The 138,269-nt window shown below is 40.6% G+C and overlaps 1 protein-coding gene across 8 annotated transcripts; it reads left to right on the top strand.

Annotated features, from left to right (window-relative positions):
- The first annotated feature begins 17,250 nt into the window (after positions 1 to 17,250).
- On the top strand, positions 17,251 to 126,748 carry TMEM63C (transmembrane protein 63C). Of its 8 annotated transcripts, none has more exons than XM_070754208.1 (28): positions 17,546 to 17,784; positions 55,208 to 55,399; positions 77,888 to 77,962; positions 80,711 to 80,831; positions 82,393 to 82,633; positions 86,914 to 86,993; positions 89,965 to 89,997; positions 93,256 to 93,343; positions 94,061 to 94,098; positions 96,170 to 96,312; positions 96,429 to 96,480; positions 98,287 to 98,395; positions 99,123 to 99,196; positions 101,380 to 101,460; positions 102,011 to 102,131; positions 105,241 to 105,374; positions 107,061 to 107,183; positions 108,579 to 108,732; positions 111,466 to 111,572; positions 113,429 to 113,515; positions 115,273 to 115,338; positions 115,547 to 115,709; positions 117,324 to 117,429; positions 118,818 to 118,985; positions 122,184 to 122,299; positions 122,887 to 122,952; positions 125,057 to 125,128; positions 125,933 to 126,748. In XM_070754208.1, the coding sequence occupies exons 5-28, from the start codon at positions 82,436 to 82,438 to the stop codon at positions 126,143 to 126,145; spliced, it is 2,592 nt and encodes an 863-aa protein (XP_070610309.1). In that variant the 5' UTR covers positions 17,546 to 17,784; positions 55,208 to 55,399; positions 77,888 to 77,962; positions 80,711 to 80,831; positions 82,393 to 82,435; the 3' UTR covers positions 126,146 to 126,748. The 8 variants fall into 8 exon arrangements, with proteins under 8 accessions (XP_070610341.1, XP_070610333.1, XP_070610326.1 ...); XM_070754218.1 differs by lacking the exon at positions 89,965 to 89,997 and adding an exon at positions 66,652 to 66,751 and having other exon boundaries at positions 17,550 to 17,784; XM_070754232.1 differs by lacking the exons at positions 17,546 to 17,784; positions 122,887 to 122,952 and adding an exon at positions 17,272 to 17,458.
- Positions 126,749 to 138,269: the final 11,521 nt, after the last annotated feature.

The raw sequence follows: 138,269 nt of genomic DNA, 5'->3' as shown, positions 1-138,269 counted from the left end.
TGCCATTTATTACTGAAAGCTGAGTTGTGTTTCTCACTGGGTTGAGCACATATTGTAAATGCCTTCCAGATTGCTTTGAAAAAAATAAAGGGATGAGCAATCATTTCTGGACCAAAATAATGACATGTTTGAGGCTGTATTGTGCAATAAAGTCCAATCCAATTTCTGCCTAATAGGGATTGATGAACACTGAGATACTGCATACTTGTACAAATGCTCCTTTCCCTAATTCTAAATATTAGTCCATACTGGATCAGGCAGTGCATGGATTTGGCAGTCATGGTGGGATTGGATAAGTCTGCCTGCACCAAAGAACTGATGGCTGATTGAGAGACTTGTTTTCCTTTAACCTGAATCAAAGCATTCTGAATGTGAAAGGGAAATAATGTAAAAGAGCTGAATAAAGGTTTACATGGAATGGAGTTGAATGAAATAGGCAATTAAACATGAATGAAATGGCTAAACCTGTATCAGAAAATATGCAATTGCTATCAGTTGATGGTTGTGCATATAAATTTAACTTGGAATCCATAAATTGATTATGGTTGCTTATTATACAATGAATGGGATAGTAGAATTAAATATCAGTTCCAGTAAAAACTGCAACATTTAAAATGAACATAATTGGGACGGGTGGGGAAGATAAAGGTTTTTCTGAGACAGCTATAAATGGATGAATGGGAATAGAGAAAAATGGCCCATTTGTAGACCCAATATTGAATAAAGATTGTGATTTATTTGCTTAAAATTATGCTTCTTTTGAATTCATACTTATTATGTGTCTTTTCATTATTCACATGGAAAAGGATTGAAGATAAACCTAAAAGCATCATAGAATTGATTGGACACTTAGAAAAACAACGTCAAGAAAATTACTGGAGGATACAAGGGTGCACAGAATGGAATGGAATAGAGAATAGTCTAGAACTAGAATAGAGAATAGTATAGAACAGAATGGAATGGAATGGAATAGAATGCAATGGAATAGAATTCTTCAATGGCTAAGTGGGATGAGACACACAAGGAATTTGTTTCATAAGCTCTCAGTGCACATTCAACCGTAGTGATAGGTCATTATAGTTATTGTAAAAATACACTCATCATAAAATATTAGATACAGCACTTACTGATAGTCATAGATACTAAATAAGCAAGCAACGTACATCATACTAGGATACTAAGTAAACAATATAAATTGTAAGATACAAGCAGCAAAGTTATAGTCATAAGAAGATAAGGAGATAGGGAAGATGAAAATAGGGAACATGAGAGTAATGATGGTAATGCTGCCTTTCTTGATAATTAAGTGTTGTGGGAATTAGTTGTTTAGCAGAGTGATTGCATGGAGGGGGAAAAACTGTCCTTGTGTCTTCTTGTTCAGATGTATAGCATTTTTTGAGGGTAGAAGTTGAAACAGTTTGTGTCCAGGATGCAAGAGGTCTATAGATATTTTCACAGCCCTCTTTATGGCTCATGCAGTATACAAGTCCTCAGTTGAAAACAGATTAGTAGGCAATTGGTTTTTTTCCTGCAGTTCTAATTATCCATTGAAATCTATGTTTATCTTGATTGGTTGCAGTGCCAAATCAGACAGATGCTGATGACAGACTCAATAATTCCTCTGTAGAACTGCATTAGCAACTCCTTGGACAACCTGGACTCTGAGTTGGCACAGGAAGAACATTCTTTCTTGTCCTTTTTTTTTTGATGACTTATTTGATGTTAGGTGTCCATTTTAAGTCTTGAGATTTTATAGAACTTAGAAACTTGAAGGCCTCTACTGTTGCTATGGTATTGTCTAGAATTGTGTGTGGTGGTAGTGCAAGAGGACTTCTTCTAAAATCTACTATCATTTTAGTAACCGGTGAATAAAGTTAAAAATAAAAGTGATGAGATTATTTGGGATGAAGCTGAAATGAGAAAATGCTGAAAAAATATTTTATATGTTGGTATAGAAATGTTTTAAGAATGGAACTAAGTTCAGTGATATGTTCCCAAGTAAAAGTGTGGTAAGTATCACACTTATCCTGTGGTAAGGTGGGCAGCCAATAAATTTTATTAAACAAAGAAACAAACAAATGTCATGCTGAAAGAATCGAGAAAAATTGTAAGGTTATTGATATATATTCTGTAAATAAATAAACTTTATAGAATGGAAAAATATTATTTATGGAGTGCCTGGAAGACTTTTTCAATCTGTTTAAAGGCTACATCTACGCCTGCCCCATGAATAAAATGATGTATTTATATTGTTCATTTGAAACAAAACATTAATAACTAAGGGGCGTACATAAGTGCACTGGTGTGCCTTTCGTCCCCTGTCCAATTGTCTTTCCTTTCTCTCACTTATATATATTTTCTTTCTTTCATATATCCTCTCCTCTAAGTTCACTTTACCCTTATATATATTACTACATGTCTATTTTTCTTCCTATGTATTTGTGTATTGGACAAATGAATAAATAAATAAAAATAAATAAACTTCACAAGTGTTTGCTGAATAAAATCCTGGTCCCACAGTGGCACAAGGGAGATTTCTTTCTCCCTTTTTCAGTGTTTCACAAGAAATTTAATCCTAATTATGATGTTTATCAAGTTGGTTTTTTGATCAATGTCTCTGATGGTTTTATTGCCATTTAGAGACTTCTTACCTCCTGAATTGCATGTGGTTCTATAGTAATTTAATAATAATTGGTCCTCAATTTAATTTTTTGCTGTAAGAATCTGCTTTGTTAGGGACATCTTTTGGTCATAATATCTGGTAGCTACTTATACAACAATGCTCTTGCATTCTTGATCCCTTTGAAGCATTCTATGAATGTTAGATTTATAATCAAATGATCATTTCCTCAATCACCATCTTTCTGTGAGGCCTGACAATTGGAAGAATATTACTCTTGTTCCTCTATTTCTAATCATCAAATTCAAAAATTGCCAATCCCCCCACCCCACCCTTTTCAGCAAAAAGTCCATAAATACCTCACTGTTGTTGTAATAGTTCAAAATAATTCTGAATTACATGATGATCTAAATCACACAACAAAAGTGGCAGTAACACTAGTCTTCCATCCTGTCATTTTGACTAAAAAAAAATCTCCAAAATATATCTTTCAAACTATTATTTAAAACCTCTAGGACAGGATTTCTCTACATCTCCATGTAACTTCCTCTTATGGCAACATTTTCAGTATGTTTCCCTTTTACATATCTTTTTTTCATGTAAGTTTCATTAGTACTATGAATATATTACCATAAAATGAATGAGTGTGTGTTGTTTTTGTTGAATAACTGAAGATTGTTCTTCTCCTATGCAACATAGGATAAGCTTCTGCACGTTGCTTGATTATTTATTTATTAAAATTCATACCCTCTCTGTTTCCAAGATACCATGTAGTTAATGTAATAAAATGAAAATATCAACTTAAATATTAAAATACAATTAAAATTACATGAGTGCTGCTACATGAATCTACGTTCCAAACAATCTGCTAAAGATTGGGGTCTTTATGAAGTTGCTACTAACAAGAAATTACTTCTGGCTTTGATGCAATTTACTCCCAAGTGATTTTTAATTTTCTTTTCATTTGGTAGATAATCTATAAATTGTTGAAACTTATCTTCAAGATATTTAATCTTGAATGTATGTATTCTGAATCTTTCCCAGATTTTCAATGGCATTATTTTGTTTTCATTATAATAATTAATTCTTTATGAAGACTTTATATAGAATCTGCCTGGGATGAATGAAAGCTGATAGATAGATAGATAGATAGATAGATAGATAGATAGATAGATAGATAGATAGATAGATAGATAGATAGATTTTTATTGGCCAAGTGTGATTGGACACACAAGGAATTTGTCTTGGTGCATATGCTCTCAGCGTACATAAAATAAAATATACATTTGTCAAGAATCATGTGGTACGACACTTAATGATTGTCATAGGGGTCAAATAAGCAATGAAGAAGCAATATTAATAAAATCTTAGGATATAAGGAACAAGTTACAGTCATACAGTCAACATGGGAGGAAATGGGTGATAGGAATGATGAGGAAAAACTAGTAGAATAGAAGTGCAGATTTAGTAGAAAGTCTGACAGTGTTGAGGGAATTATTTGTTTAGTAGAGTGATGGCGTTCGGGAAAAAACTGTTCTTGTGTCTAGTTGTCTTGGTGTGCAGTGCTCTGTAGTGACATTTTGAGGGTAGGAGTTTGAAACAATTTGTGTCCAGGATGTGAGGGGTCAGTAAATATTTTCCCCGCCCTCTTTTTGACTCGTGCAGTATACAGGTCCTCAATGGAAGGCAGGTTGCAGCAATTGTTTTTTCTGCAGTTCTGATTATCCTCTGAAGTCTGTGTCTGTCTTGTTGGGCTGCAGCACCAAACCAGATGGTTTAGAGATGCAGATGACAGACTCAATGATTCCTCTGTAGAACTGAAATCAGCAGCTCCTTGGGTAGTTTGAGCTTCCTGAGCTGGCGCAGAAAGAACATTCTTTGTTGTGCTTTTTTGATGATGTTTTTGATGTTAGGTGACCATTTTAGGTCTTGAGATATGATAGAACCTAGAAATTTGAAGGTCTCTACTGTTGATACTGTGTTGTCTAGTATTGTGAGAGGTGGAAGGGTTTCTCTGAAAGAAACAAAGCAAAAGAAAAAAAAGCAAAAGAAAACAGAGCATAGAGGACAATAATGCAATAAATTATAGGAGATGGGTATTTTAAGAAAATAAATATATTCCTGGCAGTTACTGGAACAGAAATATGCATAATTATATCTATCATTCTGTTTATCTAAACAAGGCTATGAAATGATTTGGGCCTGCAACATTTCATGGAACATTCTTGCTAATAAACTGTAGTAGACATTCATGAAGCTTTATAATGAACTCCCACAGAGTGTTGAATATTCAGCACCCAATAGACGATCTTTCATTTTCAGCTTCAAAATGAAAATGACCAATTGCAAAAGATAAAATATTAATTTTCCTTTAATTCTTTCTCCCCAAGGATCTCCTTATAAAACCCTCTTCACTTAGATATATCTACACTATATTCTTCTTTCATAAAGCAGAATCACAAGCTACAAATAAACTCATGTGATAAAACTTCACCAGCAGTTTCTCCTAGGAAAAAAGTAATTTGCAGAGAGGGGGCTTAAATCTTCCACATTTTTCTTTTTTATTTGTATCGTATTTTGGGGAGTATAAGCAGTTGTGGGCTGCTAACTGGAACGCCTAATTGGGCTTTGGAGGTATCATGAGTTTGAATGGAGGAAAGAAACCTCCCCCACCAACACACAGATTATAAACAAAATACTGGAAGTGGCGGAAATGAACAGGTTAACCATGAGAATCAAAGAGAAAGAAGATACTGACTACTACAAAGTATGGAATAAATGGTATATTTTGGATAGACAAAAAGAAGAAAAATTGAACCAACTCCACTGCATAGAAGTGACCTTAAAGAGGAATTACATAGGATCAGGAAAATTGGTATAGATAAAAACATTTAGCATACAAAGGTGAAAGAAAGTAAATACATTAATTAATTATAGTACATTTTATTGAATAGCATAATGTATGATTGAAATGATAGATCTATAATACACCAAAAATGATATTGTAACAATGCTAAACGATATGAATAACTGCATGAAATATTCTTTGAAAAGAAAAAAGACAAAATAAGAACTTGATAGCCAAGAGAGAAAGGGAGCTTTCTCTCCTATTTTAACCAAGTGAATTATTCTATGATTTTGTACTTTTTCTTTGCTTTTCTTTTTCTTTCTCCTTCTTTTTGTTTGCTGTAGCCATGCTGTTTTCTTCACTCGATATGCATATTTGTAAATACAAGGCTAGTTTATTTTGCTTTTAACTAATAAAAATACTTTTTAAAAAATGAGTTTGAGCGGAATTATGCTTCTGTGCCTGTGTAGGTAGCAAAATTGCACACGAAGACGCAGGTGAACCCGACTCCATGCACGATTTTTGCTACCTGCATGGGTGTAGAAGCATAATTTTGCTCAAGCTCATGATACCTCCAGAGGACATGGAGGTGAGCCCAATTAGGCATTCCAGCTAGCAGCCTACCTGAATAGAAGATGCACCAAAGTATAAGAGGTAACTTAGTTTGGGGGGAGGAAAAAATCTACCTACCAGGTATTCATCTGGCTGGTGTCCTTAATATGTTCTGCTTCAGCACACTATTCTATCCCCTGGTTAGGGCTGAAAAAAGTCTTCAAGGGTGTAGCAATGAAAACAAGCCTGCAAAGGCTTAGGGATGGAAAAAAACTCTTCAGAATAGCAATGAAACCAGCTTGTTAGGGCTGGAAAAGCCTTTTTCGGGGGGAGTAGTGATGAAAACAAGCCTACAAGCTGGGAAGATTGTTAGCACCTTGTTAGGGATGGGGGGGGAAAGCTTCCAAAAACAGCTACAATTCAGAGTATAAGACACACCCAAATTTTCAGACTCTTTTAGGAGGGCAAAGGTGCATCCCCCCCCCCCCCAGTTGAATTCTCCATCTTTTGTCTGGAACTTGTGCCACTTAGGGAAAATAAATAGTAAAACAGGAGGCAGTTGAATGATTAAATCCCTTTCCCCCTTAATTCTCCTCTTCAAATATCTTAATCCCAAAATATTTTTCTCTAGAAACAAAGCAAACACAATGGTTACACTAATCTGCAATGTGAAGTTATGGCCTTATGTGAAGTTGAAGTAGAAAGGAGAATAAATTCTGCATCTGTCTCAGTCAATTCAGAGACTTGTCTTTAATGCTTTAATTACAATAAAAATTTAATTCTTTGGTCCAAAGCAGTGGGCAGCCTTAACTAACTTTATGATGTCTTGGAGCGTCTGACAGCTGGGCACCTGATAATCCACACTTGTGGAGACTACACTTTTACTAGTAACTCTGGCAGTGAGTAAAAAGAGTGTTCCTCTTTGATGAAGGATATAGAGAAGCAGCTCTTTGAAGCTACAGCATAAGATGGAAGTATAGCAAAACTATTTTGCCTATTTTTGCAAGCCTTCTCCAGCAATTATTTTGTATAGATTATACACCAAAAGCTACTGGAGGACAACTTTTCAGTAGTTATGAAAGAACTAGAAGATATTTCTTCACATGCTCAGTGCGTAGGTAAAGGCCTTTGAGGGCTATTGCAATCAGTCCAAGCTACCTAGCACAGCCCTAACCCAGACTAAAATCAACTGGAAACTGCTAAATAAACACACATTATGCTTGGATGCAAAGCATTACAAGTCCAAGAATCTATTTTGAATATCAGGATGGAGCCAGTGAAGGGCTACCAGTGGGCGTGGCTTATGCAGGCTTATGCATTTTCTTTCAATATCTTTCAGTGCAAATTGGGTGCTCTGGGGTGGAGCTCCATTTTCACTACCCCACTGCATCCCCCCGGTCTGGGCAGTAGCCCCCCCCCCCCCCCCGGATAGAATTCATAATCCTTCTATACAATAAGCTACTCCTGAATTATCCAAGATTTCTTCATTCCACCATATATATATCTTAAAATCACGTTACACAAAGACTCAAATGCGCCAATGAGTTTATAATATAATATTCTATTGTAGTAGCACATCAAACGATCATACTACATGCTAAATACTTCACACATTTTAGAGTTTTTCACTTTGTATGCAAGTTTGTCATTTGCTTTGCAGCTTTTGCATGGCAACCAGTTGAGATAAATAAACATAAAGAGCTCAGCTTAGACACAAGAGAAAAAAAATGATTTACACTTCCAGTTTAATCTCTGCTAGGTTATTTGTTCTGGTATAGGAAAATAAATAGGAAATAGATAACTATGAAAAAATAGTGTCAGTTCAGAAGATAATCTTAAAAATACAGAATTTGTTGTACTTGGAGATTTTAAAAAAAGCTTAATATGCTGCAAAGCCATGCATTAGCTTAAATGATATATAATTATAATTACATTTCTGAGTACATGTCAACATGGTTCAATATGCTTCTCCATCCTGTTGAACCTTTATAGGAAATTGTTGGAGAAATAATTCAGAGCTTTATTTCTCCTTGATGTCTAACACCAAAGAGCTGTTGATACCCTTGGATGTTGTGTAAATTCAAAAATTAACTGAATGAGAACAAACTGAAATTTCAGTCCAAGCATGATGCAGGTAAGGAAGAACTTAAAATCAACTTTTAAAACACAGTATAAAGTTAAAGGTAACAGTTCTCCTCGCACATATGTGCTAGTTGTTCCCGACTCTAGGGGGTGGTACTCATCTCTGTTTTCAAAGCCGAAGAGCCATCACTATCCAAAGAAGTCACTGTGATCATGTGGCCAGCATGACTAAACACCAAAGGCGCACAGAACATTGTTACCTTCCCATCAAAGGTGGTCCCTATTTTTCTACTTGCATTTTTTACATGCACGTTTTAATGTGCATTTTACATGCACATTTTAACAAAAAGTATAGTGTTCTCCTAATTTGGGGTAGAGTTTCACTTCCTTTGAAAGAGTACTCCACTGTGTAGATGTGTTTCTTGATAATCATTTGTAACTGGATCTGTATTTAATATCTGTGGTAGAGATTGTGGGTGCATAATTAAAAGTTGTGTACCAACCATGATCATCTCTGAGGTTGCATTTGGCAACATTATACACACCTTTATCCAACAACTGCGGTATCTCTACGGAGGACTACCCTTAAAAAACGTTGAGATGTTTTAGCTGGTACAAAATACAGCATCCAGGCTTTTATTGAAAGATCTATGCTGCTTGTCAATAGCTTTCGAGATACAATTTAAGAGGTTGGCAGTATTCATCTTTAAAACTCTAAACAGCCTCTGCCCTGACTATCTGAGGACCTGTTCCTACCATTAGGAAACTATCCAGCTTTTAACAACTGGAAGAGAGCCCCGTCCTGAATTCTAAATGCTACTGAAAGTGCTCCCCACAAATTTAAGGTTCATTTAGCTGACTAAAAAGAGAGGTTCTTCCTGTCCTTGTGTAGAATGCCATTCCTTAGAAAAGCTGCTACCTCTGCTGCCTTTGAACAAGCACACACCCCTTTCACCAGATTGTTCATGTTAATTCACAACACTGTTATTTTAATTGCAACTCTTTACGTTTATTTTATATATTTTAATTTTTTGCTAGTTAAACTGATTGCTCAGCTGACTAGAAGGCAATACATCAAATAAATTCATCCTTAGAATGTACAAATTATGGATGATTATATATAATTCCTTCACCTAGTGGGAAACACACACACACACCCAAAGTAAGCAGCAGTGGTAGATGATTTAGGATGAGTATGCCGGAAAATAATCTCAACAATTTGCCTTTTGATCAATTGGGGTATATAAGTAACCACACCCTTCAAAGCAATTATTCTGGGTAAATATCCATAATGTTTTCTCAAAATTCATAATGTTTCCATCAGATGACAACTGCCGAGGACTCTTATTTTATATCTTCTGGCTCCAAGGTATACAATTATACCTTGGAGCCAGAAGATATAAAATTTTACATCAGCTCCTAAATCAGATAACATGACTTTAAGGTCATCAGAATTTGTACTTGTTGTAATTATCAATATATCATTGGCACACGTCTCTAAAAAGGAATTAATCTCCTCCAAAGTAAACCTGCACACACTGCATAGCGTCAAGTAGGGATTTATGCCCTAACAGAATTAGTAACAAATATGTAATTGGAATGCACAACATAGGACAGGAGAAATTCAAAGCAAAATCCCCATCATTCATGGTTACAGTGTTGGATTAGGACTGAGGAAAGCTCATCTCTATCTTCAGCTACTGTATGAGGCCTCATTGGATGCCTCTCTGACCAATCTATCCCCTAGGTAAGATTACTATTTTAAAACTGGGAGAACGATATATATATATACACTGCTGAAAAAAAATAAAGGGAACACTTAAACAAAACAATATAATGCCAAGTAAATCAAACTTCTGTGAAATCAAACTGTCCACTTAGGAAGCAACACTGATTGACAATCAATTTCACATGCTGTGGTGCACATTCAGCTTTGTGTTATTTGTGTGTTCCCTTTATTTTTTTTGAGCATTATATATATCTTCCCCTTATGTTTACCCGAGCACAAGGCCGAAAGCACCAGCCTGAAGATGACGAGTGGGATCTTGTCGAAACATCACCAGGAATCTCTGAAACATACATGGGAAGAAATCCAAATATATATACACACACACACACACACACACACACAAATATATAAATTAGACAGACAGACAGACAGATAAATAATTTATTTATATGTGAACACATATAAACACATCTGAAATCTAAATATTAGAAATCATATATGACTTAATTCCCTAGTTATGAAGAATGACAGCTACATCGTTCAAGCAATAAGACATTAAGAATTACTTTACTCATCAAAAATATTAAAGGGACTGGAAAAAATGAAGAGCTAAAGAACTGTTTCCACCCTGGCGCACTGGATCTATTCATATTGCCATGTCCATAATGTGAGAAGGGAAAGATACAGTGAGAAGAAAGTAATTCTCACAGTCCAGGAATTATCAGAAATAAGGGAAAGAAGTGGTGAATGGGTACAGAATAACAGAGTTGGAAGGTACTTTTTAGGTCATCTAGTCCAACCTCCTGGTCAAGCAGGACTCCCTACCGCCTTCATGACAAATGGCAGCCCAATTTCCTCCTGATTTTGCTATGAAGTTAGGGTTTGGAATTGCTTGTCTGTTAACTATAAAATGGATTTGAGGTACTTAGGGAAGAATAAAAGGGAGGAAGAGGAAGTAGAAAGGAAAGTGAGAGAGGAAGGAGGTAAGTAGGAAAGAGGGAGAGAGGGAGATGGAGGGAGGCAAGTACTGTAGTATGAAATATAGAAGGAAAACAAAAGGTGCAAATTTGGATATTAGTTTATAGCATTTTGGACAGAAATGTATAATTATTGTATATTTTAATATTATGGTCTATGTATGAATGTTTATGTAAAGATAGTGAAAAAATAAAAATAAAACTCTTTTAAAAAAAGGATCAAACAGTGGGCAGAATTAGCCTGCAATGCTATTCTGTAACCACTGCACCCGATGGCTGTATAGTTTATATTGATCAGATTGGCTTTAAATGGGCAACCATATACATTTACTCAACAAACAAACAACCCATCTAGAATGAAACACAATCCTATTGATTCTCTTGCTTGTGTCTCTATAAACCGAAATGGTACCACTTTAGAAGGTACCAAGCAAAAGTTTAATTTCAACTCTCCTATCACTGTTCTCATTATTTTCCTCTTTTATTTAAATTGCTAGCGGAAGCAAAGGTTCCTTTTCAAAAGACTCTCCGATTCTGCGGAGAGGGGCGGCATACAAATTTGATAAATAAGTAAATAAGTAAATAAGTAAATAAGTAAGTAAGTAAATAAGTAAATAAGTAAATAAGTACAAAAGTAAATAAGTAAATAAGTAAATAAAATATATTGCTTTAGGAATATTGCGTGTATCTAATAATAACACTATATTCCTTTTTTTCCCTGATTCTATAATGGTTATTTCCCACAAATAAACTAAGGGTGTGGTTAAAGGAAAATAATTTCAAAGCAATTTGAAAGACAATTTTAATGATAGAAAATCAATTTGGAGCATTGGTTGATTAGCCCAGAACTTTCAACACAAGCTGGCAATAATTCTCTCCATGATATCAAGGTGGAAAGCTCAACTTCATCATCTAAATTTCTATTTTCTTTCAATGCGACAATCAGAGATAAAACTATTGACGTTTTACAAATGAAACCTAAATTCTGCCTCAATCTATGGCCGCTCATCAGAAATGAAAATGCCAAGAGCTCGTCTAAAAATCTTGAGCTGTGGGATGAGTGCAGCCAGAAATTCAAGGCAAGATAAATTCTGTGAGTTGAATCATTTTCCAGAGTCCAAAGCAAAGCAGTAGATGGCAGTGCTGAATTAACTTTATAAATCAAGTTGTTTTCCTCTTCACAGCCAGCTGCTGAGTGTTCAGATATGAAATATGCTGAGGATCATTTCGCTCATGAATTTTTTCTTATTTGGATGGTATTGAAAAGCCACATACAGCGATGCTTTAGGCACAACCAGATCTGAACATTGAAGAAGTGTGTATTTTACTATGAATCCAGGCATTCAAAAGCTGGAACCTCTGATTTCCCATGGATTTTTTTAAAAAAAACCCATTTTAAAAAAAGCAAGAAGATTAGAAAGAGGAGAAATAGAAGGTTTTAGAACCTGCTGCTTTGTTTCTTTCTCCATTTTTCATGTTATAAAAACATAAAAATGTTAAAGCATGAGCTTTGAACAATTGATTCCCTGACACTAATTCTACATTTTAAAGCCTTTTTTAGCCCATTAACAACTTCCTGTTTTTCTTGCTCCCACAAGCTGCTCCGATTTTTTTTCTAAGCCATGATATTTCATGAATTTTTACACACATTTTTCTCACATTTTCGGCCTATTTACCACCTTAATTTTAAAGAGTTTTTCAGGGTTTGCTCACAATCACTAGGAGGTGTCACTTAATGGGGTGGAAATTAATGTTTGCAATTTTTTTCAATGAGGGGTTCTAAAAATATGTCTTTTTACACCATGAATTCAAATTCAAATCTGCTGTTGTTTTTAAAATTGCACAATGTTTAGCTTGGTATGGTCAATCCATACAGTTTTTCCACCTAGATGTCCTAAGGCAGTGATGGTGAACCTTTTTTGGCTTGGGTGCTAAAAGGATGCATATGCAGGCATGCCCATAATGCACTGCCCTCCCCACCCATGCACACAATACCTCACACTGCCCCCCTTGTGCATGTGCACAGGCTCCGCTGAAGCCTCCAGACATCTGGTAGGCCTGTTGGGCTGTTGTTTGCTCTCCTCAGGCTTCGGGAAAGCCTCCTGAAGCCTGGGGAGAGTGAACCGGAAATGGACTTCTGGTTGGCCCATGGGGCTCTTCTTCACCATCCCCAGGGTTCAGGAGGCTTTCCTGAAGCCTGGGGACAATGAAGATGACCAAAAAGAAGACCAAAAATCAGCTGGCCATGCAGCAACACCTCGCATGCCTTCAGATATGGCTCGCGTGACATCTGTGGTACCCATGCCATCGGTTCACCATCACTGTCACAAGGATAATAATAATAATAATAATAATAATAATAATAATAATAATAATAATAATAATTTATTTGATTTGTATGCCGTCCCTCTCCAAAGACTCGGGGCAGCTCACAACAATAATAATAACAGTGTTACAATGTAAACAAATCTAATATTAAAAAACATCTAAAAACCCCATCATTTAAAAACCATACAAAACACGCATACCATACATAAAAATATAAAAGCCTGGGGGAGGTGTCTCAGTTCCTCCATGCCTGGCGATACAGATGGGTCTTAAGTAATTTGCAAAAGACAAGGCGGGTGGGGGCAGTTCTAATCTCTGGGGGGAGTTGATTCCAGAGGGCTGGGGCCACCATAGAGAAGGCTCTTCCCCTGGGGCCCGCCAAACGACATTGTTTAATCGACGGGACCTGGAGAAGGCCAACTCTGTGGGACCTTGTCGGCCACTGGGATTCATGTGGCAGATATCATCCAGATTTAAGGAAAGATCTCATGACCCTTCCCCCCAGAAAGGGAATAAAAAAAATAAGTGCCTAGCTTGCATCCTGCCTCTTGGAAGTACAACACAAACAATAGAAAATTCTCTACTTTATTTCACATCATTCACCTAAAACATCGGTATCAAACTCGCCGCATCACTTTGCCATCACGTGATGTATTGTGATATTTTTCTCCTTCATGGAGCTCTGGCCCGTGTATCACCAATTTGACACCCCTGACCTAAAAAAAAACCAAACGAAAATATACAACATTAATTCTGGGGCTTCTCCAGATGTCCCCATGAAAGTAGAAAGTAAATGCTGATGTGGCACGTTGCAAGGTATGATATATGGTTGGTTGTTGTATAGGAGAGAGGAGAGTGAAAGGGTAATCCAGTCTAGGAAATTCTGAATGCAAAGACAAAACATGTCCCTTGTTGGTGTCAACTAGTTGATTGAGTGGATTGTAATATCTGCATGTATAATGAGATTATTTGAGCTAGGGGAGACTTGGCTACATTCAGGGAAAGCTGCATATTAGGAGACTTCATAGCAGTGATGGGCTACCAAAATTTTTACTACCACACTGTAGGCGTAGCTTATGCATTTTGTTTCAACATCTTTCAGTGCAAATTGGGTGCTCTGGGTGGACCTCCAAATTTTGCTACCGATACTGCATTGCTGACTGTACCCCTAGGAGCCCATCACTACTTCATAGGCACAGGGCAACAGGAGCAAGTTGCTTGTGAGAAAAACATATTGCAGTTTAGCTCTAAAGCTTTGTTCCAGCCTCCTCTGCTGAAAGCACAGCCCCAAACCCCTGCACAGTGGAGTTTTGGTGACTGCAGTTTCTAACTGACTATACCTAACGTATAGCTGACCTGCAATAAAGTTCTCTTTATCCATAATTTAAGAGGGAATGAAATAGCCTTCACTCAAAATTGGAAACTTGACTATATCCCCACTACTTTACACTTTTACAAAGCCTCGGAGAAATGGTTCACTTGGCTAGACCAGAAAAAGACTCTCAAAACCAAAAGAACCTATAATTTAAACCTCCATTCTACAACTCCATCCCAAAATAAAGACCTAAAACATGATAGAAACTTCTGTATATGATGTTGAAACCATACACAAATGACTTACTAGAGAACAACAATGGGATAAAGCTTCAGTTTCAGAAATTGAACTTCTTCCTATACAAACCAATTATCACAAAAATATCAGCAATTAACAGAAATGCAACAAGTCTATAATTGCTGTGAGAAACGAGTCAACAAAGAGGTTGACCTATCCCAGTTGTATATATGTACAGTTTCCTTCTCTCTTTCTTTCTTTCTTCCTTTCTTTTTTCTTCTTCTCTTTCCTCTTCTCTTCTTTAACTCTTCTTCTTTACCTTTTCCCTTTTTATTTTATTAAGGTGTTGTATTCCTCTCTCCTTTTCATTCAATTAAGACATCAACTACTTATTATGATAGAGGTTTAATGCAAAAACCATATATTTGTATGTTTTTTTTATATCCTCCATGCTCAAATTTCTCTTTTATGATTTGTACATGTAGACACATATGTGCTGTGGTGTTGTTCTTTCTTCAATAAAGAAAATTTTTAAAAAGAAAAAAAAAGAAAGGGTCAGTTTTGTATATATGAACATAACTTGGCTGAAAGTAGAGAGGTGATTCCTTTCTCCAAGATATACCTGGCTAAGATATGGCATCAGCTCAAGACTTCGGGATGCTATGAATATATATCTATTGTTATTCAAGCAAATTTTGATGACCATATAAATTTTATGTACACACACACACACAAATGATAGATATCAAATTTAGAATACTTTGTGTGTCATGAAGTTGTTCACTTCATGATGAGATTAGTTTTCTGTTTTTTCCTATTTTCTAGAGAACTTTTAACATCCTCTTTTTGAAAAAAAAAAGTTGTAAAAGTAATTTAATCTCAATATTATTACTATTCTTTTTATTATGTACAATGTGGACAACCAATACACTGCATGCACAATTATTAGGCAAGCTTTATTTTTAAGGATTACTTTTATAGGGTTTAGGTCAGGTGCCGAAGTGGGGGAGGGCATGTCATTATTAGATTGTTTGAGATGAGTCCTTGGGAGTGTTTTTTCTTCTCCTCCTTCATTTCTGTTCAAATCCTTGAAGAATCATTGTTGATAAGCAAGAATATTATCAGCCAACTATGGGTAATTTCAATTTGGCAAATGACATTTTAGAGAATGTGCTTCTGAACATAGGCAAATGCTGTATGTGATGCTTCGGATGCAGATTCTGGACTTAGCCCTGTGTTTCTCAAATAGTGGGGCAGGGGGAGTGATTCCAGGAGGGACACATAACGGGCGGATGTGCTTTTTTTGCTGCAGGGAGTATGGGTTTTTTGCACCAAACAATAGCACACAGCAGAGAGCAGGAGATATGAAGTTCATATAACAAACCTTAAGACACACCAATGGGAAAATATTTAACAGGGATGAAAAGAAAGGAGGAGAGAGACGGAGATAATGAGACAAATGTAAGTCTCTAAGATGAGGAAATATGACGAAGCATATGTAGCACTTGGCTTCACTGTGACTATGGTGGAAGACGAGGAAAGACCGGTATGTTTACTGTGCATAAAAATGTTGGCAGTGGACAGCATGAAGCCAAATAAATTAAGGTGACACTTAAACACATTACACCCCAATCACACTGATAAGCTGTTTGAGTTTTTTCAGTGAAAACGTGCTGAATATTGCAAACAATCCTCTGGGAGGAGAGTTGGGGGAGGGGGAATGTTTATTTCTTCCTGGGGGCGGTGTAACAGAAAATAATTGAGAAATACTGACTTAGCCCAACCATCAGTAAAGAGATTTAAGAAAAGCATTGTTTCTCTTTTAAGCTTGAAAAGAGAAAATGAATGAGACCAAAGTGATCTGCTGTGCCTTAACACAATTTTTTTTTAATTTAACTAGAAATCCAGAACAGAAACAGGCATAGAAAAATTTCCTTCCCCTTCTCTATATCTCGCCCTATTTGTCCTAGCAGCCAAACAAGTTCAGGTGCACATAGATGATGCGATTCCCATCACTAACCACGTTTCTCTGAGTCATGGCTCGCTCAGTCCATTTTTGTTTAAGGATCACGTGATTAGCCCAGACCACAAAGGAATCCCACAATTTATCAGAGGGCTTCAAACTTGGCAGAGCTTTAAGACTTGTGGACTTAAAGTTGCCAAGTTTGAAGACCTCTGACTTAGATGCTGGCTAGATTGGTGTCTCCTAGCTAAAGCTGGGATCTTCAGATGGCGAGGCCTTATTTTAATTTTTTTTCCAGTAGCTTCTTTGAAACTTTACTATAAACCTGGGCGAGGCAAAGTTGGCTTTCTATGACACGTGGACTTCAACTCCCAGAATTCCTGAGCTAACAGGATTGGCTCAGGAATTCTGGGAGATGAAGTCCGCATGTCACAGAAGAGCCAACCTTGCCTACCCCCGCTATAAACAGGTTTGCGGGGGAGAAGAGCTGCTCGCCATCTCTCTCTCTTTTTCCCTCTGACCGAGTTGATAATTTGGGGACGGTCCCTTCCCCGGCCATTCTGTGAAGAGGCGAGGGAAGTCAGCGGCTCCTGTTTTCTGCTGCAGTGTTGCGGAAGGGAGGGGCGGAGGCGGACCGAGAAGGTCCCTCTTTGGACGGCTTCGCTCAGGGAGGGAATGTTTGCTTCGCCCTGGGAAAGTTCGACCTCTTTGTGACCTAAAGCTGAGGCGACTCCGAACAAACTGCTGAGGGCAAGCGAGCCCTATGGGCGGCGGTCCCCGCACGCCGGAGAAAGCCAAGCAGCCCAGGTGGGTGGGGCGGCGGGAGGACGGAAGGGCCCCCCTCCCCTTTCGAGGCGGCGCGGGGCTGGGAATTTGCAGACGCTCCCTTGGCTTGGCCGAGTTGGGTTTGTTGTGGTGCCGCCACGGTGTGCTTTCTCAGCCCGGCCGCCCAGCGGACGTGGGAGCTCCTCGCGAGAGGCGTAGCCGGCGGAGGGGCCGCTGGCCTGGAAAGGGCGCCGCCCGCGAGGGGTTAAAAAAAGTGTCCCGTCAATTGGAAAAGACGGTCCCCTTGGTGGCCGTGGTTGGATGATGGAGCGAAGCCCCGAGAGCTGAGCTGCGCTCTTGCAAATCAGGTAGGGAAGCCTGTCTTTTCCTTCCCACCGGCTGCGTGTCGGGGGCAGCTAATAGCAGAATCCCTGCCTCTCTGAGAATGAGGAGCAGCGCTTGAGATCCTCGGAGGGGTTTGGAGAAGTGGGAAGAGAATGCCTTGCTCGCCAACTATGTTTCTGAGGGGTGGGTGGGTGGGTGGCTCGGGAGTCGGGATTCTCCTTCCCTAGTCAAAAAAGATATCGTTTCGCCTTCCTTGTAGCATATATAGAAGGCCTGCAGGGGAGGGCCTTCTCTGTGGCTGCCCTGACTCTATGGAACGAACTACCCACCCCCTCCCATGTTCATACTGCTCCCACCCTGCTGGCCTTCCACAAGGCCACAAAGACCTGGCTTTGCCGGCGGGGGGGGGGGGGGATGAATTTTACATCTTGAGAAAATATTATTTTACTGAAAGGAGTAGTAGATGCTTGGAACAAACTTCCAGCAGACGTGGTAGATAAATCCACAGTAACTGAATTTAAACATACCTGGGATAAACATATCCATCCTAAGATAAAATACAGAAAATAGTATAAGGGCAGACTAGATGGACCATGAGGTCTTTTTCTGCGGTCAATCTTCTATGTTTCTATCTTTCATGACCAAACTTTATGAATGGTGTGCATGCATAAGATTTGACTGTTTTTTATATAAATGGGTTTTAGCACAGGGTTAGTTTTAGAGATTATATTTGACTTCTTTTTTATTGCTTGTATCTTTTGTATTGTATCATTATTTTGTAAGCTGCCCTGTGTCCTTTGGGCTTGGGCGGCATAGAAGTCAAACAAACAAACAAACAAACAACATAGAAACATAGAAGACTGGCGGCAGAAAAAGACCTCATGATCCATCTAGTCTGCCCTTATACTATTTTTTGTATTTTATCTTAGGATGGATATATGTTTATCCCAGGCATGTTTAAATTCAATTACAATACTATGGATTTACCAACCACGTCTGCTGGAAGTTTGTTCCAAGCATCTACTACTCTTTCAGTAAAATAATATTTTCTCATGTTGCTTTTGATCTTTCCCCCAACTAACTTCAGATTGTGTCCCCTTGTTCTTGTGTTCACTTTTCTATTAAAAACACTTCCCTCCTGAACCTTATTTAACCCTTTGACATATTTAAATGTTTCGATCATGTCCCCCCTTTTCCTTCTGTCCTCCAGACTATACAGATTGAGTTCATTAAGTCTTTCCTGATACGTTTTATGCTTAAGACCTTCCACCATTCTTGTAGCCCATCTTTGGACCCGTTCAATTTTGTCAATATCTTTTTGTAGGTGAGATAGCACTTAGACTTATATGCCGCTTCATAGTGCTTTTACAGCCCTCTCTAAGCGGTTTACAGAATCAGCATCTCACCTACAACAATCTGGGTCCTCATTTTACCCACCTCAGAAGGATGGAAGGCTGAGTCAACTTTAGGCCTGCTGAGATTTGAACTGGTGAAGTACAGCCAGCAGGCAGGAGAAGCAGCTTGCGGTACTGTACTCTAACCACAGCACCTTCCCACTCCTCTCTCAGTTATCCTGAAAGCAAGATACAGTAAGTTTAGGTGAAGGTAGAGGCCTCAATCATTATGGAGTCAGTTGGTCACTGTAAGTCAGAGAGAGCAAGCTGGGAGGTCCCCTTTGGCTAGCCTGCCCCGAAATAAATAAACATACAACCCCCCAGCCCCCAATTGAACAGAAGGGACCTTGCTTGTTGTTGCCCTACTTTGGTTCTTTGGAAGGCAACATGTCTGTCTGGGCAGAGTTGGAAACAGGAATGTTGGGCCCTTGGGTTGGGCCAGTGCAGCTCCAGGTGAAAATAACTCCCAACATAAAAGTGGGAACAATGTGCTGCATTTGCTTAAAAGAATATTTGCAAGGTGCCTAATGTCCATTGGTCCCTGAGTTACTTCTGATAAAAGACAGAATTTTTTTTGCAGGTTAGGTTCCAGGTGAAATAACTCCAACACAAAAGTGGGATCAATGTATTGCTTTAAAAAAAAAAAAAAGAATACGGTGTTTCCTTGATGTTCGCAGGAGATGCGTTCCGAGACCGCCTGCGAAAGTTGAATTTCCGCGAACTAGAGATGTGGAAGTAAATACACTATTTTTGGCTATGAACAGTATCACAAGCCTTCCCTTAACACTTTAAACCCCTAAATTGCAATTTCCCATTCCCTTAGCAATCATTTAGATTATTACTCACCATGTTTCTTTATTAAAGTTTATTTTAAAAAAATATTTATTAAAGGTGGACGAACATTTGGTGATGACATGATGTCATCGGGTGGGAAAAACCGTGGCATAGAGGAAAAACACTGCAAAGTATTTTTTTTAATTAATATTTTTGAAAAACCGTGGTATAGACTTTTCGCGAAGTTTTAACCCGTGAAAATCGAGGGAACACTGTATTTGCATAGTGCTTAACATCCATTGGTCCCTGAGATACTTTTAATAAAAGACAGGGTTTTTTTGCAGGTTAGGTTCCAGGTAAAATAACTGCGAACACAAAAATGGGAGCAATGCATTGCATTAAAAAAAATATTTGCATGGTGCTTAACATCCATTGGTCCCTGAGGTACTTCTGATAAAAGACAGAGGTTTTTTGCAGGTTAGGTGGGGAGTTGTATAAAGTGACACTTTCCAAATGACAATAAAGTCCTTTTTTGCCACTAAATATTTGTATGCATGGTTTCAGATTTATCTACAATTGCTAAATCTGAAACTTTGTTGCGCCTTCCCTATGCTATACCTTGACTCCCTCTTAGGGTACATTTATGATTAAAAATGGTACCTTTGAATAAGCTGAGTGTATTTTTATCATTTTTGGCAGCCAGACCAGATATAAGAGACGTGGTGGCATAATGGTTAGAATGCAGCATCGCAGGCTATTTCTGCTGACTGCCAGGGGTTCGATCCTCACCAGGTTCAAGGTTGATTCAGCTTCTATCCTTCCAAAGTTTTGGGTTATTCGGGGATATGGCTGGAACAAAATCCAAATGGGATAAATGGAGCAAGGGAGGTGCACATTTGCCCTTTTCCCCCCTCCAGGGCTCTTAGTGTAACATAGGCCACCAGGCTGTTTTCATCACAGCCTTTCCATCCTCCCACTTTTCTCAGCTGCTGCCACTGCCAGTGTCCCAGTGGCTCTTTCCCATCACTTCTCCTCCCTTCCCAGTCTTCCCAGCAACATCATTTCCCCTTTTCCTCTCAAAATTCATCATGTTATAAGCATCCCTGTGGAAATACATCTTAGAAAAATTGTAGGCCCTTTCTATCAGCCACCGTGGCTTTGCTGATTCAGAAATACCACCTGCACAGCTTCTCTCCTCAGTCATAAGTACCAGAAACATTTAAAACACACCCGTTCCTGTCCTTTAGGGCAGTGTTTCCCAACCTTGGCAACTTGAAGATACTTGGACTTCAACTCCCAGAATTCCCCAGCCAGCGAATGCTGGCTGGGGAATTCTGGGAGTTGAAGTCCATAGAAACATAGAAGTCTGACGGCAGAAAAAGACCTCATGGTCCATCTAGTCTGCCCTTATACTATTTTTTGTATTTTATCTTAGGATGGATATATGTTTATCCCAGGCATGTTTAAATTCAGTTACTGTGGATTTATCTATCACGTCTGCTGGAAGTTTGTTCCAAGGATCTACTACTCTTTCAGTAAAATAATATTTTCTCACTGATATCTTCAAGTTGCCAAGGTCCAGATATCTTCAAGTTGCCAAGGTTGGGAAACACTGCTTTAGGGATTCCCAGGAAGGGAAAAAGAAAGAGATTCCAGCGTACTCACAGTTGTCCTAAGATGTCAGCTTATACTTTTAACTCTGGGGCCTCAGATAAAAAAGAATTATTTTTTTTCAGTGCCGCAACCCAGTGATCTTTCCTTTTACTCAGCAAGAAGCTGCAAGACTGGTGCTGCGAGGGTCTTTTGTGTGATGCTTTCAAAGGAAAGGAGAGTGGCTATTAGCTGCAGGAGAAGTGTGAAGGGAAACCTTAAGTGCCTGGCAAGCTGTGCATCGTGGGATAGGGAGTGCACAGTTACCCAGCCAGCAGCATTGCTCTGCTTCTAAATGATACCATGGCAACTTCACTGATGGTAATATACAGTAGATGGCATTTCTGGCCTGATGACAGACAAATTGGGTGAGGGTGTGAGATCGCACGGAAAGAGTGGCAGAGGATTCTGCTGTTGACTGGGAGTGGTGCTCATTTTAATTGCAATTCTTCAACTGCAAGCACAGTTTTTCTGTTCTTTCTTTGCTGACATATTTTTTCAGGCTTGTGGGAGTAGGTCAGCTGCTGTACTCTTTAACCTGGCTTTCACTTTAAATATAGTTGGCTGTTTTCCTCCCTTCCCCTGCATAGCCGTGGTGGCGCAGCAGGTAGAGTGCTGTACTGCAGGCCACTGAAGCTGACTTGTAGCTCTGTAGGTCAGCGGTTCAAATCTCACCACTGGCTCAAGGTTGACTCAGCCTTCCATCCTTCGGGGGGGGGGGGTAAAATGAGGACCTGGATTGTGGGGGCAATATGCTGGCTCTGTTAAAAAGTGCTATTGCTAACATGTTGTAAGCCGCCCTGAGTCTAAGGAGAAGGGCAGCATAAAAATCGAATAAATAAATAAATAGTCCAGAATTTTTCCCTCCTTTGCCATAATCATCAGGTGCATAACAAGTTGTTACGCCAGCAATAAGTGCCCAACTTCTGACAATCTGAATAGGCATTAATAGTGTGATTTGACTGCAGGAAAAAATAATAATAAAATGTGCTTTTGGACTGTATCACTGGGAGTATACTTTGACATCAGAGAACCTTCTAGGGCAGTGATGGCGAACCTATGGCTGGGGGGCCACAGGTGGCACATGGAGCCATATCTGCTGGCATGGGAGCCGTTGCCCTAGCTCAGCTCCAACGTGCATGTGCATGCTGGCCAGCTGATTTTTGGCTCACACAGAGGCTCTGAGAGAGCTTCTGGCGGATGGGGGAGGGCATTTTTACCTTCCCCTGGCTCCAGGGAAGCCTTTGGAACCTGGGGAGGGAGAAACACGAGTCCCCTGGGTCCATCAGAAGTTGGGAAAGGGGCCATTTCTGGCCTCCAGGGGGTGGGGAAAGCTGTTTTCACCCTCCCCAGGCATTGAATTATGGGTATGGACACTCGCTCATGCACGATAAGACATGCGCATGCTCTTTCGGCACCAGAGGAAAAAAAACTTTGCCATCACTGCTCTAGGGCTATTGTGTCTGGTGCTGTATTGTGCACCTGAGTATCCTGTTCAAACAGGGTTCAAGTGAATTAGGAATGGGCTTAGAGAAGAACAAGGATGATTAATTGGACAGGAAATTATCCTCTATAGCAGGGGTCCCCAAACTTGGCAACTTTAAGACTTGTGGACTTCAACTCCCAGAATTCTCCAGCAAGTGGAACCATCCAAGTACTATCTCCAAATATTAATGTTAAATAGGAAAAAAGCAAATTCTATTCAGAAACGGACAAGTACAGATAAGGAGACATTAGCTTAATCCAGAAAAAGAGGAAAGGATGAGAAATAACTCAAGACCACTCTGCTTTTATTCTTTTTGATATAAAAGGGGGTGGGAAAAAACCTCTGGTTTTTGAGATTTTTTTAATACTGTACTACAATAAAGTGCCAGCATTCCTTGCTGTGTTGTCTCCTGACCAAGCCTACCTTGAAAGTCTGACATCTCCAGATATGTTTGGGCTGTAACTCCCATCATGCTCAGATACAACATGTTGATAATTATGAAGTTCATAACAGCCGGAAACCAATACACACTAGAGAAGGTTGTCCTAAGAATTCAATTATGAAAAGGAAACCTAATCCAATCCTTTTAATTTATGAATCAATCATGGTTTTAGAAATGCATTCAGTGTTGGACCTTGCTGGAAGTTGTTTCTAGTTGATTAAAAAACAATTCTGGCATTCCAGATACAATGTTATAATATGCCAGTGTTTGACCATAATAAAGATTTGGTTTGTTGGTTTCATTTTGTTTCATTTTGCCTGATTTTAATTTAAATTAATTTATTAGACTTTTAAGCTGCCCAACTCCTTGCGGACTCTGAGCAGCGTATAGTAATTATTTTAATTTAATATATAACAATATAACAACATGATAAAATAGTAACAATGTAAAACAATTAAAAACCCCAAAGTAAACAATCATTCAACAAACATTCATATTTCTTGGGCTGGAGCTAGTTGGTCTTGCTCAACGTAGTTTTGCATTTATATTTGTATTTTGTATTATATTTGTATTTTGTAGTTGTAGAAAGCTTGTTCTGTGACTTTGGAAGCTGCTATCTGTCATCATGGATCTGGCCTATTAGAGGTAGGACAACAATTATTAAAAGGGATAAGTGATTATGGAAATGTGGCAGGGTTTAAAATTAATAAGCAGAAAACCAAAATTATAACCAAAAATATGAGATACTGTATGGACAAAATCAAAAATTAGAAAAAAAATTAGGAATTCAAATTGTTAAGAAAGTCAAATATTTAGGGATATTATTAACAGCTAAATGTAGTACAATTAAAGATGATAACTACCTCGCATTAGTAAAGAGGACTGAAGAACAACTTGTAAAATGGAACAAACTTCACATTTCCTTAATTGGAGGAATCACATCTATTAAATGTTAATACCACCCAAATTTCTGTTGTTGTTTTTTCATCATGGGTCTGGATGGACCAATGGACAAAATCAGTATCAGATCGGTTTTTTTATATAAAAATTGTTATCATTAGTTTGTTTAGACTGGAAGTACATCTGATAGTCCAATGAGAGGATTTTATCCTGGATGCTAGTTTTATTTTATTTTGTTTTATTAATATCCTGCCTTTCTTTTGGGAACTTAACCATGGTAACCCTGCAAAGTAGATTGGACTGTAGAACGTGTGGGGCCTGAAGATCCCTAGTGAACTTCCGTGGCTGGGATGGATTTCAGCTGAGTCTTCAAGATCCTAGTCAACATCTTAACCCATTCATTACGTTTGCTCTCTTTTAATTACTGATTTATTGTTAAGCTAGCCCAAAATTTCTGTTCCTGAGCAAAACAGTTGTTCAGTGAATTTTGCCTCATTTTATTACCTTTTTTGCCCCTGTTCTTAAGTGAATCACTGCAGGTGATAAATTAGTAACACGATTGTTAAGTGAATCTGGCTTTTCCCGTTGACTTTGCTGGGTCAGAAAGTCGCAAAAAGAGGATGGACGTGAGCTCCAGGACACTGCAGCCATCAAAAACATGAGGCCGTTGCCAAGTATTTGAATTTTGATCATGTGACCCTGGAGAGGCTGCAATGGTTGTAATTGTGAAAAATGGCCATGTCACTTTTTTCCATGTAACTTTGAATGGTCATTAAGTCAGTATTGGGTTGCTACCGGTACAGATAAGGATGCCACACCGGTAGTTGCACTGCATATGTATCTTCTGTTTTCCTGCATGCGTGTGTGTGTGTCCCAGCGTGTTTTTGCTTCTGCGCAAAAATGTTGCGAGGGGACATGTATGCACGTGAGATTTTGGTAATTTTTTGCTTTTGCACATGCAAAAATCACCAAAATCTTGTCTGCGGGTGTTGTGGTTGGCTCCAGGCCAGCTCCTGCAGCTGGGGATTTTGATGTGGAACAGTGTGGATGCTGTCAAAGTCCCTAGTGAAGGCAATGTCTTCAACAGGGGCTAAGTGCAACCCAGCCGTGTGGGGTCACTCACGAACGCGAATCCTAGAAAGAAAGCTTTGGACACATTGTTCCTCTCTGGGTGAAGTGACATGGTGTAGAGCCATGTACCCCTTTTTATTTAGGAACATAAGGAAATGGGGTATAATTACATATACATGTCAAATGATACATCCAACAACACAACTTCAAACGTATCTTTTGAGTTCTTCCTTTTCCCCTAGATATCAAGAAACAATTTCCTAGAAACTTCCTAAGAGCAGATGTTTCTCACACCTAATTTCTTTGAAGTCTTCTTCCTCATCTTGCTAATCTTCCCTAATCACCCTGTCTTGCTGTTGTATGCTTCAGGCAATGGAAATTCCCCCCTTTGATCCTATAACGTCCTGTCCGGAGTGGTGAAAACTTTGTTTATTGTGAGATGTTTTATTTGAGCCCTTTTGTTTCCCTGTAGTAATTGCCAGGAATGCAGATTAGGCAGGTTAGTGCCCTTCCTTGTCCTGGGTTATAGAATCAGGGTGAGTAGAGTATTCTTATGCTAGAGGTCCAGATTTATAATTATAATTATAATCCTATTCTAACATTTTATGCTATACTGCAACAGAACAGTGAAGCTGAATCGCCTGTGTTGCCTCACGAGATTTTGCAAAGCAAAGCTGCGCGTACAGTGTACTGGTAGCAGGAGGAATGAGAATCTTCCCCTGCACTAAGTGGACTGTTGTATGTCGAGGACTACTTATTTTTATAAGTGATCACTCTTATACGAAGTCTGATTATATGGGTTTCAAAGACAAATAAAAAAATATGTTAGCTGAAGTGGGAAGAAGAAACTTCTTCCTTTGGATGTAGCTGGGATTTTGAAACAAACATACTTAACTTGGAAGTGTAAATATTGGGTTGTTGAAATAGATTTCTTATATGTGTAGATTAAAACGTGCTTGATAAATTGGCATTTCCTTTCTTCTCAAAGGTTTAGCAATAGCACTTATTATACCGCTTCACGGTGCTTTTACAGCCCTCTCTAAGCGATTTGCAGAGTCAGCATATTGGCCCCACACAAACTGGGTCCCCAGTTTACCGACCTTGAAAGGATGGAAGCAGGGGTGGGTTTCAGATTGTGTTACTGCCAGTTCACTCGAGTATGTGCAGAAGCAAAAAACAAGATGGCGGTGCCTATGACAGCGCTGAAAAAACTGGCTCAGGGGTGTGGCAGGCCCAGGTCACTGATGGTTAGAGTGACCCTGGCTGCCAAATTACTACCTATTCTATAGATCCGGTCCGAACTAGTAGGAACCCACTTGAGGCTGAGTCAATCTTGAGCCTGTGGGACTCGAACTGCTGAACTGCTGGCACCCGGCACTCAGTAGAAGTAGCCTGCAGTACTGCAATCTAACCACTGCGCCGCCATGGTTCTTAGCATCCAATCTTAAGAATTGATCTGGGTGGGTAGGTGGAGACTCGCGCTGCTTTCTTGACTGACTCTCCAACAGCCGATAGGCACAAGTAATGTGGGAGCATTTTACTCCTGATATAGAGTAGTAATCTTGACTCATTAAAGCAATGAGGACATCTAAGAATCCGCATTATTTGGATAATTTTACAACAGAAAAACTTAGCAAATGCCAAGACCCCCTTTGAGCTTGTAGGTTCGGGCTTTCCTGACCCCCCTCCCCGCCTCAGGATAGCATACAGTATATGCTCAGCAAATAAATGGGTTTGTTTGGATAAAAACCAGCTTTTCTGGATCAGATGAAAGGCTCTCCTGATCCATCAGTCAGAGACTGATAGCAAGACACATGTTGCCTTTGTCTTTACTTTTATCACTAGCAGTATTTTAACTACAGAAAGACTCTGAGCAATTGAGTGCAATAAGGCTGGTTACTTAAACTTCCTTACAACGTAAATGAAGAAATATGTGCCCAGTGGTGGTCTTTTCTCACTAGCAGCAAGGTTATCCTTTGTGTATTAGGTTTCCTACAGAATATGTGCCCAGAGATTTTGCATGTGACTTTTGGGCCAAATTTGATGTGGCCATAAGAAGAGTAAGAGATGGAATGGCACATAGAGCAGTAGTGTCAAATACCAATGAAGATAGACAGACAGGCAGACAGACAGATAGAAAGATATACAGTGATCCCCCGATCATTGCGAGGGTTCCGTTCCAGGACCCCTAGCAATGATCGGGTTTTCGCGAAGTAGCGCTGCGGAAGTAAAAACACCGCTAGCAGCGCTAGCGAGGAGCCGAAGATTGGGGTTTCCCCGCCGCCCACGCAAACTCCTCGCTGCTGCTGCGCCCGCCGCTTGTCCACCGCCTGCCTGCCCGCGCGCCCGCCCTTCGCCCGGCCACCCGCCGTTCGCTCGCTGCTCACCCGGCCACCCGGGTTCGTTTGGCTTCGGGACATGCCAGCGGCGACGTTTTAAAACAGCCGCGCGGCTTCCCAACTGAGTCCCGAAGTCAAAGGCGAACTTCCGCGTTTGGCTTCGGGACTCAGTTGGGAAGCCGCGCGGCTGTTTTAAAACGTCGCCGCCGGCATGTCCCGAAGCCAAACGAACCCGGGTGGCCGGGCGAGCAGCGAGCGAACGGCGGGTGGCCGGGCGAAGGGCGGGCGAACGGCGGGCGAGCAGCGAGCAAACGGCGGGTGGCCGGGCGAAGGGCGGGCGATCAGCGAGCGAACGGCGGGTGGCCGGGCGAAGGGCGAGCAGTGAGCGAATGGCGGGTGGCCGGGCGAAGGGCGGGCGAGCAGCGAATGAACGGCGGGTGGCCGGGCGAAGGGCGGGCGAGCGGCGAACGGCGGGCGAGCGGGTGCTGGGGGGGCTTCTCGCCCTCCCGCCAGCAAGAGGAGACCCAGGGAAGCCGCCCAGCAGCTGATCTGCCCGGCGCCATCTACGCATGCGTGCCCATAGAAAAAAAACGGCGCGCATGCGCAGATGGTGTTTTTACTTCCGGGTTGCAAAATCGCCATATAGCCGTTTCGCAATGATCGGGGTCGCAATACCCGGGGGATCACTGTATACATAATCTCTGGTTGGCTTTACTCATACAGCTAAGAAAATGTTAATTAAATAATTTTAAATAAACAATCCACAATTAAATTAATATGGCATTATTGATGATTGATAGAAGCAAAAATACTGTATGTTGCCTTCTGTCACACAGTAAGATATTGAAATTCTCTGGCTGAAATTTCTGATTTGTCCTCAACATGTCCTGTCTACCCCTTTGACACCAGGAAGCAGAAACAAGCAGCGTGTTCCTCCTACATGCCTGCATGGTCATCATATGCTGGTATAGCATCTGTGCACAAGGCAAGGTAGTGCCCTAGCAGGCTTTGGGCTCCATCCAGAAGCACCATTAATTTTTTATTTTTTTTGCTCTGGTGGGCTGTTCAGGTGAACTCAGTGGTTGTTCAAACCTGTAGTTTGAAACTACAGGTTTCAAACCCCTGTCATACAGTATGTCACAGAAGTGAGTACACCCCCCCACACATTTTGTAAATATTTAAGTATATCTTTTCATGTGACAACACTGAAGAAATGACACTCGGCTACAATGTAAAGTGGTGAGTATGCAGCTTGTATAACAGTGTAAATGTGCTGTCTCCTCAAAACAGCGCAACGCACAACGATTAATGTATAAACTGCTACCCTGTTTCCCCAAAAATAAGTCACCCCCAAAAGTAAGACATAGGAGAGGTTTCGTAGAATTGCCTAATATAAGGCATCCCCCAAAAGTAAGACATAGGAGACATTTCATTTCGCAGCATTCCTGAACAGAACATATATAACAAATATTTGAAGAAAGTATAATTGTTGTACATGGAAATAATGGTACGGTAGTAGTAAGAAATTCTTGATAGGATTCACAGTTTGTCTAGTTATGCTGGTTTGTGATGACAACTAGTGTTGGGCGAATCGAACTTGCAAACTTTTTTAAAAGTTTGGGTAAAGTTCAGGTTCGGCGTTCGAACACCGCGAAGCTCCGCTGCCCGGGAGGAGAGTGGGGAATCCCATTGTGGGATTCCCCACCTCCTTTTGCTTGTGGCGCTGCAAATCCCACGATGGGGCGGGGCTTTGACATCACAGAGACTACTTCCTGGCCGGCTGAAACGGGGAGGAAGGAGTCTCCATGACGTCAAAGCCCCGCCCACAGAATCCCATCATGGGATTTCCCACCTCCTTTTGCTTGCAGCGCTGCTGTGGCATCCTTTTCTGTAAAAATAAAAGGAAGCAAAAGGAGATGGGGAATTCCCCACCTATTTGTTTGCTTTTACAGAAAAGGATGCCGTAGCAGCTTGCTGCTGTTCGGGTTTGGGTTTGGTGAACTCACCCAAACTTCACGGCAAAGTTTGGGTGAGTTCTCTGAACCCGAACTTCATTGGGTTCGCCCAATGCTAATGACAACTACTGTACAGTATATAATAAATGTTCATTTTTTTTGTTCAGCAATAAATGTGAATTCTTCTTCATTGAAAAAAAATAAGACATCCCCTGAAAATAAGACATAGCACATCTTTGAGAGCAAAAATTAATATAAGACCCTGTTTTATTTTCAGGGAAACAGGGTAGCAACGAAAGTCATCACGGAGGAGTGGAAGAGGACTCCAGTGGCAACCTATGAAGCTCTGGGGAACTCTATGCCCAAGAGGGTTAAGGCAGTGCTGGAAAATAAGGGTGGCCACGCAAAATATTGACACCTTGGGCCCCATTTGGACATTATCACATAGGGGTGTACTCACTTTTGCTGCCAGCAGTTCAGACATTAATGGTTGTTTTGAGGAGACAGCACATTTACACTGTTATACAAGCTGTATACTCAACACTTTACATTGTAGCCAAGAGTTATTTCTTCAATGTTGTCACGTGAAAAGAGATACAGTACTTAAATATTTACAAAATGTGAGGTGGTGTATTCACTTCTGTGACGTACTGTAGATGGTACCCTATAATCCAGGGGTGGGCAATTAATCTTGCCATGGGGCCACATGAGAAATTGGGATGGTTTTAGAGGGCCGGACTAATATTATTATCTCAGTTCTACCCAATAATGTATATACTGTACTATTTATATGCAGTATATACAGTCACTGCACTGGAGTGTTTGCGTGGTTTCTGTGCTCGGCCGCTCTTGGTAGGAGGTCGGGATCTGCTCCAGTACAAGGATAAAAGAGCTCACCGCGTCTGCCGGGACTCCTCCGGTTCCTGCTTTCCTCATAATTCATGAGGACCGGTCACAGACAGTGGGCGGGCCGGATGCCCCTTGCCCGGGTCTGCTATAATCTATCTACTCAATGTAGATAGGTCAGTTGATGGCCCTAATCTCACTATCTTATTTGGATCCAATGTTATGAGTTTGGACCTGTTCTAAATGATCTGCTTGGACTAGGATTTATCAATGCGAATGATGCCCAAATAAATCTGCCTAGGGAAGTTCAATTTCTCAACCTTGACAACTCTTAAGATATGTGGACTTCAGCTCCCAGAATTCCCCAGCCAAGCCTGCTGTCTGAGGAATTCTGGAAGCTGAAGTCCACACATCTTGAAATTATTAATCTAGTAACCTATATCTTCCTATAACTTTGTTTATTCTGATAACCCTGAAAGGCAGCTTAGGGGAGGGCTCGTTCATTCACTGACCCCTCGCATCCTGGACATACATTGTTTCAACTCCTACCCTGAAAATGACGCTATAGAGCACTGCACACCAAGACAACTAGAGCAAAACAGTCCCTCCCTCATACCATCACTCTGCTAAACAAATAATTCCCTCACCACTGTCAAACTATTCACTAAGGCTGCATTACTATTACTATTAGTCTTATCATTCCTATCACTCATCTCCTCTCACTTATGATATAACTTACTGCTGGTATCCTTACTATTTATATTAATAATAACAATAATAAAGCCAGAGTTGGAAGGGACCTTGGAGGACTTCTAGTCCAACCCCCTGCTTAGGCCAGAAACCCTACACTGCTTCAGAAAGATGGTTATCCAGCATCTTCTTAAAAACATCCAGTGTTGGAGCCTTCACAAATTGTTCTGTTAGGAAATTTCTCAGAGTACGATTGGACCCACAAGGAATTTGTCTTGGTGCATAAGCTCTCAGTGTACAGAAAAGAAAAGATACATTTGTCAAGAATCATGAGGTACAACACTTCACGATTGTCATGGGGTACAAATAAGCAATCAGAAACCAATCAATATTAATATGATTAGGGGACTGGAGACTAAAACATATGAAGAACGGTTGCAGGAACTGGGCATGGCTAGTTTAATGAAAAGGAAGGACCAGGGGAGATATGATACCAGTAGCAGTGTTCCAATATCTCAGGGGTTGCCACAAAGAAGAAGGAGTCAACCTATTCTCCAAAGCACCTGAGGATAGAACAAGAAGCAATGGGTGGAAGCTGAACAAGGAGAGAAGTAGTTCTAAGTTACTTCTCTCCTTGTTCAGCTGCCACCCATGCCCAGTTCTTGCAACCGTTCTTCATATGTTTTAGTCTCCAGTCCCCTAATCATATTAATATTGATTGGTTCCTGATTGCTTATTTGTACCCTATGACAATCATGAAGTGTTGTACCTCATGATTCTTGACAAATGTATCTTTTCTTTTCTGTACACTGAGAGCTTATGCACCAAAGACAAATTCCTTGTGGGTCCAATCACACTCGGCCAATAAAGAATTCTATTCTGTAAGAACTGTCTGTGTTCTCTGTGCTTCCTAAGGGGTCTGGAACAGAGTGTGCTCTTTGGAGGTACACGTTCTGCTTATGAGCTAAGCTTGTTGCTCTTGTTTTTTTCCATTTTTTGTGGGGGGAAAATAGCTTTTTTTCCCTCTCTTTTGCTGGAACCTACATATGATTGAATCAAGTAGGCAAGCAGAGATGACAACTCAGCTGGGTTGCTTCTTGGCAGGCTATTAAAAAGAGGAAAGGCACCAAATGTTATTCTGAACGTGTTTAGCAATTTGTCCAGAGAAGCCAAAAGTACCTGGAAGCATGAGAGGGCTTCAGAGAAGATGGCTGGGTTGCTGGACAACAGGGCACAGCTGCTGTGGTCAAAGTGAGGCTTTTTTAAAAAAGTAGTCAAGACATTGCTTCATATTCAAAGGGTAATTAAATGAGAAGTACACTATATCCAGCTTCTATGCAACAGGAAGGAATTAGCTTAACACAAAAGATTATTAAGTTGGAGTTATGTGTATAACAGAATAAGAAAGCAGGAACAAATAAATTAGCCGGCTTGTCTACCAATAGATGTTCTAATTCTCAATATTTTAAGTGGGGGATAGGAAAAAGAAAATGGAATTAACCTCATCGTCTTCTGAAATCCCCGGCCGCTGCCATTCTACGTGTGAGTCATGTATCACAGCAATGTTATAGTTTCATGTCCTTGTTCATCGCCCTTGCTCTGAACCAAGAAACTGCTTTTCCCATTAATAATAATAATTATTTATTAGATTTGTATGCCGGCCCTCTCCGAAGACTTGGGGCGGCTCACAACAACGATAAAAACAATATTATACTGGCACAAATCTAATATTTAAAAAAACAAACTAAAAACCCCATCATAATTAAAAACCAAACAGCACATACATACCAAACATAAATTATAATAAGCCTGGGGGAAAGGTGTCTCAAATCCCCCATGCCTGGCGGTATAGGTGGGTCTTAAGTAGTTTACGGAAGACAAGGAGGGTGGGAGCAGTTCTAATCTCCAGGGGGAGTTGATTCCAGAGGGCCGGGGCCGCCACAGAGAAGGCTCTTCCCCTGGGGCCCGCCAGACGACATTGTTTAATCGACGGGACCTGGAGAAGGCCAACTCTGTGGGACCTTGTCGGCCACTGGGATTCATGTGGCAGATATCATCCAGATTTAAGGAAAGATCTCATGACCCTTCCCCCCAGAAAGGGAATAAAAAAAATAAGTGCCTAGCTTGCATCCTGCCTCTTGGAAGTATAACACAAACAATAGAAAATTCTCTACTTTATTTCACATCATTCACCTAAAACATCGGTATCAAACTTGCCGCATCACTTTGCCATCACGTGATGTATTGTGATATTTTTCTCCTTCATGGAGCTCTGGCCCGTGTATCACCAATTTGACACCCCTGACCTAAAAAAAAACCAAACGAAAATATACAACATTAATTCTGGGGCTTCTCCAGATGTCCCCATGAAAGTAGAAAGTAAATGCCGATGTGGCACGTTGCAAGGTATGATATATGGTTGGTTGTTGTATAGGAGAGAGGAGAGTGAAAGGGTAATCCAGTCTAGGAAATTCTGAATGCAAAGACAAAACATGTCGATAAAAACAATATTATACTGGCACAAATCTAATATTTAAAAAAACAAACTAAAAACCCCATCATAATTAAAAACCAAACAGCACATACATACCAAACATAAATTATAATAAGCCTGGGGGAAAGGTGTCTCAAATCCCCCATGCCTGGCGGTATAGGTGGGTCTTAAGTAGTTTACGGAAGACAAGGAGGGTGGGAGCAGTTCTAATCTCCAGGGGGAGTTGATTCCAGAGGGCCGGTGCCGCCACAGAGAAGGCTCTTCCCCTGGGGCCTGCCAGACGACATTGTTTAGTCGATGGGACCCAGAGAAGGCCAACATATTCTTCCTAAGTTTGTGCACATTGTTAAAAGCAAGATTTAGTTGCCATACATTAAAATAACCATTAAAAATGTAGTGCTTAAAAAATGCAACACTTTAAGCCTGAAACTGAATGCCGGCTCAATATTGCTGCTGTTGCATTAGGAAGAATGATGTGAGGATACCCTGGGGACAGTGCCAGCCTCCCTGGAACTAAGCCACAAATTATAAGTAATCCTTTCATGAGTTTGCAAAAGCAGCCAAGAAACCATCTTTTGAACAGGTTGAAAGCTGCAGTGTCACCATCACTAAAGGCCAAGGGAGAGCAGGGGGGAGTGAGAGGACTGGAGGAAAGGCAGGAAAGAAAGAGCATTTCAAGCTATAAATGAGAAAGCAGATCCATAGGCAAATGCGATACATTTCTGATGTGCATGTCCTGTCTCCTGAATGCTTAGTGCAGTGATGGCGAACCTTTTTTTCCCTCTGGTGCCAAAAGCATGCGCGTGCACGCTATTGGACCCGTGTGAGTGCCCACACCCATAATTCAATGCCCCCCTGCCCTCCTATGCATGCACATGTGATCCCCATTCTGCCCTGCCCCCTCCCCATGCATGCACACAAGATCCCACAGCTCCCATGTTTCTCAACTTTGGGTGGGCTTGGTAGGCCCATTTTTTGCCCTCCCCAGGCTCCAGAGGCCTTTGTGAAGCCTGGGGAGGGCAAAAAAGGCTTCTTTTCCCCCCTGCAGTCCCTCCGGAGGCTGAGAATGCCTTCCCAGAGCCTCTGTGCAAGCCGAAATTCAGCTGGCCGGTGAACACATGTGCCTTGCAGATTAATTAGGGCAACAGCTCATGTTCCAGCAGATATGACTCTCTGTGCCACCTGTGGCACGTATGCCATACATTCTCCATCACTTGCTTAGAGGCTGGACCAGCCCTGTGTGTGAGCTACAGTCATGGAGTTGCAATCTCTGACAAGTGGACATTTCATGTTCCTGCTGATTTCAATAAGAGAATTTGATGCAGGTTACAACTGGAATGCACTACGCGACTTAATCTTAAACCTAAATAAATAAATAAAAGGGTTTGATCAAGCCTCGCAAACCAAATATTATTGTAATAGGAATTCTTGCTTTGTGCCTGCATTGGATTTGGTACATGATAAAACCATGAATGAGTTTAAAATGGTACTATAATAGGATATTTAATGGAAAATGCTAATAGGGATCGTTATTTCATGCTACCGTAATAATTAAAAATGCCAATACGCTGAGCATGTGAAGCAGCCTAAAATCACAACTGAAGTTACTTACATTTGGTTCAAGATGTCCTGTGCATAAAACAACATCTAGCCATGAAAAATGGCTGGGTGAGTTTGGACCAGTCACTGTCTTTCTGCCAAAGTTGCTCCATTAAGTAATTGCTATTAAGAAATATTAGAAGAGATGGAGACATGTATGTCCTATTGTACTGTTGGAGAAAAGATAGGTATAAATCCAATGAATAACAATCCAAAAACAAAACCAGGAAAATTAACATTGGGTAAGTATAAAAGGCCAGAACTATACATCAAAGATTAAAATGGATCCAATCCTATAAAGGTTCTTGCAATTCCAAGGAAATCTGGTTGCTCAGCCTCTTTTAAGGGACATCGGAAGGCCATCAAAAAAGCAGCAAAACAAATGAACAGTGGAAGAGATTTCAATGTCAAAGAGACACAGAACAGAGAGCAAGCCCATCTACTCTACTTTGCTTCTAAAGATAGTCATTCTGAGTAGGTCTAAAGAAGATTTAATAGCCATTGCCAAAGAAGAATTTAAAAGCAAAATAATCCTGAAACTTGAGCATCCAAAGAATGTTCCCAACGCAAGACATTTGTTGATAGGGAACGTTGAAGATTCATGGTTTACTACCCCTCTTTATGAGGTGCATTCTTGATTCAAGCATCCCTATTCTGAAATCCCACTCTCCCTATTCGGTGGGGCGGGTGGAATTCTGGGGTTAACAAGCTTTTAGTGCCAATTTAAGCCCATATGTTCAATCTTGACTTTGATTAACTTGCACTATGGTCCAATTCGGTATATGGCATTGTTCTCTGACTACAGACTAAATCAAGCTTTTAAAAAATGTTCAGGTTAATTGTATTCTTCCTTTGGGATTGTTAAAAATGAAAGCAAATTAAGGCTTGTAGTTTTAGAGAAATAATATGGGAACTACAAAAAATTAACTTTCTTCCTTCTTTGAAGCTGTTCCTGTCCATCTCCAAATATACTGATGATTTCACTTGTTTATTTAATAAAATGGTAAACCATTTACTATATCAAAATGATAGCCTGAAGCACTTGTGTAATCTTATACTGCATGTACTGTTTGAGAATAGGTACCAAATGTATCTACTGATCTCTGTGGTCTTTTGTTAAACTTTGTCTAAATATTTCTGTTGACTCTCAAAGTAGCACCCTAGTTAGAAAGCCATCATTCCTAGATAGATTTAATCTCCCAGTTTAAAATATTCATTTGAACTCATCTTTGTCAGCTTTATCATTTTATTGTTTTTCAAACCAATTTGCAGTTTAAAAATACGGAACAAAAGAAGCATCCAAATGTCTATTTGTTTCTTGGTTCCTAAACAAATTGCCAAAAAAACCCCAACATGTACATTTTTATACTGCAATGTATGGTCCTCACAACAGCAAAGAAAACGAAAACCCAGGATTTATCCATTAATAATTTGCTTAAGTACTATTTCCCTGTACCAAAAGTACCAACTAATAGAAAGAATTGCAGTTGCAATTTGCTTGGATTCTGTACAGCCATTAACATTAGCAGAAGGTTCTAATGATATAGAAAACCCTACATAGGAAGGCCTAGAGATTCTTTTCATCAATATTCCTACCTCATTGAGTAATGAACCAGACCGTTCTCTCTGTTCTCTCGGTTTCTATTGTTCTCAGTCCCTATTAATATTTTGGGGAAATTGTTCATGCCCTACTAAATTTGGGCTCTAAATAAAAACTGCAAAGCTTCAGGTATAATATTAAGAACATAAGAAAGCTGTGGGAAGAATATGAAAAATATTATTGTAATAGATACTGTATTTTTCAGAGTATAAGACGTGCAGTACTTGTGGGGGAGGAAAATAGGGGAAATCTAGCTATCAGGTATTCATCTGGCTAGCATCCTTAGTCTGTTCAGCTTCAGCACATTATTTTATCTACTGGTTAGGACTGAATAACCCTTTATCAGAGGGAGCAGGAATGAAAACAAGCCTGCAAAGATTTAGGGCAGGAAAAACTGCTTCGGAGGGAGTAGAAATAAAAAGAAATGCTGCAAGCCAAGAAAATTGTTATAACTGTGTTAGGGCTGGAAAAGCCTTTTTCAGAGGGAGTAGGAATGAAAGCAAACCTGCAAAGACTTAGGGCTGGAAAAAACCTTATTCGGAGGGGGAGTAGAAAGCCAGGAAGATTATTAGCACTTATTTAGGGCTGGGGGGAAAGTTCCGAAAAAGCTACTTTCAGAGTATAAGACACACCCAAATTTTCAGCCTGTTTTGGGGAGGAAAAAGGTACGTCTTATACTTCGAAAAATATGGTATATTTCTGCTAGGTTTTGCAAGAACAAACATCCTGAACAAAAGAACTTGGCTGTGAATATTTTCTGCAAAAATAACAGGATTTTTTTTTTAATTCCAGCTGCTTTTTCCCATTCTTACAAATAGGAATGTTTGAAATGTGCTTAGAATCAATATTGAGACCATCATGTCTAAAAATGATGCTTTGTTCTTGGGAGCGCTTCCCCAAAATATTTTTTTTCTCCTGACCTCAGTAGGTGTTTTTTTGTTTGTTTTTTTTGAGAACCAAGACAGTTATTCCATATTCCTTATGAATGCATTGGCATCCTTCAGTCTCGAAAAACCATGCTCTGGATTATGAATGAATAGCATTAAAATTAGGAGACTTTTCATTATTTTTGAATTTTGATAGTTTTATAGCTTTCAATTATTTCTTTTCAGTTTTTAACTGAAATATAGTTTAGGACTAGGAAGACTCATACTGAAAGGTCTATGTAGTCTTAAGGCTTACTTGTTGTTTTTGAGCCAATTCTGCTTTTTATCTTAGCCTACATCATAAGACTATTGTGGGGATAAATTTGACCAGAAGCATCATGCATGCCAAATTCTATTTTGAGGGGAAATATGAGATATAAATGCACAAAATTATATTTTGAATAGCAAACTATTATAGTTAATTAGGAGATTCTTTATAATTGGGTTAACTGTGCCTTCCAGACTCCTCCTACACAGCATATTTTTTATCAACATATTCAATACTGAAATGATAAACCCGTAATCAGTTGGGTTTTTTTAACTGTTTGGGCGTCCTTCCACTTTGAGACAAATTTTTCTTCTGCAGATATTGACTCAATTCTGATTTCTGCATTGAGTCTGCTAGATCCTGAACAGCAACTTAAATGTCAAGGGGTTGGCTTAGTACCTACAGGAGATGTTTATTGGTGTTGTGTGATAAATTGACGCAGCTGCTATATTAAAACTCTTTGCCAGGAAGAATATGCTGGTACAGGATATAGAAAACTGTTATCTTTGAATAACATGGCTTTAGGTTTATGCAGTCCAGAGCTTCAAATAATTTTCTATAATTTCCCAGGAAAATATCTGTCTATATAGTTCTTCAGTCCAGGGAATAGATAAGCTGTACAGTTTATAGTTGTTGAATATTTGCTCAATTCCAAGACATTTTTTCCCACTGAAATAAGTTATTGAATGATTAAGTTACTTGTTCATGTTCCATTGTAGAATGTTTGAGCTATCTTGGATGACATCTTGGATTCTACATGCTATTTTTGTGGTTGGTTGTAGTGATGGAATCTGTCTTATTAGAGAAAACTTGGTCTTTCCTAGGTTTGTGCACATCGTTAAAGTAGAACTCATCTCTACAGTTCATCATCTTTCCCTTCTTATTTGTAAAGTTAATTTTTTTTACTGTAAGCTTTTAGCATTTTAATTATGATAATACTTAATAATGAAAATACTTTTAAACAAGTTTTAAAATAATAAATAATGTATTTTAAATAATGTACTTAAAATGATCGTACTCATGGCTTATTAAAGATGTTATGTCAATGACATAACATCTTTAATAAGCCATGAGTACAATCATTTTAAGTACATTATTAATGTATTATTATTATTACTTAATGTACATTATTATTAAGTACATTAAGTACATTACTTACGCTCATGTTTTAATTTACCTAATCTTCCATTTTTAGATGTGAAATCTGAGGATTTTGTTTCTCATTCTGATAATAGCAGTAACAAACCTATCCAGACAAGGTATTAGATTGTTTTAAGGATGTATGCTGTGACCCCTTAATACAGTTCCTCATTTTGTGGTGATCCCCAACCATAGGTCTAGCCTCAATTCTCCCAACAGACCTTTAAGCTGATTGGCAGGAAGGTCAGAGGGACACCCCCACTGTAAACGCCTGATTGGTCAGATTGTAACACTGTGTTCCAAGGCGCCAGAATAGGAGGTTTAGTTCCTAATACCATGGGAAATTTGTCTTTTCTCATGGCCCTAGGCATGTGAAACAGTCATTCGACCCCCAAAGGGGTCCTAACCCCCAGTTTGAGAACCACTGTTTTTAGGTCTGCCTACCCCAGAATTTATAGGGTAAAGCCAGGAATCACAAAATAGATTGATAGATGAATGTCAATCAACCCACACATTAAGTCATTCACATAGAAAAGCAAACAGTAAGCCTCTCTGTCCCAGCTTCTCCAATAGGCAACACATAGAATTGCCGTTCCTATCCTTTAAGTGGAAATATTATGCTTTCTGCTTCATGCTTCTTTATGGCTCTCAGCAAATCCCTCCCTCTTTCATACCTCATTTAAAGAGTAAACTTAGATCTGTGCTCTATTTTTTTTAAATTTGTTCTGCCTGGTTCTGGTACACCTCAAAATTGTCATCTGCTATTTGTGTTTAGTTTAAAAGAGTTTTAAGAGCTAGAAGTATTCATAGATCTTGCTATGCACAAATAAAAGGAAGCAATAAGAAATGTCTCTGGAGACACATTGGCCAGAATATCTTTTTGGCTGGATTTCTGGAATTCTCTGCTTATGTGTGGTTTGATTGGCCTTATATTTAAGAAGAGCCTGAGGGTTGTTGTTCTTTCTCTTGCTAATTAGCATTTGGGGTGCTGAGTGCTTTTTACATGGCTTTAAGTTGTTTTCAAATTCATTACTAATCACTATTAAATCTTTTTTAAAAAAAAAAACAACTTAGTTCCACTTCCATAAAAGATTCAGTTCAGTGGACGGCTAGATGGATGGATAATCTGCCAGAACCATTATTTTAACTGTGATTAAGCCAGAGTTTATTAGTTCAGTTGCAGTGGTGATCTGTAGCTTAATAAAGAAGTGCCAAATCAATGTTCAAAGGAAGGACCAAGGGAAAAGCCTCAGTTACCAAGCTGAGAAAAATCAAAGTAAACAGTGAAGATTTCTGCAGAGCTTGGGCACAAGAACTCCCCCTCATTCCAGCGCTCAGACTTATTTCATAACACCTTTTCAATATCATAGAAGAATGGTGATTTGAAGCTTAATAGCTCCCCTCCACAGCATCATTTCAGAGATTGTGGAAATGAAGAGGATAGCAAATTGGCTTCAAATGGCTTTGGAAATATTGTAGGTTAAAGTGAAGTGGAAGTAGCCTCTGCCTCTGAAACATCTTTCCTGTTAAATTGAGTTTTGTCTTTAGGACAACAGCCAGTCTGAAGGGAAAATCTTGGACTTGGTCTCAAATACGTTTGAGTGATAGTAGAATGGAGGAGAAGGCCGCTTGGAAATCATTTGATAGAGAAATAAATAACCACTTTTGTGGATATTGAAATGGGTCTACTCCAGAATGGATTCTGTAGTGAGAGTTTACTTTATGGACACACATTAGTCCTTAAAAAAGCAATGAGTTGAAGAAAAACATGTCTGAGAATGACTGGAGTAAGAGATGGTTAGATTTGGTTTGGTCTGAGCATGTCACTATGGAGAAATTGCAAGAAGATAAACTCTACAATCTTTCAAGAAAACATTTAGTAGCATAGAATAGAATTCTTTGTTGGCCAAGTGTGATTGGACCCACAAGGAATTTGTCTTGGTGCAGATGCTCTCAGTGTACATAAAATAAAATATACATTTGTCAAGAATCATGTGGCACAACACTTAATGATTGTCATAGGGGTCAAATAAGCAATGAAGAAACAATAAAAAATTTAGGATACAAGCAACAAGTTACAGTCATACAGTCCTAAGTGGGAGGAAAAGGACATAGTAAAAGGTTTGACAGTGTTGAGGGAATTATTTGTTTAGTAGAGTGATGGCGTTTGGGAAAAAACTGTTCTTGTGTCTAGTTGTCTTGGTGTGCAGTCCTCTGTAGCGACGTTTTGAGGGTAGGAGTTGAAACAATTTATGTCCAGAATGTGAGAGGTCAGTAAATATTTTCACCGCCCTCTTTTTGACTCGTGCAGTATATAGGTCCTCGATGGAAGGCAGGTTGGCAGTATTTTTTTTTCTTCCGAAGTCTGTGTCTGTCCTGTTGGGTTGCAGCACCAAACCAGACAGTTATAGAGGTGCAGATGACAGACTCAATGATTCCTCTGTAGAACTGTATCAGCAGCTCCTTGGGCAGTTTGAGCTTCCTGAGTTGGCGCAGGAAGTACATTCTTTGTTGTGCTTTTTTTATGATGTTTTTGATGTTAGGTGACCATTTGAGATATGATAGAACCTATGAATTTGAAGGTCTCTACTGTTGATACTGTGTTGTCTAGTATTGTGAGAGGTGGAAGGATGGAAGGGTTTCTCCTAAAGTCTACCACCACTTCTACAGTTTTGAGACAATAGGTGCCTTCATGTATCACGATAAACAAGGCAAAGTAATATCAGGACATTTCAGTACTATCAGTAATATCAGTACTCATTTTTAGAATACCCTATAGAAGACCTCAAAGGGATTACTTTGAGAAATGAAATGAATCAAAAGGCTTCAAATTATTTTAGTAGGCTGCAATAAATGCAGTGAGTTTCTAAGAGATTACAGTTGTTAATTGATAAAGTAGTCTTTGACATACGACCACATTTGAGCTCCAAATCTGTGTCATTAAGTGAGACAATTGTTTACTGGGGTTTTGCCCCATTTTACAAACTTTCTTGCCATAGTTGTTAAGTAAATCATTCCAGTTGTTAAGTTAGCAGCCTAGTTGCTATGTGAATCTGGCTTCCCCATTGACCTATAAAAAGAAAGTCACACTCATGTGCATACACACCATTCTTACAGTTGGCCATCAAGCTGTGAATTTATGGCCCCCAGGCCTGTCGACAAAGCCAGGTCTTCCTAGCTTTGAGAAAGGACAGCAGGGTGCGAGCAGTACAGATATCAGGGGGAAGTTGGTTCCATAGAGCCGGGACGGCCACAGAGAAGGCCCTCCCCCATGGTCCCGCCAACCTGCATTGCTTAGTCGACGGGACCCAGAGGAGGCCAACTCTGTGAGCTCTTATTGGTCTCTGGGAGGTATGCGGCATGAGATGGTCCCATAAATAGTCTGGCCCTGAGCCATCTAGGGCTTTATAGGTAATAACCAACACCTTGAATTGTGCCCGGAGACTAATAGAAAGCCAGTGCAGCTCACGGAGCAAAGGCGTTATATCGGTGTACCGAGGAAACCCAATGACAGCTCTTGCGGCTGCATTCTGGACTATTTGCAGTCTCCAAACACTTTTCAAAGGTAGCCCCATGTAGAGCACATTGCAATAATCAAGACAGGACTAGATGAGGGCCTGAGTGACTGTGCGGAGAGCCTCCTGGTCCAAGTAGGGTCGCAACTGGTGTACCAAGCGAACCTGGGCAAAGGTCCCGCTGGCCACAGCTGAAAGGTGATGGTCAAAATTCAGCTGTGGGTCCAGGAGGACATCCAAGTTGCAGACCCTATCTGAGGGGGACAATATCCCCCCCCAAAAAAAACCCCAATGGACAGACAGATTGAAGAGTCCTTAGGAAGAGTCCCACAGCCACATTTCCCGACTTCCAGTGGGCCCGATAGGTCTGTTTTTCACCTTTCCCATGTCAAGAGGCTATCTTGGAGCCAGGGGAGGGCAAAAACAGCCCTCCAGTCCCAGAGACCCTCCATAGGCCAAAAACACCCTCCCAGAGCCTCTGCATGAGCCATGCATACTGCAGTTGAGCTAGGGCAATGGCTCACACACCAGCAGATATGGCTCCACATGCCACTGTGGCATGTGTGCCATAGGTTCGCCATCATGGGCCTAGATACCCTATGCGCCTGGTGAAGTGAGCTTATCAAAGCTTTTTTTAAAAAAAATAAAATGTGTTAGTTAGAAAAGGAACTACCAGATACCTTTTGGTACTAAGTTTATATAACAGAATCTGGTAGCCAACCAACAGTAGTTTTTACTTAATACTCATCACGGGGGAAATAAAGCAAACTGTGTGACTTGGTCCAGAAGATCAATCAAATTGCAACTTTCAGTCTCTGGCAACAACCAAAAAGAGCGACACCACTTTCAACATAGCAGGGGCTGAGTGACCCGAGGAAGCAGCAGAGATTCCTGTTAAGTTGGGATTGTTTTTGTGATGAATTGTTAAGTACAGAGTGACCCAATTTAGACTAGGTCCAATGCACGCGGATGAAAGAGGCTTGTCACTTCTTTCCAGTCCAGTTAAACTGAACAGCTGAATTTTCCTTTTCACTTGCAGAACTGGACGAATAAAATTGATTCAGGAAATTCCATACTAAGAATAAGGCTTAATAATGGCTAACTAACAATCATGTGAACATTTTTTCATGACACAGCGAGTAATGGGGGTTCACTTTGTGATCAGTTTGGAGATGTACATGTATGCGCTTATTTTGCTCGCTCATGAGGCTTCTGCACATGTGCACATTATCCGTGATGACATCTGGGCGGAGCCTCCCACCACCATGCTGGAATCGGACCAAATTGGTAGCAACCCACCACTGGGCACTTCTCTTTTGCATATACAGTGATACCTCGTCTTACAAACCCCTCGTCATATGAACTTTTTGAGATATGAACCTGGGGTTTAAGATTTTTTTGCCTCTTCTTCTAAACTATTTTCACCTTACGAACTCGCCACCGCTGCTGGGATGCACCGCCTCTGGACTTCTGTTGCCAGCCGAAGTGCCCATTTTTGCGCTGGTGGGATTCCCCTGAGGCTCCCCTCCATGGGAAACCCCACCTCTGGACGTCCGCATTTTTGCGATGCTGCAGGGGAATCCCAGGTGGGGCATCCTAGCATCGTAAAAACAGGTGCTTCACTGTCAACTGAAGTCCGGAGGTGGGCGAAATTGCAGCATTTGCGATTGTGTGATTTCACTGAAGCTTCCCTCGCTGGGAAACCCCACCTCCAGACTTCCGTTGCCAGTGAAGCACCCGTTTTTGCGATGCTGGGATTCCCTGCAGCATCGCAAAAACGTGGAAGACGGAGGTGGGGTTTCCCATGGAGGGGAGCCTCAGGGGAATCCCACCAGCGTGAAAACGGGCGCTTCGGCTGGCAAAAGGGGTGAACTTTGGGTTTGCATGCATTAATCGCTTTTCCATTAATTCCTATGGGAAACATTGTTTCGTCTTATGAACTTTTCACCTTGCGAGCCTCATCTTGGAACCAATTAAGTTCGTAAGACAAGGTATCACTGTACAGGTATGATCAACTTATGATCCCAAAAGAGCCCAAAATTTTCAAGGTAGTTGTGTAAGTAAGTTTTGTCTCACTTTTTATGACCTTTTTTGGCCAAAGGTATAAAGTGAATCATGCAATCATTAAGCAAGCCTGGTTTTCTCTACTGATTTTCTTGTAGAAAGCCAGCTGGCAAGGTTACAAATAATGGTCATAAAACCTCAGGACCATGCCAGTTGCCAAACACCCAAAATGTGATCACATGACCAGGGGGATGCTGCAACAGTATTGCTTCGAAAAACGTAGATGCTCTGTTATTGTTATCTATGCAAAAGACTCCAAGATTGATATCAGACTGAGTACCAAATGAATAGAATTCAAACCATAAATCAATTTCAGCTTCATCTTATTGTTATAACTTGCTCTTTAGAATTTAGAGCATGTATAAAATTGATACTGAAGGACGAAATATTAATGTTATAAAATATGGTGATCCCATGCCATAGATAATAAACCAATCACAACATAATTGGTTTATTTGTGTTGGATTCAACATGTTCTTTGGACCCAGCTATTTTGGATTTCAAATTGTAATTATAGCTTTTAAATAAAGATTTTAACTTATTCAATAAGACTAACTTGCTTGCTTGCTTGCTTGCTTGCTTGCTTGCTTGCTTGCTTGCTTGCTTGCTTGCTTGCTTGCTTGCTTGCTTGCTTGCTTGCTTGCTTGCTTGCTTGCTTGCTTGCTTGCTTGCTTGCTTGCTTGCTTGCTTATTTGTCAAAACATGTACAAGATAATAGGTATGATATAAACATAAACAAAAGCAAGTAGGTATAGATAAATTTGGACAATAGGAAAGGGATGGTCGGCATGATGGTGCAGTTATATACGCCCCTTACAGATTTCTTAAGAATGGGGTGAGGTCAACTGTACACCATCTAAGGTTAAAGTTTTTTGGGTTTGGAGAAGAAACCACAGAGTCAGAAAGTGGGTTCCATTCATTGATCACTCTGTTGCTGAAGTTGTATTTTCTGCAGTCCATTTACATTGAGTTTGAATGTATTTTGTGCATGTGTGTTGTTGCGGTTGGAGCTGAAGTATTTATTGACCGATAGGACATTGTGGTAGATGATTTTATGAACTTTATTTAGATCAGATCGAAGGCAACATAGCTCTGGTTTTCTAAGCCCAAAATTTTAAGTCTGGTGGAATAAGGTATTCTGTTACGAGCAGAGGAGTGGAGGACTCTTCTTGTAAAATATTTCTGGACTCTTTCAATTGTATTAATGCCTGATATGCAGTACAGGTTCCAGACGGGTGAGCTATATTCGAGGTTGGTCTGGCAAATGTTTTGTATGCTCTGGTTAGTAGTTTAATATTGCCATAGTTAAATGAAACATGGTTTAAGTGTTATCTTTAAATTAAGATTACTTACTGAAAAATTGTAAGCCAGACGTATCCAACCGTAAAAAGAGAAAGGCTCCCACAAGTTGATCGTACCTCCTGGACACAATTATGTAGGTTTATCAACAGCAGTAGGACAATGGTTTGACATGCCCTTAGAGAAGGGTTTTAAATTTCTCAACCTAATTAGCTGGCAACATTAAACAGTTTGAATTGCATGCCAAACCCTCCCCTGAGCTGGGCAATGCTTTCTGACAATGCCAATATTATTTGCTAATCTTTATGATAATGCAGAAGAAAAATTAGGTAATGCTTAGTTGTACACGCATAGAGAGGGTAGTGCCAAGCAAATATCAAGTTGCTGCAATTCTGAGAAGGAGGTGTACACACTAATGCTGTGGTCTAATTAACGTTTGCTTAGTGCTTTGCAGATACATTATGCACTGTAAATTGAACTAGGAATATGGGTAGAGCACCGACTATGCTGGGGATTATCAACTAAAACAGAGGAAGACAACTATGGACCCTTTATGACCTATGGACTTGCTAGCTTCTGGGAGTTGAAATCCATTGATTGTTAAAAGGGCCATAGTTGCCCAGCCCTAAACCAAAAGGTCTTAGAGGTTATCTGCCCCTCTTCATAGGCCAAGAGTGCAGGGGTGAAACCCTACTGGTTCTGTGGGTGTGGCTTATTTTGTGGGTGGGTATGGTTTGGTGGTCAGGTGACTGGTTGGGCATGCCTTGTAATCATGTGACCAGATGGGCGTGCTTGATGGTCAGGTGATCGGGTGGGTGTGATTTGAATCTGTTAAACACATTTAACAGAGTTGGAAGAAGGGACCTTGCAAGATCATCTAGTCCAACCCCCTGCCTAAGCAGCATTGCAAAAGCACACAAAAGGGCCCCTGCCACAAGCATGAGCCTCACAGAAAAACAAAGAGCTGAAAAAAAGTTTGGAAAAAAATCAAAGTACTAAAAAAAGGAAAGTATCAATTAAAGGGACTTTATAACAATGCTAATATTTGGGGCTAAGATGCAGAATTCAGATCATTCCAGGGAAACAAATTGTATAATATGCTTTTCATTTGAAATAGGATCCAACACAACAAATCACTCCTATGAGCATTTACAGATGCTTTTTTCCTTCATACATAGTCAGTTACAACATGCACTATACGTTGCTAGTGACACCTACATAAATATATCCCTGTGTTCATTTCAGGGTGAGTCCCTCCCAGTTCAGACCAGATTGCCCAATCAGTTGTGACCCACTGTTGACATCCCATAACTGGATTGGCCGGTGCTTGTCCGTGCATACCTCCCATCTTTTTTTTTGTTCAGCTGCTGACCTTTATTTCTTTGCTCAAAGCACAGCTGATCAGCTCTTCAGCTGTGTTTCGGTCTGATTGCAGCTCCAGAGCATGCACGGAAGCGTAATCTCACAAGGGGGTGCGCATGTGCATGTGAACAGGCCAAGCACACATGCACAAAAGTTGCGATGCAAACCGGTGGGGAAGATAAGTGGAACCTATCCCGGTTTGTTCTATAGTGAAATGTTTTCTTACACATTGTATATAGAATCAGTTTATTTCAATTAAATTGTCCTTTTTGCTCTAGTTTCTTTTGGCTGATTAAATCTATATTCATTGGTTTCCTTTCTTCCTCCTATCTCTCTATTTCTCTCTCTATCCTGTATTTCTGTCACTTCTGTTACTATTGAACTTATTTCTCTTGTTTCTCCTTAGTTCTCTCCTCTCTACCTCTTCCTCATTACTGTAACTCCTATTATAGATTTCCCCTGCCTTTTCAACCATTTCTATTCTTACTCTTTTTTCTTGCCATGAGATCATAATTCCTTCTGGCTTTAGTCATCTAAAATTAACATCAATTTAGAGATCAACAATTGATATTGTTTTCTTAACTATATCACCCTCTTTGGTGCCTGTTTAGCACTACTAATTGTCTCCCTCTGTATTCTATAGCCTCTCTTGTTCTGTGAAGAATTTCATCCCTAATTGATTTTTTTAACAAATCTTCTATGTACTTCTTTTGGTAGGTTATGTCGTCTGGCATAGTTAGTATGTATACAGTAAATTTCATCCATTTCTATTAGCATCTCCTCTTTTCCGATTCTTAAAGCTTTCACCAATATTTCTGCCATCATCTCTGGCAGGTGTTCACTTTTTTCTTAAGTTTTGAAAGTGCAGGTAATGGGCCGCTTTCTCAGATTCTAAAAATATAGCAGTTGTCTCCAATTCTTTGTTTGCATCAAACTCTCGTTATTTCCTCCACACTCTTTTTCCCCTTTCATTTCCTGAAGTTTTTGTTCATTTTTTTAAATTTGGTGTTGAAAAGTTTCAAATTTTCCATCCATTGATTGTATTTTTTTCTTTACGTTTTCCTGTGTCGCTACATACTTTTCCTATTTCCTTTTTAAATTCTCATGATTTTTGTCATTATGTCTTGCATTTATTGCAGCACGACCTGTAAATCTTTAAATGATTTGGATCTTTTGTCACCATGTCTTCTATCAATCTTTGACCTGAAAGGCTAGAAATAGCTGATGAAGACTGGACTACCTGCCTTCTCCCTGTCCCAGTCTTTGTTAAATTTGTTGTGCTTGTCATTTTAACCACTTTTTCAACCAATATTTCCACTTTATGTGTTCCTCCACTGCTCCTCTATTTTTAGTACACTTTTAGTTATCATTATTTCTTTTTCTCCCTTTTATCTTAAAAGCAAAAGTTAATTTTAAGTTAAGTATTAGTATTAATAGTACTAATAATAATAATAACAATTAATAATACTAATACAACATATCTAAAGAAAACTTCTTATATACTTAATTAACTATCTATGTCTTATAATTTTATGATCACAAGGTAAAAAAGGTAAAAGAAACAGTGTATCACTTTAACAATAACACACACATACATACATATATATATACACACACATTTAAATATATTCCATTAAATAATTGTTAATATTATTATTCTCTTATATAATTACCCCTTCCTAGATTATTATTCTTTCTTATCACAATTGATTGGTATACAGTATATGTATATATCTATATTTTTCTAAGTATTTTCCAAGTATTTTCTAATTTCTTTCTTCAAATAGTCCTATAATCTGTCCAAAGGTTACTTTTCAATATTATCTTTAAGCTTTAACGACAAATGTCACTTTCTGCTGTTGTCAATCTTCTTTTGACCTATAGGTGTCTCTCTTGTCTCTTCTATTGCATAGCAGAAATGGTATATCAATTCAAAATATCATCTTCTGCAATTAGTAAGCTCTTTTTAATCAACTTTTTGTTGTTTGGTTGTCAGAGTTATTATGATAGTCTATAATGTTTTCCTCTGGAATCCAACCCCAATCTCACCTTTATTGCTAAAGAGATTAACACTTTCTGTTGTTCAATCTCCTCTATTTCACCTTCATTTTCACTCGCTGCTTCCAATGCAAAGAGGGAGAAAACTTTCCACCCTCCTTTTTCTCGATGGCATTTTCTCTTTCGTAATTCACTACCTGGGCTTGACTCCAAAATATTGTTTTCACAGATCAAAGCTAACTCAGTATTGTCGGAATCCAATTCCTCCAGGATTAGTCACTTCATTTTTCCGCTTGGTTCATACCAGTCTTATCCAGCTGTCAACTCTATGCAACCGCCATTGCTGGCTATCCTTTCTCCTGTCCAATCTCACCGGGGTTTTCCTGTCACACTGACCTGGACCGCCCTCCAAAAATCGATTTCCAGAATGCCCCTTTCTTCCGATCCCCTTCCAAGGGATCCATGGCTCCGGTGGAGCTTATCAAACAGCTAAAGCGACTGTGTTACACGGAGTGCCATTTCACACAGATCGTTCAGCTCAGCAGCTAGTCCCACCTCCTCTATCTTCGTTTTAAAGTAATCATATTTCCTGAAAAACAGAGGTCAGAAACCCAGGGAAATCTTATTTCTAGGGTTGAAATGGGGTTATCCGTATCATCTTTTTTTCCTCTGACGATTCAGAATCATGCAGATCAAAAATAGTATTGTTCAGTTTTTTGGCTTAAGGATGGATGTGTAACCTATTGTCCCCAGGCCCTATGACTCTGGGTATCAATTATAATATACATCCATTCTTCTATACTTGCTTGTCGTACGCTACACAAGTATATTGTAAGCAACACAACAAACCACCTTTTGCTGCACAAATTCCAGTGACCGATTAGGTCCCACAGAATTGGCCTTCTCCGGGTCCCGCCGACTGAGCAATGCCGTCTGGCAGGACCCAGGGGAACAGCATTCTCTGTGGCGGCCCCGGCCCTCTGGAATCAACTCCCCCCGGAGATCAGGACTTTTCATAAGCTCCTGAAAACCCACCTATGTCGCCAGGCATGGGAAAATTAATATACCCCTCAGCTATTATGATTTATGTATGGTTTATGTGGGTTGTTGTATGATTGTTTTTATTATAAAGGTTTTAAATACTGTTTTTAATATTGGATTTGTACTCTGAATATTGCATGTTATATTGCATATTCTGGCATCGGGCCAGAATATCTCCGAGACCGCCTTCTGCCGCACGAATCCCAGCGACCGGTTAGGTCCCACAGAGTTGGCCTTCTCTGGGTCCCGTCGACTAAACAATGTCGTCTGGCGGGACCCAGGGGAAGAGCCTTCTCTGTGGTGGCCCCGACCCTCTGGAACCAACTCCCCCTGGAAATTGCCCCCACCTTCCTTGTCTTTCATAAACTTCTTAAAACCGACCTCTGCCGCCAGGCATGGGGGACTGAGACATCTCCCCCAGGCCTATACAGTTTATGCATGGTTAGGTTAGGTTAGGTTAGGTTTATTGGATTTATATGCCGCCCCTCTCCGCAAACTCGGGGCGGCTCACAACAATAATAAAAAACAGTACAGTACACAATACCAAATCCAATGCCCACCCATCCAGTTCCAATTGAAATTAATAATCTCATAAAAAGCAGTATATATAAAAAACAGGCACACAGTCAATCAATCAACAAAACAACATGGGCAAGGGGGAAGTGTTTTAGTTCCCCCATGCCTGACGGCAAAGGTGGGTCTTAAGGAGTTTACGAAAGGCAGGGAGGGTGGGGGCAATCCTAATCTCAGGGGGGAGCTGGTTCCAGAGGGTCGGGGCCCCCACAGAGAAGGCTCTTCCCCTGGGTCCCGCCAGACGACATTGTTTAGTCGATGGGACCCGGAGAAGGCCAACTCTGTGGGACCTAACCGGTCGCTGGGATTCGTGCGGCAGGAGGCGGTCCCGAAGATATTCTGGTCCGGTGCCATGAAGGGCTTTATAGGTCATAACCAACACTTTGAATTGTGACCGGAAACTGATCGGCAGCCAATGCAGACTGCGGAGTGTTGGAGTGATATGGGCATACTTGGAGAAGCCCATAATTGCTCTCGCAGCTGCATTCTGCACGATCTGAAGTTTCCGAACACTTTTCAAAGGTAGCCCCATGTAGAGAGCGTTACAGTAGTCGAGCCTCGAGGTGATGAGGGCATGAGTGACTGTGAGCAATGACTCCCGGTCCAAATAGGGCCGCAACTGGCGCACCAGGCGAACCTGGGCAAACGCCCCCCTCGCCACAGCTGAAAGGTGTTTTTCTAATGTGAGCTGTGGATCGAGGAGGACGCCCAAGTTGCGGACCCTCTCTGAGGGGGTCAATAATTCCCCCCCCAGGGTAATGGACGGACAGATAGAATTGTCCTTGGGAGGCAAGACCCACAGCCACTCCGTCTTGTCTGGGTTGAGTTTGAGTTTGTTGACACCCATCCAGGCCCCAACAGCCTCCAGGCACCGGCACATCACTTCCACTGCTTCGTTGACTGGACATGGGACTATTTTAGTAATTATTGGAATGAATGGAATACTGTGAATGAAAATGAATGGGAGGGGAGTGATAGATGGAATGGAGTGGGTGGGAGGGATTATAATATGTATGGAATGAATGAATATGACATGAATGGAATTTTTGGCACACCTGACGCTGGAGGGGCAGGAGGGGAGGGGACACTTATCTCTGGGGTGGCAGAGGGTCAAAATATCCCAGTCTTGCTGGGGAGAGGCAGGTATGGCGGAAGCCATGGAGCTAGCCGTTCCAGGGGAAGGAGGAATCGCTGCTTAGTAGCGATCCCTTCTTCAGGCTCCATGAGCTTAACTCAAAGCACTGGTGATGAGTGTAATTCTGGCCCTGGGCTCAAGTTGTTGCTACTCAATGCCAGGTCGGTGGTAAATAAAGCTCTCCTCATCCGGGATCTGATCCTGGATGAGGAGGCCGACCTGGCTTGTGTGACCGAAACCTGGCTGGGCCCGGAGGGAGGAGTTCCTCTCTCTGAAATTTGCCCAGCTGGGTTTCGGGTATGGCACCAACCTCGACCCCAGGGAAGGGGGGGAGGAGTGGCTATTATAGCCAGGGAGAGTCTTGGCCTGCGTAGGCTCATTGCTCCAGAGGTTGCGGGTTGCGAGTCCCTCCTGGTGAAGTTGGACTTAGGGGTTCAGGTGGGCTTGTTACTCACGTACCTGCCTCCCAGCTGCGTGTCAACAGCCCTGCCTGTGCTGCTCGAGGAGGTGGCCGGGCTGGCGGTGGAGTTCCCCGGACTTATCGTCCTGGGGGACTTCAATCTGCCGTCGCTCGGCGGTTCCTCTGGACTGGCACAGGAGTTCATGGCCACCATGACAGCCATGGACCTGACTCAAGTAGTTCAGGGTCCGACTCACGAGGGTGGGCACGCACCCGATATGATATTCCTCTCTGAGCAACTGAGTAATGATCTGAGATTAAGGGGCTTAGAAGTGCTGCCTTTGTCGTGGTCAGATCATTTCCTACTGCGGCTTAACTTCCTGGCTCCAATCCTTCCCCGCAGGGAGGCGGAACCAATTAGGAGGTTCCGCCCCAGACGCCTGATGGATCCAGAAGGGTTCCAGATGGCGCTTGGGGTTATTCCAGATACACTTGTCCACAGTTCGGCAGAGTCTCTTGCTGAGGCCTGGAACAAGGCTGCAGGGGAGGCTCTTGACCGGATTGCGCCGTTGCGACCTCTCCGCGGCACTAGACCCCGTAGAGCTCCATGGTTCAACGAGGAGCTCCGGGTGTTGAAGCGCCAGAAGAGACGTCTGGAGAAGCGATGGAGGAAGAGGAAGTCCGAATCCGATCGAACACTTGTAAGAGCTCATATTAAGACTTACAAAGTGGCGCTCAAGGCGGCAAGATGCGCGTATCATGCCGCCTTGATTGCATCAGCGGAATCCCGCCCGGCCGCTCTGTTTAGGGTAACCCGCTCCCTTCTTAATCAGAGGGGAGTTGGGGAGCCCTTGCAGAGTAGTGCCGAGGATTTTAACACGTTTTTCGCTGATAAAATCGCCCGGATCCGAGCGGACCTCGACTCCAATTGTGAAACAGAGTCGACTGACAATGAGTCAGTCGAGGTGACTGGGGCTAAACGTCTTTGTCCATCTGTCTGGGAGGGGTTTGACTTGGTGACACTTGATGAAGTGGACAAGGCCATTGGAGCTGTGAGTTCCGCCACCTGTTTACTGGATCCGTGTCCCTCTTGGCTGGTTTCGGCCAGTCGAGGGGTGACACGGAGCTGGGTCCAGGAGATTGTCAACGCCTCCTTGGGGAGGGGGTCCTTTCCGCCACTTTATAAGGAGGCGGTTGTGCGCCCCCTCCTCAAGAAGCCTTCCCTGGACCCAGCCGTGCTTAATAACTACCGTCCAGTCTCCAACCTTCCCTTCATGGGGAGGGTTGTCGAGAAGGTGGTGGCACTTCAACTCCAGCGGTCCTTGGATGAAGCCGATTATCTAGGTCCTCAGCAGTCTGGATTCAGGCCCGGCTACAGCACGGAAACTGCTTTGGTCGCGTTGATGGATGATCTCTGGCGGGCCCGGGACAGGGGCTTGTCCTCTGTCCTGGTGCTCCTTGACCTCTCAGCGGCTTTCGATACCATCGACCATGGTATCCTTCTGCGCCGGCTGGGGGGGTTGGGAGTGGGAGGCACTGTTCTTCAGTGGTTCTCCTCCTACCTCTCCGGTCGGTCGCAGTCGGTGTTAGTGGGGGGTCAGAGGTCGACCCCGAGGTTTCTCCCTTGTGGGGTGCCTCAGGGGTCGGTCCTCTCCCCCCTGCTATTTAATATCTACATGAAACCGCTGGGTGAGATCATCCAAGGGCATGGGGTGAGGTATCATCAATATGCCGATGATACCCAGTTGTACATCTCCACCCCATGTCCAGTCAACGAAGCAGTGGAAGCATGGTATGTTTGTGTGTATGTTTTCCTTTTAATAAGGGATTTTTAATGACTTTTAATTATTAGATTTGTTATATATTGTGTTATTATTGTTGTGAGCCACCCTGAGTCTACGGAGAGGGGCGGCATACAAATCTAATTAATAATAATAATAATAATAATAATAATAATAATAATAATAATAATAATAATCTTCCTTCTGTAAAAATAATTTTAAAAACTGAATCAAACTGGACAGAATTACTGCAGCCAAAACTGGACTGGTCAGTTGAATATTTACATCCATGCATTTGTTTTAACCTTCACTTTGACTTACTCGGACCTACGCATTTCATTTCATTTTTACGTATCATTTTATCATATGTAAAATGCAAAGAGAGAACAGACAAAGATTGCCTTTCGCAAAAAGCCAGCTAAAGAGACAGAGCAGACTGTTTCTCAGGGATGTTTTTCCAGGATGTGGCCCCTCTCCTTTTGCTTGACTGGAGTTACAGATTGTGATTAGAAAAGGAAACAGGCCTTTCCGGACAGTTGGCCAGTCCAACTCTCTGCTGCCTGCCAACACAAGGGAGCTCCCCATTTCTAGATAAGCAAGGAATGTGGGGGGGGGGAGCAGCCAGTTCTTCATTGCATCATAAGCCACGTCTGTAGTATAGCAACCTCAGCAAAACTGACACCTCATTCCTCTTCTGTCTCCAGAGCCCTCAAGACTTTGCTGCTGTTTAAAGGCAAGAGTCTGCTCCAAAACTGATTGTGGGAAGTTTACTGAAGCCCACCGACCTACAGACATTAAGGAAACCTTTCGCTAATCAAGACCCAGGCATCCCTCCTTCATCCCCTGTTAATCTCAATAGCATGTGTATTCAGGACTGACCCGCTGATCCTTGTCAGGTAAGTGCAAATTCCGTAAGACCTGGGTTTTGGGAGGCAGCTAAGTGGAGGAGGAGAAATCTTCTGTGCTGTTTCGTGTGAGGATTTCCTTCAGCAACCCGTAACCAGGCAATCTCAAGAATTTATTCTGGCGTCTGTCCTTGCAGATTTGATGAAACCCAGGAGTTCAGCTCTTGTTGAGTCTTCAGCCCTCTTTTGTCCTGAATATAGAGTATAGCAGTCTTTTAGAAATTCTTTTTTTATATAAATAATCTTTATTATTTATTGACATTAAAAAGAAAACAAGATGAATACAAAACAGAAAAAAAAGAAACATCAACACACACAAAAAAAAAGAAAAAAAGGCAAAACAAAGATAAAACAAACATATACAGTGGTACCTCATCTTACGAACCCCTCTTCTAACGAACTTTTCAAGATACGAACCCGGTGTTTAAGATTTTTTTGCCTCTTCTTCCGAACTATTTTCACCTTACGAACCCAAGCAGCTGCTGCTGGGATGAAGGGGTTTCTTTTTTTATATTTATTTATTTATTTTATTATTTAGATTTTATTATTTAGATCCGCAGACTCGGGGTGGCTCACAGTAAGATACAGTGGTACCTCGAGATACGAGTTTAATTCGTTCCGGACCTGGGCTCTTAAGTCGAGCAGCTCTTATCTCGAACGACTTTTCCCCATAGGAATTAATGTAAATAATTTTAATTGGTTCCAGCCCTCAAAAAACTCACAAAGTTAGTCTAAATTATGCAGAAAGACATGTTTTTAATGAAGAAATGTACATGTACATATAAATGAATAATGAAGTTTCTTTCACTTAACTTGTAAACTTTCTTAAACTTTTAAATTTACATATGTTCAACTTCTCTGCCACCCAATCCTGTAGGACAGAGGTCCCCAACCCTTTTTGCACCAGGGACCGGCTTTAAGCGATCAAGAGAGGAATGGGTGAATGAATGGACGGAGGGTGGGAAGGAAGGAAGGAAAGAGGGAAGGGACAGGAACAGAGGAAGGAAGCAAGGAAACTTATGAAAGGGGAGAGTAAGAGAGGAATGAGTGAAGGGAGGGAGGGAGGGAAGAAGGTGGGAAGGAGAAAGAAAAGAAGAAATAGAGGAAGGGAAGGTAAAAGAGAGAAAGAAAAAGAGCAAGAAAGAAAGCAAGAAAGGAAGGGGGAAGGGGCAGGAACAGAGGAAGGAAGCAAGGAAACTTATGAAAGGGGAGAGTAAGAGAGGAATGAGTGAAAGGAGGGAGGGAGGGAAGAAGGTGGGAAGGAGAAAGAAAAGAAGAAATAGAGGAAGGGAAGGTAAAAGAGAGAAAGAAAAAGAGCAAGAAAGAAAGCTGCAAAGCACCCCCCCGAGCCCCCCAGGCCGGCTGCAACCTTTTAAAACACGCGCGCCGCTTCGCAGCTGTCTCCTGAAGCCGAACGCGGAAGTTAGCGTTTGGCTTCAGGAGACAGCTCCTTGGCGCTTGTATCTCGAATTTGGGCTTGTAAGTAGAACAAAAATATCTCTCCCCTCCCAGCTCTTATCTCGAGTTGCTCTTAAGTAGAGCAGCTCTTATGTCGGGGTTCCACTGTACAACAATTCATAACAAATTCAAATATAATTTAAAATATTTAAAAAGAACCCCTTTTTTTCCCCTTTTTTGAAGAAAGAAAAGGGAGGGGCAGCTTGGAGGAGTAAAGATTTTGCATGCTTGCAAAAGCACTGAAACGGTGTCTTTTTAAGAAAGAAAAGGGAGGGGCGCCCCCCTTGCCTTTCTTCCTTCCCACTCACCCTTTAGCCTAGCCTTGCTTCTTCCACCCACCCCGTTTAGCTGCTCCTCCCTGCCCTCTGTTCGCCTCCCTTCTAAAGTTTGGGATTTTCCTGAAGGATTTGCACACATTATTTGCTTTTACATTGATTCCTATGGGAAACATTGTTTCATCTTATGAACTTTTCACCTTACGAACCTCCTCCTGGAACCAATTAAGTTCGTATGATGAGGTACCACTGTATTTGCCAACCTGGAAGTTGTCATTGTTGGTACAGCTTTCACTATTGTTTTCTATATTCATATATTCTTACTTGAAATCTATTAACTTTTCAGAGCTGAAGGTGAGGAATTTCTTTTTAGTCTAAAATTGAGGCAGCGACTTTCTTCAGCAAAATGCTAATTTACACCACAATTAAGAGCTTAGATGTTTGTTTGTTTGTTTGTTTGTTTGTTTGTTTGTTTGTTTGTTTGTTTGTTTATCTATCTATTTATTTATGTTTTGTCAAGTACGTATTGGTGGTATTCAAAGATATAATATTTATACTAGTAAAAGAGAAACATTAGGATAGGGGATGGAAGGCACTTTGGTGCACTTACGCACGCCCCTTACTGACCTCTTAGGAATCAGGAGAGTCAACAGTGGATAGTCTAAGGATAAATTTTGGGGGTAAGGTGATGATATTACAGAGTCGGGTAGTGAGTTCCTTGCATCAACTACTCGGTTATTAAGGGCTCTATACCAAGTAAACCTCTGAAGTTTAGTATCTTCTGCTGAGATTGTGACAGTGGCTCAACGATTCAGACAAGAACCCTCTAAGACCTACCTAGAGATGCATAGATGTATTTTTCCATAAAACGAATACTTTCTGGCTCTGAAATTAGCCTTTGTCCTTCCACAAATGTATGGAAGATTAGGAAGATGGGATGAAGTTTTCTACAAGAGTTATTTCGTGTGACAATGGCTCATGTGTTATCATGTAAATCAAGAATGGGGAAAATATCTCTTGGATGTCTTGGAACACCTGTAAGGCATTTTGGTCTGATGCTTTGTAGATCTCAGCAGGAACACCATCCTGCCCTGTTGCTTTGAGTTCACCTATGAGATCATTTCCTTCATCTCATCAATAGAAAGAGGCAAGCCTAGGACATCTAAGACTGCTTGCCGAGGAATCTGCTGTAAAACATCAGAATCAACTCAGGACAGCCCATTTGAGTAAATTGGAAAAATGTCCAGCCCAGTGGTTTTTCAGCCCTTCCTAATGTTGGATCATGACAGCAAAGGGGGAGGGGAGCATTGTGATTTAGAAAGACCATAAACTGACTTCATGATACTGACAAACTTTCTGGGGGCATGCATGTCTGAATGAGGTTCTACCCGCTCAGCTTTCTTTGCCATCACTTGTCCTGCATTACTTGCAGTTTTATCTGTTACTTTGGAATGCAGATGTTCAAAGTTGTCTTCCTTTGAAACAGATGATGGAGTGTTCTGCCAGTCTGCATATGACCCTTGTTCTTGGTCTGAAGGGCTGCTGAAATAGAAACATAGAAGACTGATGGCAGAAAAAGACCTCATGATCCATCTAGTCTGCCCTTATACTGTACTATTTTCTGTATTTTATCTTAGGATGGATATATATCCCAGGCATGTTTAAATTCAGTTACTGTGGATTTATCTACCACGTCTGCTGGAAGTTTGTTCCAAGGTTCTACTACTCTTTCAGTAAAATAATATTTTCTCATGTTGCTTTTGATCTTTCCCCCAACTAACTTCAGATTGTGTCCCCTTGTTCTTGTGTTCACTTTCCTAGCAAAAACACTTCCCTCCTGAACCTTATTTAACTCTTTAACATATTTAAATGTTTCGATCATGTCCCCCCTTTTCCTTCTGTCCTCCAGACTATACAGATTGAGTTCATTAAGTCTTTCCTGATACGTTTTATGCTTAAGACCTTCCACCATTCTTGTAGCCCATCTTTGGACCCGTTCAATTTTGTCAATATCTTTTTGTAGGTGAGGTCTCCAGAACTGAACACAGTATTCCAAATGTGGCCTCACCACCACTCTATACAGTGGGATAACAATCTCCCTCTTCCTGCTTGTTATACCTCTAGCTATGCAGCCAAGCATCCTACTTGCTTTTCCTACCGCCCGACCACACTGCTCACCCATTTTGAGACTGTCAGAAATCACTACCCCTAAATCCTTCTCTTCTGAAGTTTTTGCTAACACAGAACAAATGGTCTTGTGTTTTTCATAAAACTAGTCTTCATGTCCCTGGAGTTTCAGCCCAAGTACAGTTGTTGCACTCTACATCAGGGGTCCCCAACCACTACTGGGCCATGGCCTATTCACAACTGGGACACATGAACTGGCTTGTGCACACACTGCCACTCGTCTAAGCAGTGTGTACACATGCCTGCCACTCACACAAATAAAGCTGTGTGCACGCATGTACACATCTGCCTCTTGCACAAAACCATCCTCCTTTCTCCCCAACCTCCACACTGGGCCCCCAACCAGAAAACGTTGGGGAACATTGGTCTATATCAAGGGTGCCAAACTCTATTTCATTATAGGTCGCATTAGGGTTTTGTTTGACCTTGGGAGGCTGGGATGGGTGTGGCCAGTGTAGGTATGGCCAGCTCAATGTCACTCATGTTGGGGGTGCCTGTGGTGACCTGAGGTTGCTGCCAGCAAAAACAATCTCCCCAGCTCCGTTTTCATCTGACACAATCTCCTGCAACCATCTGCCAGTAAAAATGGAGTTCAGGAGGGACACAAGCTCTGTTTTCGCTGGCAGTGGGTTGCAGGAGGCCATGGCAGCCGAAAACGGAACTTGAGAGCCCGTTTTTACTGGCAGAAGCAGTGCAGGTCAGCCTTTTGCTGTTTGCAGGGTGGGCCCTCGGCCAGATATAAGTACCTTGTGGGCCGGATGCAGCCCCTGGGCCTTGAGCTTGACACTCCTGTCTATAAGATTTTTTTAAACTGTGTCCACTTTTCAGAACAGGTTCCTACAAGCAGTAAATTGATGGAGAGTTTTTCATTAAGTGCATTTTGGAAAGGTTGGCCTTGAGCTGAGTCTTACCATTATTTATTTTTTTATGTATTTATTCATTTATTCATTCATTCATTCATTTATTTATTGGATTTGTATGCCGCCCCTCTCCGTAGACTCGGGGCGGCTAACAACAGTGTTAAAAACAACATGTGACAATCCAATACTAAGACAGCTAAAAATTCTTATTTTAAAAACCAATCATACATACAAGCATACCATGCATAAATTGTAGAAGCTTAGGGGGAAAGGATATCTCAGTCCCCCCATGCCTGACAACAGAGGTGGGTTAGCATCTTCTGATGTGGAATTACTTTCTTGGTTGTTGATAATGCAGAGGGATTATGTTTAGGTTGCAGACCAACCAGGGCCAGTCTGTGGTCAGTACAGCACTCTGCACCTCGCATGGTTCAGGTAATGGTGCCATCTTTAATATCATGCTGTCGTACTATGATCTAGTCAAGCAGGTGTCAGTGTTTGGACCTAGCATCCATTCAGGTAGTTTTGCACCATGTTAATAAAACACAGGTTGTGCTTGACATATTTGCTCAGAAGCAGCAAGCTGTGCTATTCAGTTTGCCTCCTCTGTCTTTCCCAAGGATTCCATCTCAGTTATCCATTGTTTGTCCATTGAAATCTTCCAGAATGATGAGTTTGTCACTGATGAGTTGTTCAAATAATTCAGGTCCTTGTAGAAACCTTCCTTGTCTTTATCTGGACACGAGAGCTGGTTTGTAGGTCTTGACAGTACTTTAAAGTGCTTATTGATCTTTTAGTTAACGTGGGGTTGTTTTAAATCAATCTAATAAGATTGTCAATTTTGGAAACCTCGCTCCTGAGATACTGTAAAGCTGTTTTTAAAAAGAGTGAATTCTGGTGAGATTTGGCAATCATAAACAAGATTTCACCCATATCAAAGTTTCAGATTATCTTTTTATTTTATCATTTTATTTTATTTATCCTACAGGTGCCATAGCACCCAAAGTACTATGGCCTCCTATTTTGTGTACTATACAAAATAGTCAGAATGGCCCCCTATTTTGTGTACTATACAGTGATCCCTCGATTTTCGCGATCTCGATCTTCGCGAAACGCTATATCGCGATTTTTCAGAAAATATTAATTAAAAATACTCCACTCTTCTCTCTCTCTCTTTCTTCCTCTCTCTCACTCTCTTCCTTCCTTTCTCATCTCTTTCTTTCTTTCCTTCTCTCTCTTTCTCTATCTCTCCCCCTCTTGCTCTCTCTCTTTTTCTCACCTTCCCTCTCTCATGCACCGAGCGGCGGGCAGGTGGGCAGGCAGGCGGCAGACAAGCGGCGGGCAGGCAGGCGGACAAGCGGCGGGCGGGCAGGCGGCGGACAAGCGGCGGGCCGGCGGACAAGCGGCGGGCGGGCAGGCAGGCGGTGGACAAGCGGCAGGCGGACAAGCAGTGGGCGGACAAGCGGTGGGCGGGCGGGCAGGCAGGCGGCGGACAAGCGGCGGGCGGACAAGCGGTGGGCGCAGCAGCAGCGAGGAGCCAAAGATCGGGGTTTCCCCTTTGCGTGGGCGGCGGGGAAACCCCGATCTTCGGCTCCTCGCTGCTGCGGCGCTGCCGAGCAGATCAGCTGCTGGGCGGCGGAAGGAACCTTCCCTGGGTCTTCCCAGGTGCAGAAGTAAAAACACCATCTGAGCATGCGCGGCCATGGAAAAAAGGGCACGCATGCGCAGATGGTGTTTTTACTTCCGCACCACTATATCGCGAAAAATCGAGTATCGCGAGGGGTCTTGGAACGTAACACTCGCGATACTCGAGGGATCACTGTAATCTTCTCTAAACCAAATGGAGTTTTTCATTTGTAGATTTAGGAAGATAGCACCCACCCCTCTCATAGGAAAATGAGATATTTTAAGGGAAATATTCTGCCTTTTTAATATTTCCTAAAATATCTCATTTTCATTGGAGAGGATTTGGGTTAACAACAAGATGCACAATGATCAAGGAAGACAACTATTACAATCTGAGAAGACAACTTGAAGTAGATTTGGAGAGATGGGAGAACTTACAATTATTCTTAATGGGCAGAATAGTGACATATTACCGAGATTGTTGTTTTTATTCCAAACAATATCAATAAAATTAGAGGAAAAAATCATTTCAAAATCTTAACAAGACAATAATGAAATTTATATAATAAGGTTAAAAAGCGATAAATGTAAAAATGCTTCAAGATTCAAGACTTAGAGAAGGATTTGAACTTCTAAACTGGGAATTATACTATCAGGCAGCAGCATTATCATGGATGAAAGAATGGATTGTGTTAAGAAATACAAGATTATTGACATAACTTATAATTATGTTGGCATGCCTTTCTATGGTATGGGAAGAATAAAATACTGGTACACAATTACTTTCAAAGACATAATATAAGAAATGCATCACAGTATTACTAGTATGGGAGAAAATACATGAGAAACATTATTTGAAAATACCAATAAGGCATGGTATACATGGCTGGCTGGGGAATTCTGGGAGTTGAAGTCCAGATATCTTCAAGTTGCCAAGGTTGGGAAACACTGGTATACACAACTGCAGATACAAGTGAGATATGAAAAAGATGCTAAACTAGATGGTTTTATTTGGAAATGACAGAACTGGATGAAATAGTCATAGGAACAGGGGATAGACTGATTAAAAAATGGTATTACTTACAAAAATAGTTATTACTTAGCATTAAATAGAAGAAGTGTAAGTGAAAGAAACAATGATAACATGGGCAAAAAAATTCGGGTATACAAGTTACATAAATGACTGCAACTATGGGAAAGAAGAGGGGCGGCATACAAATCTAAATAATAATAATAATAATAATAATAATAATGTAATAATAATAATAATAATAAAAATAATAAAAATAATAAAAATAAATTATAAATTAACAATGGCAATAGCATATAAGAAGAATCTGTTTAAATTGTTCTATAGATGACATGTGTCTCTAGAAAGATGGTCAAAAATGTTTTATTTGCACAAAATTGGAATGCAGGTAAAATCCCTACAAAAGGAGAGATAATTATACTGGAATGTTCAGAAATGAATAGATTAATGATGGCAATCAAAGGGAAAGAAGAATCAGAGTCTGGGAGCATTCATCATTGGCATCCTTCAACACTGAAAGACTATGGTATCATGCTCTGGAAAGAGTAACTAAAATGCTGTGCAAAGCTGGAGTAACCTCTCAGCAAAGCAAAAAAACACACCGGAACACAGGCACAGCTGTGTCTCCACGTACAATTTTTCTGCCTGCACAGGTGCAGTAGCGTAATTGCACTGGACTCCGCTAGCACTTAGAGCCACGGAGGTGAGCACACACATCAGCGTTCCACCTTAGCAGCCCACCTCTGATAAGGCCTCGCATCATGCCCTCAAATATGGTTCTGCATGCCACAGGTTCTTCATCACTGATCTCTGTAAATTTTGCAGAGATATAGCAATAGCCCACTTTAGCTAAGAGGCAAGATAAAGCAAGTGTTTAGCCCATTGTGTTCATATAAACATAATCAAGCCCAGCAGTAAAATTGACTAGGAAGTGACTGGAAGAATCATTCACTAAGATTGCTCTGAAACCCACAGAGAACTTCATGTTCAGATGGAGATTTTATGAATGGGATAACGATTTACCCTTAAGTTCTGCAGCACTGCAAATTGCAAAATGGAAATTTAATCTTCAGTTCAGGCATATGGGGAGGGAGGATCACCTCGACTGCACAAGAAGCAGGAGGATGCAGGAAGTGGACTTCCTGGTACCATGCTAAATTGGCATAAATGTCCCTTGTGGAACAGCCCTCCATTTGTAGAGGTGAGTCAGTTTGACCAAAGCATTCAATAGCAGCTTTCTGCTCAGTAGACACCATAATAGTGCAGGGGGAACCGCCCTGGATCTAATATCCCTTATTTTTCCAGTAGTGTATTGGTGTCCTGGCTATTCTTTCTGTGTACTGTAACTGCACTGAAATGATCTATGCCTGCAAAGATGAAAGCATAATGATGTGAAAACAATCTGTACTTACATTGCTTTAATGAGGTCTGGCCTTTTCCAAAGGATGACACAGCATTAAAACAAGCATGCTCGGCAGAGATAGATTTGACAAGCACACGGAGAGCATGATTTTCAGAGAAATGCAGATAGAAAAACTCTGGGTCTTCTTATTTAATGGCCAAGGAACTGCTTTGTCCCCTGAACTTAATTTTATTTTTTAAATACAGGCAAGATCAGATACTGTAGGTCTTCCTGGCTAGTGTGCCTTTTATTATTGAAGTGACACATTTCAGTAACAAACAAGAAACCAAGTACTGAAATTATTGAGATCATCTTTGTAATACGAAACAATATGAATTAGAAAATAGGTGCAGTCCACCAGTCAGTCAAGATAGCCATGAAATGTACCCCTAAGTTCAGAGGTACACTTCAGTATAAAAGGAATATTGAAATGCCAGTTATGCCAAGCATTATGTTAATATCGTAAGGAAGATGGTAGGGCTACACACATCTACTACTATTATTTTTGCCATTTGCAGTAAAAGCCTAGTGCCATTATGGCGAACCTATGACACAGATGCCACGCAGAGCTATATACTTTGTTTTATGTTTGGTATGAATGTGCTGTTTGGTTTTTTAAATAATGATAGGGTTTTATACGTTTTTAATATTACAGTGTTCCCTCGATTTCAGCGGGGGATGCGTTCTGAGACCGCCCGCGAAAGTCGAATTTCCGCGAAGTAGAGATGCGGAAGTAAATACACCATTTTTGGCTATGGACAGTATCACAAGCCATCCCTTAACACTTTAAACCCCTAAATTACCATTTCCCATTCGCTTAACAACCATTTACTCACCATTATTACTGGTATTCACCATTAAATAAGACACTTAGTGATCCTGATATTTATAAACATAATTATTTATTAACAATAATCTTTTTTTTTGTTATTTATTTGCAAAAATTATTAGTTTGGCGATGACATATGACGTCACTGGGTGGGGAAAAACCGTGGTATAGGGAAAAAACCGCGAAGTATTTTTTAATTAATATTTTTTTTAAAACCATGGTATAGGCTATTCGCAAAGTTCGAACCCACGAAAATCGAGGGAACACTGTAGATTTGTTCCACTACTATATTGTTTTTATTACTGTTGTGAGCCGCCCTGAGTCTTCGGAGAGGGGCGGCATACAAATCTAATAAATAATAATAATAATCATCATCATCATCATCATCTGAGGGCATGTGAGGTGTTGCCCTGTGTCAGCTCCAGCATACATGTGTGCACTAGACAGCTGACTTTTGACCTTCCGGAAGGTAGTGGCTGTTGGAATAGCATTTTGCAGAGGTTAGCCCACCCAGATAACTGAAGCAGTTAGCCAACCTGCCTCAACTTTCCAGGCTATCAGGAACTGTAGTCTTGAAGATAATGGAAAACAAGTACTGCTGAGTTTCTTAAGAAAACATTTACTTCTTCAGTAGCAAAACTACACTAACTATTTACACTGTAGCTATCTCTCTAGTCGATACTATACATAATACTCACAAATCTCCTATCTACTATTCTCAGTTACAATACTCAGCTACAAGTCTTCAGCCACTATATTCTTCCACAATAATCAGCCACCACAAGCCACAATAAGTCACAGTAAGCCACATTAACCAAACTAAGCCACATTTAGCCACTCTAAGCCACAAGCCAGTCATTCTAATTCACAAGCCACACCCATGCAAAGGTGCCTCATGGGATATACTTTTGTCAACCAATCAGATCAGATTACATTACAATCTGTAGATTCACCACGATTAAGCAGTTTTACATTGTTATATTGATTACAATTCTTCTTTCTGCAATTTGGAATATTACATTAGGTAGAGCCCTGATCCTGACAGTGGGCAGGCCATTTTCACCCTCCCCAGGCTTCAGGAAAGCCCCCGAAGCCTGTGGATGGCGAAAAAAGGACCCAACAGGCCTACTCGAAGTTCAGAAATAAACTTCAGGTAGGATTGGTTGGGTTCATTTTTCACCTTCCCCAAGCTTCAGGAGGCTTCCTGGAACCTAGGGAGGGCAGAAAATGGGTCTACTGGAAGTCTGGAGGCCTCAGTAAGGCCTGCACGCATGCACAGGTGTGTGTCTGTGCACATGTGCAGAGCAAGGGCATTGCATTATGGGTGCTGGCATGCAAGCATGCTATCATGCACGCATCCTTTTGGCATCTGAACAAAAAAGGTTCAGTCTCACTGGTCTAGTATAAAGGGGCATGAAACTCAAGCAGTATTAATCTGTCAAGAAATTATATCTTCAAAAATCTCTCCATATTAAAATAGAATAGCTGGCCTTTTCCTAATCTCAGCATGTGTTCTGATGACATTTATGTTGCTGAAATAATATGATTCAGTTTTCCATTATTTTCTTCTCTCCAGAGATATTGGGTTGCATTTCACTGAAATCCTGTAAGTTAAAGACCAGCATATGTGAAAAGCATTGTATTGAGGCCAGTAATGTGATATCTGCAGAGTCAGGGTAAGACATGTTCCATTCTAGTTCTTTTCTGCTTTGGTTGCAGAGGAGATGCTAGTACAATGGTACCTCTACCTAAGAATGCCTCTACTTACGAACTTTTCTAGATAAGAACCGGGTGTTCAAGATTTTTTTGTCTCTTCTCAAGAACCATTTTCCACTTACAAACCCAAGCCTCCGAAATTGTAACTAGAAAAGGAAGGGAGAAGCCTCTGTGGGGCCTCTCTAGGAATCTCCTGGGAGGAAACAGGGCTGGAAAAGGTGAGGAGAAACCTCTGTGGGGCCTCTCTAGGAGTCTCCTGAGAGGAAACAGGGCCGGAAAAGGCGGGGAGAAGCCTCGGTGGGGCCTCTCTAAGAATCTCCTGGGAGGAAACAGGGCTGGAAAAGGCAGGGAGAAGCTTCCGTGGGGCCTCTCTAGGAATCTCCTGGGAGGAAACAGGGCCAGATAAGGCAGGGAGAAGCTTCCATGAGGCCTCTCTAGGAATCTCCTGGGAGGAAACCTGGCCTCCGCCCTCCCTATGGTTTCCCCAGTCACACACATTATTTGCTTTTACATTGATTCCGATGGGAAAAATTGCTTCTTCTTACAAACATTTCTACTTAAGATCCTGGTCACAGAACGAATTAAGTTCGTAAGTAGAGGTGCCACTGTATCTTTTATTGCAGAGTTGTTTTACAGAAGACCGAAAGATTTTATTCAATAGAGGTATCAGGGTCAAAATCTGTGTCAATTGATACCTGGATTCTCAGTTGGTACTCTAACGCTGTTTAATCTAGAAAGATCTTGCATTTGTGGAATTGGGAAATGAATGGAATAAAAACCCAGGAGCTTTGCTAGAATATTGCAGGTGAAAAGCTGAGGGAAATTAGATAGCAATGGAGACATTATTTAAGTAAGCAAGTTTGTTTCAGCTGAAGGGAGGGCATTGATTGGAATTCTAATTAAACCTATTTAGAGAAATATCACTGAAAAAATTGGGTTGACTTGTGGATACTGAAATAGTTGTGGCCTTGTGACAAAGCCCATGGAACCGGCTGTGTCATAGTACTAGCTTGTCATCTCCCCATGATGAAGTTTTGCATGTTCAGTTGAATAGAGGCCAATGCACAGCAAAGCACAAGAGAGAAGACTTTATATGTACCTTGGCACATACTGTGTCTCAAATTTTATTTATGTACTAAAAATCTTGGCCAACGGGCTTGGATTCTTTGTAAAAACACTACGTGCAATTGCATTCTTTATTTTCTACTGCTATGCATGAATACAGTACATGGAAGAAATATATAAACCCCACTCATAGTGATGCTGTTACCTAATTGGGTAATGAAGCATCTGCAATAAACAATTAAGCCCAGAAAGCAGTAGGAACTCCACATTTCAATCCTGAACCACACATATTCTCTTCCATTGGTGCATTTTCTCCTTCAGAGAATAAATTACCTGCACCCATGGAACTGTTTAATAAACTATAATTCAATTCAATTCAATTTATTAGATTTGTATGCCGCCCCTCTCTGAAGACTCTATGTCAGGAATTTCCCTTCTTAATACAGTGTTCCCTCGATTTCCGCGGGGGATGCGTTCCGAGACCGCCCGCGAAAGTCGAATTTCCGCAAAGTAGAGATGCGGAAGTAAATACACCATTTTTGGCTATGGACAGTATCACAAGCCATCCCTTAACACTTTAAACCCCTAAATTACCATTTCCCATTCCCTTAACAACCATTTACTCACTATTATTACTGGTACTCACCATTGAATAAGACACTTAGTAATCCTGATATTTATAAACATAATTATTTATTAACAATTTTTTTTGGTCATTTATTTGTAAAAATTATTAGTTTGGCGATGACATGATGTCATTGGGTGGGAAAAACCGTGGTATAGGAAAAAAAAACGTGAAGTATTTTTAAATTAATATTTTTTAAAAAACCGTAGTATAGGTTATTCGCGAAGTTCGAACCAGCGAGAATCAAGGGAACACTGTAGTTCTGAAAAAAATGGTTCTTATAGCTCAGTCAAGAGCACAAATGTGTTATGTCAGTAGCAATAAGCAGAAACTTCCATAAAAGAGACCTGCTTTCTTAAATGCATGGAATTGAAAAGACATTCATTTTCTGATTACCATTTACTGCCTTATCTCACAGATTTGTTTCTTTTCATGCATGCAAGCTAACCAGCCTTAGATTAGTAACACTGAATATTTTCTACCTGAGGGTCAAAACTAGGTAATATCTTCTTAAGAAAAGCAGACCTACGTAGAGGCTGATGGCGAGAAATAAGGAGGTGAGATTTAAATGCTGGAACCAATCCTTTGGTCATTACAAAAAGGAACCGTTTAGGATAATTAAGCAGAACGCTGTTTCTTCTCAGAGCGCCTTTAGGTTACACAGGTTTCTTTTTCTTTCTGTTGAAATACTCTGTGATTAACCACCTTTATAGAAAAGCACACAGGAGGATTGAATACTGAGAATTACCATTCTGAAATGGGAGTTGTGTAGTTTTAACAGAGTTTCAGTCCCCAATGAACCCCAAACAGTGTATTTTGGGATCTAAAATGAGTAATATTCTAAAATGGGCAATACTCCTCTTGTTTCTTAGAAATCATCTTGACAATTTTACTCAAAGCCCCTATTGTATCCTTTTTAAATACATTTGATGGGTGTCTGCTGGGCTAAGCATGTGCCAGTACCGTTCTATTATCCTAAATATTGCCATTTCTTCCAGTAAAATTGGGGATTGTATGTTGGATAATTCATACTTCTTACCTACCTATTTCCTTTTACATAGCTCCTGTTTGAAGCACTTCAGCCTTTGATTACTATAATCAGTTGGAATGCTTCAATAAGCACTGGGCTTTATATTGGCAAGCAGAAGTATTGTTTATTGGTAAGCAACTTTGGATCACACACACACACACACCAAGTTCACTAGGCTGGGAAAGCTTCAGTGAAAACATATTAAACTTTCTTTCCAGATAGATTTAGTGCTCTTTTTTGTTGATCATTTCAGATTTCCATATGCATGTTCTTTCATAAAATGCTAAATAGCAAGAGCACTTAGTGCTTCACTGTACTTTACAGCCCTCTCTAAGTAGTTTACAGGCCCTTATTTTACCAACCTTGGAGGGATGGAAGGCTGAGTCAACCTTGAGCCAGTGATGCTTGAACTGTTGGCAGTCAGCAGAATTAGCCTGCAATACTGCATTCTAAACCCTGCACTGCCATGGCTCGTTCTATAAATTATAATTATTCAATACTCACTATTAAATACTGTCTAATATTAATTTATTTTATTTTTTGTTGCCCTGGTTTGTTTAACAATAAAAGATTATAGAATAAATATAGGAAATAAACAAAACAGAAGGGAAACATGGGAACTAGAAACTAAATGAGAAAGGATGAAAACAAATATACATTTGTGGGAATTTTTATATTTTGTATACATTAAGTACAATCATATTCATGTGTTAATTGTTAATGGTGGGAAACAAATAGCAGGATCAAAGGACTTTCCAGAAAGAAAGAAAAATGCAACCTTAAGGATTTCCTTTTTTCACCTAATCTGCACGTAGTCTTCCTTTTTCAGAGAGGTTTTGTGTCTTTTTTCAAATTCAGCTGCATCAGATGAAATTACAGAATAGGTTCTTCTTAATTGTGGTTCACAAATCAGATAATTATATTGGCGGGTGGGGGTGGGGGGTGGGGGGGGGTGTTTCCTTCTGTACTTCCTGGCACAAAATAAAAATAAGGTTTTATAGCCCAAAGCATTTGTGCAAATCCAGCTGGCTGCCCCTATTTTAAATTAACCCGATTATCCCTTATTAATTTGGCAATAAACTGGCTAGTGTGAAAGGAAATGTTCATTTGAAACAGAAAAATAAAACATTAACATTTACTAAGAGGAGTGGGAGGGAGAGGCAAGGCTTAGCTGTGCAGTTCACATAATGCAAGCCAGTTTTATTTCTGAAAGCAGTTTAGCCTCACATCCCCTTCCTGCTATTTGAAAGATAAAAGGGTACTGGCCCCATGACATTGGAGATCATCCGTATTTTCTCTTCCCAATTGACCCACAAGCCATGAGCTGATGTTTGCGTACAGAAGCATTTATTGATGCGTCTTTCCTAGTTGATGCTCCGTATTGATCCGTCTGGTGTGCTGACTCAGTGCATCTAACTACAGCTGGGAGATCTCCTCTGACCTTGCACTCTCAACAGCCAAAGTCACATATATGGATAAACACCATTCATTTGCCTAGCAAGTGACAGCTAATTGGTGATCATTCAGATATGCAGGAACCAGGAGCTGCAAAAGCAGAGGAAAAGGGTGTAACAGAAGAGGTGACCTAATTGAATATGTGATGTTTTAGGGTTCTTAAACAATCTTCACATTGTTTGCATTTTAAACTGTTTGAATTTTAAACTGCCTCTCCATTAAGTCCTACTTGATCTGTTATTTGATTTAGAATACTGTACATCTTTTCAAATGACTGCAGGGAAGGAAGGTTTAGGAATTGATCTAAGAAAATAAAGTGATACTTATGCTAAATACGGTTAAAGTGCCTTTTAAAGAATGTAAATAATCACCTTCAGACATCTTCATGTACATATTTACAATCATGCCAGTTTGGAATAAAATATACTGTATTTTTCGGTGTATTTTTCCTCCCTAAAAGAGGCTGAAAATTCAGGTGCATCTTATACTCTGAATGCAGATTTTTCCAAAGCTTTTCCCTCCAAGCTTAACTAGGTGCTAACGATCTTCCCAGCTCTTATCTTACAGGTTCTTTCATAGTTACTGTCTGTGGATAATGTTTTCCAAACTCGAAGTCTTTGCAGAGTTTTTTACATTACTCTAACTTGCTCCAAGTAAGTTTCTTTCCAGCCCTAACCAGCTGCTAAAGATGTTCCCAGCTCTTACCGCTTGCAAGCTCTTTCATTGTTTCTCTCTGCTAAGAATGTTTTCCAAGACCTGTCTTTGCAGTTTTAAATTTATTTGCCCTAACTTGCTCCAAATGTTTCTTTCTAGCCCTCAGCAAGTGCTAATGATGTTGCAAGCTCTTTCACTATTACTCTTTGTGAATAATGTTTTCTAAACCCTGTCTTTGTAGGTTTGTAGGTTTTTTTTATTTTTCTACTTGTTCCAAATGTTTCTCTCCAACCCTAACAGGTGCTAACAATGTTCCCAGCTATTACTGGCTTGCAAGCTCTTTCATTGTTACTCTCTCCAAGTAAGGTTTTTTTAAAGCCCTAACCAGGGAATAAAATAATGTGCTGAAACTGATCAGACTAAGGTTGCTCACCAGATGAATATCTGGTAATGAGATTCTTTCTCCTATTTTCCTACCCAAAAACTAAGGTGTGTCTTACACTCCAGTGTGTTTTATTCTCTGAAAAATACGGTAAATTTACACCTGTTCATGTGTTAGTCCAGAGCCAGCTAATTTATATTCACTGAAAAGGAATATCTTATTAATAATCTTTGGAAATGACAGCAACCTGCTACTTTGATGAAGAATGAGATGTACCTGCTCAGAGTAGTCAATGCTTGACTACATAATCAGAGGTTTGCTTTGTGTAAGGTAGGTTTCTGCTTTCATTGTCCAAATGATATAAATTGCACAGAATTCTGTAACACAAAGGATCAGCAAACTGAGGTTTTACTGTACCGCCAAAAGAGATAAACCAAATTTGTTTTCAAAACTTCTTGTAGATTTCAAAAGAAAATGGGACAATGCCAAACATACTGTATTTTTCCCCTCTAAAAGAGGCTGAAAATTAGGGTGCATCTTATACTCTGAATGTAGCTTTTTAAAGCTTCCCCCCCTCCCAGCCCTAATGAGGTGCTAACGATCTGCCTGGCTTGCAGGCTTGTTTTCATTGCTACTCCTTCCGAAGAAGGTTTTTCCAGCCCTAAGTCTTTGCAGACTTGTTTTCATTGCTACTCCCTCTGAAGAATATTTTTTTTAGTCCTAACCAGGGGATAAAATAACATGCTGAAGCTAACCAGACTATGGACACTAGCCAGATCAGTCACAGGAACCAGAGACTTAGTCTTATGAGCTTTAGTTTAGATATTAGAATAGAAAAGAATTCTTTATTGGTCAAGTGTGATTGGACACACAAGGAATTTGTCTTGGTGCATATGCTTTCAGTGTACATAAAAGAAAATATAGATTTCTCAAGAATCATGAGATACAACACTTAATGATTGTCACAGGGGTCAAATAAGTAATGAAGAAACAATCGATATTAATAAAAATCTTAAGATACAAGCAACAAGTTACAGTCATACAGTCCTAAGTGGGAGGAAATGGATGATAGGAATAATGAGAAAAAACTAGTAGTAATAGTAGTGCAGGGTAGGAGTTGAAACAGTTTATGTCCAGGATGCGAGGGGTCAGTAAATATTTTCACAGCCCTCTTTTTGACTTGTGCAGCATACAGGTCCTCAATGGAAGGCAGGTTGGCAGCAATTGTTTTTTTCTGCAGTTCTGATTATCCTCTGAAGTCCATGTCGGTCTTGTTGGGTTGCAGAACCAAACCAGACAGTTATAGAGGTGCAGATGACAGACTCAATGATTCCTCTGCTTGGGCAGTTTGAGCTTACTGAGTTGGCGCAGAAAGAACATTCTCTGTTGTGCTTTTTTGATGATGTTTTTGATGTTAGGTTACTATTTTAGGTCTTGAGATATGATAGAACCTAGAAATTTGAAGGTCATAGTATCTAAATTCCTTTTTGTGTCTTCCCTCTTAATAGAGTTTTGTAATGAGAGAAAAAAAGGAAGAAAGTGCTGGAAATCATAGAAGGGAATGGCAAATTATCATCATATCATGGATTCTCTTTTTTTTTTGGCTTGTGAATGACACAAGTTGACTGCATTAAGAAAACAGTGTGATTTTTGACTGCATGATGAAATATTAACATGTTGTTCTGTTAAAATGCAAGGAAGAAGTCACAGTTGGCAGAAGAACTGTGATTTCTTGCTAGAGACTGTCTATAAGACCTGAGAATAGGGCTGAGCAGCACTTAACTGACCTTGATTGATCTCAAAAAAAGCCAAGCAGTGTCAGGGCTTTCAAGAGAAGCAATCTATCCTACTTTATGCAATTTATTGATGCATTATTGCGATGCAAAATTGTAATTGCTCATGATTCACTAGTCCTGTGAATAAATGAGAAACAGAATTTGTTTATTTTCAAGTGACTTTTTTGGCACTGAGGTGAAAAAAACAGCTCACAAAACCGATATAGGGGAAGAATAAGGAAGTGTGCAGTACATACATCATTAACAATAATAAATAATAAAAACAATTATAACAACTGTATAAACCGGTTCTCCATCTCTAAGACCTTCAAGAAAGAACTGATAAGAGGCCCTTAAAGCTCTTAATTTTGTCATTTTGAAATGGTGGCAGCAAGATTTTAAAGGATGTTTCTCTGTCACCAAAATAGAACAACACTTTTTTTAAAAAAATACCTTTTATCTGTCAAAGTTATATAAATCAGGGTGCACCACATAGTCATATTCTGCTTGGCTATAGATTGATTGACCTATCTTTGTCAGTAGAGCTTGAAAATTATTCACTTGACCTCTTTTAGCTTCTGAAATTTGCGTTGTTTGTTAAAAAAAAACTCTTGAAAATCGCCCATCAAGGTCTCATTCCAAACTCTTAGTTAAAATATTTAAATGCAAAAACGTGGTTTTTCAAAACTGGAAGGACACAAGGACTTTTCCTGTTTTCACCAAGTTTTCTCAATTGTAGATGTAAAGCAGAACTACAGTTTTCTAAACCTCATCACAATGGACTTTTGATGCAATGCACTTCATTTGCATGATAATTATATCATTGCACATGATGTAATTACATCATTTGCATAATGGCAACATAGAAACATAGAAAATTGACAGCAGAAGAAAAAGACCTCATGGTCCATCTAGCCTGCCCTTATACTATTTCCTGTATTTTATTTTAGGATGGATATATGTTTATCCCAGGCATTTTTAAATTCAGTTACTGTGGATTTACCAACCACGTCTGCTGGAAGTTTGTTCCAAGCATCTACTACTCTTTCAATAAAATAATATTTTCTCACGTTGCTTCTGAACTTGTAATCATGTGCATTATAACTGTACCAGTAAGCAGATAATGTTATACATGACGCTTCATTGGAACTAAAATTGTACATTCATCTGTTAAAACAAGGTTTCACTGTGTAATTAAAAGCAAGGTAAAAATTATCCCATTAGGAATGAGGAAATGTTTGCTGCAACATCCCCAGTAATCCAATTCTATTTTCTTCTCATATACTGTTAAAGCAATAGAATACCTTTGATAATACAATGGGCATTATAAGTATTATAAGAGATTCTGAGGGTAAAGGGTAAAAAAGATCAGTTGCAGATTAAATTAATCTGCAGACTAATCTTAGTTTTCTGAAGAGTTTCCATAGTGATGTAGCTCTTTAAGTTTTTGTTTTGTTTTCTTTGCTTAGTTTCTTTTCAGGAATCAAGGCTTTCATTTATTATTATTCTTCCTAGCATATTCCAGCAGCTGTGGGTTCCAATTTTCGGATTATTGAACGCCACTTTGATACGTTTTATGCTTAAGACCTTCCACCATTCTTGTAGCCCGTCTTTGGACCCATTCAATTTTGCTGAAAAGTGGATTCCAGGAAGGACGTCTTCGTGACGTCAAAGCTTCACCCATGGAATTCCCTATTGGGATTCCCCACCTCCGTTTGAGCCTCCCGAGTGGCTGACAGCTCCGCAGCTCTTTTGCAAAGCTGACAGCCAGGCGGCGGGGCTTCTCGGCATCCACCCAAACGCCGAACCTGAATTTTTGCCGAATTTCTGGGTTCGGCGTTAGGGAGAACGGCGAGAAGCACCCCGGCTGTTTCAAAAGGCAACAGCCGGGCGGCGGGGCTTCTCGGTGGCCTCCCGAACACCAAACCCGGAAGTTCAGCAAAAGTTCGGGTTCGGGAGCACGGCGAGAAGCCCCCCGGCTGTTTCAAAAGGCGACAGCCAGGCGGCGGGGCTTCTCGGCGGCCTCCCGAACCCGAACTTTTGCCGAACTTCCAGGTTTGGCATTCGGGCGGGTTCGTAAGGTGAAAAAAGTTCATAAGAAGAGGCAAAAATTTTGCGAACCCCAGGTTCGTATCTCGGAAATTTTGTATGACGAGGGGTTCGTATCATGAGGTACTACTGTACTGAGCATTTATTTTATTTATTAAATTTATATGCCACCCATCTCACTGTACATATGAATTAATAGTAACTTTGTACATATGTGCACTTGCCTGCTACTGCCTTCACATGACACAGTACAACATAAACCAGCCAACCATAATTTAGCTCAGCATGTTGTTGTTGTTTTTAATTGCAGGACATATTTTTCATTCATGATTTAATATGTCACATGAAGCCAGAAATCAGGCAGACTAAAGCTGACAGGGGGGAAAGTACTGTGGTCTTGCACAACCTGGCAATCGAGAAACTCCTAATTCAACTAAAATGGAAAGATTTCAATGCCCCAATTACTTTAATCTCTCTCTGAGATCTTAAAACAAATCTCACAGAACCACAGTTTGCTGCTTTGATCTGTTTAAAATATAAACGAGATCAGGCAGATAACTCTGCACATGACTGAAAACTCTTGCGTGCAGGGTTCCACTTTACTGCTTACAATATGTGCTTTTTGTAAAGGGAAAACATAGAAACAGACCAAATGTTGGCTGACCCTAAACATGGTTCTGTCATTAACTCTTGGAAAAGTGGACTGAGCTGCTGGTTGCTAAGAGCCCCTCTAATTATTTGCTGATGGTCCAGCGTCATTTTCCTTGGTAACCAAAGGGAGATGAATTATTAAAAGCAACTGGCAATGTCAGATGGAATTGTTTACATAGGGAAGGGAAGCAAAGGGAAGAGGAAGAAAGGAACTGCACACTCAGACACCATGGAGATAGGAGTATAGTTTAGCTGGGCAGCCATTTATTTATTTATTTATTTATTTATTATTATTTATTTATTTTATTCTTTGTCCAATATACAATACATATGGAAGAGAATAGACATTAAGTAATATATATGACGATAGAAAGTAAAAAGAAGAGAAGTAGATGGGAGGGAGAGAATATATATGATATAAGAGATAAGGAGAGAATATATATGATATAGATAGATAGATAGATAGATAGATAGATAGATAGATAGATAGGGAGAGAATATATATGATATATGAGATAAGGAAAGACAATTGGACAGGGGACGATAGGCACATCAGTGCACTTATATACGCCCCTTACTGGCCTCTTAGGAACGTGGAGAGGTCAATCGTGGAGAGTCTAAGGGAGAAGTGTTGGGGGTTGGGAGTTGACACTATTGAGTCCGGTAATGAGTTCCACGCTTCGACAACTCGATTGTTAAAGTCATATTTTTTACAGTCAAGTTTGGAGCGGTTAATATTAAGTTTGAATCTGTTGTATGCTCTTGTGTTGTTGCGGTTGAAGCTGAAGTAGTCATTGACCGGAAGGACGTTGCAGCATATGATCTTGTGAGCAATAATTAAATCGTGTTTTAGGCGCCGCAGTTCTAAGCTTTCAAGACCCAGGATAGATAGTCTATTTTCGTAGGGTATTCTGTTTCGAGTGGAGGAGTGAAGGGCTCTTCTGGTGAAATATCTTTGGACGTTTTCGAGAGTGTTGATGTCTGAGATGTGGTATGGGTTCCAGACAGATGAACTGTATTCGAGAATGGGTCTGGCATTCATTTGATTCACCTTCCTCTGCTTCCCCAAACTTAGGAGGAAATCCATAACCTCTTTAACCTATTCCTGGCCATTGTTTTTTTAAGTGTTGAGGCTTAGAAAGAAAAAAGGGCCAGTTTTGAGAACAAACTCTGACTGGCTATTGCCCCGCTGCAGAATAATAATACTAAATACACAATGTAATTGGAGTGTTACAGGGAACAAGAGATTTCCACCTCTACCCACAAATGTTTACTTTGTAAGGGATGGTGAGGTGTGGCAAGACAAGTTACACTGGATTCTTACAAAGCATAAAGCTGGAAACACAGAGCCTGTTGGTCTGCTAGAATTACTGCTTGAGTTTTGTGTTTCTTTTTTTTATAATGATACAGACTGACTACAATACAATGGCAAGAGTTGACCCTGGCGTCTGGAGCCAAGCCTGAATCGTGGGATGACCCTTGTTGGTATGTATCGCGAGTCTGCTGTTCAAGAAAGGTAAAGTGGTGCTTTGTAAGACTTGTTGGAACAAAAGGAGGAAGTGGTCTCTGCCACTGGGAGAACCTTTATTCTCAAGAATAGCTGACCCAGGTGTGGTGCTTTCTTATATGGGTGATTATTACACTTGCTGCCACTCTCAACCAGGGAGATGTGTGCATTATCATCCAATGCATTTGAAAAGTACCAGATATATCTCTGTGGGGGTCTCTAATTTAGGAGTGGAAGGAACAATGAATTAATGGCTTCGCTGAGTTTGTAATAAAGGATTTGAATGAACTGAAGGTGGACACTTCCATCTGTTTGAAGCTACTGTAGGTTGAGTTCTAGGCACCATCAGAACCAAACCAAATAGGCTTGTGTCTCTGTCAAGGGCGTTAAAATGCTACAAGTGTCATTTAGAAAAAAATCCTGGTAAGTAAAGAAATCTCTTTGGAATGATCTGGGAAGATAAGCCAACATACTATATGTTACTCTCTGGTAAAATAACTGTGTGAATGCCCAAATCTGAGTGCCCCCAGGCTGGCATTTTGCCTGATACGATACAGGATGTGACCATGCACTCTAGCTCCATCCCAGTGTCTCCAACTTCCTGTTTTGAGTGGGGGTCCTGCTCAGATGGGATTTGTATTTGCTTTTAGCATAACTAAAAGACAACTTTCTCAGCATGGGAGAAAGGGAAAAATTAGATTACACATATAAGACCACATGTGGAATTCTGCATTCAGTTTTGGCCACGACGTTTAGGGGTGGGTTCTAACTTACCTCGCTACCAGTTTGCTTCCTCCCGCACCGCGTGAGTGCACCGCATGAGTGCAGGTGCGCTTTGCATGGGCGCATATGCAGAGTGCTGAAAAACCTGTGGGGGGGGTGCAAAAACAAGATGGCGGCTGCATGCGCAGTGCTGAACAGAATTTTATTTTAATTCAAAAAAAAGATGATGGCACCCTTGGACCAGCACCAACGAAACCAGATCCGTGATATCATTGTGACATCACCAGTGTATCCAGAAACTTTTGTTTCTAGTGCTTTTTGCCATTAAAAGGTTTTCTAGTCATTGGGAGGTTGGCAGAGAGCAGGCTAAATTTCTTACAATTGCCTTTTAGACCATCCTATTTGAGTGAGTTGGTGCACACTAGACTGAAAACAGAAATGGAGAGGATGGCATGCCATTAGCTGGAAGCTAAAATCATTTTGAAATACCAGGTGCCTTAAGAGACAAGTCAGAGTATTATTGCTTGCTTCCACTTATAGGCTATTATTGGCATGTTGACAAATAAAAGATCATTGCCTAGAACAGTGATGGCAAACCTTTTTTTCCTCGGGTGCCAAAAGAGTGTGGGCACGTGCTATTGCGTATGTGCAAGTGCCCACACTCATAATTCAGTGCCTGCGGAGGGCGAAAACAGCTTCCCCTCCCCAGGTGGCCCTCTGGAGGCCAGAAATGGTCTGTTTCCCAACTTCTGGTGGACCCAGTAGGCTCATGTTTCACCCTCCCCGGGTTCCAAAGGTTTCTCTGGAGCCAGAGGAAGGTAAAAACGCTCTACCCCAACCCCCCAGAGGCTCTCTGGAAGCCAAAAATGCCCTCCCAGAGCCTCTGTGCAAGCCAAAATTCAGCTGGCTGGCACACACATGCACGTTGGAGCTGAGCTAGGACAACTGCTCGAGTGCCAGCAGGTATGGCTTTGCGTGCCATCTGTGGCACCCGTGCCATAGGTTCACCATCACTGGCCTAGAAGAATTGTATTTCCAATATATTCTTTGTACAAAGGTTGCCCAAGCCCAGTGAAGCTGCCCTTATAATTTCTCATCTCATAGGAGAGTAGTGTACAAAGTACATATGTCTTTTTAAAGATTTCTCTGGAATCCCACATTTTGATCCCCTGCTTTCCCAAACTAACTTTTGCAATTTTCTGGACTAGATTTACCTAATTTAGCACCTTCTGTTAGGCTTTGGACCACAATTCTCAAATTCCTGTCTATTATGGTAAATCCACTGGTACTCCATTCACCTACTTTATTAACATGCCATTAGCTGACTGACCCATTAATATATCACAATGTAACTTTTTTTCCTTCATGTTTCTTTGATCATTTCTTAGTAGTACATGTATACAAATCCTTTTAACATCAATCTACCTAATAGAAGCAATTCAAATAATAGAGCTGAATGGGCCATTTAGACCATCCATGAAACAGTCCAAATTAAAGTATCCCCAATTGATGGCTGTCTGATGAAAGTCAGACACTGCTTCCCTGGATTAATTGGTTTATATAATTAATAAACACAATGTTATAGCATTATAGCGTTTAGACTTATATACTGCTTCACAGCGCTTTACAACCCTCTCTAAGCGGTTTACAGTTTTACTTGTTTTCCAGTTTCTCTAACTTAACATTTTTTTTCTGTTAAGCTCTGCATTACGAGTGCGGTGTTTTTATGTTTAATTTTGAAGATCCAACCTTTCCAAAAAAGTGAACTGAAAAGGCAACTTTTCAAAAATAGCAAAGACAAAAGATGGGCTGGTGGGAGAGTTTAAAAATCCAGCCAGCTAACTGAACATCGCAAAACTGCAATCTTAATTAGAAGCCCTCCCCCCCCCAATTTTTTTTTTAATATTAGTCACTTTGAAAATTCAAACAGAGAGACAACCTAAACAGTACTGTGGTGCAAAGTGCTTTTCCCTTATATCTTTCCCTTTTTCTTTATTTTTTAGGATGAAATGCCATTAAAGCGAGTGCAGAGGTTTCTGGGGATGTTAATTCCAAAGCCTGAAGAACTGCTAGTAAAGAGGATCTCTCCTAATCTCAACCTTCAATTCTTCAGATATTGATGGGGTAGGTCTACTTCATAAGAGATTGCTGTCATTGCCCTGGGTTCTTCCTTGGAGGAGAATGAAATGTCAGGAGGAAGATGAGAAGCCCTCGTTGCAAGGGATGGAGGCTGAAGCCAGAATCAGCTCTATCTGGTATGTCTGTAGCCGTTGATCTGAAGTCCTTGCTCCCAGCGACAGAAAAGAGCCCACAGGGTTCGCCTTCTCGGGGTCCTGTTGGCTAAGCAGTGTCAAATGATGGGGCCCCAGGGGAGGGCCTTCTCTGTGGTGGCACCAGCTCTCTGGAACCAACTACCTCAAGAGATCTGTACTAACACTGCCCTACTAGCATTCCGGAAAGCCGGAAAGACCTGGCTCTGCCAGCAGGCCTGGACCCATTGATCAAACGATACATCTTTTAGATCCAGCCAAAAAAGACTTTTATGATTTTATTATTTTATTAATGGGTTTTAAATTGTCTTTTTAAAGTGTTTCTTTCATGTTGCTTGTTTGTTGTAAGCCGCCCAGAATCCTTTGGGAGTTGGGCAGCGTATTAGGTGGATGGGTGGGTGGACGGATGGATGGATTGGATAGATGGATAGATGGATAGAGTGAGTGAGTGAGTGAGTGAGTGAGTGAGTGAGTGAGTGAGTGAGTGAGTGAGTGAATGAGTAGGGAGTCCTGCTAGTTCACGTTTGTGATCCACAGCTTTTGAACTCTGAGCATTGCTGCTGTTACATGGAGAAAAGGTTAAATGAAAAGAGTGTCAGACGGCAAGGGCAGACTCCCCTGAGAAAAGCAGACACCTTGGGAATCCAAATCACAGTGACTTACAGCTAAACCTGGGATGAGCCAGTTTCTGGATACTGTATAAGGGGATATCAGAGGCTGATTCATTTGCTGAAAACAGCATTCTTTTTCATTGGCCTTCCACTCTAACAGTTGGGATTAGGAACCATGAACTGTTCTTGTGTATATTTACCTTCCATCTGGACCTCTGGCATCTCATTCATCTTCTTGGAATAGTACCGGTATTGGGCTGCAGCCAGTATGGTCAGGTGAGCAGTCCTGGTTGGAGAAATGGAGCTGGGCACGCAGCTCCAGCTGACCAGCGGACGGGCACGCACAGGAAGCCAAATCTCAGGCGATGATGCTTGCACATGCGAGATTTTGGCGATTTCCGGCTTTTTTTTAGAAACGAAAATCGGCAAAATCTCATGTGCATGAGCTTCCTCGTGTGAGATTCGGATTCTGCGCAAGTTCAGGAAGCCCAATCTCACGCTGGACATGCCCACACCCGCCACTGGGAGCCGAACCGGTAGCTCCGGCAATGGGCAGCCCTTCCCTCTATAGTACATATCTTGGCTTTAGCATCAAAATACAATGTTAAAATGCAACTCTGTAGTTTTGTTTAGGAAGGATCTGATTGTCCTCTGTCCTCAACCTCTATATCTCTGTATAACACAACAAAGAGCAAGCTTATAAAGGGACAGACATATCCTCAGATATGAAATTCTCCTTTAAGGGGTCCTTTTCAGTCTCAGAAACCTAGTTTCTCTCTTTTTTTCCCCTAAATCCACTTTTAGGTATTTTGTACAGCAAAACTCCTAAGAGACCACTGATTTACAGATGGACAACATGATCATGACCACATCTTCATCAGAAGATATGAATTCTGTCTCTCTGAATGTTCTCACGTATCTGGCTAATGTGACCAACAGTACAGAGGAGCAATGCTTCAGCGCCCGTTCCCACAGCACTGTCTTGCAAGGGCTGCCGTTTGGCGGAGTGCCCACAGTACTTGCTCTCAACTTCCTCCTTTGGATGGTAAGTGAGGAGGAGAGAAATTATCTTCTTTTATCATTTGTTTGTTTGTTTGTTTGTTTGTTTAGTCAGCTTACAACAACGATATAAGTACAATAAAAATAAATACAGAACAGTAAAAGAAGTCGAACAGTTAGCTAAAGTTAAAACATAACAAACTTTTAAAAAACCATTAAAAAGTTATTATAAAAAGGAACTCACCCTCATGTGCATACAAACCCTTCTTACAGTTGGCCATCAAGCTGTGAATTTATGGCCCCCAGGCCTGTCGACAAAGCCAGGTCTTCGTAGCTTTGCAAAAGGCCAGCAGGGTGGGAGCAGTATGGATATCGGGGGGGAAGTTGGTTCCATAGAGCCGGGGCGACCACAGAGAAGGCCCTCCCCGTGGTCCTGCCAACCTGCATTGGTTAGTCAACGGGACTTGGAAGAGGCCAACTTCTGTGAGCTCTTATTGGTCTCTGGGAGGTATGTGGCAGGAGACAGTCCCGTAAATAGTCTGGCCCTGAGCCATGTAGGGCTTTATAGGTAATAACCAACACCTTGAATTGTGCCCGGAGACTAATAGGAAGCCAGTGCAGCTGACGGAGCAAAGCATTCATAAATCACCACCCATAACTAGTAGGAACCAGTAGTGGGTACTGTTAAATATGCGCATATAAATGAAGAAAGGGTTCCTAAGATTCTATATTTGCATGTTAGCCTCTGTTTGGACGTTCGTTCTGGTGGGGGACTTGTTGCCATGTCAAATGAGGTTTGTTACTTTGCGGAACATATAAATAGTTAGAGACGCACCACTTTCCCTCAGAGAGAAATTTTGCCTGTACTATTGACAGAGCTATTTCCTTTGCCTGTTCTGACTAAAGAAAAATAAAGACTGCTAATTCACCAGTTTGGATATCTTTAAAGTATTTTTCAGGTACGGTAAAGGATGCCACACTGGTAGCAATCACTGCACACGCAGCTTCAGCTATCTTGCACATGTGTCCCAGGGTCTTTTTGCTTCTGCGCAAGCATGAGATTTCATGAGGGGACATGCGCATGCATGACATTTCAGCGATTTCTTTTTTTGCTTCCACACGCAGAGCAAAACACCACCAAAATCTCGCATGCATGTCCCCTTGTGAGATTTTACTTCCTGCACATGCACAGAAGCAAAAATACACTGGGACGCATGCACACACACGGAAAATAACTGAAGCTGCATGTGCAGCGCACCAGTAATTGCAGTAATAGAAATCAGCCCCTGGTAGAAACGACGGACAAGCAGTAACATTTTGATAATTGTATATCTTTACATCAAACGCAGTGCATGAGATATGGCAGTTTTCTCCTTCATTCCTGGTGTTGTGGTTAGCTCTGGCCCAGCTCCTGCCCCAAGGACTGTGGATGTGGAGGAGACATCCACATGCTGCAGGCCTGTTTTGCCCTTGGTGGAATCTGCTGATGAAGGCTCCTCTGACCAAGAAGACATGAGTGACAGGGAGGAGGAGAGTGTGGCAGACAGCTCAGAAGGAGATCAATTATCTAGCTCCTCCTTGGATTCAGAACAAGAGTTAATGATACAGCCACGCATGCGGAGAGTGATGCATAGGCAACAACAACTGAGAGATTATTATCAAAGAAAATGAGGCCACCTGTGGCTGGGTGGGGCTGTGGTCATTAGTGAGGCTGCTATAAATAGCAGCCTGTGGGTTTGGCCATTGTGGAGGATTATCTGATCGTTGTGTTTCATGACTGCTTTACTGACTTTGACCTTTTGTGTGCTGATTTTTCCTTGCTTTGAAACTAAACCAGAGCAAAGGGTGTTTCACTTTGTGAAAGAGGAAGGACTGTGAATTGCCTCACAGCTGCAAGCTAAGTATCACAGAACTGATAAAGGGACTTGTACAAATTACCAGTTTGTTTGGAGACGAGTGCTCTTTGCTATACCAAAAGAGGGCTTAGGTTAAGTGACTTTTCATTATAAAGAACATTGTTTTGAATTTTCAAACGTGTGTGTGTCTGAAATGTGTACCTGTGAATTTTTGGGAGAAGTTTACCAGAGAGCCCGACAGAACACCCTGATATAATTCTCACCAGTTTCTTTGTTAGATGTTTCTTGAACTCTTCAGAGAGAGAGGAAAAAAATCTCCACCAATACAAAGAGATATATTTTTCCCTAAATTTTAAAACTCTAGCAAACACCTTTTATGGCCTTGAGTCAGAGTGGCATGACTTCATATAGGTAACGAATAGGAATAAACCCATCCCGTCAGGTGACAGCAAACTTCCCTCTGCAATGTGGCTTCTGAAATTCACCCCGGCCAGAGTTCCACAACAGACAAGATAGTCTGCAACCAGACATCCGGCATACACATTTTATCTAGTGCAGTGGTCCCTAATCTTTCCATCTTGAGGCCTAGCCCAGGGAAGGGTGTGTGTGAGAGTGTTATGCACACACATGCACACAACAGTGTAAGCAGTGGCCTTCCATAGAAACATAGAAGTCTGACGGCAGAAAAAGACCTCATGGTCCATCTAGTCTGCCCTTATACTATTTTCTGTATTTTATCTTAGGATGGATATATGTTTATCCCAGGCATGTTTAAATTCAGTTACTGTGGATTTATCTACCACGTCTGCTGGAAGTTTGTTCCAAGGATCTACTACTCTTTCAGTAAAATAATATTTTCTCATGTTGCTTTTGATCTTTCCCCCAACTAACTTCAGATTGTGTCCCCTTGTTCTTGTGTTCACTTTCCAATTAAAAACACTTCCCTTCTGAACCTTATTTAACCCTTTAATATATTTAAATGTTTCAATCATGTCCCCCCTTTTCCTTCTGTCCTCCAGACTATACAGATTGAGTTCATTTAGTTTTTCCTAATACGTTTTATGCTTAAGACCTTCCACCATTCTTGTAGCCCGTCTTTGGACCCGTTCAATTTTGTCAATATGTTTTTGTAGGTGAGCATCTCACTTGAGTGGAGGGTGCTTGCACTCATGAATGAAGCTCCACTTGCACAAGCAGTGGGCCCTTGCAGTCACGGGTGAAGCCCTGCTCATGCAAGCAGAGGACGCACAAGCAGAGGGCACTTGTTCTTGCACACAAAGTTCCACTCATGCAAGTGGAGAGTGCTTGCACAAGTGCTTTCCCATCGCTCGCGGGGCCTGGTTTAAAACAGGCTATGGGGCAGTAGTGGGCCGCAGTCCAGAGAACATAAGAAGAGCAATGCTGAATCAGGCCAAAGCCCATCAAGTCCACCATTCTGTATCACACAGTGGCCCACCAATTGTACATTCATTCGAACTGCCCCTACTCTTCCCGCCTTCCGCAAGATGTTGAAGTCCTATCTATGTCACCAGGCATGGGGGGAATAACTATCTTGTCCCCCCAACACCACCTTTTTCTGACTGTAATATATGAGAATGGTATGATTGTGTAGTAATGATCGTTTTATAATATTTAGGGGTTTTAAACTGCTTTTAACTTATATTGGATTTGTACTTTGTATATTGTATTGCTGTTGTTGTGAGCCGCCCCGAGTCTTCGGAGAGGGGCGGCATACAAATCTAATAAAATTAAACTAAACATGAGCAGAAAGAGAAGGCAAAACTCACCCTTTCCCTTGACCCCCAACAAATAGTCCTCAAGAGAATCCTGCCCGCCTCAACCAACATAGAGGTGGCACTTGGACATCCGTTTCAATAACCACTGATACACTTTGTCTAGAGACCACCTGAACAAACAAGCAGGAGAATTCATAATTTCTTACACATCTTTACTTTATATTGTTTTACACTTTTTTCTCCAGTTTATCTCAAGTTCAACGTTCAATTGAGAGGCACATTTGTATCTTAGTGTGAGTTCTATATATCTATGCTATGGAAAATAGAATTAGCATATACAAAATTCTGCTTGTTTATTTTTCCATCTTTAATTTATAATAGTGGGGTACATGCAACATATCTAACTAGATCTGTTAAAAACCGAATGGATGCATTTGTACCAGATGTTAAACTTCATTAATGTTTACCTTAGTTAGTTTCTTTAGTGGCGCTGTGGTCATAGGAATGCAGCCTGGTTACAATTTAGTGAGTTGCGCAAACCCAGAAAACAATTCAAAAACCAAGTTTTCGTATTTAAGTGAGCTCTGAAAATCTATGGAAGCAGAAATCCCATTCTGCAGCAGTTATTGTTATTTATCATTTACTGTAATTTCTATCACAGGCAGGGGAAAGGAATGGAGTATTTACTTAACAAAAAAGATCAATAAGCTGATAATGCTTCTCTCCAACTGTAGGTACTTCTCTTCATTTTTTCCTGCCTTCGGAAAGCAGCTTGGGATTACGGGCGCCTCGCCTTGCTGATGGATAATGACAGGTAAAATCTAACCTTTCTAAAAGGATGCAAAAGCTGAAATGTAAAGGAAATAGTTTACCAGGCTTTTCTAGTTTAATGCACACAGATACGTTGTGATTGCAACTCTTAAGTATTACCTGCCATTAGCAGTCCAAGCATTTTGGAGGGCATCAGATTGGAGATGACTGCTGTACATAGTCCAAAATTATCGGTACTGATGGGTGCTCTGTTGAGAATATAATGCACAAGGGCAGTATTATCAAAGCTTCAAAACCTGGCATAATATAATAACATAATAGAAAAAATGTCATTAACTCCACATGACTAGTAGACGGTGAAAAATGTGTGTAATGTCCATTAATTCCAATAGAAGAAAAAATAATGAAATTCCCTTAAATTTCCCTCTTAAAAGAGGAACAATACAAAGCACTTTCATAACATTTATAACATATCGTATTTTTCGGAGTAGAAGATCCACCTTTTTACACACACACACCCCAAAAAAGAGAGTGAAAACTTGGGTATGTCATATACACCAAATGTAGCCCCAGGCATCCAGCCACCCCACCCTTTGGCCTCTTCTTCCCAGCAATTCAATTCAATTTATTAGATTTGTATGCTGCCCCTCTCCAAATACTCGGGGCGGCTCACAACAGTAATAAAACAATATTATAGCGAAACAAATCTAATATTAAAAGAAGCATATAAAACCCTATCATATTAAAAAGCAAACAGCACATACATATCAAACATAAATATAAAAATATAAAAAGCCTGGGGGGGAAAGTGTCTCAACTCCCCCATGCCTGGCGGTATAGATGGGTCTTGAGTAATTTACGGAAGGCAAGAAGGGTGGGGGCAGTTCTGATCTCCGGGGGGAGTTGATTCCAGAGGGCCAGGGCCGCCACAGAGAAGGCTCTTCCCTTGAGGCCCGCCAAACGACATTGTTTAGTTGACGGGACCCAGAGAAGGCCAACTCTGTGGGACCAATTTACCTCCTTGCAGCAAACAGAACAGAGCCTGTTAAGCCAAGCAACTCATTATCAGCTTCCCGACTCTCAACTGATTGAGGATGCAAGGCAGGTCACTGGGCTCAAATGAAAGTGAAACTAAAGTGCAGCTTCAGCTTGAAAGAGGCAGAGGCAGAATTTTATTTTCTTGTGCTAATCAGTTGCTGAATCTGAATGCAAGGAAGTAAGTAATAACTATAAAAGGTCTATAGAATGTTCAAATTAGATTATTTTTTAAAGACTGCTTTATTATTGTTCTACTCAACTTAACAAAATGAAGAAGCTTTTTAAAATAAATGCTTGGTCTGAAGAGGCCCAGTGCTATGTATCTTCTTTTAAATAATAGAGAATAATGTATACTTCCAACAAGCCACATCAGTTTTAAAGATCTGTAAATGTACAATCTGAAATGTAGTTGTGTCCTGTTTCAGTATTAAGATAAGGTAGCTGATTTAAACCCTGGCTTAATCGTATTTAGAGTCGATCTATTTAAATAATTGGGAGGTATGTAATAATTTCTTACATTTAAGAAAACTTTCTGGCATTAATATACTGCCATAATGTACATTTCTCCAATTCTTTGCTATTTCTATGGGTCAGGCACACATACACAGAAATACACAACAGTATATCACCTGCGCTGTTTGCTGTTTGGCAAATTGCTGGGAGACAGAGGCCTTTTTCTCCTAATTTTCCTCCCCCAAAACTAAGGTGCGTTTTATACTCTGGTGCATCTTATACTCCAAAAAATACAGTAAGAGGAAATCACAGAATTGTATAGTTGAAATATATTCATCTCTTTCTAACATACATGCAAACCAGTTGAATCATCCTTAAGAAGTAGCTGTCTCACCTTTTCTTTGTAGCCTCCAGAGATGGAGAACCCAGAACTTCTAAAAATACATTGTTCCACTATTGTATAGACCGGGGATGGCAAATCTTTTTTCCCTCAGGTGCCAAAACAAAGTATGTGTGCGCTATCATGTATGCGTGAGTGCCCACACCCATAATTCAATGCCTAGGGAGGGTGAAAATAGCTTCCCCTGCACCCCAGAGGCCCTCTGGAGACCGGAAACAGCCTGTTTCCCAACTTCTCAAGGCCCCAGTAGGATCGTTTTTTACCCTCCCCAGGCTCCAAAGGCTTCCTTGGAGGTGGGGGAAAGTAAAAACGCTCCCCATCTTCACATAGGCTCTCTGGAAGCCAAAAACGCCCTCCCAGAACCTCTGTGTGAGCCAAAAATCAGTTGGCCAGCACACACATGTACTTTGGAGCTGAGCTAGGGCAATGGTTCATGTGCCAGCAGATATGGCTCTGTGTGTCACCTGTGGCACCTGTGCCATAGGTTCGCCATCACTGGTATAGACCTTGCTACCCAAAATGTTTCTGCATTCGATCCCTATAGTAAAACTTCACAATTGCAAAGACAGGAACAGCAACAAAATCAGACTGGGACAATACCAAGAAACTGGCTGAAAAAAACTGATGGAATATGGTGGGGGATTCTATCCTCTTACCTTATCCATTGATATATGTGGCACTGAAAAGTTCAACCAGGATTGCCACCAGCCATGATTTTGGAAATTAAGGTGGCTGGAGGAAGATTGTGGACATAAAAGGCATATTTTAGTAAATAAGAAATTAGAAGAGCAAGATATAAGATATTGTTGGGTAGAAGATCGGATGATAGTTAATTGATGAAATAAAGCCGAGAAATCTCTGGTTGATAACTTGCTTCAGGAATAATTTCCCTTAAGTGGTAAGCTATGTGTTAGCCTTAATAGGCTTCCTTCTATTCTCTGTAATGTAGGAATGATCAAAACAGCTTTCTTGGAAGAAAAAACAACACCAATGCAGTTCTCTAATTCTGATCGTTTTTGGGGATGTTTGTCTTCATTCTATACATCTCACTTAGTAATATTACTTGTTATTACTCTCCAAAGGTTTCCCTCCCACTGACTACTGTTGTTTTTCTTTTAATCAGCCGTTTGCTTCCAAACACATGGAACTCCTACGAGTCAGTAAATGATACAGTGGTGATAAGGGAATCAAAGGCTTGGGGGAACTGAGAATTCTTGTGAAAGAAAAAGAACCACCATTGCTTTTAAAGGAGCATTTGAGAGTCTTATCAATTCCACCCAGGATCTATTAGATTTCCCCAAATCAACTGTTTATCAAGATGGAAAAGGTTTCTCCATCTGCATTTCAAGGAGTTATTGACCTTGAAACTAAAAAGACCAGGGTCAAAACAAAATAAAATTATATCAGTGATACTATCTCTCTTCCAGAGAAGGCAGGAAAGAAGGTGGGTTGAGTGGTGGAGGCAGATGGGATTAATTTTGTTACAGATGTCAAGTAGGATGAATCTGCTGCCAGGGATGCTTTTTCAAAAGGCAACTGGACTTCTGGTTTTGTTTTATTTTCCTTGCAGACATTTCATTTCTCATTCAAGAAGCTTCTTCAGTTCTTCTTCAATGGCAAGCAAAATGTCTTCAAGAGGAAAAAAGAAAGTCCAGTTGCCCTTTTAAAAAGCACCTTTGAGACAACCATGACCTGGATGACTGAGAATCTCAATAGACGTTCTGCTCCTGATTGTTTTAATTCACTTCCTTCCCATTTTGCAATGGCTTTTCTTTCTTTCACGGGATGTTTGAATGTCATCAATGTCATTGAATGTAAATAAACTCCCTTAAAATATTCTATCGGTTATTAATCTATAATATATTATCTGGCTGATAATGATGGGTTTCATTTGATTGTTTAATGTTGGGTGAATGGGAATATTAGAGCCATTATCCAATTCTTACAATACTGTTTCTTCACCATTACCTTTAAGTAATATTTTCAAATATCCATGCTTTTAATCTATTCTAGAACATCACATTTTTGTATTATGTAGTGGGTGTTCTTTGCATGAATGCTATAGTTTTGCAATTATTCTTACTTAAATTTTGATCTGGCCATTCTTAATGCTATTAGGTAAGATTTATTAATCCTTACTTTGTATAAATAGTCTGTTACTTTTCCACGGGTGATTTGATTTGGCTCTGGGCATTGTTCCTTCTCCTATTTATGCTACACCTTTCCCACTTACAATTTTCAAGCAAGTGCCAAAGATTGTAGATATCGAAATGGAGTCCAGAATGAGGGCTTTAAATTCTGGTCTTAGCCTAATTGTGAAATGCTACCTATGAGCAAAGGGATGTTTTAGTTATGAGCTCTTCCATAGGCATTTCGCATTACCTTAGCCATGCAGGGGGCACAATAGCAATGCTGTAACATGTTTGGTGCACTAATTTTTTTCCCTAACTAATGGACCAAACATCCAGTGAGCAATAGCGGAAGAGACAAAAAAATTCCATCATACAGTCCAGAGCTCCAAACTTGTCAAATCATGGTTTCCATGCTGGGGTTTGCTATACAGATTGGATTAGATTAGATTAGACTAGACTAGACTAGACTAGACCAGACCAGACCAGACCAGACCAGATCAGATCAGATCAGATCAGATCAGATTAGAGTTTCAACTCTATTAGAGTTGGAGGAGACCTTGTAGGTTATCTAATCCAACTCCTCCCCTCCAGTACCTTGGTAGCTATAAATATGGTTAACCCTAATTGGGGTGTGTGCGACTATGTTTCACCTGTAGAGGTTTTAAAAAAGAAGTAGAAATTCATTTTAGATGGTACGTACTACATAGAAAGTACTTTCAAAGGACTGTTGGGAATTACAATTCAGCATAAGAACATAAGAGTCATGCTGAATCGGGTCAAAGCCCATCGAGTCCAGCATTCTGTGTCACACAGTGGCCCACCAATTGTCCATGGGGATCTTGAGCAGAAAGAGAAGGCAAAACCCTCCCTTTTCTTGACCCCCCAAAAATAGTACTCAAGGGAATCCTGCCTGCCTGAACCAACATAGAGGCAGCACATGGACATCCGTGTCCAGGCAACATCATAGATTCAGCATGCTGGCCATTATATACCCAAACTCTGTGTGTATCTGTGTGCCTGTGTAGGAGTATGTGAGGGAGAGAGAAAGAAAGAGAAAGCACACCCAAGGCCAGCAGGCCATAACATTTGTTGGAGCTCTCGGTTGAACTATGGGTAATTTCCATTCTCTACCATGTATATTATTCTTCTTACTAGTTTGCTACCTCAAAAAATGTAACCTTTGATTGAACATTATCTTCCAAATGTACATATGTACTCTCTTTTTGGATAATTTGCTGTAGCCACTCTACATTGTTGGGCAAATTCTTATTTTTATTTTATTTTATTCCAGTGATAAGAGCTGCATAAGCAAACTGTAGAAAACATCTTTGCCATATTTCATCTTAAATTATTAATGCCCTTTATAATTGGGCAATATAACTATTCGCACCTTGATCTCAAATGGTGCAAAAAAAAAACAACACTAAGTAAACTTGTCTATTCTCATGCAGAATGAAATAATAAAGTTACAAAGCAATAAAGATAGAGCATCTAGAACAGTGTTTCCCAACCTTGGCAGCTTGAAGAAATCTGGACTTTAACTCCCAGAATTCCCCAGCCAGCATTCGCTGGCTAGGGAATTCTGGGAGTTGAAGTCCAAATATCTTCAAGTTCCCAAGGTTGGGAAACACTGACCTAGAACATATATCAGAATCCAGTAAAGGTAACCAGAGACTTCTGATTTCTTGGTCCCAATAAGATGCCACAGATTATTATCTAAGATAGTTTGATGAATTTGTATGACTGAATTTTCTAGCAATCAATCACGAACCTAAGATTTTGCTTCCCCATGAAGTTCTCCATTCCTTCCCATCTAAGATTAGTAAATTCTTACCTGAAGCAAACAAGATGTGGCTAATTCAAGTGGTTCAGGCAATAACAAAGATTAGCATACAATTCCTATATGCTTAGGTACAATCCCTAAGTCCTCAGTTCATTAAAAACCCTTTTGACTTCATATCTTATTCTGGCTTCCAATTATATACTCTCTACAATGGCACTGCACACCTCTTCCAAGACCATTAAAGCTGTAACATCTATAGGAGAAGGGCAGACATACGTTTTCTTAAACTTTCTTGAGCATCAATATCTTCTTGGAATATTGTCACTCTTCTTCTTCTTTTAGGATTATGGTGTCCTGAGGTTGTGGAACTGTAGATATTTAAAAGTGGCCTAGTTGGAATAATATTCCTCTCCATTATTTTTCTTTTACTCCTCTATATCTAATTTACACTTCCTTCCTCTTATCTTCTCCCTGCCCTTTACTTCCTATATATGGGAAGTCTGACATCCCTATTCTATGGAGAACAAAGTGAAAAAGAGAAGTCCCCTTCGGAGAGCAGCCCTTTGGATGCTGACAACAAAGATGTGGTAAGTTTGAGAAGGGATAGATTTTAGAAAAAATTGCATGACAAAAAGAATTCCTGTCCCTATTTGCCCATTTCCATCAACATAGGAAAGCAAAAACAGACTTGAGAGTGAATTATGTCCATCGGCTATATGGACATGTGAATTTCCCAATAAAGCAAAAGCGATTGCCTCTTGTCAAGCTGCTATTTTTTGGTCTTAATTTGATAATGTTTTTAGATCAAAAGACTTGCCATGTTCAGTGAGGTAAATGGTCCATCTGCCTGAAACACCTGCTTTTGATAATTTGTACAATTTTTCCCCTCAAAAATGTCTGCAAAAGATTAAAGACATTTGGACAACCTGTCTTCATAAAGGTTTATTTCCAACATAGTAATCAGTTTTAAAATTTTACATCATTTAAAATCTGACTGCTGATCTCATGGCCAAGTCCCTTACTATATCTTTCTTATTCCAACCCAACAACTGAAAAATCTACGTGCTTCCAGATGTTGTTAAATTTAAACTCCTGTGTCCCTGTGGCCAATGTTACCTGATATTAAAGGAGGCTGGAGTCCTACAATATTTATGGACCCATGAAGATTTTACCCTTGTTTAAGTAAAGTTTAATAATATGCTCAGTTATTTTGCTCTTACACCATTTCTAGGGGGAACAGATAGTAGTTTCTTCTATAATTGATTTTAGCTCGCTCATTGAAATTCTCCCAATTTCCATCCTAGGGATTCTGCTCCTGGCTTCTTTCAATTTACCAGATGAAGTGAGTACATATCACTATGGCGATATTGAAGAAAGTTCATAATCTGCTCCATCTTTTATGTGATAGAGAGATTACTGTGATGATATTTTCAGCCATGGTCCCTCTTTATACTTTTCTATGTAAACTGATGGGGGGTTTTTTCCCTATTGCTGAGAAACAGCAACAATGAATTCCCAGAGGCTTATTTGGAATAGATATGCCCTGCCTAAAATTACAGGGGTCATTATGATGGGGATTAACATGACTTTGATGGGGATGGACCTATTGTTCTTTGAAGTGCCACCACATAGTGAAATTGACATACTGTAGCAACAGCAGTTGTTGATAGATTATCCAACTTTAAAGCTTATATATAGATTTGTCTTGATTTTAGTGGCCAGAGCATGACTAAAGCATCACTGATTTGTTTTAGTTCAAAATGCGTGGCTGAGCTGTCTCTTCTCTTGAATGTTTTGAATTGAAATCAGTCCCTAAATTGCCATGTTTTGATCAAAGAATTAATCAAAAAACAACTATGTCATCAACAGAATAACAAATAAATGAATGATATTAGTATTACTCGGTTATCATTAGATACCAAAAAAACCCGTTTTTTCATTTTCCATGTGCAAAATCAAACATGCACGTGGCATTTTATTATGAAAAAATTATCCTCTACAATCTGAAGCCTAATTCCCCAGCTAGCTGACTGAGCTATGATGAAAATTGTGTTTCTTTTCTATACTGGTTGTTTTACAAAGGGAGATAAGTTGGAAATTCAATAAGGAATTAATTTCTCCTCTCACTCAGTTGCCTCTTCAAACAGAAGAAATCTTCCCACTCATTTAGCTATTGCTGTCTCATAAAGAAGGGAAAAGGAAGGATTTCTTTGTTACAAAAAGCTGCCTTTTACTGAGATCTAATATGTTTACATGTTTTTTATGTTTTTAATCACACACTGCCAGAGTCACTGTAGTCACTCTGGAGTCACAGAGTCACTCTAAATTTGATTTTTATTTTTTTTTAAAAAAGGCCCTCACTAAGATAGAATTTATAATAATTATAATAATAAATAGTATTATTGAGAAAATAATTTAGTTTCCACTTCTTCTTAATCAATACTTCAGTATTTAATATGCAAATTGGAACATTGTGATCTTTTGGACTTCTCATGGAACTGGATTTTATAACATAATGTTCATTTTTTTTAAAAAAATTCAAAAGCGTGTGAAATTTATGTTCTAAAACATATTTGGAAATACCAGACTTGGGGAAAACCTGTACATGTTTTTTTTTAAGAAATATGTTCATCATATGTATTTAAAAATAATGAATGTAGATGGATGTATAAGAGGAAGAGAATAATTTATGTATGAAAACCTAGAAAAAAGGGAGGTGGGAAAGTAAACAGAATATTTTTTTTTTTAAAAAGCAAATTAATTAATGCTCTTTTTTATCACCCTGACCCATCCTTCCCCAACCTTGTGCCCTCTGGATGTGTTGAACTGCAGGTTTCCTGCTGACTGGAGATAAAAGAGGGTTGCAATCCATCACATCTAGAGAGCACCAGGTTAGGTAAGGTGGTATTTGAGGTGGCTCAGAGAAACTATTTTACATTGAATTGCTATTACTATTTCAGTTTATTATTGTTTTATTTAAGGGGAACTCCTCTCAAGTCCTTTTCATCCTGTTATGCTAAAAAGATTCCACTTTAAAAAAAAACTTGTTTTAAGATTTTAGGCAGGATATCTGGATTTTGTTTGTTTTATTGCTTTCTTTGATTTGAAGATACTCAAGATAGTAAGGAATGGAATTCCTCTTTGGGTGTGCACACTTACGTTCTAAAGAGCCCTGCTAATATTTTTGGTCACACAGGCCTAATTTTATAAAGCATGAAGCACAGAAATAAAATCCCTCTGTTGAGCATGTCATCTATTTTACACTGGCAAGAAAATTACATAGTCAATCCTGTTGAAAGGAAAACTGAATGAAAGGAAAACTGTAGAATGGGATTTTATTGAGTTGACCTTTCTTTCTTTTTTTCTTTCTTTCTTTCTTTTTTTCTTTCTTTCCTTCTTTCTTTCTCTCTCAGAGATGAAGAAATTCAAAGCAAGTGTGGAATTGATGCCACAACATACCTCTCTTTCCAGCGGCATCTGTTGGTGTTGCTCTTGATTGTCTGTGTGCTCTCTGTGGCTGTTATCCTTCCTGTCAACTTCTCTGGTGATCTCCTTGGTATGTAGCCCTTCAAATTCACTGGGCAATTAATTGTTGAGAACATCAGTATTATAAAAGGTTAAAAATACCTTTTTGTTAAAAATACACTAGTTTCTGTCTCCTCTGTCTTTCAGGAAAAAATCCAGCTAATTTTGGCCGAACCACAATTGCAAATGTTCCCAGAGAGTAAGTGATTCAATTTCTTCAGTGAGTGTGTGTGTGTGTGTGTGTGTGTGTGTGTGTTTGTTTGTTTGTTTGTTTGTTTGTTTGTTAAATTTATAGGCCACCCTTCTCCTCACAGATTCAGAGCGCCTTACAACAATTCAACAGTGAGTTGAATTACTCACTGTTTATAATGATGGCATTGTAGAGCGCTTTCTGCAAATACATAATTAAATAAATGTTCAATAAATCCTTATTATTTTGTCTAACATTCTGAGTCCAGTATATTTGCGAATAAGTGGCTTACAGTGTTAGTAGCTCACAGCTGAACAATGTTCAACTGTGTTACAAATAATAAATATAAATATATGTCCAACTGTGCTTCCCATCAAAAAGAGCTACTGACTTTGACAAATTCTGCGCCACTGATTTCTATAATATAGCTTTATCATTTGGGATTAATGCCAGATGAAATTTGCATGTTGGTGTTTCACCTTGCAAGCATTAAAATGTTTTGTTTTCCCCTAAGACAGTGATGGCGACCCTTTTTTCCCTTGGGTGCCCAAAGCGTGCAGTGCACACACTTCAGATCGTGCAGAATGCAGCTACGAGAGCAATCATGGGCTTCCCTAGGTGTGCCCATGTTACCCCAACACTCCGCAGTCTGTATTGGTTGCCGATCAGTTTGAATCGGTCACAATTCAAAGTGTTGGTTATGACCTATAAAGCCCTTCATGGCATCGAACCAGAATATCTCTGGGACCGCCTTCTGCCGCACAAATCCCAGCGACCAGTTAGGTCCCACAGAGTTGGCCTTCTCCGGGTCCCGTCGACTGGACAATGTCGTCTGGCGGGACCCAGGGGAAGAGCCTTCTCTCTGGCAGCCCCGACCCTCTGGAACCAACTCCCCCCGGAGATTAGAATTGCCCCCACCCTCCTTGTCTTTTGTAAGCTCCTTAAAACCCACCTCTGCCGTCAGGCATGGGGGAATTGAGACATCTCCCCCAGGCCTATATAGTTTATGCATGGTATGTTTGTGTGTATGTCTTGCTTTTTAAATAAGGTTTTTTTTAGAGATTTTAAATATTAGATTTGTTATACAGTTTTTATCATTGCTGTAAGCCGCCCCGAGTCTACGGAGAGGGGCGGCATACAAATCTAATAAATAATAATAATAATAATAATAATAATAATAATAATAATAATAATAATAGCACCTGCGTGAGTGCCCACACTCATAATTCAATGCCTGGGGAAGGCGAAAATTGCCTCCCCTGCCCCCCAAAGGCCTTCTGGAGGCCAGAAACTGTTTTTCATCCTCCCCAGGCTCCAGAGGCTTCCTTGGAACCTGGAGAGGGCAAAAATCCCCACCCTCATTCCCTCAGGGCCTCTGTGTGAGCCAAAAATCAGGTGGCTACTGTGCACATGTGTGCTGGAGCTGAGGTAGGGCAACAACTCGCGTGCCAACAGATATGGCTCCTCGTGCCACCTGTGACACCCGTGCCATAGGTTCACCATCACTGCCCTAAGTCATTGTTTGACTAAGGCTTCTTCCATGCATTAATCATGATTCTATGATAATATGCGGTGATAAAGCCAACTTTCTATATTACAGCTAGACCAATAGCAATAGCACTTGGACTTATATACCATTTCACTGTGCTTTACAACCCTCTCTAAGTAGTTTACAGGATCAGCATAAAATGTCTTTGAATCAGTCGCTAAAAACAAGGAGTGGATGGCATCTTCTAGGAAATAGTAGTTATCTTGTTTTCTGATAAAGAGATCTATTTTTTTCTGAAAATGTCTCTCCTTTTTGCTCTGTTGCAGTGACCGCCTCTTGTGGCTGCATAGTATCTTTGCTCTCCTCTATTTCATCATCACTGTTCTCTGCATGACTCATCATTCCATCCAATTAGAGTATAAGGAAAATGAAAAGGTAATAATTGCAATGGCCTCATTGACACCTTTCTGTCTGACCTTTCAGAGATGGACACCCTAGGGCAGGGGTCTCTAACCTTGGCATCTTTAAAACTTCTGGACTTCAACTCCCATAATTCTGGGAGTTGAAGTCCACAAGTCTTAGTTGCCAATGTTGGAGACACCTGCTCTAGACTAGTGTTTCTCAAGGTTGGCAAGTTTAAGATGTACAGACAGCATACTGGCTGGGGAATTCTGGGAGATGAAGTCCACATATCTTGTCAAGACTTAAATATACCGATCTAGTCATTCATCATTTGTTGTATCAGGCCAGGGAAGAAATTTGTCCAAACACTGGTTTGAGACTGTTTAAATGCTGTGATTCAGTTTGACCATAAAATTTTTATTCTGAGAGAGGAGTAAGCTTTTACCACATAAGCAATTTGTTATCTCAGGGTCATAAAATAGGAGTAGATACACAAAGCCCTGCATGATGCAGGATGAGGGCGACACAGCAATACTTCAATTAGCCATTTCTATTTTTAAACTGTTTTTACTACTAAATATTTTCTTGCAATGTTTAAGCAAAATATATCCTGTTGTAATTTAAGTCTGTAATCCTATACCAGAAGAAAATAATGAGTACAAATAATACTAGAGTTTAAGTGGCAAAATACTGGAAACTGACAAATGTTACAAGTATTAAAGTGTCTCCATTTCTGACCTCTTCCCTTCTTGTCTTTTAGCTGGCCCGGACATTGATGGTTACCAAGATTCCCAAAGAGATCACAGATACATCTCTTGTTATTAAACACTTCCAGTAAGTACATTATTATTATTATTATTATTATTATTATTATTATTATTATTATTTATTTATTTCATAAACATGCTCTTCCGCTTTTAACTAATGATAACAATGGGTGAGGAGTAACTAATAAATACATTCAACAGTAGAGATAATCCTCAACATACCACCGCAGTTAAGCCCAACATTTCTCTTGTTCAGTGAGACATTTGTCAAATGAGTTTTGCCCCACTTTATGACCTTTCTTGCCATAGTCATTAAGTGAATCACTGCAGTTGATCAATTAGTAACCCATTTGACCCAGTAGTTAAGTGAACCTGGCTTCACCATTGACTTTGCTTGTCAGAAAGTGACCCCATGACCTTGGGACACAGCAACGGTCATAAGTGTGAACCAGTTGCCAAGCATCTGAATTTTGATCACATGATCGTGCTGCATAGGTGGGAACTGTGAAAAACATTCATAAGTCACTTTTTTCAGTGCTGTTTTAAGTCACTGAATTGTTGTAAGTCAAGCACTATCTGTAGACAGCCTAGCATGGAGCCCTGAAGTATGCCACTTTATACTTTCTTCCAGTTTGAGATGAAGCTGTTGGCATGCATTCATAAAGTAGGATTATTAAACTCACATAGCATTTTTTCCAGTTTAGAACTTCTCATATTCTTTAAGCTCATATAGAAGCTGTTTGAACCACTTGTCAACTGCAGTCTCATTTTTGTCAACACATTAGTAAATCAATATGCTTTGTCGTCATATGTAGAATTTACTTCGACCCTATGGTGCCGCACACAGTATTAGAATTTCATTTCAACCAGGACATTATCTTCTTTATTTTTTTTCCAAATCTCTCTAACCAATTGGAGAGAGAGATCTATATAGAACATTCACATTAGCTTAGATAAGACGTCAGCCTTTTGCAAAGAGCCCATTTCCATTTTGCTTCATTTTGAAGAGTGAGTCACTGCTAATATATGGATTGTGCCAGATATCATTAGAGATCAGTTCACCTGAATTATGTCAGGCTATCACGAGTGTCCAATTGCCAGGCAATGCAGGCATAACTATTAATGTCTGTGAAGCATTACAGGCTGAACATTTGATGCGCAGGGATGCAGTTTTGGGGAGCGTGGCTTCCTTGTTTCTGTCTATCAAAATCTGCCTGAAAATCATATAGCTTGCTATCTACCCATATATGTGATTCATAGAAACCACCATAAAATTATAATTAGGGCTTTATTTATAAAATTATTGGTTGCCCATCTGGATGACTTAAATCATAAAAAATAAGTATAAATATGTCAAAAACATAAATAGGTTTAAAACCAGCCAAACACTATAATCCAGGTCAAGATGGGAAGGGTGTGGACAGCAGGGGAAGGTAGATGGGATCTGTTGTTAATCAATCAAATGAGCAACTCAGATTATGTCACCCCATCCACTTTTCTTTCCTAGGTGTAGTTCTATTCCTTAATTCTAAAAGTATGCCAACTCAAATAACATCAGTTAGAATAACTAGCCATTTTTCCCCTTTTCATGAAGCATTTTCTCTTGTGAGAGTTGATTTCTGAAAGCTGATTTGGACATTGATTGATTGATTATGACCAATCAATAGTGTCTGCTTCATATCAATCATATAGATACTTTCGTCTGTGATTATCTTTCTGTAAACTGGTCCTTCAAGTCTTCCAACTGTGAACCCATCATTACTGTAATTGAGTCTATCCTTCTTGCTGATGGTTCTCCTCTTCTCTTTTTTCCCTCCTTTTCCAACATTTGAGCCTTCTTTATATAGCTGGGTGTTTGCTAATGTGTCCAAATTAGGATAATCCAGATCTAGCCATTTGAATGAGAATTCTGGGTTGGTTTCTTTGAAGACCCAGTTATAGTACAGCCAAGAATGGTATTCCTCCCCCTGAGGTCCTAGCTCAGGGGGAGGAATAATCAGCAAAAAAAGACTCAATCCTATTGTATGAACAGACGAGCCATGTCTAGATGCTATCTCCACCCTATGAGAAGAGGCGTATCAGGTAAGACCAACACCCTTTTTGCCACATTCTGTTCATGCTGTGACTTCTTGACTGGTATATGAACTTTGTGTGAAAACAATGTTCAAGAATGTCCATTTTTTTCCAACCACGTTCTACAAGTAATATCAGATTTTTGTTATTAAAATTTTTGATTATCTCTTCTGGTAGTGAGGCTTATCCAAGCTGCACGGTGACCGGTGTCCAATTTTGCTCTGATGTTCGCAGATTGATGAAGCTGGATTCAGAGAGGTAGGCTTTCAAAAGTCTTGCTTAGAGCTGAGTTATTCTGAGACCCTTGGAATGTGTGGAGGGAAATATCCTGGGATCTCTGTGCATCGGGAAGGAGTTTTGATTTTAAAAATGAGTAGACAATAATAAGCTGTAAAAAATGTCATCACCTTTCTTCATTTGGTGAAGAAAGTAGTTTCATGTCCTTTGTTCAAGAAACTTTAACCTGGTATGTTTTATCAATTTATTTACTCCCTTATAATACAAGTGTCACAATAGAACCCATTAATTCTGTTTCCGCTGCCTGTCATTTTTGCACTGGTTTTATCCATGTAATTCACTTCAGTTTCTATATTAATAGAAATATGCTATAAATTGCTTAGAGAGGGCTGTGAAGCACTGTGAAGTGATATACAAGTCTAGTGCCATTGGTATTCATTCCAAGTCAAAAGTGCCAGAAATTTTCATTTGTAAGAACATAAAACACAAGATTTGGAAAAGTGTCGTAAAGGTGTCATAATGACATGGATGGCTGCATTGACATGTTTTGTTCTGATTTTGTACCTTCCAGGCGCAAGGCAATGAAAGGGAGGCTTTACTTCACAACCAAGGCTCAAAAGGAGGGGAAGATTATGATCAAAATCCATCCTTGTTCTCGAATTTTCTGCTGCCGTATTTGTGGCTTTGAAGAGGTACAAAGAATATGAAGATATGAACTGATCGTAAACTATCCGCACGGGGAGTTTTGGGTCCCATATGCTGTGTATATGCTGCCATCCATTGACCTGGGCTAGAGACAGCTTCCTTCAATATCACATATTGACCATAAAAGAAATAATAGCCCAGCTCAAAAAGAAAGCTGAATGCCCATTTCTGCCATCCTAGGCTGACCTCATAACAAAGATGATATTTCAAGTTTGGACTTCGAGAGCCTTCTTTTTAATGGGTAGCTGGGGTCAGTTAACCTCTGAATGAGGGTTTTTTTCTTGCTTTCAAAAAGGAAGGTTGTAACCATCCCACATTTTCATCACCTACTCAGTGTTTCTTAAATGTTCATGTTCATTCAGGATAGCATAGCATAGGATAGCATAGCAAAGGATAGGATAGCATAGCATAGCATAGCTCCGGACCTCCCTCACCTTAATGGCTTTGTCTGAAGCACAGCTGAGAAGCTCCTCCTCAGCCAGGGTGGGGGGGAAATCACCAAAAATTGCACCAGTGGGTTCCTCCACTCCAGACCACACTGATATGAACTCACCACTGCTGGTACGTGAAAAAAATGCCCAAACGGGCAAACCAGAAGTGTGTTTTTCTGAACTTCCAGTTTGTCCATTAGGGCATATTTTTTTTGCCTCCGGGTCCTCAAAGACAGGCAGCATACAAATCTAATTATTATTATTATTATTATTAATAATAATAATAATAATAATAATAATAATAATAATAATAATAATCTGGAGCAGGGGTCTCCAACCCTGGCGATTTTAAGCCTGATGGACTTCAACTCCCAGAGTTTCCCAGCCAGCTTTGCTGGCTGGGGAATTCTGGGAGTTGAAGTCCGCCAGGCTTAAAGTTGCCAAGGTTGGAGATCCCTGATCTGGAGGACAAAATGGTCTTTCCGAAGGCTGAAAATCATTTGGCCATTGTGTGCGTGCGTGCTATGGCTGAAACATGGAAAAGTCTCCTGTGCCCTTTTATGGTTCCATGTGCCACCTGTGGTGCGCGTGCCATAGGTTCGCCATCACGGGAATAGACAGAGTTGGAAAGGAGCTTGGAGATCTTCTAGTCCAACCCCCTGCCTAGGCAGGAAACCCTACAGCACTTCAGACAGATGGTTATTATTTTTATTATTATTATTATTTATTAGATTTGTATGCCGCCCCTCTCCGTAGACTCGAGGCGGCTCACAACAGTGATAAAAACAGTATGTAATGACAAATCTAATAATTATAATCTAAAATAGCAATTATACATATAAAAAAATCTAAAAGAGAAACCCCAGTAAATAAAAGTATACATACAGTCATGTTGTGCACAGAAACTACATAGGCAAGGGGAAAGAGTCTCAGTTTCCCCAAGCTTGACAACAGAGATGGGTTTTGAGGAGTTTACAAAAGGCAAGGAGGATGGGGGCAGTCCTAATCTCCGGGGAGAGCTGATTCCAGAGGGTCAGAGCCACCACAGAGAAGGCTCTTCCCATGGGTCCCGCCAGACAGCATTGTTTAGTCAATGGGACCTGGAGAAGACCAACTCTGTGGGACCTAACCGGTCGCTGGGATTCGTGCAGCAGAAGGTCTCATAGATAATCTGGTCCAGTGCCATGAAGGGCTTTATAGGTTATAACCAACATCTTCTATTCAAATATAAAATTTAATGGGGGTGGGTGGAGGAGGACTTCAATTCTGGGAGTTGCTGAGTGATTGTCTCCTCAGAACATTATCAAGAGACCATACACATGTCACTTTTCACTCTGAAAAGAAACCATCATGGGTTACGTTTTCTGGAGATAATTAACAGAGATAGTTACAGAGAAAAAGGCTCTCTCCCCTGCTTTTTATCCCCATAACAATAAACCTGTCTGGAGAGAGAGAGCCAAAAGAAATGACTGATGACCTGAATGCCGGTACTATTCATCTATTTAGCAAATATAAAGGGAAATATTTGAATATCCTGATAGGAAAAAAAACCCAATAAAAAACAAAAAGAGACAATAGATCTGATCAGTTCAGGTACTTAAAAGTGGCCCTAAATTTCAGACTTGCACTAAAGTGAGTAATAAATTATGGTAATTAAAATAACATTTTTCCTCTCTGCCTTATAGGGCTCTCAAAGCAATTCACAGCTCAGTAAAAACTTTATAGATGGTAGTACAGGTCTTTTCTGAAAGTCTGCATCATTGTAAGGACATTATAATCTGACAATTCTTCCTCTTACTAAACCGTACACATACTTGATATGGTTGTTGCTACTTTTTCCATGTGGTGTCTGGCAAAAAGGTTTGCAGTTCCTTTCTCCCCTTTGCATTGACACACCTTCCTGTAACAGCCAATAATTTTTTTTCTGACTGCTAATGTTGTCATGTGTGTGTGTGTTTGTTTGTTGGTTGGTTGGTTGGTTGGTTGGTTGGATTTATGAGGACTTGGGGTGGCTTACAACATATAAAAAGAAACAAGTATACAGTAAACTAAATCCAATTAATTAAAATAAATAAACTATTTTAAAATCCCCAGTTATAATAAAAATCAGTCATACCCATTCAGACAGCAATCATACATACCATTCGTCGGCCCAGGGGCTAAAATCTAATCACCCCAAGCCTGGCGGCATAAATGAGTCTTGAGACTCTTAAGGAAGGCGAGGAGGATGGGGGCAATGCGAATCTCTGGGGTGAGCTGATTCCAGAGGGCCGGGGCCCCCACAGAGAAGGCTCTTCCCCTAGGACCTGCCAAGTGACATTGTCTAGTTGACAGGACCTGGAGAAGGCCGACTCTGTGGGACCTAACCAGTCTTTGGGATTCATATAACAGAAGGTGGTCCCACAAGTAATCTGGTTATGAGCCTAGTCATAGATTCTCTTACCACAAGAAGCATAATTCATATATCCTCTTGGTGGAAATGCTTGGATTGAATCCTCACATATCATTTCACATTCTTTCCCAGTGTATTATTTGGAGAGACAACCAATGAAAGCTGCCTCTGGGAGAATATAGGAAGTTTGTTGACCCCCATCTGGCATTTATTCCAGCTACACCTCAAAATCAAAGACAAAACAAAGAAGTAAATTTATTTCTTTTTCATTAGGTGGATGCTGAGCAGTACTATGGGGAGCTAGAGGAGAAACTGACAGATGAGTTTAATGCTGAACGCAGCCGGATTGCTCTCAAGCGCCTTGACATGGCGTTTGTCACATTCCAGGACGAACGAATGACAGCCACGTGAGTCTTCCTACCACAAGCCTTTGCTATGTCAGGCTAAGAAGCCAATGGATGGGCAGTGGAATCTTTGCAGTACTTCAAAATTAGCACTAGGATTCTGCAACAGTTGAGACCAAAGGATAATTTAGGGAAGATTTTTCTTTTTTCAAATTTGACAACTTTGGGACTTCCAACTGCAAGAATTCCCAGCTGGCATCTTGAAGTTACCAGATTTGAAAAACACTGATTCAAGGGTTCCGTTGCAAACTTTGTGGCACACACAATTCTCTCCTTTAAGGGAAAGAAATAGCTGGGTTACTGAGAGGTAACTCAGATCAACACTACTGCTCTCCAGCTTGTTCTGTTTAATCGTTGCTGTATTGTTTTCCAGGGCCAGCCCTGATTAAAAATGATTTCCAAAGGCAGAAGTAGATAATTCAATTGCTATGAAAGGCTTCATTCTCCCAGCAATAAATTATTCAGGGCTTGCAGACCACTCTATTTCAGATGTTCTCCTTTTTCCCTCTCCAAGTCTCAAAGGCTGTCAGGTAGGGCATCAAATCCATTTTGAACAGTAGCTGCAGTGGGAAAGGGGCCTTGTAATTAGGTGGCCATCCCTGTTTTTAAGATTTTTTGACAAGAGGATGCTGTGTGTGTGCGTGTGTTTATTCTTCTGGTTCTTATTTTAATGTCGACCATCTGTTTCTTATCGCCAATAATGTTTTGTAATCCACACATAGCTTTGGACAATCATGTATACAAGTTATATTTCTTTGGAGGTTTTCCCCCCTCTATACTGCCAATTATTATATATTCAAAGCAAAACTCTCAGGGGTTGCCACAAAGAAGGAGTGTCAAAGAAGAAGGTGTCAAACTATTCTCCAAAGCACCTGAGGGTAGAAATAGAGGACAATGGGGGGAAACTAAATAAGGAGAGAAGCAACTTAGAACTAAGGAGAAATTTCCTGAGTTAGAACAATTAATCAGTGGAACAGCCTGCTTCCAGAAGTTGTGAATGCTCCAACACTGAGAGTTTTTAGGAAGATGTTGGATAACCATCTGTCTGAAGTAAATGTAAAATGTAAAATAAACAATATTTTCCAAATGTAAAATAATGCACTTGGGGAAAAGGAATCCTCAATCTGAGTATTGTATTGGCAGTTCTGTGTTAGCAAATACTTCAAAAGAAAAGGATTTAGGGGTAGTGATTTCTGACAGTCTCAAAATGGGTGAACAGTTCAGTCAGGCAGTAGGGAAAGCAAGTAGGATGCTTGGCTGCATAGCTAGAGGTATAACAAGCAGGAAGAGGGAGATTATGATCCCACTATATAGAATGCTGGTGAGACCACATTTGGAATACTGTGTTCAGTTCTGGAGACCTCACCTACAAAAAGATATTGACATTCTCCCTCAATATTTAAGATCAGATGTCCATTTGGGGATTTTTTTTTATTGTCATACATTAAACAGCATAATTTATTTCCTATTATGCCTGAATCTCTACAAACGAGTAAACCCGTTGAATAACATTTGCAAAAGATAGAAATGATATAAATATGTTCAACAAAAAAAAATGATTTGGTAGCTAACCACATAAATAAAACTCTTAAACTGGATAAGGCAATCAACGTGATTTTTTTCTTATTCCAACACAAAGAAGAACCTGACTAGTTCATTCCAGCTCTTGATTCTTTCTTTGTTTCCTAGTATTTTGAAGGATTACAGCCGCATCCACTGCCGCAAGCACCCACAACAGTCATCTGTTACTACAGTGGTGAAATCCCATTGCTGGGGTGTCAGCTACGCCCCTGCGCCCAACGACATAATCTGGTAAATTCTCTTTGTTCTTCCACCACCAGCTTGGATTTTTGTAGTGTAAAATATTGAAATGTTCAGTTCTCCCATTTGTTATATGTTTCTTTATCAGCCACGGAGTGAGTGTGTGTGTGTGTGTGTGATTGTTATAAAATACAGTCTAGCACTGTGATGGTGAACCTATGAGATGCCGAGACCTCTCTGCAGGCATGTGAGTCATTGCCCAGCTCAACTTCACTACGCATGTGCACGCACCTCCCATCAGCTGATTTTTGTGTATCTGTCGCACCTGTGTGGAGAATGCACAGGAACACAGGTGAATGTGCGGAGGCACCCCCCCCCCCCACAGCCTGTTTTTGGTCCCAGGAGGATTGCAGCTAGGTCCAAAACAGGGCATGAGGGGGTTGGGTGCGCATGCGGGGGGGAGCACTGGGGGTTGCATGTACTATGTGCAGGGGGAGTGCAGGGGCATCACGCATGTATGCACGGGGGCAAGGAGTGCAGGGATGTCATAAGCCTATTGCATTATGGGTGCCGTCACAGACACATGCGCGCTTCCAATGAGAAAAAAGTTAGCTATCATTGGTCTAGCATATTTCAGGAGAAATACCTTGTTGAAAGCATGCCTAGGAGTGTCACCCAAGTACAGTGGTACCTCTACCTAAGAACGCCTCTACTTAAGAACTTTTCTAAATAAGAACTGGGTGTTCAAGATTATTTTGCCTCTTAAGAACCATTTTCTACTTAAGAACCCAAGCCCGGAAAAAAGTTCTAGGAAATTTGAGAGCAGCACGAAGGCCCGCTCAATTTCCTGCCATTCCCCCTTTAATCCCGGCCATCTCGGGCTTTTATGGGCTGCCAGAGGAGCCTTTTGGTGGCGCGTAAGGAGGCTTTGGCAGTCCAGAGCAAACGAAGCATTGAACAAATTGAACAAAATGAAGCATTGAACAAATTGAACAAATCTTCTGTACTAGTTGTAAATATTGGTGAATACAGTATTTAGTATAGGAGTTAGTAACACAGCAATTACAATTTTAGATTTTTAGGCAGTATTATGATGGACATGATTTCTGTGTGTGTTCATGTGGCTTTGGTTTTTATTTTCTTATATTGTTAAAGTCTACAAATTGTCCACTGGTGGGCAATGCGCTCTAAAGGGATTACATTAGAAAAATTTGCTCTCAGAGTAGTTTAAAAAGAGAACAAATAAGTACTTAATTCAGCAGAAGTCATTTAGTCCCAATTTGTTGTGAAAGATTATACATTTTCAAGTACGGAGTTTGTAGTTTTTAAACGTGTGTTGTGATCTATGTACAAGTCCCAAAACAACAGGTGATTTATCTTGAGTCAAGCCCGAACATATTGATATTAATTGCACACAACCTATAACCTCTGCTTTCTTTCTCACAGGGAGAATTTATCTATTGGTGGAGCTTTCTGGTGGGTGAAATTTATCCTGCTCAACATCTGCCTTTTCATCCTCCTCTTCTTCCTCACTACTCCAGCCATCATCGTGAACACCATGGACATGTTTAACGTTACACGGCCTGTGGAGAGCCTCAAGGTGCTTAGCAGAACTGTAGTTCCTTACTGACCCTGAAGTCTTATTTCAGGCAGGATAACATCTCACCCCCAGTCCTTTGGGCTGCTTTATTCAATGCTAATTCTCATTCCACACTCCATATTATTGTACTTGCCTACCTGCTAGGTAGACACTGATAATTGCTCTAGCCAGAATGTTTAATAATGAAATTCTGCCTCAGTAGACAACTCTGTCCAAGAGGTCACCAGCAACATACATCCCAGCGGCCGGTCAGATCCCACAGAGTTGGCCTTCTCCAGGTCCCGTCAGCCAGACAATGTTGTTTGGTGGGGCCTAGGGAATGAGCCTTCTCTGTGGCAGCTATGGAACGAGCTCTCCCCAGAGATCCCTACTGCCCACACTCTTCCTGCCTTCCGTAAAGTTTTAAAGATTCATCTCTGCCGGCAGGCTTGGGAACATTGAAATTTTAATAGCTTAAAACACACAATAAATGTGTGTGTGATGGATGATGGATGAATTGTTTTGTTTAACTTTTAACTTTGGGGGGTTTTAGATTGTATTTTACTTCGATTTCTAACATGTTTATATTGCCTTGTTGTAAGCCGCCCTGAGTCTCAGGAGAAGGGTGGCATAAAAATTGAATGAATGAATGAAGGAAGGAACAAACAAACAAGGCAATATAAGGCATTGCAGGAGATCAAAAATGTATATAATTTAGAAATAATCTAATCCATTAAGGAACCCTTAAGTACAAAACATGTACTGATCAGTTCACAGGTGAGGAACAAATTAGTGGGCTGCTTGTAAGGATAGGAAAATGGCAATTACCGCTAGGTTCAGTGGAAGGAAGGAGAAAGCTCCATCGCTTCCCTTTTCTTTCTGATTACTATAAGATTTAGGATTCTGCTTCCCCCCCACACATCTTAGAGCAAAAAACTGGCGACCTACAAATGGGGTGGCTAGGATGAAGGAAGATCTCATTACTTGTCCCTCGCTACAACTCTGCTCAAGACTGTTGCAAAGGAGAAAAAGTTGCTTTTTCTCTCTTCCCCAACTACGTCCTGCCAGGGTGTGTGTAGTATAGTGCAAAAGAAGTGTGTGTGTGTACACAGAGGCTCACCCTGTTTCCATCTGAGCGCCAAAGAGATGGAAAAATTATTCAACCCAAAATCTTGCAAGGGGACGCGTGCGAGAGATTTTGGCAATTTTTGTTTGCTTCCCTGCATGCGCAGAAGATGATTGCCATGTCTTGCAGTCATGTGATCATGATTTACAACCTTCCCTGCAGGCTTCCAACAAGCAAAGTCAATTGGGAAACCTGGATTTGCTTAATGAATGTGGTAAAAAATAGTCATCAAATTGAGTCTGGTCATGTTTTAAAATAGAAACAATGGAATTTTCCATTGATTACATGTTTTTTTTTTAAAGGAACCTCATTTTGAAAGTTCTATAATAAGAAATGGATATCAATTGGTTTGAAACTCATCAGATTTGGTGTTTAACACATTTGGATGCAAAATTTTTGTCCTGGTACTCATTGTTTGTCTGATACTAAGCACACAAGCTGAATCTTGCCAGGGTCAGCTACCTTGTGGCTCATATTCCTTATGGGGGAAAAAATCATTTGGTACTCATCATTTTTGGTACTCATCACACCTCCCAAAACCAATTAATGATGAGTACCAAAGTGCCACTGTACTGTTAGGCAACTTTATTTATTCAGAATGTAATTTTCTGACAGTCTCAAAATGGGTGAACAGTGTGGTCGGGCAGTAGGAAAAGCAAGTAGGATGCTTGGCTGCATAGCTAGAGGTATAACAAGCAGGAAGAGGGAGATTGTGATCCCCTTATATAGAGCGCTGGTGAGACCACATTTGGAATACTGTGTTCAGTTCTGGAGACCTCACCTACAAAAAGATATTGACAAAATTGAACGGGTCCAAAGACGGGCTACAAGAATGGTGGAAGGTCTTAAGCATAAAACGTATCAGGAAAGACTTAATGAACTCAATCTGTATAGTCTGGAGGACAGAAGGAAAAGGGGGGACATGATCGAAACATTTTAATATGTTAAAGGGTTAAATAAGGTTCAGGAGGGAAGTGTTTTTAATAGGAAAGTGAACACAAGAACAAGGGGACACAATCTGAAATTAGTTGGGGGAAAGATCAAAAGCAACATGAGAAAATATTATTTCACTGAAAGAGTAGTAGATCCTTGGAACAAACTTCCAGCAGACGTGGTTGGTAAATCCACAGTAACTGAATTTAAACATGCCTGGGATAAACATATATCCATTGTAAGATAAAATACAGGAAATAGTATAAGAGCAGACTAGATGGACCATGAGGTCTTTTTCTGCCGTCAGTCTTCTATGTTTCTACGTTTCTAATTTTTTTTCATGTAACCCATAGCAAATAAGATAAAGACAAATGTTGCTGATCAGAATTTTTCCCCATGTGAATAAAATGCTGTGGTACAAGCTGACATTTTTCTCTAGACATATTAGGGTCTCTGACAAGTAGTTTAATGTCATCAGAAGATTTCCCCTTCAAAATATTCCAATCAAATATTCCAAAATCAAACCTCATTAGTTGTAATTCCCAAACCAAAAACAGAGAAAGAAAAGAAGCCCAGGGTGAACTACCAAGTGAAAGAAAGAGCGTGTCTTAGAACTTTCTTGTAGGTTGTATGAAGAAAAAGTTCCTGTTTTTGAAAAACCACTCAACTTATTCCTTTTTTCTCTCATCTTCCAGAACCCTGTTGTGACTCAATTCTTCCCCACTCTACTACTGTGGGCTTTTTCTGTTTTTCTGCCTTTCATTGTATACTACTCAGCTTTCTTGGAGTCACATTGGACAAGGTAATTCCAAATTCCTTTTATCACATTGCTACTTTCAGAGTTTCTATGGGAACCCATCTTGCGATGGCAATGAGTAAAAAAAAACCTGATAAATATTCAGGGGACATAGGGGATCCAGATATTTATTGCTTTGATTTAATTTTTGTCATATTTCAATTGCACCCACATATATTTGGAAACATTCTGGATAAACTCTCTTACTCAGCATTGAAGCATTTACTTTATTTCTGTGACCGAGTCTTCCTTTCTGGGAACTTTGCCCTCCTTCTAGAACAGGGGTGTCAAACTCAATTTCATTGAGGCCCATATCAGGGTTATGTTTGATTTTGCCAGTGAAAACGGGCTCCCAATCTCCATTTCTGGATGGGTGGCCTCCTGCAAACCTGCATACAGCCCTCCTGAGCTCTGCTTTCACTGTCAGAAAGTTGCAGGAGGCCGTACCAGATGAGAACAGAGACTGGGAGTCCATTTTTGCAGGCAGAGGCACCACGTGCTGATCCTTAGCTGTTTCCATGGCGGTGGCACAGGCCAGATCTAAACACCTTGTGGGCTGGATCCAGCCTATGGGCCTTGAGTTTGACACCCCTGTTCTAGAACAAAATGTAACCAAAAAAAAATGTTTAACCCAAATTTACCCTGCAAAGAAACACAGGGACACAGGTTAATAATGCATGTCCAGTCAACGAAGCAGTGGAAGTGATGTGCTGGTGCCTAGCGGCTGTTGGGGCCTGGATGGGTGTCAACAAACTCAAATTCAACCCAGACAAGACGGAGTGGCTGTGGGTCTTGCCTCCCAAGGACAATTCTATCTGTCCGTCCATTACCCTGGGGGGGAATTATTGACCCCCTCAGAGAGGGTCCGCAGCTTGGGCGTCCTCCTCGATCCATAGCTCACATTAGAGAAACACCTTTCAGCTGTGGTGAGGGGGGAGTTTGCCCAGGTTCGCCTGGTGCGCCAGTTGCGGCCCTATTTGGACCGGGAGTCACTGCTCACAGTCACTCATGCCCTCATCACATCAAGGCTCAACTACTGTAACGCTCTCTACATGGGGCTACCTTTGAAAAATGTTCGGAAACTTCAGATCGTGCAGAATGCGGCTGCGAGAGCAATTATGGGCTTCTCTAAGTATGCCCATATTACTCCAACACTCCGCAGTCTGCATTGGTTGCCAATCAGTTTCCGGTCACAATTCAAAGTGTTGGTTATGACCTATAAAGCCGTTCATGGCACCGGACCAGAATATCTTTGGAACCGCCCTCTGCCGCACGAATCCCAGCAACCGGTTAGGTCCCACAGTCGGCCTTCTTCGGGTCCCGTCGACTAAACAATGTTGTCTGGCGAGACCCAGGGGAAGAGCCTTCTCTGTGGTGGCTCCGACCCTCTGGAACCAGCTCCCCGCTGAGATTAGGATTGCCCCCACCCTCCTTGCCTTTTGTAAACTCCTTAAAACCCACCTCTGCCGTCAGGCATGGGGGAAGTAAAACAACTCCCCCTTGCCCATGTTGTTTTGGTGTTTGATTGATTGTGTGCTTGTTTTTTTATATATATTGGGATTGTTTTATGAATTTCTTAACTTAAAATTGTAATTGGATTGGTGGGCATTGGATTTGTCACTATGTACTGTTTTTGCCACTGTTGTGACCCGCCCCGAGTCTGCGGAGAGGGGCGGCATATAAATCCAATAAATCTAATCTAAATCTAATCTATATTAGTGACCATTTTGTACCGAAAACATTTTGGAATATTTTCTTGATTATGTTAATATTTTAAATCCGCTCCTCAAGAATTGTTGAAGTTTCTTTTCATTGCTTCTCTCTCTCCATCTCCCAAATAAATGCATTTTTGTTTCCTTTAGGTCAGGTGAAAATCAGATCACAATGCACAAGTGTTATTTCTTTCTGGTATTTATGGTTATCATCTTGCCTTCACTTGGACTGACCAGGTAAAGAGCAAAATTGCAAATGCTCCATATAGAGCTGGTCTTCAGTATGAATAGCTCATGATAATACAACAGAATTGTGGGATTTTTAAAGCACCAAAGCTGAATGTGATGGTAAATGTAATGTGTTGGTTGGCTCTGGATGCAGGCCATCCTACTGATAATTGTCTCCTGTCTTCTTTGATATACTGCCCATATCAAATTACATATTATTAAATTCGCTGGGCAGTTATTTAATTGATACTTTCAGACAAGGGTTTATTTATCATTATGGACACATTACTTACTCTGTAATGCAGTGTGATATCAGAAAATGGGCTTAATGGAACTAAAACTGTACCAGTCATGTTTGCCCTCAAAAGAAGTGGGCTTGTCTCTGGCTTATTGTCCATCCTGCAGTTCCATTCATCACATAGTATTAAATCAATCCTTCATAGCTAAGTGGCCTTCCCTAGATAGTTCACATCCTTGACTGGGAATACAGGCAGGCAAAATGTTCCTGTTATATTTTGTTAATAGATTAGATACTTAGTACTGTCTCATAGGAATAGTTCATGTAGATATTTAATGGCTTTGTTCCAGTTTCCAAATTAGCCATTGATATTATTTTAACTTGTAACCACTGTTCAATATCATGAAAGATTATTGTTGTTGTTGTGTTGTTGTTGTTGTTGTTGTTGTTGTTATTTATTAGACTTGTATGCCGTCCTTCTCCAAGGACTCGGGGCAGCTCACAAAATACAATAAAATAACATGTGTACAAATCTAATAGTTAAAAACTCTAAGCTGAAAATGCCTTTCAATAAAATTTGTAGTCTGAAAAGGCACTGTCAAATTCCCTCTTATTTTGGGATATTATGGCTCTCCTCCCACAATGCCTAAATGTATGTCTGACTGGTGGCATTACACTCATGGCCTACATTTAAAAAGTTGTACAGTAGTTGTGCTCAACCAGTGTTTGGAACACAAACATTTTTTAAAATGGGAATCGTAACATAAACAACAATGTGCCAGCAAGTAATAGATTATTAAATTAAGCAGCTAAAATGATGCACTAAATGATTTCCTAGAATTTTTTTTTAAACCACCAGCTTCTCAGAGGCTATGAAGAAGGTCCCACATGAAGATTTCACCTACTCCAAGCTATTCCATGTTTTCCCCAAAATAAGACTCTGTCTTTTTTTTTTTGAACCCTGAAATTAGAGCTTGGCCTTATTGCCATGCACCCAAAAGCCATATTGGGCTTATTGTCAGGGGATGTATTATTTTGGGGAAAACAAGGTAGCTGATCTGCTGTCAAGTTGATATCACCACAACGCAATCATGCTTTCCTGATTGACGTCTTCAGTCTTTGGAACCTGATTCCATTATATTCAGAGGGAGTATGTGTGCTGTGTTAGAGATGACAGTCTTTTAAAATGGGAAGAGAGGCTGCTTGTTACCTTCACACCATCTTCACAAACTGAGTCATCCCCCTGTTGTCCCACCCGTTCTTTCAAATTTGTTAGAACTACATCTTCCTGAACTGAAATATTAAATTGCTATCTTCCATTTGTCCACAACATCATGTTTGCTCTGCTAATCAAAAAGTGTTAAATTTGCTTTGTTGTACCTCTGAAGAAATTGTTCCCATCGTCAAGCTGCACACACTGAAATATGCCCCATTTTCACTGAATCAGCAGGGTTCAGGTGTGGGTGTTAGCTAAAAAAATATAACAAGCTTATGATCTCTTTTGTTCTTCTCTGTTTCCTCTTCCCAGTTTGGATCTTTTCTTTCGCTGGCTATTTGACACTCACTTTGTGGATCAAGCAAAGATAAAATTTCAGTAAGTATTGCTGAACATTTTGGGGGTGTTGTGAGATGGGTCACCAGTTTTAATCTGTGAGTTGGTTGTGCCTCATTTGCACATAACACATGAAGGCATTATGGGTCATTAATGACTAAATGTGGCCTTTCTCAGGATATACTTTTGTTATATTATGCTTTCTCCTTCTCCCTCTCTCTCATACATCCCTGGATTTTTTTTAATGCAGGTGTGTTTTTCTCCCTGATAATGGAGCTTTCTTCGTCAACTACGTTGTCACTTCCAGCCTGATTGGGACAGCCATGGAACTATTGCGAATCCCTGGGCTCATTGTCTATGCCACACGGCTCTGCTTTGCCAAATCTGAACCTGAGCGGCTCCACATCAAACGGGTCTGCTGGGTTTTAATTTGGGGCATTTGAAACCTGGCTTGTAGGATTGAAAGGCTAAGTAACCTGAATGACTAGGATTATGCATGAATAAATTATATCCAGCAATGCCCTTTAAGCGGTGCCATAAATCTCTAGGAGATTTTGCCTAGTGAGACAATGAAAGTTTTTATGGAGCAAGAACCTCATGAAATGTTTGAAAACCCACAGTGTTTAGTCATGACTTGTTTTCTTTAGCCCAGTAAAATCCCCCTCTCATTCAAACATAATGCTAACCCATTAGTGTATTGTTTATATCTTAGCAATATGTACCTGACCTCTCCCATCATGGATTTGCATTATTGCAACTCAGTCTTTGTAGCATGGCGGCACAAACCATGAACTTCTACTTTAGTTTTGGGCATGAGTGTAGCAATGACATAATGATACAATTTACAGGAACTACTTTTCAAGCAAGTTTGGCTTAGGGAAGACATGGAGTCGTTGTTTGTTAAGTAAAGGCTTTAATTGTTTTTCACTGTAAACCACTAAGAGCCATGATTTTGAAATGGTTTCATAACATATTTGTTATCAAGAGTTGGCAATATGTGCTCATCAATTTCCACAAATCCCTCCCTCTGTGGTAGATAGTATTTATGGATCCCCTAAAATTAAACCATTTTAAATGTTTAGTTAAATTATTGAAATCTTGTGAAAATCCTAAAACCCAAATATGTTTTGTAAGTTGTGTGAGAATTGTCACCTGAGAAAAGGGTAAATTCTGCATAGGTCCCACAGAGTTGGCCTTCTCCGGGTCCCGTCGACTAAACAATGTCATCTGGCGGGTCCCAGGGGAAGAGCCTTCTCTGTGGCAGCCCCGACTCTCTGGAACCAGCTCCCCCCAGAGATTAGAACTGCCCCCACCCTCCTTGCCTTCTGTAAACTCCTTAAAACTCACCTCTGCCATCAGGAATGGGGGAATTGAGGCATTCCCCCCCTCTCCCCCGGGCCTATACAATTTATGTATGGTATGTCTGTGTGTATGTCTGGTTTAATAATGGGGGTTTTTTTTAATGTTTTTTAAATTTATTAGATTTGTTATGAATTGTTTTATTGTATGCTGTGAGCCCCCTCGAGTCTACGGAGAGGAGCGGCATACAAATCTAATAAATAAATAAAATAAATAATAAAGAAAGAAATCAAATTACTGTTAGTAATGGGACAGCTCGCTGCAGCCAACTCGCCATGGCTAACTTGCTGCAGGATAACTCACCACCAACTTGCCACAGGTCAACTCACTGCTGGACAATTTCAGATATTTCATTTTTGTCATTCACATTTCATTCTGTCCCTTCTTTTGCATTCTTTCTTTAGTGCTTCCATTTCACCATTTCTTTGATACTAGTGTAACTCTTGTCCTGCAGCAAATTGTCCCACCGTCAATTGACCTTGGCAAGTTTTCCTGTGACAAGCTGGCTGCGATAAGTTGGCCATGGCAATTTGGCCGTGGCAAGTTGGTCACAGTGAATGGTCATAGACCCCAGGACTTGTAAGACTGCTCTCCCACACCATCATCATTCATTTATCTTCATGCGTAATAAAATTAAAGGTAAGGTGCATTACTGTGTTTTCCCCCAGAATCAAGCCTACGAGTTCCAGTTTGGACTGGAGTATGCCTGGACTTGCTGCATATTTGCTGTGGTGATGACATATAGTATCACCTGCCCCATTATTGTCCCCTTTGGTAAGTAGGTACACAGTTTCTCCAAAATTCCTGCTGTTGCCAATAACATTTTTCTAGGCCTGGACCCTGGCTGATTGCAATTTAAGGCAATAAAACAAACCCCAATAATACAAACAAATACAAGCCATGGCTCTTGTACCAGCCTTTGGGATGGTATCTCTTAATGGATTTCTGTAAATGCAATCAAACAGCTATTGATGTAGAGACCTGTTGGCCTATAAAATGAGAAAGCAATGAAAGGTACATTATTCTGTTCATTTCTAATAGAAATAATATACAAAAGAATATAAAAAATGATAGCTGAGTAGCAGTAATTTCTCCAAATAAGGATTATTTGGGGCAAAAAAGTAAGACTTCAATACATTGCAGTAATTTTAAAAAATGTTATGAATGAACACATTACTGGATTTCAGTCTTTACACTTTCTTTTTTTAAGCCACAGGAGATATGATTGGAATAGGGATTTTTCTGCTACCCTCTCTGTGCCATTTTTCTGCTATCCTACCTTATTTCAGAATTGCTATTTGCTACGAAAAACAGTAACTATTTCTATAATAGTTTTTATGGGCTTGGTTGGAGGGATAGGATTATTATTTTTGCCAATGAAGTAGTATAGCAAGAAACAGGTTAATCCTTCCTCCTTTGATATTAATCTAAAACAAAAGCCCTAATGGGAAATAAATAAAAGTATAAACATGAAACCACAAATTTATCATATTCTCTAGGTTGTTCCTGATTATTGATGTAATTGACTCCATGGAATGAAGAGCTACAGAACATAAATACAAGATGAGGATGTTGTTGTTTTGGTAGGGTATAATACAATTGTTGGAGTCCTTTACTCAAGAGTATTTTTTCCAGCACAATTCCTTGGTAATCTTTCAAATGTCACCAATGAATTTTTTTTTTGCATGCAAACAGAGGTTTTACAACACTTGTAATAACATCCTCTTATTATTACAAGTGGAAGAGGAAGTGATTAAAGGCCTAACAAGATATTGGCAAAATGAATTATGGATTAATGAAAGCAAGATGGAAGAAGTAGTAGAAAATATACATAAGATAAAGAATACAAGAATTAGAGAGATGAGAAGGAAAATTTTACATAAATGGTATTTCACGCCAGTAAAACTAGCACACTTCCAGAGGAAAGGAAAAGGAAATTGCTGGCATGGTTGCCAAATAAAAGGAGTTTTTATGCATATGCTCTGGGGATGTGTTGAAGTTCAAAAATTTTGGAAGGAAGCAGAGGTTTTACTACTGCTGAACTATGGTCCCTCTCAGCCTTTTTTCCCCGTAAAAAATATCTGGGCCAATCTCCCAGCTACTGCTGTTTTCTCTGAGTGGCTATTCTCCATGCCCCAATTCTTCCATCTCTTTTCACACAGGTTTGCTGTACATGCTGCTGAAGCACATGGTTGACCGCTACAATATTTACTATGTCTACATCCCTACCAGGCTAAACCACCGCATCCATTTTGCAGCAGTAAACCAGGTGGTGACAGCGCCCATTCTCTGCATGTTTTGGCTGCTCTTCTTCTCCATTCTGCGTCTAGGCAAGTGAAGTTTCATTGAGCCTTCCATGATATAGTTGGGTTAGTTAGCCTACACCAACTGTCTCCAATCTTGTATCCGCCAATTTATGGGATTGCAATTCTAGCTAAACTGATTGAAGAATTTGGAGAATTGGAGTCCTCAAGTCAAGGGATTGTTCTGTTATTTAGGTAGGACTATTACAACTAAGCTCTTGGATCTCTTGAGACTCTGAATCCAGAGTTGTAATTATTATACATCTGAGAATGGAAAGTCTTCAGTTTTTCTATATGGATGGTTTAGAACCACAGTGGCAAATTCACCAGCTATCATTTCACACACTTTGAAAAGGAGTTCATGCTAGATGCATGCTTATGCCAAAAACTGGTTGTCTCTGTGGATTTGGTGCTGAAAAAGATGCTCTTCTACTATTACTGCACATAGTACAACTGATCCCAAGATGAATTAAGGCAATTGAGAATTAGATAACACTTAAGTTAAAGGGGAAAATTCATGTGTATAATTTGGAGCAGAGCTGCATCGTTCATTTCTTGTGTTCTTTATGACATTTGTAATGGGCACTAGGAATAACCCTGAGAAAGAGGAGAAAGAGCCAAGTCAGTGGTCAGATAAAAGAAAGCCAAGCCTGGGCCAGAAAAGTAATTTAAGTAAGCATCTCAGACATTCCCTAGTTCTCATTAAGACTGTTTCACACAACCGTGGCTTTTAAAGAGCCAGAGTGGCTAGCATAACCCTGGACCAAAAACAACTCTTTGAAGCATAAAAAGAAGAGCACAGTCAGCAGCTGTTTGTGGCTGGTCCACGTCCAGCTCAGCTGGTCACAGATTTTGACGACTAAGAAATGGAGGGGTATTGGTATCCCAAACCAGTGTTCTTGTCACCTGAGTCCAAGAGTGGGAGTGATGTGGAGTTAGAGACTGATGATTAACTAGAGACTGTAGCACCCCCAGTTATGGTATTGACTGAGTCACAGGAGGAAGATGAATTAGAGGAAGAGCCCATGTTAGATGCCAGAGTGAGGAGGACTATGTCCAAACAAGAATATCTGAAAAGAATGGGGTCTTGGCATTAGTAGCTCTAGGGAACACTTGGCCATGCCTTATCCCTATATAAGCAATAGGCTTGGGATAAGTGGGCATGGCAAGCAACATTTGTAAAAATCATGTGGGAGCTCCAGAGTTTGCTGATCACTCTAACTCATATAAGCTCATCATCATGTAATCTCATCATGTGAAAAAACCACGGAGAACTGTAAGTCTGTTTGATGGACAGAATTACTTCAAAGGAATTCCCCTAACCAAGCTTTGGCTTCCAGCCCAGGACCTTTTCTTATCTTAGAGTCAATTAAACTGGGAATACTGCCAGAAAGAACTAAATTAGAGTTGGAACTATTTAACCAGGTTTTTACCTGAATGTTTTGTAATCAATATACCTTTTAAGTATTATCCTATGAGTGTGTGGACTTTTAATTCTGATCAGTGGGTGGTCTAGACAGAACAGCAGCTTCCGAAGTGGTCCAAAACTGAGATCTTTTTACCTTGGGTTGAGCTTGAGGGGTCATAGCAATGGAATTTAGCATTTGTGCAGAAGATGCAGAAAGGAAGCCAAGTGTAAGTACTGGGGAAAAGTGGAGATTCTCAGAAGGATACGGGCTCAAAATCAAGTTTCCAGTACTTTACTTCTAATATACTGGCAGTCCTTCTTTAGTAACTGCCTCATTTAGAGACTACAGTGATCCCTCGATTTTCGCGATATCGTTCTTCGCGAAACGCTATATCGCGATTTTTCCCACCTGATGACGTCACTCTCTTCCTTCCTTTCTCATCTTTCTTTCTCTCTCTCTCTTTCTCTATCTTGCTTCTTCCTCTCTCACACTCTCTTCCTCCCTCTCTCATCTCTTTCTTTCCTTCTCTCTCTTTCTCTATCTCTCCCCCTCTTGCTGGCGGGCGGCGGGCGGGCGAGCGGGGGCATCAGCGAGGAAGACCCAGGGAAGGTTCCTTCGGCCGCCCAGCAGCTGATCTGCTCAGCAGCGCAGCAGCAGCGAGCAGACGAAGATCGGGGTTTCCCCTTTGCGTGGGCGGCGGGGAAACCCCGATCTTCGTCTGCTCGCTGCTGCTGCACTGCCGAACAGATCAGCTGCTGGGCGGCCGCAGCAGCAGCGAGCAGACGAATATCGGGGTTTCCCCGCCGCCCACGCAAAGGGGAAACCCCGATCTTCGTCTGCTCGCTGCTGCTGCGCTGCCGAGCAGATCAGCTGCTGGGCGGCCAAGGAACCTTCCCTGGGTCTTCCCCGCCGCCCACGCAAACTCCACCATCTGCGCATGCGCGGCCATGAAAAAGGGCGCGCATGCGCAGATGGTGTTTTTACTTCCGCAACCCTACATCGCGAAAAATCGATTATCACGAGGGGTCTTGGAACGGAACCCTCGCGATAATCGAGGGATCACTGTATTTGCAATTACAACAACAATGGAAAAGTAACTTTATAATCAATCCTTGCATTTACAACCATTGCAGGTGTGAAAAGTACAGGAAAGCAGAGGTGGATCATTAGCACAATTGCAGTTTCGCCAGTGACCACTTTATTTAATTACTAAATTGCTATGCAGTCACTAAATGAGGACTACTGCTAAATATGTAGATACAGAAATTCCTAGTAAGCCCACAGCATACAAATACACTTAAGCGAGGTCTGCATTTCGAATAGTTTATTGGCAAAGGGGGGGTAAACGGGAACACAACTAATTTGTCCTTTTGCAACACATTTAAGTGAGAAGCTAAAATGCTACTGTAGTGCAGAAGGAAGCACTAGTTCTTAAATGGTATAATAACCATACCTAGGCATATGAAAGGCATATTAAAAGTGATATATGTTAAGGAGGCACTCAACAATGAACCTGTTAGTGGGCAGGTTTGTACAGACTAGGGAGGTAACAATTATTCCACCCAGTCCTTCGGGAGTTGGGCGGCACATAAATTAAAATAATAAATTAATCAATTCCTTGAATGTTAGTTTTAGAAGCAGTAATCAGTAGTATGTAGAGACCCCACTTGCAGATGTGATTAGCTTTCTTAACATAAAAGGCATCTGGGCTCCCAGCTATCATGAACGTAGCATGGTACTATGTAGGCAGAGGAGACAGTGAGAATGAGAATAGATGTGTTGTGCCAATCTGTTTCTCTCTTCCCCAATGCTGTAGGCTCTGTTCGTCCCATTACCATTTTCACCCTTGTGGTTCTTCTCTCCTGCCTTCCCTTTTCCTTCTTTGGCCTGTGCCTGAAGAAGTTTCATCCAAGGAAACCTTCCAGCTATCAGGTAACAGTGCATGTATTTTTGGGCTTGTATCTAGTGGAACGCCTTCATGGATCAGTCTCACCACAGTCCCCAAATCTATTCCAGACTTGAGAAAATCTCTGGAGCCAATTTAGTGAGACATGAAAGAAGGAGAAAAACAAGAGGGAAACTTTTATTGCGCAAGTAGAAATCAGCGGACACGACATTGGATCTTTGGGGCTGTTTCTTATAATTATGACTAGTTGCCACTAGAGAGGCAAAGCAGGAAGACATGGTTCTGATTTTAATTTCTGGATGTAATATTACGTAGCTAGCTATTATTTTATAACTGTTCTCTCCCTGCATTTTCCCCTCCGTTTTCTTACAATGCAGTTCTGGGATGAAGGCCCCATCTATTCCTAAAAAGTTAGAAATCCAGTATTAACAGATGTATGCACTGACTATGCCAAATAACACATTGCTGATAAAAATCTTTAAAGACAGAAAAGCGCCTACAAGTCCAGAACTCCTACTGTTTCTGTTCTAAGAAGCAATTTTTGATGTGGTCAGTGAAATTGTCAAAGTTCAAACTATTATGTGTTTTTTCTTGTGGTTCCCAAACATCTCAGAAACATAATGGAGTTCCAGCTAAAAGCAATTATAAAAAATATAAAGTATCAGATTTGTCTACATGTGTAAGTAAAAAGACATTAGTGTTTCTTTGGGAGATTTCTTGAATTACCTTCTATCATTCCTCTTTGGCTATATTCGTTTTCTATACATTATTTTTTGTCATACTGCACTTAATCATAGATTGAATCACACACAAGTTTGCCTTTCTTTTAAAATTTCAAGTCAGGGTAGTATTCCTAAAATTGGATACTTTTCCTCTGAAAAGTTGTTAACATGCACTTTCTTCTTTCATTCTTTTTAACTTCTTTGTTTATCAGAGGTTTAGAAAACAATATACCACTAATAGTCCAGTCGAGTAGTGGGTTCCACTTACCTTCGCTACTGATTTGGAACTGTGAATGTGCACACTCGCTTTCTTCATGCGTGATGCTTCTGCACATGCGCAGGTCATCTGTGATTATGTCCAGATGGATAGACAGACCTCCCACCAGCACCACTACTAGTTCACGTCAACCAGTAGCAACCTACCACTTTTTAACTGCTTTTCAAATAATTCTGGGGCAGAAATTCTTAAGGACTCAAATGATTGGACTAGAAGGCCTTTATGTCCCTTCCAACTCTATTATTAATCTATCCTCTTCCATTTCACATCCCTACCAGCAAATAGCCCTAAAATTATTCCTGTTTGTTTGTTTGTTTGTTTGTTTGTTTGTTTGTTTGTTCGTTCGTTCGTTCGTTCATTCATTCATTCATTCATTTATTTATTAGATTTGTATGCTGCCCCTCTCCACAGACTCGGGGCGGCTCACAACAGTAATAAAACAGTATACAATAAACAAATCTAATATTTAAAAAGTATCTAAAAACCCATTAATTTAAAACCATTCAATGCAAGCATACCATACATAAAACTATATAAGCCTGGGGGAAATGTCTCAATTCCCCCATGCCTGATGGCAGAGATGAGTTTTAAGAAGTTTGCGAAAGGCAAGGAGGGTGGGGGCAATCCTAATCTCCGGGGGGGAGCTGGTTCCAGAGGGTCGGGGCTGCCACAGAGAAGGCTCTTGCCCTGGGTCCCACCAAATGACATTGTTTAGTCGACGAGACCCAGAGAGCCAACTCTGTGGGACCTAACTGGTCACTGGGATTCGTGCGGCAGAAGGCGGTCTCAGAGATATTCTGGTCCGATGCCATAAAGGGCTTTATAGGTCATAACCTATTTCTTCTAGTGACAACATATGGTCTACTCTGGTAATCCAAACCTTCATGGTGACTGGACATCTGGTAGTTTGGAGACATCTGAACTGTTTCTTGTAAACGGAGGCTAAATTAATGCTACAGCAGCAGTGCCTCAGAACAAAATGTTGCCCTTCGTTTCAGAAGTTACCCTACAAACATTCCATCATGATATGGGAAAGCAGTTATTGGAGTGCTGAACAGGTTTTAGATGGCCCTCCACAAAAGGATGCTTTGTTTAATAAACATGCTTTCTTTAAATAATTATCCCAGTAAGATGCCTTTGTGCAAATGTTTGGATTATTTTTTACTGTTTGAGTAAAAATAACTGAAGTTCATCACAATATTTTACTTACTCATTCCACCATAGCACTTTGTTACTATGATGTTCTGGGCTATCTCCCTCTAGCTACACGCTGATGATTAGCTGATATTTAGTATCAATTCTTTCAAAAATGTTCCTATACAATTAACTTTCTGTTGGGTAAATTCACTGCTGCTTCATTTGCTGCTTAGGTTAATGTGCAAATAAATCAAATGGAAAAACAATCATAGCTTGTTTTGGGACAATAATCCTCAATTATTGATTTACTCATTTTTAATTATTGGTAGGATGCGGAAAGGGACTATGGTTTGCTTCCTTATTTTGGTTTTTCTTTTTGTGCTCTATCTATGCCTCCAGTGCAAGGGAGGAGCCACTTAAAATAGGAAGGGAAAACAGGAATTAGAAAAATCAGCTGGAAATACTTTGCTATATAGATAGAAAAATATTGGTTTAATCAAGCATTCTGGGATTAAATTTCATTATTTAATCACTCTCAATTTTAATTCTAATATTGTTTATATTTGCGGAGGGACTTCCCAACAGAACAAACATTCTTGCTTTTTTAAATCTTACATCCAACTTACATTCTTCTCCATTGCAAACAGATGTCAGAGCAGTCTGATGGAGCTTTCAATGACACAGAAACAAGTAGCATCTCTTCCACACCCAATTCAAATGTAAGTACATTCAGAATTTGTCATAAGTCCTATACATCTACGACAGTTGCAATTAAACAGATTCCAGACAGTTGCATTTATTAAGTTGCAGTTATACACATTTCTGTCAAGGTATGTGCCCCAGAAGTTTTTAACGTTTTAGAGATGCTTCACAAGCCACAAACAATAATTGCTGCCATACAGTTGCCAAACTTGGAAAGGAGGTGGGAGTCTATATTAAAGGAGTGACCTACAGTGGTACCTCATCATACGAACTTAATTGGTTCCAGGAGGAGGTTCGTAAGGTGAAAAGTTCGTAAGATGAAACAATGTTTCCCATAGGAATCAATGTAAAAGCAAATAATGCATGCAAATCCTTCAGGAAAATCCCAAACTTTAGAAGGGAGGCGAACAGAGGGCAGGGAGGAGCAGCTAAAGGGGGTGGGTGGAAGAAGCAAGGCTAGGCTAAAGGGTGAGTGGGAAGGAAGAAAGGCAAGGGGGGCGCCCCTCCCTTTTCTTTCTTCAAAAGACCGTTTCAGTGCCTTTGCAAGCATGCAAAATCTTTACTCCTCCAAGCTGCCCCTCCCTTTTCTTTCTTCAAAAAAGGGGGGGAAAAGAAACCCCTTCATCCCAGCAGCAGCTGCTTGGGTTCGTAAGGTGAAAATAGTTCGGAAGAAGAGGCAAAAAAATCTTAAACACCGGGTTCGTATCTTGAAAAGTTCGTTAGAAGAGGCGTTCGTAAGATGAGGTACCACTGTACTTTGTCAGCCAAAGAGATGAAATCAAAAAGCCCCAGAATTTAACTGTCTTGCTTTTTCATTACAGATGTTTGTGGCCACTGTACTTCAAGAGCCAGAATTAAGTCTTACGCCAGCAGCTTCCCCAGCTCATCAGTCTTATGGCACAATGGGCAGCCATCTGGACCAAGCAGAGAATATAGAGGAGGGTGGCCTGCCAGGTTTTGAAGCAGAACTGGAAAACTCAGAAGGCAAATATAGAACCGGACCCTTGCTGGACACCCAAACTCACTATCATTGATTTCATCCTCCCAAACCAAAGACGGATGGACAGAGGTGTTGAATCTTCAGAATGCTGGAAAGAAGCATCATAACCCAAAATCTAAATTTCCCCGAGCTGTTATACCAGATAGTTTGGGGAAAAGATCTGAAGTAATTTGGACCAGAACCAGTCAGGCAGATGGATGATGGGCCTTTTTAAGTCCTGACATCTCTGGTCATGCTGTTAGAATGGTGGATATAAAACATTGAGATGTTGAGCACGGATGCAGACTATTGAGATGTTCTGAAGAGATAGTATTATTTCTATCCTATACACCAGCTGCTTGGCAGCATGTTCTATATGTTACCTCTGTTCTGCTCCAGGTTGACAGACTGCCATTGCTTGGCTCTTTCTGCATCTTCTGGGTAAATCATCTGAATTCTCTGTTCTTCCATATTCTCTTTCCCCTTCCCCCCACTATTTTGCTTTTTAAAAAAGAAATATTTTGGCCATATGAAAATATTTCTCTAGCTTGAGCAATTTTCTCACGGCAGCAGAAAGAAAGGACTATTTTGATTTGATCCGTGCAATGTCCATAATACCTGCGGTCCTTTCTATTAAAGCATTAGTGAAAGAGGTAAAGACATGTGGAATGTTGAACATCCTTGGATATACATTCACAATCACTGCAGGTCTCAGTATATTGCCAGCTGCAGAATCAAGGGCCTATATTTCCTGATAATGCTTCTGCTGCACTTACTGCTTTTGTCCAAATCTGTTGTCTCAAAGAAAGACTTCCCATGCTAATTCGGTTGAAGTGACGAGCCTAACTTGTCTTTTTTTTTTGTAGACCTTCATTTGTCTAGTTGCTGCATAATTTTGGATCAGATTATTATTTATTATTATTATGCCGCCCTTCTCCAAAGATTTGGGGCAGCTCACAGGATACAAAAGCAACACAACAACAAATCTAATTAATTAAAAATTACTACTAAAATCCCATATATAATAAAATCAGTCAGCCAATTCATTCACAACCACACATTACATCTCACTCATAAACAGAGAAAGGGGGCTTGATCTAATTGCTCCATACCTGGCGACATAAATGAGTTTTGAGGCTCTTGCGAAAGGCGAGGAGGGTGGGGGCAGTGTGAATCTCTGGAGGGAGCTGATTCAGAGGGCCGGGGTTGCCACAGAGAAGGCTCTTTCCCTGAGCCCTGCCAGATGACATTGTCTAGCCGACGGGACCTGGAGAAGGGACCTAACCGGTCACTGGGATTCATGCGGCAGAAGGTGGTCCCGTAAGTAATCTGGTCCGATGCCATGTAGGGCTTTACAGGTCATCACCAACACTTTGAATTGTATCCGGAAACCAATCGGCAACCAGTGCAGTTCGCGGAATGTTGGAGAGACATGAATGTATCTGGGAAGACCCATGACCGCTCGCTCGGCTGCATTCTGCACAATTTGAAGTTTCTGAACACTCTTCAGAGGTAGCCCCATGTAGAGAGCATTGCAGTCGTCGAACCTCAAGGTGATAAGGGCATGAGTGACTGTAAGCAGAGACTCCCTGTCCAAATAGGGCCACAACTGGTGCACCAGGCGAACCTGGCCGAACGCCCTCCTCGCCACAGCCGAAAGATGATGTTCCAATGTCAGCTGTGGGTCGAGGAGGACACCCAAGTTGCAGACCCTCTCTGAGGGGGTCAATAGTTCTTCCCCCCCCCCCAGGGTGATGGATGGACAGATGGGATTGTCCTTGGGAGGCAAAACCCACAACCACTCTGTCTTGTAGGGATTAAGTTTGAGTCCGTTGGCACCCATCCAGACCCTAACAGCCTCCAGACACTGGCACATCACTTCAACTGCTTCACCGAGTGGGCACGGGGTGGAGATGTACAACTGGGTGTCATCAGCGTACTGATGACAACTCACCCCGTGTCCTTGGATGAGGTGGAAACTTCCCCATTCCTGGTTTGACAACAGATTTCAATGTGGGAGAAGGTGAAAAGGGGTTTCTAGTGCTAAGAGTTAGAATTATGTGTATAAAAATCTGACCCAGTTCCCTATATATCGGATAGGAAAAGATCAGACACCTTAAGGAGAGGTGAAATGTTTAGCTTATATCAACCACAGTTTTCCCCCCTGTACAATTGAAGAAGAACCAGATTTCAACACATAACTTTCTTGATCACATCTAGGGCCACATTAAGTTGATAGTAGACACTGAAGTGAAATGGCAGGCAGAGATGAAATCTCTGCCCTTAAATAACACCTTGTCCTTTTTTGCGTCAGCATGGTTGAGGTTGCCAGTCCCCAGCTGGGATGATGTCATATGCCTAAATTTGGAAAGTCCCAAAGAAGACAACCAAATAACAGATATGCTTTTCAGAATTCCTTTCTGTTTAGACATGTGCATGGGAATGAGTGAGTTTTGTTTCAAAGCCACCACCATAATACAAGTCATCTTCTAGTTAAAACTTCATTCAAACATTAACCAGTTAGATTGTGGTCAGGAATGTGTGTACCTTACCTCCAGCAGAGACGTATTGTAACCCCAGAAAGTATCATCGAAGGCGAGGGACCCTGGAAGCTGCCTTCAAACTGCATTAAGCAACTGTTTCTCAAAGCACCTTCTGCAAGTTCCTGAGTCTAATGCATTGTGCACTTTTCTCTTGAAAACTCTGTTGTAAGTCCTACAATGGAGCAGTCTGCAAATTTCGGAGAGATCAGTAATGCTATTAAAGAGGGAAAGTTCATAGGTGATTTGCAGAAAATCAACACTCTCTTTCCCCCCCCCCCCCACAGGATCCTTATGCTTTTAATAATTATCAATCCTGTAAGTAATAAGCAAGTGAAATTTTCCTAACTTAAAGGATGTTATAAATGGAGAAAACACACTGAATAGGACTAAGCTGCTCTGCTGAACAGGTTTTCCCTGATAAATGTTTCCCTGTTCTACAATAGTAAAAGAAACAAAAAGACAGAAAACAGAAATTTGACTAAATGTGGATTTCTCTTCCAAGTTTAATAGAAAGCAGCCCTCGGGTCAGGATGACATTTTTTGATTTGATTTGATTTGATTTGATTTGATTTGTATGCCGCCCCTCTCCGTAGACTCGGGGCAGCTCACAACAGCAATAGAACAATTCATAACAAATCTAATAATTTAAAAACATTTTTAAAACCCCATTATTAATCAGACATACATACAAACATACCATACATAAATTGTATAGGCCCAGGGGAGATATCTCAATTCCCCCGTGCCTGGCAGCAAAGGTGGGTTTTAAGAAGTTTACGGAAGGCAAGGAGGGTGGGGGCAGTTCTAATTTCCAGGGGGAGCTGGTTCCAGAGAGTTGGGGCCATCACAGAGAAGGCTCTTCCACTGAGACCCGCCAAACAACATTGTTTAGTCGACGCGACCTGGAGAAGGCCAACTCTGTGGGACCTAATCGGTCGCTGGGATTCATGCAGCAGAACGAATTGCCAATTGGAATAAGCAGAGACATTCATTTCTCTCCAATGGAAGAGCCACACGGACTTTTACGTTCTCCATCCATTTCTGAGAGAGCAGAATTCAAACCCTGAAGAAATACTGTCACCAGAAAAAGAGACTGGTGAGACTGCTGAACTTCAGTAGAAGTTCAAAAAGAGAGAAAAATCAGAACAAGGACATCGTATCTGCCACGTAATGTTCCTGCTGCCTCCACATGTGTAAAACATTAGCAGAAAAAATGTAATGTGCTAATGCTGGACTAAAAAGTGGCTGGTTTGTGTATAGGGCAGCAATTCAACACAAACCAAAATGTTCCTTTCTCTTGAGCTTCACCAAGGATATTCTTTGTCTCCGGGCAATGGAGCAGAATTTCCAGGATCATTTAACATTACAGTGTCTGGAAGAATTTCATACTCATGGCTTTCTTTACCTTTAAGGAAAGAGGAATTTATTCAAGAGAAGCCTGATTTGCATAAAGCAAGGCTGGTTTAGGGCAGGGAAGGGGAAAAGCATCCTAAACATAAACCTTATAAATTAAACTTTCACCTAAAAATACTCTTAAAAAAGAATACTTTTGAAAGCTCTGATGATTGATTGATTGATTGATTGATTGATTGATTGGATAATCTTATAGGGTTGGTTCCATTATGGCAGTGTTTCCCAATCTCTGGCTGGGGAATTCTGGGAGTTGAAGTCCAGATATCTTCAAGTTGCCAAGGTTGGGAAACACTGCATTATGGTACAATCCTACACTTCAGAATTGCATGTACACTCCAGAAGCTATTGGTCTATAATGGTTATAATATTTCCAAATTGGCCAGGCTGTCTAGACTCAGTGGGAGTGGAATTCAGCACCATCATTCTAAAGGCACACATTAGTTGTCCGTATTCTACACTGAGGATTCAAAGAAAGATTTAATCCTTCCCTTTTTGCCCATTCCCCCATTTAAATATGGTAGTTATAATACCATAATTATTGTTGGCCTGAGAGGAAGAAAACTGTTCTCATAAACAAAGAAATTTTAATTGCAAGGAATTGACAGACTTCCTGTAAATCCTCTATCATAAGGATGTGTTACATGAATTTTATCTATATGCCCTATGTAGTTTGGGTGCAAGTACATTAAAATCAGCCTTCCTTGACTTGGCATTGTGACACATTCCCTCCCAGTTCAGTCCATTCATATTTGAAATATAACTCAGTGGGGAAAAGCTACAATAAAAAATACAGATGTGTGTATTTTGTAGAGTATCCATCAACCCACAAGTCTGAATCTCAACCCTTCTGTATGCAGTGCTCATGTCTCTTCTTGGCTTGCTGAATTTTACCAATTTTCTGCATTTGTAGGGCTCACTGAACTATAAACTAGACATAAAAACCAGGATTAAAATCTACCCCCATTTTCAGTCTCCTCCTTTGGGGATCTTCAAGTGTCCTGGACTAAACCTCAAAGATGGAGAAGGCATCAGTTCAACCTACTTGTCTCTGAACCCTCCAAGTTACAATCCATGCAGCAATCTCTTATATCAAGAGAGCGCATAGAAATTTGATCTCATTGCAGAAGAACTGAATAATCCCATATCTCTCATTTAGACATGCAAGGAAATGGAGACATTATTTTTATAAGCAGCAGCTACAGTATTTTTTTTTTTTAAATATCCAGATTATCTATCATAACTGACAAAGGTTTTGCATAACCAACAGAACCTGGAGAGAAAAATCACCAAAATATTGCAGTGTAGATATTGTAGATGTTGAATAGACAATATCTATCAAGCAATTACATTCCATCTCCTTTCTTTCTCACCTTCCTGTATGTTGTGGTTCAGTCTGGGACCCCTCCGGGAATGGCTGACCTTCTGTCGGTTTCCAGCTCAGAGGGAGAGGCTGAGGAACAGGAGGTGCAGACTGACGAGGAAGAGGAATCCCAGGCTGAAGAAGAAGGACAGCCAGAGTCCCACCAGGGGGAGCTCTCCCCAGCAAGCAGCCTGGATTCCTTAGGGGAAAATGCTCAAGACATCATAGATATGCGACAAAGGAGAGCTAATCAGAGACGGACTCAATTGGCTAAGTATTTCCAGCATTAGAGGTCACAGCTGGGTTTGGGTGTGGTGCTCTTGGGAAAGGATAAAAGGCGGACCCACCCTTCCTGGCTTGTGGAGTTTTATCTTGGAGATTCGTGAGACCTGTCTGTGAACTTTGGTGGCTTACAATCCTGGTTTGTGCCTTGGACTATTGAAACCTTGGGGGGGGGGTGCCAGCAAGAAGCTTGTGGTATTGACTGGACATCAGGACCCTGCTGTAACGTATTATAGCCTGTCTGTTGTGAAGACAGGTTTTCCTTTGTGCTTATTTTTTCCAGCTATAAAATACTTTTGGCTTTTACCAGAGTGTCTGGCTGTTTTTTCAGTTGGTGTTGAGGTCTGGGAAAACCCAGACAGAACACTGTATATGTTTCGATAGGCACCATATAGAGTGCCAAGCTAAATGAGCAGCAAAACCAGATGGCTAGATTAAGGTCAAAGTTGGGTCAAGTACAAAAAATTGAATAGTATCTTTCATGACACCCATGGTATCTAATAAGCATCTCTCATTTATTGATTTTGTAGTAAATGTCTAGCACCAACTTCGATAACATCATTTCAGCCCCATCCTTTTCCACTTAAACTTCATTGTAAAGGGAGCACTTCTTTTTCATATGCATGTTAAAGAGGTGAAAGCCTTTGTACAACCATTTTTCCTCATTCAATTAATGAATCAAGCTAGAAATACTTCTATAATGAACAGCTTTATTAAAAATTCAGGGTTGTCGAGAGTGAAATTTCCTGAAATGGTTCTGCTAAATAAGACAAAAGGGTTAGGAATTAGCAAGTTCTGTATTTCTCAGAAAGCAGAGGCACGAGGAAGATTGAAGAGAGAAAATGTACAAAGGGAGGAAGGGGTAGAGTAAGTCTTGCAGAGTCTTTTAATTCTTGCATGCAGCTGTAGCCCCACCCTAGCAATCTTACACAGTTCTGCCATTAGCCAAACTGCCCAGAAAGACAGACATGTAACCCAGTAGTGAGTTCTAAAACCTTTTACTACCGGTTTGTGTGTATGTTTGCATGTGCGACACTTCTGCACATGCACAGAAGCTTATGCATGGATGATCCTGGGTAGGTGGGTGGGCGGAGCCTTCCCTCACTGGTGCAGAACCACCTAATCGGCTCCGCCTCCCTGCGGTGGAGGATTGGTATCTTAAAGTCCAGCCTCAGCAGGAAATGATCTGACAATGCCAAGGGCGAAACATCTAAGCCCCTTAAAACCAGATCATGTCTCCACTGCCCTGAGAGGAACACTAAGTCGAGTGCGTGTACCTTACTATGAGTCAAACCCTGAACTGCCTGGGCCAGATCCATGGTTGCCATGGAAGTCATGAACTCCTGTGCCACATCAGAGGATTTGCCAAGTGACGGTAAATTGAAGTCCCCCAGGATCATAAATCTGGGGAACTCCACCACCAGCCCAGCTACTATCTCGAGTAGCACAGGCAGGGTTGTTGCAGTGTAGCTAGAAGGCAGGTATGTTAACAGCAAGCCCATCTGAACCCCTGAGTCCAACCTCAAGAGGAGAAACTCACACCTAATAATCTTGAGGGCAGGGATCCTGCGAGGACTGAGAGTCTTCCAGACAATGATCGCCACTCCTCCATCCCTTCCCTGGTGTCACAGCTGATGCAGTACCTGAAAACCATCTGGGCACATTTCCAAGAGAGGGACACCTCCCTCATGGCCCAGCCAGGTTTCCATTATGCATGCCAGGTCTGCCCCCTCCTCCGAGAGTAAACCTCGGACAAGGGGGGACTTGTTGACAATGAACCTGGCATTCAGCAACAGCAGCCTGAAACCAGGGCCCTGACATCCCCTGTCGCCAGCTATACAGAGTGAGCTCAATACACCAGAATTCGAGAGGCCGGAACAAGTAATCGCTCTTAAGCAGTGAGTTCCAGTTCCCCGTGAGCTGCCTACACCACCACCACCCCGCTCCCACCATGCCTACCTTTGCCAGTCATGACCATAATGCGCTGGCTCTCCCAACCCCCTAAGATCCCCACCACACCCCACTGGAACCCCTTCTCTCCAACGGTCCACAGATCTTACTCATACCAAGCTGGAGGGTTACAGTTGGGCCCCCACCTGCTTCTGTTTGCACACTCAGCAGGGGGGGCTCCAACTCCTGCCCCTGACTTACTCATTCACCCAATTCAATCAATCAATCATCCATTCATTCAATCAATCAATCATCCATTCATTTATAAAGCCTCAAAAACCCACCACCACACACACACAGAATAAAAGCATCAGTGTAAAAGTACTGCAATAAAAAATAATACAAGGGCATATTAAAAAATCAATTAAAAAATGACCCAGATCAGTCAGAGTTTATGCCAAAATATAGAACCTTCAGTAATCACAGGCTGTATATAAATTCTAAAGTTGCTTAATTCCAATGAGACTCAAGACATTCCCTATTGGAAAAGGTATTCTTTCACACTTCCAGAGAAGTGAGTATCTTAACTTAGTTTCTCTGGAAAGCCAAGAGCTGGGTATCCTGGATTCACTCAAATGCTTCCTAGAAGTCAGCCTAGCTGGAGAAGGGATGGAAGTAGCAACATCATTAATCTATATTGTTTTGATTTTAAGACTCCTTTAATCCTCCAAACCTTCTGAAGCTTAAATTATTAAGTACAACTTACACTAACCTAATAATGTAGTGATTATAACACCCAATTAGCTAACAAAGGAACAATCAGAATCCCATTACACTAGAAAGGAAATCTCTAAAAAAAGAAACAAAAGGCTGTAAAAAATGAGGTGGGCTATTCATAGGCCTGTGGTACAGTAATTCAACCAAAACAAATGGGAAAAATCAGGCAATAAACCTTTGTGGACTCAATTAATGCATAAAACTGAAGATTTCCACTCTCTCATCAACTGTACAATGAGAACATAGGCTCCAATGACAAATTCCTTATGTGTCCAATCACACTTGGCCAATAAAGAATTGAATTCTGTTCTGTTCTATTCACTAAACATAATACCTGGGATACTAAACATAATACCTGGGATACTAAACATAATACCTGCAAAAGTGGATTTCCATTTAGAAGTTCTTACTTTTGCAACAAAGCCGCTCCGAGTCTTCGGAGGGGGCGGCATACAAATCTAAATAATAATAATAATAACAACAACAACAACAACAACAACAACAAATGTCTGAGATAAAGCCTGATGGATATTAGACAATCTTCTCAATTTAGTAAAATACTCTTCTGAATATTTAAATTGCTGTACTATAAAACCGGAATCACCATGAAAACAACCCTTTGCTTGCTTGAATCTATTGTGACTCATATTATCAAATATGTGACTATGCAGGATGTGAAGGTTCTGGAGTTTCTGTAATCCAATCTAAGTAGCCTATAGGTCAGAGGTCTTCAAACTTGACAACTTTAAGACTTGTGGACTTCAACTCCCAGAATTCTCCAGCCAGCTATGCTGAGAAGTTCACAAGTCTTAAAGTTGTCAAGTTTGGGGATCCCTGCTATACGTTAAGACTCAGGGCAAATAAGGGGGTTTAATTCACTGCCAAACACTATCTTTTTAGTTTTTAGTTGTTTTATTATTGGATTGTCACATGCTGTTTTTATCATTGTTGTTAGCCGCCCCGAGTCTATGGAGAGGGGCGGCATACAAATCCAATAAATTATTATTATTATTATTATTATTATTATTATTATTATTATTATTATTATCTATATAGCTAACCAAGTACAGGGAGCCCTCCACTTACAACAGTACATTTAGTGATCATTCAAAGTTACAACGCCAGTGAAAAAAATGACTTCTGACCATTTTTCACAGTTATGACTATTGCAGCATTCCTATAATCGCGTGATTTACAACCAAGATGCATGACTGATGGTTCATCTTTATGATGCTTGCAGTGTCCTGAGGTCACCTTTTATGACTTTCCGACAAGCAGCGTCAACAGAGAAGCCAGATTCACTTAACAACAGTGTTACTCATTTAACAACTGCAGTGATTTACTTTACAAATGCAGCAAGAAAAGTCATAAAATGGGGCATAAGTCAATTAATTTTTTTTCCCACTTAACAACATTAATCCTGAGCTCGGTTGCAGTCGTAAATTGAGGACTACCTGCACAATGCACGCTGTGAAAAGCCCAGTCAGCAAATAGTGCCAATCGAGCCAATCAAAATTTGAATTAAAATTAAAGCAAAACATTGATTAAAAAAATGGTAATTTCTAAATAAACGCATTCATAGATTATTCTGGCCATTGAAAAGAAAAAAAAGTAGAGGTGGCCAACTTTGAACCATTATCCATTTGATGTTATTGAACCACAAAAGAGACAAGTAAAGAAAGAGGACCTAATGCTACAGATGTCCCTCTAATTATTTGACTGAAAATAATTCCCAGGATTTTTCTGTGACACTATCAGCTTTCATTTCTTCCCATTGCCTTTGTCCACAGAATACAAAAAACAAAACATGGAATTATTCTGGTAGCAGTAAAGAATGAGCAGTGGTAGCAATATTTGTGTATATATGTATAATATCATAAAAGTCTAACACAGCAGAAGATAAAATCCTTTTGGTATCAATATTTTCCAAAAGGGTATAGTACTTCTTGACGTTCTTGGAATAAATGTTTAAACACAAATTTACTTATATACATACTTACACATTTTTGTTACTATTGCCAAGACTAACAGAAACCCCAGTAAAAGTACTTTCTGGGGGAGGTTGGATTTATGAAGTTAATTGTTGTCATAGTTGATATATATATACGGAGAAGGGCGGCATTCAAATCCAATAAATAAATAAATAAACAAGTAAACAAACAAACAAACAAATAAATAAATATTAAAAATGTGATATAAATCTGTTCTGGGGGGGGGAAGCATGGCGATCTTCTCCCGATTGAAACTAATCAAATGTACAGTAGAACTAATTTTGCTAATCTCCCATGAGTTGAATTCCAATATATTTACAGAACACCAGATGGGCAAGAGAAATGCAAGGGAATAAGAATATAGTAGTAGGGGGAACATGCTTGAAAGTCTTGTTACCAAGAAAGCAAACATTACAAATCCACAAAAGTGAGCTGCATTATTCTGTTTAGAATGCAATTTGAAAACACCTTAATGCCAAATAATTTATTTTATTGCAATGTCAATTCTCAGTTTGTCATGGCTGCATCTCAACTATATAAGCTGACAGCCTGACATTAGCAAGGGAGGGGGAGAGGGAGAGAGGGAAATATTAAAATGTAAGGAAAGGAGGGGGATGGAAGCCCAGCTGAGCCGTGTGAGAAGCTCTAGCCAGCCAAGGTCAAATAATGAAATGCAGAGCTGGGAACCAATACATAAACATCAGAATAGAATAGAATAGAATAGAATAGAATAGAATAGAATAGAATAGCAGAGTTGGAAGGGACCTTGGAGGTCTTCTAGTCCAACCCCCTGCTTAGGCAGGAAACCCTACACCACTTCAGACAAATGGTTATCCAACATCATCTTAAAAACTTCCAGTGTTGGCGCATTCACAACTTCTGGAGGCAAGCCGTTCCACTGATTAATTGTTCTAACTGTCAAGAAATTTCCTCTCAATTCTAAGTTGCTTCTCTCCTTGATTAGTTCCCCCCCCCCCCCATTGCTTCTTGTCCTGCCTTGCAGTGCTTTGGAGAATAGCTTGACTCCCTCTACTTTGTGGCAACCCCTGAAATATTGGAACACTGCTATCATGTGTCCCTGGTCCTTCTTTTCATTAAAATAGACATACCAGTTTCTGCAAGCCTCCAATCCCCTAATCATCTTTGTTGCTCTCCTCTGCACTCTTTCTAGAGTCCCAACATCCTTTTTTGATTGGATATTTGCAGATAATCGAAGGATTGGGGGGAGGGAACTTTCCTTTGTGTTGTTTGCAGGGGAAAACCTCAAATTCAGCTTCCTCTACTTCTGTAACCATTTAAGCTTTGTGAAGTACCAGTATATACCCTTGGCAAAACAAATGGCCAGGTGTCTTTCTTTGCTAGATGACTGAGTTGGATAGTTGACCCAAGGTCACAATTAACCAAACAATAAAATGCAATTGCTCCACGAACCTTAACTCCACCGCTGAGTATAGCTTTTATTAAAACTGGTACGTCATGCCAATTTCACACAACAAAGTTGTTACATAATGAACATGGTTTGTATAAACTCTTTGAGGTAAGCAGCAGAGAACATTAACAGCATCTGATGAGGTCAGATCCAGCATCCATTTAGCACAGCATTCACACATGACTCAATTAAAGAGACAAAAGGGAAGGAACACAATATAGGGAAGAGCCACCCTGAGTGCGTTGAGGACGGCATAGAAGTCTAATTAATAAATAAAATAAATAAATTTAAAAGGACGCTAAACGTCCCTGCACTATATTCTTAAATCTCTCACCTTCAGATCAGGCCAATAATGCTCTAATTAAAATAATAATATGCAATCATCTGTTCTGTACTATTAGCTTTAATCTCACCTAGAAGTCCAATTCCCATGATTCTCAGGCAATGAGGAAGGGCTACCTGCTGCTACTGTTGCCGGCAATAATCTGCCATAG

The sequence above is a fragment of the Erythrolamprus reginae genome, chromosome 1, assembly GCF_031021105.1.
Source record: "Erythrolamprus reginae isolate rEryReg1 chromosome 1, rEryReg1.hap1, whole genome shotgun sequence".
Lineage (NCBI taxonomy): Eukaryota > Metazoa > Chordata > Lepidosauria > Squamata > Dipsadidae > Erythrolamprus > Erythrolamprus reginae.
The sequence above is the reverse complement of the archived record's forward strand: the minus strand, read 5'-3'. Positions and strand labels throughout refer to the sequence as shown.

What these genes read in the sequence shown, in the direction of transcription:
- TMEM63C (XM_070754208.1), top strand. Translation starts at nt 82,436, where the DNA reads ATGGACAACATGATCATGACCACATCTTCATCAGAAGATATGAATTCT. An exon ending in ATGAAGCTGGATTCAGAGAG is followed by an intron (nt 101,461 to 102,010) that starts GTAGGCTTTCAA and finishes TGTACCTTCCAG; the next exon opens with GCGCAAGGCAATGAAAGGGA. An exon ending in GACGAACGAATGACAGCCAC is followed by an intron (nt 105,375 to 107,060) that starts GTGAGTCTTCCT and finishes TTTGTTTCCTAG; the next exon opens with TATTTTGAAGGATTACAGCC.